The 124,646-nt window shown below is 45.8% G+C and overlaps 4 protein-coding genes across 4 annotated transcripts; 2 read left to right on the top strand and 2 right to left on the bottom strand.

Moving 5' to 3' along the window:
* Positions 1-6,655: 6,655 nt before the first annotated feature.
* PGLS (6-phosphogluconolactonase) lies at positions 6,656-10,137 on the bottom strand. Its single transcript, XM_065419530.1, has 5 exons — positions 9,862-10,137; positions 9,283-9,390; positions 8,080-8,181; positions 7,375-7,515; positions 6,656-7,140 (listed from the first exon to the last, which is right to left on the bottom strand). The coding sequence occupies exons 1-5, from the start codon at positions 10,135-10,137 to the stop codon at positions 7,003-7,005; spliced, it is 765 nt and encodes a 254-aa protein (XP_065275602.1). The 3' UTR covers positions 6,656-7,002.
* Positions 10,138-13,059: 2,922 nt separating this feature from the next.
* Positions 13,060-35,349, bottom strand: SLC27A1 (solute carrier family 27 member 1). Its single transcript, XM_065419569.1, has 13 exons — positions 35,309-35,349; positions 31,337-31,504; positions 27,081-27,475; positions 24,027-24,188; positions 22,051-22,120; positions 21,100-21,191; positions 20,823-20,932; positions 18,700-18,909; positions 18,200-18,326; positions 17,792-17,929; positions 17,153-17,317; positions 15,771-15,917; positions 13,060-13,217 (listed from the first exon to the last, which is right to left on the bottom strand). Exons 1-13 carry the CDS (start codon positions 35,347-35,349, stop codon positions 13,060-13,062), a joined length of 1,983 nt encoding a protein of 660 aa, XP_065275641.1.
* A 5,249-nt stretch (positions 35,350-40,598) lies between these two features.
* Positions 40,599-42,804, top strand: NXNL1 (nucleoredoxin like 1). Its single transcript, XM_065419606.1, has 2 exons — positions 40,599-40,924; positions 42,504-42,804. Exons 1-2 carry the CDS (start codon positions 40,599-40,601, stop codon positions 42,802-42,804), a joined length of 627 nt encoding a protein of 208 aa, XP_065275678.1.
* Positions 42,805-49,682: 6,878 nt separating this feature from the next.
* GMIP (GEM interacting protein) lies at positions 49,683-103,936 on the top strand. Its single transcript, XM_065419501.1, has 22 exons — positions 49,683-49,935; positions 52,958-53,095; positions 81,435-81,528; positions 82,913-82,988; positions 84,766-84,829; positions 86,393-86,518; positions 86,928-86,992; positions 87,767-87,877; positions 90,169-90,249; positions 90,901-91,089; positions 91,888-92,025; positions 92,714-92,904; positions 94,113-94,237; positions 95,396-95,482; positions 95,647-95,745; positions 96,324-96,463; positions 96,806-96,994; positions 97,466-97,603; positions 98,224-98,420; positions 99,350-99,638; positions 102,648-102,768; positions 103,407-103,936. The coding sequence occupies exons 1-22, from the start codon at positions 49,683-49,685 to the stop codon at positions 103,934-103,936; spliced, it is 3,441 nt and encodes a 1,146-aa protein (XP_065275573.1).
* The last annotated feature ends 20,710 nt before the right edge of the window (positions 103,937-124,646 follow it).

Consider the following 124,646-nt stretch of genomic DNA (forward strand, 5'->3'; position numbering starts at 1 on the left):
TTAGATACACAAAACCAAAGTTCTGTCCAGCCATGGTCACTAAAGGTCCTGTGTGCTGTTTGCATGAGCCCAGGTATTAACAATAGTGTCCTGGCCAAACTGCAGCTCAGACCATTACACCCTGTTTGCTCAAACTCACTCAGGTAGGATCACAGAAATATAAAATGAGAAGAACAGATCCTCCAATACCTGCACCCCTACAATCACAGGCAGTTATATGGGATACTCCCACCTGGTCCTAATAGATGCTCCTTTTCAATGCTCCAGAGGGAACCAAATAACCCAAAGGTCCCTGTCAGGTCTTCTCTTTCTGTCCTAAGTTATTGTGTCTAGTTGTGCTGTGTGCTGTTAAACTCTGATTCTCAGTTTCCCCATCTGTAAAATAATAAAAGTAATTACTAACTTAGTACTAATACACCTCTACCCCAATATAACACGACCCGATATAACATGAATTCGGATATAACGCGGTAAAGCAGTGCTCGGGGGGGGGGGGGGGCTGCGTGCTCCGGCGGATCAAAGCAAGTTCGATATAACGTGGTTTAACCTATAACGCGGTAAGAATTTTTGGCTCCCGAGGACAGCGTTATATCGGGGTAGAGGTGTAATACCCAACCTTCCAAGGGAGTTATACAAGCCTACCTTGCAGGGAGCTGAATGAATACTTAAAAAGCACTGTACGTTTAAAGCCAAGTATCATTACACTCTCACTTTGTTTCACACATAGGTGCTTGTCCTGGCCCAGTGGTGAATGGATTCTTCTATATATAGTTTGTAAAACACTTTGGAGCTTGGAACACACCTGAAAGAGTCTCCAACACTACAGTAGAGAAATGGCCATGGGCAGAATAGGGCTGCAGCACAATTCTTGCACGATTAAAAATGTGGTTCCAGTTCCTGGCTACACTACAAGATGAAAGACTTTTCTGTCTTAGTTGTATTGTAACCAGATTCTCTGACATGGTAGTTTTGTAGTGTAGACAGGCCCTAAAAACAAAGATGAGTTGTCGCTCAGATTACGACTCAGCTATTTTCAGACAAATTTTGCCCTTGTGAGCAGAGGCAAACTGGACTGATACCAGGATGGGAACCTTAGTGATTCGGTATCAGATACTCACATATGGTGCCAGGTTGTGATGTACAGCTGGAGCAATGTAGACAGATGTGATAACTTTATTGGTGCCTCTGTGCTCATAAAAGGCTCATCAACTCTGCTGGCAAGCATGGATTCTCGGCACCATATATTATAGCTTGGCAAAAATGCGAGTACTGATATTTAACTGATGGTCAGGCTCCAATTTTTGAATTCCCACATGACACTAAGACTCACAAATTACGTTACAGAGGTTCACCTGACTGTCATATCATGTCAAGTTAGATTTAACCACTGTGTAGAACATTGTTGATCCATATTTCTTTCTAGCTTAATGTCGTGATCAAATAAGCAACAGTTCAAACATGGTGGGAGGATCTTTTAACTATCCCTCCCAACATGGTTGTAGGATTTGTGCATTTTCATTCCTGGTTTGTTTTTTTAAATGTGATTGCACTTCTGAAAACAGGTGGAAAAAGTCTTCTTTCCTTATTGTAGCAAATCTCTTTGCCATAAGCTTCCCTGCACAGAAGTCACAGTAAGTAGTAACCACTATATCTGAAAGATCTGTAACATAACTTGTTTGGGACATTTATGTTTCAACTTGCTGTTGTCCACTAGATGCATCTTGAACCCCCTTCTCCCGTCCTCTTTGTATAGCATTCCTGCCCCAGGGATGGATTTATGGTAATCTACCATATCCCAATAACCTGCAGACACATCCACCTCAGATTACATGTTTATACATTGAACTAATTGTATAGTTTTATTTTTAAAAGGAACCATCACTCTGGAAATGGTAATCAAAGCTTTTCCTTACCTCTCAGGTACCTGCGCTGTCTTCCATCCAGTGGACTTGAATACCTTCCTCCCATCTTCCACTTTAGTATCTTGCCTGTTTCCAATGCTTCCAGTCAGAGTCCTGGGCAGAGAGGAGCTGCCTGGTAAAGTGATTTTTAGGCTCCAAGAGCAGCAGGGATTGTCTTTTTCTGTCACACTCGCCTTCAGATCATCAGCTCATAAATATTCAAATAATGTTTCTGTCTCAGAGCAGTCCCTGCACCCACACCCCTACACACAAACAGGCCTTAAAGGGGCAGCAGCACTCCGGTCCATGAACCCACACCCCAACACAGAAACAGGCCTCAAAATATCCCTAAACCTTTAATGTTAAAAGGGTTCCGGCTGTTTGGAGGTTCTATTTTTGTAAACCGTGTGGTGTCTTTTGTGTCTGTGCTTGATATAACCCACGCTCATACAGACTTCCTCCCTCTTGTAACAGAGTGGAACAAGCTCACAGAACATGGACATGATGGAACCTTGATTATACTGAAGAGTGAAAATCCCAGATTGATTCAATAAACAGCAAAGTGCAAATTGCAATTTCTGTCCTAGCAAATCCTCTGCTTACAGACCTGAATAAGAGCTCTGCATAAGCTTGAAAGCTTGTCTCTTTCACCATCAGAAATTGGTCCCCAAAAATAAATAAATAAATAAATAGCAGCCTTACCCACCTTGTCTCCACTTACTATGAAGTAATGCTGTGCAAAGGAAACAAAAAAGGATTTCTCTATCAAAGCCCTATTGCACCAGAATTTGGATTTCAGGTGCTGAAGAGTCAAGAGCTATAAACTAACAGGCTGTAATGAACTAATTTATCCACGGATGTCCTATGCCAGGGGCGGGCAAACTTTTTGGCCTGAGGGCCGCATCGGGTTTTGTAAATTGTATGGAGGTCTGGTTAAGGGATGGTGCTGTGGCCAGGCCCCCACCTCCTATCTGCCTGCCCCCCCTCACCCCCGGGACTCCTGCCCCATCCAAACCCCCCATTCCCTGACGGCCCCCTCAGGACCCCTGCCCCATCCACACACCCCTGCTCCCTGTCCCCTGACCGCCCCTGAACCCCCACCGCCCCATCCAACCCCTCCTCTCATTCCTGATGGCGCCGCCCCCCCCCCCGCCCCATCCAACCACCCCTTCTCCCTGTCCCCTGACTGCCCCTGGAACCCCTGCCTGATTGCCCCCTGCTGCTCCATCCAACCCCCCCACTTCCTGACTGCCCTCCCGGGACCCCTGCCCCCATTCAACCCCCTGTTCCCCCCCAATCCCTATCCACACCCCCGCCCCTGACCACACCCCCAAACTCCCCTGCCCTCTATCCAACCCCTCCTGCTCCCTGCCCCCTTACCACGCTGCCTGAAGCACTGGTGGCTGCCGGTGCTACAGCTACGCCGCCCGGCTGAAGCCGGACCACACCGCCGCCACCACGCAGCACAGACATTGGGTCAGGCCTGGCTCTGCAGCTGCGCTGCCCCAGGAGCTCACAGCCCTGCCGCCCAGAGCATTGCGCCGGCGGCGGAGCGAGCGAGCTGAGGCTGTGGGGGATGGGGGAGACAGCAGGGGAGGGGCCGGGGCTAGCTTCCCGAGCCAGGAGCTCAGGGGCCAGGCAGGACGGTCCCGGAGGCCGGATGTGGCCTGCAGGCCGTAGTTTGCCCACCTCTGTCCTATGCTCACTTAGGGCATCCTCCCGCTCTATACCCTTCTGTACACCATCCATACAGAGCATTTCACAGTGATTCAGGGGCTTCCTCCAACTGCACCAAAAGCCAACTGCATCTGCAAACCAGGCACCAGTGACTGAATCTAGCAGTGCCACTGTGGGACTTTTCTGAAGTATTTCTGAACCCGAAAGCAGCATTTATTTAAAGACTTATTTCGCATGGAAATGCCACAGGTCAGTGCTCAGCACCTGCTCTCAACTCTCAGTTCCCTTCTGTACTTAGTTTCTCCTGATTAAGATTAATTCAGTGACCGTCCACTTTTAACATTATGTGGCAGCCAGTTTCAGTGACGCCCTCCAGGATATGTAGAAACAGGAAATCTTCCACCCTCTCTTTAAGCTGAAGCATTGAGCGCTTACATTAGCTCCTGTGCTAGATAAAAAGCAAGATAACCCTTTATGCATGACAGAGCAGTAGGGATGATTAAATAAACAAATATAAAAGGGGCCTGAGAATCATCCGAAAGGAGATCCAGGACCACACAGCAAGTGTGCAGAAAAGACACGCTTACAATGTTCTATAAAAACATCACACACAACATTGGAGGGTAAGATGAAACAAACGTAATTCCTCTAATGGAATGAAGAAGCATTTCCAGACACTTTCTTAGAACTCGGGTAGCTCAAAAACTGCTTATTAAAACTTCCAGCTTGTAAGAGTCCTGAGCGAGGACAAGTGCATTTCATATGTCTGAAGAGATGTGCGTTAGCAATAACCAGGATTCTGGGTGTTTGAAAGTCCCATTCTGCACATGTGCTCTATGTTAGTTTCCAAGTTTAATATGAATAAAATATGACTTCAGTTCTTTTTTATCCACTGAACCAATTCCAAGTTCCAAGGAGATCCCCACTTTCTCATGCTGCTTAAATAAATCCATGGCAAAATAGGTAGTTGCATCTTTTCTGCGAAGGATGTGCAATGAGAATCCTATTAAAGGGGGTGGGGGTTGTTATTTAAAATAGTATTAAGGGACTCTGAAAAATGACGTACACAGGTGCATAAAGGTACCAGGGGCTTTACAAACACAGCAAGTCTCATCCTCTGCCCCCAAGAACTTCTATCCTACGTGCCTAATCCTGGAAGGTGCTGTGTGCCTTCCAGTCCAACAAAAGTCAATAGGAATTCAGCACCTCACAGACTAAGAGAACATAACATTTGGTAGATACAGAGGGGGACTGCTCCAGGCACAGGGGGAAGTATGAGGTGAACCTACACCCTGAGTGGGAGAAAGATGAAAGCAGCAATAAAGCAAGAGGATTGATATTAAAGGCTGGGGGAAAAAACAAAACAAAAAAGCTTCCAAGTTCCCCAACCCAGCTTTCACTCAGTCAAATGAGGCAGAAAAGTACAGGTGCATTTCCTCCTCACAGTACTGTTAGTAAATCTGTTTCCTGTTCCAGTGTGTGCACTGCAGCTGCCTTCAGACAGAACAGTCTGAGCCAAGGAGTGGTAAGAACCTCGGATGTGAATATTTTTTATTTATTGTGAATGTTGTTAGAATCTATCTGGATCTCTATAAACTAACTAACAACCTAAGGGAAGGGTAGAGCATACAGCTCACTAACAAGCCCTACACTCTGCCCAGCCTACTGGAATTCATGCCCTAAAAGAGAAGAGTGTGCAACACAAATCAAGGAGAAGCCGCAGAACCATACAGGAGACGCATGGAGGTTTTGTGTTTTTTTTTTTTGGGGGGGGGGGGGGGGGGAAAGGTGGCATGTTTATACAGTACTGGTTGATGAGAAGGGACATTGAACTGTGGGTTTGATCCATTAATGGAGGTATAAAGACTTGTCATCCTAATGCCCTGGCAGGGCTCTCTCTCTCTCTCAGATCTACCTGGAGGAAAGGAAAGGAAAACATCCATGGAAGGAGAAGAGGCAGATGTTCTGAATCATAGTACTGGCTTCAATATCTCTTTGCTTGCAGACAAATGCCCATCAAAGTTCTGTCCAGCTTCTATATATCATATTTACATAATATGTATGATCTACGGTTTAGAAGTCCTAAACTCCTATGTTCTATTCCCAGTTCTGCCAGTTTTGCTGTGGACCTAGGGCAAGTCATTTATCCTCATTGCCTCAGTTTCTCCAACTGTAAAATGGGACTAAATAATATCTATTCCCCTTTATAAATCACTTGGAGACTCTTCGAGGCTATATATGTGTATAGTAGTAGTAGTAGTAGTAGTACCACCAACTTCTAGCCTTGGTTCCAGAGAATAAAAAGCAGGACTGGTAGCTCTGAGGCCAATATAATATTAATCGGCTCTTTGGCAGATTATTATTCCTCCTGGACTGACTGCAGTCCTAGGAGTATGTTCCTGAGAACTTAATGCTGACATCAGCGGAAATAGTCACAGATAAACAGAAGGACATAAGGCCATGACTGTCTGAAATGCAAGATGACAAGAAGCTAAAAAGTATGGTTCTCTCATATCTCACTAACTTAAAGTGTACCTATGAGGATCTTCAACGTATACAATCCTGTAGCACCCAGATTTATGCACAACATAATGGAACCAATCAAACAGGGTAACTCTGGCCAGTAGCCAGGGCAAACCTGAGAAGAGAACCTCTCCATAGAGAGTCCCTTCACAAACAGTGTAACCAGGGTCCAAAAACATGCAAGTACTACTGACATCTGTGTTCTATGATGGACCAGTTCCACTGGACATTGAAAGGATAACAGTGGAGAGAGAACAAGAGCCTGAAAAGGATCCACAAAACTGTCAAGTGAAACAAAAAGTTATCCTGACTCCAAAGTTGTTTGGAGCACTTCCAAGCAAACATTTGTGAGCAGACCTCAGACTTCACCTCCTCACCATGGCACCTGCATTGCTTCCCCTTAAAGGAGTATAAATACTATAGAGTCAAGGGTTTCCCAAATCCCAAGCTGTTCCTACAGCCTCTCCTCACAAGAATAAGGGCTGAAAGATCATGCCTTTAGTTGATATTTAAGCAAGAAGTACTACCTGAAGATAAAACAAGAGCCAAAAAACTGAAATGTACATCTTTAATATTGTGCATTCACTTTACACCACATTAACCGTTCACAAGACAGACTGCATCATACTGTCCTCCTCTGCAATCTCCAACATTTCCATTTGCAGCTAGAGACCAGCTTTGAGAGTCTTATAGCTCCCCTCCCCGACCACAGATTATTACAGTGCTCCACAAAGTACCACTTGCTTAAAAAAAGAGAAACAAAAGACAGTGTTAATTTAGTGCCACATTCAAGTACTACAACCAGAGTCCTCAATCTGGAATGTTGTAGAGCTGGCTCTATGCAAGAACTGCAGCCAGTGCTCCTGAATCGCCACCCTGAAACCCAGCCAAGTGTTTGGTTCTACAAGATAGAGTGCTTCTCGAAGGGAACAGTCAGCTCCTTGGCTGCAGACTCATCCAGAAACCAGTGCAGCTTCCCAGTATGAGGCTGGACAAGAGCAGCAGGGAGGGGGTTCTCCTCATCGCCTTCCAAAATACGCTGTCCAAAGAAACAGAACATTAGCACTGCCAGTCCCACTAATCTAGGGGGATCATAGTGCAATGAGACAGTCATGGAAGTGTTCACCATGCCAAACAAACGCTCTAGAATTGGCCAAAAATTTTTCCATCAAAATGTTTTTTTCAACTGGAAATGGCTTTAACTAGATGGATGGATTGTTTTTGTTAAATTTGGGGTTTTCATCAATCAATTTTCTTCATTTTTAAAACTTACCTTTAAGATGGCAGCTTTACTTTCCCCTGTAGCAACAAACACAACAGTCCGTGCTGCATTCAGAACAGGCAATGTTAGAGTTATCCGCTCAGGTGGTGGCTTCGGAGAATCACTAATAGAGGCAACTATCTTCTCTTTTTCCTGCCACGAAAAACAAAGCCAAAGTTTGAAAATTGATCAGAACAGTGCAGAGATAGGAGTCAAAGCAAAGGACAGCCTCACTGAACTCAAGCTTGTGCTATTTGACTATGACTAAGCAGCCAGTAAAAGGAGACCAAATATCATTATCAGGCCTCAGATCCTGGTCGGCATTAATCAACTTTAAAGTTTTCTAGGCAGACTCATGCATCCATGTACAGCTCCACTGAAGTCAACAGGGCTCCATATGGGCACAGGGTTACACCCACATGAATCAGATTGCAGGATCAGGGTTAAGCGAAGAGGAAAGAGCCAAATTCCATCTGCTTTTCCTCTTGTTCCCACTTTCCTTTTTTAAAAATCACATTCCAAATACTGGCAACTGCCAAGTTCTAATGCCATAACTCAGAGCTGTTCATCAAACTCTTAAAACAACCACACACGCATGCACTCAAACTTACTACCTAGAGACAAACTAGAATGGAAAAAAAGGCCTGTCACAGTAGTGAACAAATGCACATTCTTATCCCAGTTTACAGTATCCCCTCCCTGGGTCTGTAAAATCACCTGCAGAAGTGGATGATCTGGAAATAGGGAGCAGGTGTGACCATCTGGCCCTATTCCCAAAATCAGCAGATCAAAGACAGGCATGTTCTCACCTTGAAAGGCCTGCAAGAAGGATCAAAAACCCAGAGAGATTAGAGAGAGGAAAGCACAAATGAGCACATTGAACAGAAAAAGGAGATATCACTGCAAAAGTATAAATCACATCAGGAATAAGGCTATATAACTGCTTAACACAGGGCGCTCACACACTGCAATGAATTTCTGTTCACATATACAGCTTTCTGGCATCTCACAATTGAACACACTGTCACAGAATGCAGCTGGGTTACAATGGCAGAAGCTCAGCAGTAGGCTGTACACCTTTGGTTTAACAACCACTCAAACACATTATACATCATTAGTTTAAAAACAGCATACACATTCCACTAGAAAGCCTCCCCACTAACACACACCATCTTCACCAGCTAAAGAGTTCCCTCCCTGAGTACGAGCACCACATATACACCACAGTAAACACATCTCATCCAAAGCGATATTTAAAAAAAAAAAAAAATTCATATAGGACATGAAAATGAACTTAAATTTCTTTAATCTTATCAGCATTCCAGTCTATGCAAGTGGACACCAATTCCTGGGTTCCCAAGATGGCCTCCCCAGTTTATTTGGGGAATTCAACGTCTTGGTCAACTCAAGAGTGGTCTTGTTAAATTAGTTGGCTCCAAAAGCACTATGTGGGATCTTTTGGGAAGATTATTAGCAGTCCATCATTTTGGAGCACAAGGATTATTACAGAGAGATAATTTAGGACAAGAGGACTGAATTTAGGTTTTGTACTTGCAAAAAATAAAGGTTTTACAGAATCTATGATTAACAAACATTTTAATGACTTTTTTGCATTTTAAGTAGCATATTCCCGGATGTTTGTGGAACATTAACATTCCCCTACAGCATTGTCAATTCAGAAACAAAAAATTCATGTTAATACATGAAAACTAGTCTGAATTAATTCCCCTAGTTAACTGAAGTGCAGTAAGAAAGCAAGTAACATTAGCAGTAAAAAGTAAATTAAGTGTTTAAAATTCTCTGTTTGAATACCAGCAAGAGTTGTTGGTAACACAGCCAGTGGAACCTATTTAGTAAATTAATGACTTTCACTCTTACTTGAAGAAGTATGATATACAAAACAAAAACTTTCCACGGTACCTCTTTTAACTTTTCAGCATAATCTGAAGCAGCCTCTTCTACAGGTAGTGAGGGGTTAATGATAACCACTTGATTTTCTGGGATGGAGATCTTGGAGAGGAGGTGAGTCTGAAAGAAATAATGAAGACCCTCAAAATTCTAACCAAGAAGTTGAGCTATATTGTTTTACATAATGGGATTTTTCCCTACTACCAATTAACAAAATCAGAGTACATTTACTTTCATAACTTTTGGAGATAACAGCATCTGCTGGTGAATGGGAATGTCAACAGGAACCAGAGATCCTAAGGCCTCATATACACTTAAAAGTTAGGCTGACATAGCCAGGTTGGTCAAGGTGTGAAAAAAAGCACACAACTGAGCACTATAGCTATGCCGACTTAAAACCCAGTGTAGACACAGCTTTGTCCGTGGAAAAATGTGTTACCTTGGTCTTAGCAGGAAAATCTAGAGTTGTTGCAACAAACGTCTTCTCTACATTCCTACCCCGATAGCCCCCCAGGGGGTTCCCCCGCGTGCAGGGCGGGTCCCCTCATCCTCCCCCCCCCCGTGCGGGGCGGGTCCCCGCAGCCCCCACACCTTGTAGGCGCCGTACGTGCTCTCCGTGTCCTCCACGGGCACCAGCCGCTCGTCGCAGAAGGCCAGGACCCAGCGGGCGGGGGCAGCGGGGCCAGAGAGGGCGGCGGCCGCGGGCAGCTCCTGGGACAGGATCCGCACCAGGCTCCCGCCCGACAGCCCCAGCGAGAAGCGGCCGCCGGACTCGGCCGCCCGCTGGGCCACCAGCTGCGCCAGGGAGGAGCCCAGTTCTTGCGGGGAGGGGAACACCGAGATGTGGCGGGGCACGAAGCCAGGCATGGCGGGGCCGGAGCAGGGGACGGGGCGAGGCAACAGCCGGTCCGGAGGGTGCTGGGCGGAGCGGAAGTTTGGGCAGTTACCGAGAGACAGCCGGAAGCTGGCGGAAAGGAACCAGGAGCACAGTGCGGAGAGGGACGAACATCCACAGGACACACCCGGAAACGGAGTAGTTAGAGAGCGCACAACACCGGAAGTAATGTGTGAAAACGCTGCTAAGTTGCCTGGCAACCCCGGCCTTAGGAGCGGGGCGCCTCAGGCGGGAACAGGGGCCCTACCCCGTGCGAGTCTCCAGGGCCCGGGCCGGCGCGGCAGCCCTAGATGTTCCAAGCAATCGGGGGGAGTCTCTGAGCGCTCCGCTTGCACGCTTTTCTCTGCCCTCACACAGGCTAGAAACTTATTTCAAAGGTAAAAACTCTCGTGTCGTCTCAGGCTGCCAGGAGCTGGGGCTTTACCTAAAACACCAAATATCACCAGACTCCCTGTCCCAAGGTTGGGAATTGGTCCTGCTTTGAGCAGGGGGTTGGACTAGATACCTCCTGAGGTCCCTCCCAACCCTGATATTCTATGAGTCTAAGGTGTTGCTTGGTCCCCAGAAAGGGCCAGTGCCACCCACAGGGTCCATCTGAGGCAGTGAATAGTTCCTCAAGAAGGACTGCACCTCCCACATCCAGACAGATATCAAGTCCCCTACCCCACGTGCACCCGCTCTCACCCTCTCTTCTCATCCCCCTCAATCTATCCAAAATACTGTAATCAAAAATCATCTTTCAGGGCTATCGCTTTGAACCCCTCACACCTCCACTCTTCCCTCTTCAATTATAAACAGTAATAAAGTAGTTAATTTCATGGATTGGATTTTCTGGTACAGAAGAGCCCATCACACCAAATGGAAATGAATGAAAGTAAAACAAACTTAGAATAAGTGTAAATGTGTTTGTTTTTATTTCTGAGTTTGGTAAAAACAAATAATAGTTAGACAATATAGTGATCAGTTTTAAAACAAAATTGTTTTTCAAAAGTTTAGTCAGTCAATACATGACATCCTTTAAACTACAAGAAACTTTAGTATATTTAAAGTGATAGCCTGGGGCTGGTGAGCTCAGTTCCCAAACTGCAGACCCCCTCATTTTGTTTTTGAGCATATTATAGTTCCAGTTAACTAGGTTCATTCTTACCCTGAATGACTTTCTTTAATGTCTGTCCTGATAAAAGGCACATTCCAGATTTTAAAAAAAATAAAATAAAAATAAAAATCAGTATTTAAACCATTGATAATGGTCCATTAAACATTAAAACAATGTGTTTAAAAAGCATCCGCAAAACTTTATAAAAATATTTTAGATGAAGCATTAACTCCACCAGAGAAAGGGCAGAATGAATTTTTTTCTTATGCTCCATGTAGTGTCATCGAAATACTGTAATTGGAACTGCACAGGGTGCAACAGAATATGGTCCTTCCAGTATAAATTGCATAAAAAGTACTAGTCCACTGAAAGTTCCTTAAGGCATCACATGGCTAGATACACCAGCAGTAGCTGCCATTATCTGATATGGTAAATTCAAATGGCTCCAAAACAAGGGAATGACCAGCTGCTCAGGACTACACGATTAAAATGAGAAAATAATCCATTGTTAGGACAGGTGGAAGCACAGCAGACACACACACACCTGTGAAGGTCAATCCCTTTAATTCTCCAATTTTAAGAGTTACATTTAGTTCTAATTGTGGCAAAAGCACCAGGAAAACAAGTACATCTGGAAGTGTCTGTTAATGGACTTGCCCACATTAAAACAGAAGATAAAATTCTAATGGAGATTGGAGCAGACATTAAAATTATTATGTTCCGATTTGTCTTGTCATGTGGCCTTCATTGGTGTTCAACAATTGCCACTCATTTTCAGCAGATGGCAGCACAATTTAAAGATGAAAACTACCAGTAAATATAAAAATAAAATTAAAGAAAATACACAGCAGCATTAAAATTAACATTTCCTAAGACCTCACATTAGCATTAAAAGGTGTAACATTACCATGTGACTCCTCTGTCACGACCAGCCATTTACCTCATTGTCACCTAGTCCAGTAACAAGTTTAAATACATTATGCCAGTGAACAATGTCCCTAGGCAGTGACCCTGTGCCCCTAATTATGCTTTTTAGCCATTTACACCCAATCAACTTTCTTCAGTGAATTAACAACCTGTTTATTCTGCAGACCACAGTTTGTGAAGATTCAGAGAGACTGCACTCCAGTGGTCAACAATCTGATTAATTCCCAATCCTATTATTATTTATTATCGTAATGCTTAGAGCCCCAGTCATGGACCAGGACCCCATTGTGCTAGGCCCCATTGTACAAACAGAATACCTTAGGTAAATGAATGATAGACACTTCAGAGCAAGACTTCCCACTACAGCGAATCTTAGATGTGTAGTTAAGAAAAAGAAATGCGAGGTGGGACAATCAAAGGCTCTACCTGAAGCAAACATGCTACTAACTAAAGGTCTATAGATAGCAACATAAAGTTGAGAGAGAAAGCAGAAGGAAACCTGCTCAGGGCATAGCATTTCTGTTCAGTTACATCCTCAGGATGTTACAATAAATAATTCAGACCATAAACACTTCCCATGTTGCACAGAGTTCCTCAGTTTGTAGTGGTTACAAAGAGAAAAAAATATCTCTAGATACAGAACAGTAGAGAAATAGCATGTCTATGCCCAGGATAGGAATAGGTCACAAATTAATGTGCTTAAGACATGTGAGGACAACGTCCTAAACCCCAATGAATTTGTCACGGTTGCCGATGCATTGCACGAGGACCTTGCACTATTTATCTAGCAGGAATCCCTCACTTTCACAGGCAGGGTCCCTTCTTAAACTAGTCAGCAGCGTTTCCTGCAAGACACACATCCCAGACCAGATCACAGAGCGACCTTTCTGGCACGGATCCTTTCAAAGAGGCATTCATCCAATGGAACATATTTTCCCAACTTTAGATCGAGAAAATATAACCGGTCTGATGTTTGATGAGGGTCAAATCCTTCTCTCTGTAAACGGGTTTTCTGGATTTTGAATGTGCCTTGGAAAAGAGAAAGAAAACACTAAAGTGAAAATTTTCAGAGCTGGAAACCCGTGGAAACAGAGTTAGGAAGATAAATGTGACCAACACACTACTTGTTATTGGTGTTAAACCTAGAAGCCAGATACTTCTGATGTATGGTGGTGAGAAGTAACTCCACTGGCTGGTACGAGACGGGATGATTCAGGCCCTAGATCCCTTGGTATCAGTACAAAAGACAAATCACAATCCATTCATGGTATATGTGCTACAAACACCATAGGTTTTGTTTCTTCAACCTCTGACAATGCACAATTGAAATTGCACAGATCCTGTACTGTGTTCTTGACCTAAGCCAGTGGTCACCAAACTGTGGGGCATGCACCCCTGAGGGGGACATGGAGGAATGTTCAGGGGGGTAGCATGGTGGAGCCTGGGCCAGCCCCCACAGTGGGTGGGAAGGGAGTGCCACCCAGCTCCGCCCTGCCCCCAGCTCCACTCTGGCCCCACCCCCAGCTGCAGCACTGGCCCCGCTCCTGGCCGAGGCCTAGCTCCCAACCGGGGGGGAGGAGGGAGAGAGAGAAAGAGAGACTAAGTAAGGGGAGGGGCACGCAGACAAAAAAGTTTGGGGACCACTGCTATAGCCCAAACCTTCATTACAGGGACATTGTGAGGCATTGTTCATGTTTGTAAAAAGACCTCATGATGCAACGTGCAATATATTGCAGGTGTTGTAAAAATGTAATATTTGGATTCCTGTAAGTGCTGTCTATAGCACTGAATCCAACTGGCAATGTTTTGAGGAGTTCAGTGGCTCAGTTAAACCTATTTGCTGCTTTAGAGATTATGGTATGTGGAAAGAGTGGAGGTGGGAACCTTGATGCTTTAATTACAAGGTCAGTCTTTAGCTGTCATGTTGAAAATCTAACCAACATCTTCCTGGCTGCAACGACTGACAGCACATCCCTTAGAATAAGGCTGAGATGCACCAGGAAGATCAACCTTTTGATGGGGCTGGTAATTGCTGCACAGTGGTGAAATTTGCCATTTAATTTTCATTTTGAAAGTTCATGTAGCTTCTGTCTAATAATTAATAAAGGCTTTTATTCAGGTTTGTAACTATTTCACAATCTCAATTATAGATCTTGTGTCATACTGGTCTGTCATTTCTGCCATCTAGAGTTGGTTGATATTTACTATGTGTGAGCTATGTAATTTCTTGCTTCCACTTCTTCAGAAGACTAAAAAAGAATCCTCCTGGAAAAGAGACAACAGCCACCTCTAAAGCTGTTTAATCAGCTGACCAGGCAGTTAGTCACCGTTTGAGAAAGCGTGAATGTTTACAAAATCTCCAGCATGAATGAGGGCAAATGATCGGGTATTAAATATTCTGTGCAAGATGGAGTGGCTAGGGCAATTATACTCAGACATCAGTGGTTCAGGAGCCAAATTAGCGATCAATATTACCCAAAAGAGCCACAGTCGTGTGAATTCATTGTTTCATTTACTATAGTACTGGTCATATTTAAACAGTATGACAGTGGAAATATTTAGTGTATATAGCAGGGTGGCCAAACTGTGGCTTGGGAGCCTCATACAATTCTTTTACAGTTAAAGTGCGGCTCACAGAGCTCCCCACACCCTCACTCCATTCTCCACTTACCAGACTAGGTTGGGGGGAATCTGGGGGCTCCTGCCCTGCGGGGAGAGGAGTCTCAGGGCTTCTTCCCCACAGGAGGCGCCTGTCAGGGCTTGGGGTTTCAGCAGGCGCAGGGCTGAAGCCCCGAGCCTTGGCAGGTGCGCCCTATGGGGCTGAAGCCCGGCTCTCGAATTTCTGAAGATTATCGCATGTGGCTCAGAGTGTCAGTAAGTTTGGCCACCCCGGGTATGTATGTGTGTATATGTTATTCTCACAGAAAATAAGTTGATAATAACATAGTAAAAGCATCCTGACTGGCTAATAATTAAAATCACAGTGTGTTTTAATGTGCTGCAAAGAGCTGCAGGAGACACATTGAAGAGCCACTTGCAGCTCACGAGCCGCAGTCTGAGTATCACTGACCGAGGGGGTTGCGAAAGCCTTCAGCAGATTACAAGGACCCTTTAGATTGTTTGATAGATAGCTACATTTATATTCCCAAGTGCTCTACTGCTGGCAAACGGCTCCCACTAACCCATATATAGAGCTGGCTTATACCACAGCACTGAACCCAGAACAAGTGTTAGAAAGCACAAAAATCTTTTCCTCTGCAAAGGTCTCTTCAGTTAATGGCCTTGGTCCAGCTATTCTCCTGTATAAAATTCAACTACAGACATTATTTCACTCATGTGCAAAATCCAGCAGAATCACAAGTAATCCATGAAAGAAAAAGACAGACAGACCGACCCATGGCAGCAGCCAATTAACTCCAAATAAAACCATCTGACTAAGTGCAGGTTTCTTATTGCTACACAGTACAATTAAGCAAGTGGCAACTTTGACACTTTCCAAGTTTGAGCTGAGCTCTGGGGTCTGAAGGTTACTGACACATGCATTGCTAACAAGAAAAGAACTTGCAAGTGACCCATCAGTACCTGTGGTGTCAACTTGAGGCAGGAGACGAAGAAAGATGGGCCGTGCATAGGGAGGCAGCACCTTCTGTAGCTCCTGATACAAAGCATTAGGACTCAGTTTCGCTTTTGGATCTGCTATTGCTGCCATTCCAGCTTTCCCTTCAACCCCTGAAATAAAACAGCAGAACTCAGAGTGTACAGGACAGAGAGAATGGTGCTGGATTGGACTTTAGACACTGGGTACAGGTGTAAATACAGATACCCACCTGAACCTTACCCTTTTCTCCCTCAGTTGCAAGTGAGGGCAGCATGGAAGAGGTACCATGCTTTAACCATTGTGGTAGGGAACTCCTTGCAATTCTGATGGACTTGGAAGGAAACCACTTCCAGCCCTCCTCAGTCAAAGGTAAGGTCACAATGTCCTTATCTCAGAAAGCTAATCCAACTCCATCTTGTTAAGCTTCCTCCTCCACCCAGACTCAGTTTGCGATAAAACCAAGGAGACTGAACAGCCTTTTAATGGGAACTTTCCAACCAGACACTTGCTTGAAACAGTTTCCCTTTTCATAAAGGGACTTTTCCTCTTGCTCAGTGTAACTTTCTCCAGACCCTTTATTTGTGCCCAGAGAATTTAAGAGCCATTTATGTATGTTTTATAAAGGCTCATTTTGGTCTGTAACAGTTCCTCAGACCAGAGACCCAGGTAACATGACTGACAGCTATTGGGAGATACAGCAGACAAGTCTCTCAGCATTGGAGTGGCAGCTCCCAAAGTGAGCCCAGTGACAAGCATCCCTCCAACCCCATCCCCACTCCCCTGGGGATTATACCAAGATGCATGTTCCTGTATGGAATCAAACGAGTCTCCATGGAATCCTGAAGATTACTTTCACCAAGAATTTCTGCTGAGCACAAACTATAAACAGGCTGAGACATCAAACACACGAGTCTCCTCCTTCCTATTTCTCATCCTTAAACAAGCCCTTTCTTTTTAAGAATAAGTCATTATAAACCAAGGTGGAAAGCATGCACTAAACACTCCAACACTGAGCTGAACTATCTGGAGATCAGAGCTCTCTGGGCACCCAGACAGATTGCTTCTTAGTTGGATTCAACCACTAACGATCACACCTTTCCCCCATGTGTACTGATCTCACCAACAGCAGCATAAGTTACAAGTACTGATTAGTGAATTATCCATGGGGCCTTCATTTCACTGCTCACGATAAGTGCTGGCCAAATCAGACCCCTCTGTTGCCCTGCCTACCTTCCCCCATTTTGGGGCACCCTACTCCATCAGAGATGGTCAATTTCAAATTGTCCTGGGGAATAAGATACACAATTTGTATATCTGCCTGACTTGCCTCCCCCCTGAATCTTGGGAGTTCTAGGTCTCTAGTTACCTGGTACCTCCACTCCATACACTGCAACATCCGTTTGACTGAGGATGTGACTCAGGATTCCCTCTACTTCTGTGGTGGAGACATTTTCCCCTCGCCACCGAAATGTGTCCCCACTACGGTCTTTGAAGTACATGTAACCAAGTTCATCCATCACTAACACGTCTCCTGTGGGGGAGAGAAGCCACAATCAATCTCAGTACTTGATTAAGCAACACTAGGCCCTGCCTTTCAGCCCTTGAATATGTCATCTAGGTCCAGCACATGCAGTTAAAGAGAAGACTATTCCTACCTACCTCCCAAGGGTGTGGAGCTAAATCAGTGGCCATTTCCCCAGTGCCTACAGGATCTGCAGCTGGAACAGGATGAGGGAAAGAAACAAGAGAGAAAAGCTAAAGCAATAAGGGGTGGGGTAGAGAGAATCCATCTCTATGGGTTTTCTGTTTGTAGTTCATACATTCTATATTGAATCTAGAATACTACGCAGATGGCAGCAGAACAAAACCCTAAGATAAGATTTCTTGTCAGCCTCTACAAAGAGCTGATTAAACCCTGGGAGCTCTAAGAGCCATTTCCCCTGTCCAGTGACTGAAACATATCTGTGTCTAACACTGATGAAGCCAGCACTTGTCCTGACAGTACCTGAAAGGTATGCCCGGTCCCCTTTTTGGAACACATTGCATGCTATCTTCTTATTGGTGGCACTCTCATTGACATAGCCATCAAACCTGCGCAAGGGGTCCTGCTGGTTTATTCTACCCACAAGAAGGCCTGGCTCCCCTAGAAAAAACAGGAGAAGACCCCATGAGATCACAACTGCTAACAAGTTTGGCCATTGTGCTGGCAGTTTTTGCAACACAGACTTACTTAATGCAGGTTACTATATTGCTGTATGATATATTTTGTTGAGCTGGGCTACTTTTGAAGCAGAGACCTGGAAGTGAAAGGCTTCATATCCCATTACTCGTTCCTTGAACCAGCTAATGCCCATCTGGTATTCTTGTAGAACAGTTAAAGCTTTGAGAACTTGGTGTACACAGTAACATTTACCTGGGCAGCAGGGGATGCAGAGCCCACTAGAGTCACGGATCAGCTCCATGGTGTCTTCATTTACCTTCACCAAGCGAATGGGATAAACATTGGGCAAAATCCGGCTGTTGAAACCACAGGCTCCAACCTTTCAAGAGATGGCCCAAGACACATGAGGAAGTGAAGGGCTAAAATGAATCATTTAGCCTTTGAGTTGCCTGTTCCTTGTTATATCTGGCTGTCTACCTTCTCCTAAAAAAGGTGTGGGTGGGAATTTTCTAATCATTCCCTATTTAAAAAGGAAATCATCCCCCACCACCACCACCAAGATGAGAATTTGTCCTGTAAAAGTGGCGCAGACAAAAACAATCACAGATTTAGCTCCCTGCAGCCCAGTGATAGGGTCCCAAAAGACACTGTGCAAAGCAGCCAAGAAAACAGGCAGAAAGTACATCTCCCTCTGTACTGTATCCCTCTTACTATATATTTCTCCCCTTGCACTGTAGCCACCCACTGCATACCTTTCCATCCAAGTTAGCAATGCTGCAATTACACTCTGTGGCTCCATAGAACTCCCCAATCTGTTTAATTCTGAAGCGCCTTGTAAAGTCTTCCCATATTGTGGGTCTCAATCCATTTCCCACTGCAAGTCGCACGTGATGTTGTGCTTCTGCCTCCCGTACTGGCTGGTTCAGAAGATACCTGCAGATCTCCCCAATATACTGAATAATCTGAGGAAGCAAACACAAATATAAATCAGTCTCCACGAGACCTTTATGATGCCCTGGGAACAGCTGAAACATATGGATATAGAAAGGTAATCCCATAAATAATGCCGCTATCTCAGCACCTCCATTATTAAATGTATTGTGGTAATGTCCAGAAGCCTTAATTACAATTGGGTATCCTTCTGCTGGGTACTGCACAAATATAAAATAACAGTCCGTGCCCCAAAGTGCTTACACTCTAAACAGACAGAAGACGACGACAAGGAGTGAGGAGAGGGGTACTGCATGCAAGCAAAGTGACTAGGGTGATGGGGGCACAGTGCTAGTGCCATTTCCTGAATATTTATTATGGGTCATGGTGTGGAGCAAGGAAAGGAGTTAATATGACTAAGGCCATACAGAAATGGAAGGAAGGGGGATAATGTGTGGTAGGGAGGGAAGGATGGAGAAGAGCACAGAGGGTGGGGAAATGGCAAGGCTGGCAGTAGAGGGACTGCCAAGAAGGGTGGGGAATGGAGGTTGGACCAACAACCAATCAGCAGAGGGGAAATAATACCCAGAGTTCAAATAAAGTGCAGTGTGCTAACAATACTGGTGTCCAAAGACCCTGCACGTACCTCCCCTTCTTGCAGCTGCTGCTGAGCAGCCCTGGCTGGCCTCATCCCAGAAAGTCCTGTTCTGCTTCCTCTAACCATAGTTTGCATCAGAGGATCTCAGATAAGCCTCTCTCCCCTCACCCCTGGAGGAACCTGCTCTTCTCCTCCCCTACAGTTGTTATCCTGAACTCCAGCGAAGCTCATGCCTGTCCAAAAATGGGCTGCTCCTAATCATAAGGTCCTTTTAAGAGCAGGGGCTCATGGGAATGCTGCTTTTTTGGGGTCAGAATGCAGTTAAAAGTGGTTCAGAACAAGCATCTGGAGCCATGGGCAATAAACATAGAACTTTCAATACCAGCCTCTGAGATACATAACAGCAATGCCAATAGGGGAGGAGAAAGAAGACTTGTGATCAGTGCAGTCCTCCCCGTATTGTGCCTGTCACGCTACGTATCAAGCAGAAGATCCTCCTGTAGTAGATCTGCCTGCTATTAGAAGAGAGATAGTCGTGTTTAAAGCCAGGATTTATCTTCTCTTAAGCTTCCATACAGAACCCAAAATAGACATCTGGAACAGGCTTTCTGTCAAGTAAGAAACCCTCCAAGAGCTGAGAGATTCCAGATGACTCCTCTTCTTCATGTGCCAGCAACCCATTCTCTGACTGTCTAGCTCCAAAGAATGTTTGAAGTTACTACACGTGTGTATTATTAATTGCATTATTGCAAAAGTCAGAGGTGTTAGGGCTGGGAAGGGACTACTGGTTCGCTCATGTTTTATATCTATATGGAGGTTATGAATCTTATAATTCATTTTTCTATATTGTATTTTAACCGGACTATAGATAAAACTCCAGTGGCAAGTTAAGCTCATTGGAATTGTGAAGTTCGGGGCAGAATTTACCACTTCATCTCTATGCACCATATTTCCTGATATTCCTCTTTTGCTCATTTAGGAATGGACTGGCTAAAGATGTTAGACTGATTGATGTTAGTCCAGCATGGTCTATATCATCAGGTGGGAAACCCAGATTCCACTTCTTGTCTTTGTCTCCTGTAGTCATCAGGACCTGGAAGCAACACAGATTTGGCAATGAAGGCTTACAGTCTAAAGTCTCAGGAGTGGTGGTGGAGCTGAGGTGTGATGCTAGCTGGAGAAGTAAGAGGGCTTGCAGTTGAATGCTTGAGGTGGATGGCAGGGAAAAGTCAGAGCTGATACCTGGAGATTCCCTGCTGAAGCTAGAAATAATCCCACTTCCTAAATTAGTTTGCTCCCATATACTCCAGGCTGCAGAAACATGGCAGAATTCAAGACACTGCTTACTGTGCATTTGTATTTTGTACAATCATCCCAAAAGCGACTGGCTGAGAACTTCTTCCTGATCACCACAGTGAGGCCATGGATTAGACACTGTCCGACTCCCATGATGTTACCTGGAAGACAAAGCAGGGCAGGATATCAGTGCTGGCTCTGGCTTCAATCACTTTGGATAAATTAATTTACAACAATACTTGAAGGTCCTCAACAGCACCAGAAGCAACCTGGGCACTGGGATAGGCAGCAATACTGAGAACCTTTGCTTCCTGAGGAGGAAGCATACCTGCTGAGTGATAGAGTGGCAGGCAGTTGTAGAGGATATCCTCAGGGCGCATTCTGTAGGCATAGTACCCAAAGGCAGCTATGCGGTAGTACCTGCAAGAACACAAGGGATGTTAAGGAATGGAAATGAACACAGCACTGAGGGCTTGGCTACACTTGCAAGTTAGAGCGCATTAAATCAGCCTTGGGCGCCCTAACTCCTGAAGTGTCCACACTGGCAAGGCACGTAGAGCACCTGGACTCCGTGGCTGGAACACCCCTGGTAATGCACCTCCACGAGAGGCATAGAGCTTCCTGCGCCCCGGCTGAAATGCCAGGGTGTCAGTGTGGACAACATGTTGCATTACTGCACTGTGATTGGCCTCCAGAAACGTCCCATAATCCCTTGAAGTCAAGTGGCCACTCTGGTCATTGTTTTGAACTCGGCTGCAGGCATATGTATATCCCCTTTCAAAGCTCCGTTTCTGACAGCACGCTTATCTGCTCCGAGACACAAAGCAAACCATTACTGTGGAATGCTCCTGCTGCAGAGGCAGGTGTGTGTGCACGCGCGTGAGAAAGAGACAGACAGACGATGGCGGCTGATGTCGGGGTTTCCCCCTTCCCCCGCCGCTGTTTGAACTTACAAGACAGCATGCTGACACACTCTCTGCCCCCCAAAACACACTCTCTCCCCCCACATAAACACTCCACCCCACTCCCCCATTTGAAAAGCACGCTGCAGCCACTTGCACACTGGGATAGCTACCACAATGCACTGCTCTCTGTGGCATTGCAAGAGCTGCTAATGTGGCCACGCCACTGCGCTTGCAGCTGACAGTGTGAACACACGGCAGCGCTTTCCCTGCTGCTGTCTCCTAGGGCTGGTTTAACTCCCGGTGCTCTACATCTGCAAGTGTAGCCATAGCCTGAGTATCACTGAATGAAGAGCAGCTTCTCTTCAGCTCCTCACCTGCTGTGCACCACAATGGCAGCCTTTGGCATTCCTGTCGTGCCAGATGTGTAGATATAGAAGAGCCGATCTGGAGAACAGAAACACGAGCCAGGCATATGACAGATTCTCTTCAGCTGTTTAATCCCTTTTTCTGTGCAGGGCTAGGTTTTAGCTTTGCTCCTATCAGTGATCTGCTGATCACGAGTGACTGCTTTGATCTAGTGCTGGCACAGGAGAGGGTAAACTAATATTGTTGGCACAGAAGCCACATTACAGCCCTAGCAGAGAGAACCCTTGATGCCAGTAAACTTCACCCATAAAAACATAGGGTGAAAGACAGCCTCAATTCTAATCTTTGAATCAAAAATGCAGGGCCCTAAGGGCATGCACTTTTCTTCTCCAAATTGCCTTGGCATTAGGCCAACTGCCTGAATCAGATGCTACTGGGGAGATTTCAGAGTAGCAGCCGTGTTAGTCAAAAAGAACAGGAGTACTTGTGGCACCTTAGAGACTAACACATTTATCTGAGCATAAGCTTTCGTGGGCTAAAACCCACTTCATCGGATGCATGCAGTGGAACCCTAACCCTAACCCAATCTGTGAACTCCTTTGACTAAAATGTCAAGTCTCACAAACCCCCTCCTAAAAATTAATATTTCCAGGGATTTTCTCCTTTACCCGAGTATAAATTATAAAAGCAGTGATCTTGGAAATATAAAATTTGTTTTTATGACATGCTTATTACACACTATCACTTATTAATCATTACAGTATTTTTATTACATTATTAAAATGGCAATACTCTTCCAAGATCTCACTTTCGTAGCTTGTATCACTTTGAATAAGCCTGTAGTAAGACAAGGCTCCTATGTTTCATCAAGGAGTATCAGATGTGAAACAGCATGAAGGTATTTAAGAAGCCAACTCAAAGAGTTCCTCCTACACAAGTATTCAGGTCTTGAGCAGTCCAGGCAAACAACGCACATTACAACAAAGCTTAAATTTGTTTTTTAAATTATTATGAAAAACAATACTAGCTGCCTATTTAATTTTAAAAACAGCAAAAAATACCCACCTCCCTTTCGATTTCTTATAAGGAGTCTTGAAGTTTAAAATCTCCTCAGTGCAAGAGATATGCTTGCTTTGATCTGCTTAGCTCTTGGAAGTCCAGGCTGCTGGCCCTGTGCTGCCCAGGGTCCCTAGGGACAGCTCTGTCCGCCATTAGGGAATTTTTTCCAGAGAACCCCCTGTAACATTTCACGAACCCCAGTTTGGGAACCACTGTCCTACAGTAACAGTTACTAAAATGGGAGGAACACACTCACCAACAGTGTTACTCATCTCACAGGTGTAATATAGCCTATTTCTGATTCTATTAAACATGAAACACTACTATCTAGCCAGTTCCCTTTCTTTTCTCCTCTTCTCCACAATTAAAAAAAATAGAGAGGGGTGAGGTCATTAGTAATGAAACCAAACCACACAGCCTACATATTAGGGGAAAATTGAGGGAATCTCTATAAATAGGAAAACCCTTCTTCACCTTTCCTAAATACGAGCAGGCTACTCATCTGGTTTCTCTTGAGTTTTTAGACACACACACTCAGTTATAGCAAGTCCTTCCTCTTTCATCTGGATCTGGTACCAGTAATAGTGATTGGAGTTGAGGTCATGGGTAACAGCACTCTCCTTCCCTCAGTTAGTAAAATATACCCATTCTCTAAACCTAGGAAACCTTAGGAAGCCAATGAACTCCAGTGACAGATATTCACCCAGAATATATTACAGTTAGGATGCTGCCTTTTGCCAACTTTTAGCCTCACTTTTCTCTTTTATACACGGTGGTTCAAAGTTGGGTTAGGATTACTCTCTCCTTCACTGCTTGCTTAGTTGCCCATTCAGTCATTACCATGTCCTAAAAGAAGGACTCCTCGAGTTTCAGGTCTCACACTTATACATTCATCACAGGAAAATAAGCTCACTGAGAAACTTACCATCTAAACCTTTGGCTGCAATCTGATCTGGAGGAGATTTCGATGCAGTACTCAGAAGAGGATCAAGGTATTTAGTCTCCACAGGGACAGAGTCTGGGTTAAAATCTCCAGAGCAGAACTTCACCATGTTCTTGCCCAGCATCCCATTCACTTCAGATATTGCTGCAAAACACAACTACCTCGGTTACAACAAGCACAACAGTCTGGGCCACAATAACAACATTGTCAATACTGACTAATTCTTTCTTTGCATCTAATAAGACATAGATTCATAGATTCTAGGACTGGAAGGGACCTCGAGAGGTCATCGAGTCCAGTCCCCTGCCCGCATGGCAGGACCAAATACTGTCTAGACCATCCCTGATAGACATTTATCTAACCTACTCTTAAATATCTCCAGAGATGGAGATTCCACAACCTCCCTAGGCAATTTATTCCACTGTGTTTAACCACCCTGACAGCTAGGAACTTTTCCCTAATGTCCAACCTAGACCTCCCTTGCTGCAGTTTAAACCCATTGCTTCTTGTTCTATCCTTAGAGGCTAAGGTGAACAAGTTTTCTCCCTCCTCCTTAGGACACCCTTTTAAATACCTGAAAATTGCTATCATGTCCCCTCTCAGTCTTCTCTTTTCCAAACTAAACAAACCCAATTCTTTCAGCCTTCCTTCATAGGTCATGTTCTCAAGACCTTTAATCATTCTTGTTGCTCTTCTCTGGACCCTTTCCAATTTCTCCACATCTTTTTTGAAATGCGGTGCCCAGAACTGGACACAATACTCCAGCTGAGGCCTAACCAGAGCAGAGTAGAGCGGAAGAATGACTTCTCGTGTCTTGCTCACAACACACCTGTTAATACATCCCAGAATCATGTTTGCTTTTTTTGCAACAGCATCACATTGTTGACTCATATTTAGCTTGTGGTCCACTATAACCCCTAGATCCCTTTCTGCCGTACTCCTTCCTAGACAGTCTCTTCCCATTCTGTATGTGTGAAACTGATTTTTTCTTCCTAAGTGGAGCACTTTGCATTTGTCTTTGTTAAACTTCATCCTGTTTAACTCAGACCATTTCTCCAATTTGTCCAGATCATTTTGAATTATGACCCTGTCCTCCAAAGCAGTTGCAATCCCTCCCAGTTTGGTATCATCCGCAAACTTAATAAGCGTACTTTCTATGCCAATATCTAAGTCGTTGATGAAGATATTGAACAGAGCTGGTCCCAAAACAGACCCCTGCGGTACCCCACTCGTTATGCCTTTCCAGCAGGATTGGGAACCATTAATAACAACTCTCTGAGTACGGTTATCCAGCCAGTTATGCACCCACCTTATAGTAGCCCCATCTAAATTGTATTTGCCTAGTTTATCGATAAGAATATCATGCAAGACCATATCAAATGCCTTACTAAAGTCTAGGTATACCACATCCACAGCTTCACCCTTATCCACAAGGCTCGTTATCCTATCAAAGAAAGCTATCAGATTGGTTTGACATGATTTGTTCTTTACAAATCCATGCTGGCTGTTCCCTATCACCTTACCACCTTCCAAGTGTTTGCAGAGGATTTCCTTAATTACTTGCTCCATTATCTTCCCTGGCACAGAAGTTAAACTAACTGGTCTGTAGTTTCCTGGGTTGTTTTTATTTCCCTTTTTATAGATGGGCACTATATTTGCCCTTTTCCAGTCTTCTGGAATCTCTCCCGTCTCCTATGATTTTCCAAAGATAATAGCTAGAGGGTCAGATACCTCCTCTATTAGCTCCTTGAGTATTCTAGGATGCATCTGCAATGCCAAGACCAGAAAAGCCAGAGACCTACTGAAATACTGAGATACCTATCCAAGTAATGCTCAAATTACCATGACCTCAGTATCCTAGATCCAACATGAGACCTTACTGCAAATTTAGGCAAAATTATCTTTTTATCCATTTTTGTCGCATGAGCTGCAGCTCAGCAGTCTAGAAGGATTTCAAGGCCAATGGTTCAAAGATACATTCAGAATCCCCAAATTAGATATGTTAATAAACTGTGGAAGAAAGTTTAGTTCAACAGCAATATAATGCACCATGTCCAATATAAAGAACAGTGTCCAGTCCATACACTTAAACTCATTGTGTAGAACAGTGGTTCTCAAATGAATTTTTGCTGCAAATTCACAATGGCTGCAGTTTTTGACAGTTAAAATTATACTAGTGACACTCTAATCATGTGGTTATTTGGAAGTGTCATGTAAATAAAATAATAAACCTTTTCGATGTAAGGAGTATTTACTATTAATACCACAAAAGTTACACAGTTATTATGAAGTATGTCAAAGTATTTTTAAAAAAAAGTTTCATGCCCCCCAAAAGTCGTGGAGGCCGCATACGAAGTCCTTGGTGCTGCACTTGAGAATCACTGGCGTAGAGGACACACAATGTGAAGTTAACCAGAGATTATAAAAATACAACAGGATAGGAAATGAATACACCTAACATTACAGATAACCTTCCTTTTCTCTCTGTGCACAGATGCAGAACTTCTGGCGTGCAGAGTTTCTAATCCTCTTTACAGCTCCAAGGAGACCACACCTAACTAATGAACTCAGTCCTGGGCAACTCAATACCAGGAAGACACTGACATAAGAGCAGAAGTAATATTTGTAGCTACCCACAATTAGGGTGACCAGATAGAAACTGTGAAAAAATGGGACGGGGGGTGGGGGATAACAGGCGCCTATATAAGTCCAAAAAAAAAAAAAACAACAACAACAACAACAACACCCAGACTGTCCCTTTAAAAACAGGACATCTGGTCACCCTATCCACAATACTACTCTTATCCATCATGTTACAGACTTCTCCCCCTTTAGTAACTGATCAGCAGTGACTCAGTTTTCCCATTCTGTTCCCGGTGAAACCCAAATGAGGGAGGAAAGGAACCTTTCTAGGAAAGATGGCCTAAGTCCCTACTCAGAACTACTACTAACTTCAGTGAGAGCTTGCCTCAATCAGGACTAAGTAAGAACTTCAGGAGTTAGTCCTTAATGTGTGCCAACTCTCAGGTGTCTCACCTGCAGCCAGCTCTCCTCCAAAGATCACAGCCTTTGCCCCTGAGGTTGTCACACAGTAAACCAAAGAATCCAGACGCAAATTGAAGTTAATGAGAGCTGCCTCAATACCAACTTTTGCCATCCCAAGCCAGAGGCCCACGAACTCGGGACGGCTCTCCATGAAGATGGCAATGACATCACCCAGACGGAACCCCTGCTGGTAGAAGAAGTTAGCTACAGCATTGGAATACTCATCCAGCTGCCGGAACGTCCATTTCTCATCATTGGCCTCATAGATCAGAGCCACTTTGTCAGGGTGCCTGCAGACGACATCGTGGAAGATCTTTGGAATAGTGTTTTTGGTTCGCTGATGCTTTCGCAACTCATACTTGACTCGTATCAGCACCGAGAGGCCACTGCAGCAAGGAGAGGAAAGTCATAATTCTAGCAGAAAGTACAACACCCCTCACATGGTTTAACATACAGTCCGACATATTTTGACTCATGCTTCTACACTGCTTATGCGGCTTGAAAATTTCACTCACCGACCGGGGGGGTGGGGGGAGAGGAAATAATCTCTCTCTGAAGAGTTGGGAGCCCCAATCTATTAATTTCTGCAAAATCTAAGGTTTATTGTTAAATAAAGCAAGTTTCTTTCTAGCCCTTATAGTTCAGCACTTACAAACGTGAACCAGTGCAGTGCCATGTTCCTACAGTTTCTGGGCCTCTGCTGCCCCCAGGGCTTCTCCTGCAACTTCAAAGTGAAAGTGAATAGACTCTAATCAGAGAGACAAAGTGGGAGAAGTAATATCTTTTATTGGACCAACTTCTGTTGGTGAGAGAGACAAGCTTTCAAGCTTACACGGCTCTTCCTCAGGTCTGGGCAACGTACTCAGAGTGTCATAGCTAAACACAAGGTGGAACAGTTTGTTTAGCATACGGAGTTAATACACTTCAAGGGACCTTTAAAGGTGAAGTGGCCAGTTAACACCTTTCCAGTCATAGAGAGGAAGGGGTGGGGGGGGAAATGTGTGTGGGGGAGTTAGTGGATTATAGATTGTTGTAATAAATCATAAATCCTGTCTGTCTATTGAGTCCAGGATTTTTGGTGTCTAGCAAAGTAAAGAATTTAAGTTCCCAGGCTCCTCTTTTGTAGGTGTTGTGTAGGTTTCCGTTGAGGATGAGGACTGAGAGGTCAGTGCATGAAATGCCCCAGCAACTATGTGGGTGAAATGAGACAATCACTACACTCTGGAATGAACTCTCACAGAAAAATTATAAAAGACAAACACCATGTCATCTATAGGTGAACACTTTTCACAAAGTGATCACTCTATATCTGACATCTCAGTCCTCATCTAGCGATGGCAAAAATCTAGTGAGCCATGACATATCCCTACAACATTAGGAGGATGCATAACAGCACAAAATAAAAATCTCTATTGGTTACAGCTGATGGGAACATAGTATATATTTATGCACCAGTTTTATTTGACCTCAAGCCCCAAGACTTCTTAGGTCTGATTTGTCTATTTCTCTTTGTTATGCTGGATGCCAATAAAGTGGGAGATTTTTATCAGGATAAACACTGAGGCTGTGTCTACACTACAGACTTTACAGCTGCACCGCTACAGCTGTGCCGCTGTAAGGTCTCCCACATAGCCACTTTTTGACAGCGGGAGAGAGCTCTCCTGCCAGTATAATTAAACCAACCCCAACGAGCGGCCTCCTACCAACATAGCACTGTCCACACAAGCATTTTTGTCAGTGTAACTTATGTCAGTCAGGGGTGTATTTTTTCACACCCCTCACCAACAAAAGTTTTGCTGACAAAAGTGCTAGTGTAGACAAAGTCTGAGTTCATAATGGGACTCAAGTTTCTCTCAGAGATGCCTCCGGATCCTAAGGCCAGTCTTCCATAAAGAAAGAAAAACACACATTCCACAGAGGAGTCTGACTCATAGGCTATTGGCCTGAGCCAGCTAAAGCAGTGTTCTCTAATTGGAAGTCTGGACCACTGCTGTCCCACACAGAACAATGCTTGCTGGCTATATTTCTGTTATGTTGGAGAGACAGAGCACCACAGCGAGCCTCTTTAGACACTTAGATAACACACAGACCCCACACACATATAATCCACAGCAAATTTAATTTGAATACCTTAACCAAATTAAAAAAAAGACATGTTGACAGAAGACATGGATGAGACTATTACAGATCCTTATTTTAAGGATTTCATTTAGGGGGACTGGAAAATGGGAGCCTGCTTTCTCAACAAGGAAATAATTGCAAATACATTTTGTTTTAGAACAACGCTTGCCTGCCAGAACATGCTTTGCAATGTCCTAGTATTAGGTTATAAGCTTAGTAATTTGCAGATCCTGTTGGAACACAAAAGTATTTCCATAATTCCATAAAGAAAGTTTAAAAACAAAACCACAGCTTGGACATGTATCATTAACTCATAATCTGAGCTTTAACAGAACAGAGGCAGACTTCCCACGTAGAAAAGCCATACAATTGTGATTGGGGACGTTGTTTCTTGTCAGAGAAAAACCTCCAGTGTATTGCTCTTCATATGCATCTTCTTACCATTCAAACCCCTAAACTGTTCCAGGAATGGTGGTGAGAGATGGTCTCTTAATGCTGCCAAATGAAGACTGTGGTGAGGGAGAAGATAAAACAATAGTCTACAAATAACTGGAGGAAGCAAACACTAAGGGGGGTGAGGGAAGAGATTGTTTAGGATTTATGAGGGAGCATAACTAGAAGTTAATGGATAAAATGAACAGAGGAAAAATTTAGGCTGAGTAACTGAAAATCCACAGACTGTGAAATCTACTAGACCCTGGAATAGTCTCACAAGGAAAGGAGTGGTCTTTTCTGATTTCTCTAGTTTCTATTACATCGGTTATGGGGCAGGAATTCATTTCCTAAAATCTAACTCTGGATTCTTCACACTTATATTGTTTTGTTTCTGTTGAAGACACTCATGGTCTGTCTCAATTTCGATACTTATTGTAATTTCTCAATAGACAGAATTAAATATGCTAAAACATACTACCATAGCATCAACACCCAAATGAGAATACCCACCTGGACCCTACTTTCCTAAAGGGGAGGAAGGTGGTGGCTGTATTTTCTTTATCATCACATAGGAAATAGTTGTGCAACAGGAGTTTGCAAGAAGCCCCAAAAAGTTGAAAGGTTATTTATTACCAGCACTGTAAAAGCCTTACATCCCCATGACTGTCAACAGCAGGAACCCTGGTCAGCAAAGCCATAGGATGGGGGAGGGGGTTGTTTGAGAAACAAGCTGCAGGCATTTTGTGAGACTGAGCTGGCCTTTCATGGTGACCCTATACTGAGCTGTGCCAGAGACAGAACAGAAGAGCCTTTTCACTTGTTAGCTACCCTTTTCACATTCTGAAGGGGCTTTATTCTCTCTATTTATTTTCTGCCATTATTCCTCACTTGCCATGCAATCAGGAGGAAACAGTCCTTCAAAGTCCAGTGACAGCCACAGTAAAGCTAGGCAGTCTCTGGTGATCACAAGAGCCCTAAATCCTTTAGAACAAAGGAGTTCCCTCACAGAAGCCCAAGAGGCACAGAACTGAGAGAGACACTAATTACAGAGTCTCTGGCTGCCCCAGGAGGTAGGGGAGAGACTAGAGACTGAGGTCTGAATCACAAATTATTTTTTAAAATCTATAAACTTAATCTTGACTGACTGTCCCTTAAACTTTAGCAGGAACAAGATACTTTGCTTCTGTAACACTTTCCACACACTTTAACAAATGTTTTACAAACCTCTTGTTACATTTCACAATCAGAACATTTCCTTAATGCAAGTCCTCATTCTGAGCCATTCAACTTATCGGTGTTCCTAGATAAACTAAGACTTTCAAGCCACAATTCACTTCCCCTCACATAAAGAACAGACAATAAACAGAAAAAACTCTAACTGCAAATTAAACCTTGAAGCGGTCAAGCTTAATGACACAAAACCAATTTATTATAAGTTCTTACTCCAAGCACCTTTCCAAACATTTCAGGAATTATAAGGTGGAAAGGTTTCAGCTAGGGTCCAGAAACATTATAGTCTCCGTAGGTATATTTCCAACACTCTAGGTCATAATTCCCCTGCTATGCTGCTAATGCAAGTTGTTAGAGTTGAAATAGATACAAATTTATTGTTAGTACTGAAAGGTTATTTTATGGAAACACAAAACCAACACATGACAGAATAAGATGAAGGCCCGCAAAGCAACACTTACAAGAGATCCCTCAGAGCCGTCTTAAAGATGATACGGAGAAACCTCCATCCTCCGCTGCCAATGTAAACGCCCAGCGTGGCTGCCAGACTCCATGACCAGGGCACACCAAAAAACCGCATAAGCCCAAGTGAGCCCAGGGAAGCAGTGCAAACCCCAATCATGTGCATTCTAGAAAGAGAGAAAAGTTTAAATATGATCACTGCGAGACTCGACCCAGACCCCCTAACTGATCACAAACAAAAGTCCAGGGATACATCCTAGAAACCAGATGCACAGAGCCATCACATTGTTCATGGGACTCTCATTCATAAATGAGTTTAGTGACTGACAGTGAAAGTGGCAAGATAACTGGGAACATGAGTCTTCCATTATTTCTCACAAATTTCTGGACTATGCAAGTGTTTAGATTCACAAGTTCTTTCTGGATGGCTGACATGCCAAAACCCAACTGACATTTAGCCACAGGCCAAAATTATTACAACCCAGAACAGCTTTGAAATAGCAGTTTTCCAAACTAAACGAGGACATTTTGATACAGAATCTGGATTTAATTATATTTATTTCAATTACCAAAAGACAAAAAAAAATCATCCACCAAACAAAACATTTGCTATGTGTCTAAAATTTGGTAAAAGTGGATGACTATTAGTCAATGAATTTGAGATGGGATTGGTGTTCCTATCATCTTGTGATGAAGGAGTCTCAGAAACATGTCTATCTTAGAGTTTTATATTGCCACCCACTACCACAGTAACTGAGCACCTTTCATGTGAAGTCAATAGCAACAGCAAAATCCCTATTAGACTTCATGGAATCTCTCGCACTTCTCCCTTCTCAAAGTAAAAACTCTGCTTGTGGTAGAATTTTGTGTGTTTTTTTAGATTTTATGAATTTCCACTATATATTGATGGCAAGGGTTTACGTAAGAATGGCCATACTGGGTCAGACCAAAGGTCCATCTAGCCCAGTATCCTGTCTTCCGACAGTGGCCAATGCCAGGAGCTTCAGAGTGGATGAACAGAACAGGCAATCATCAAGTGATCTATCTATTGGATAGAAAGCAGTCTCAGAGTTGCAAGTGTCCTCCTTATAGTGAAAAAGCACTAGGAACTTTTGTAGTACCATGAATAGGAAAAAAAAAATCCCATTGTAGCACCCATCCCATCCCCCAGTGCAGATGAGGAGCAGGGAGGTGCATTAGTTCCACCATGGGGGGGAGGGAGTAAGGGGAAGTTTCCAGCATCTACATGAGGCAGAGTAAGAGGGACATGTGAGAAAAATCCTTTCCAGTGCCAATGGGAAATATCATCCGGACATCACATGGCTGCTTACACCATTCCAGGATGCTTCTTGCCCATCATAGGTACTGGGTTAATACCCAGTATGGTCCTCTCCTCACAGGTACCTCAGTCACTGCCCTAGACCGTTCAGGCATCTTACCACCCTCCCCTAGACACCACGTGGGATCTCTCAGACTTCACATCCAGAAACTATGCCTCCCAACCCTCCACACCTTCACCACTGTGTCAGCCCCTTCAGGTTATACCCCACCTCCCCAGGGAGTATGTCAGCACCCCTCAGACCTCACACACCTCTAGACACCATGCCAGCCCTACTGCTTCACAATCTGAAACCCCATCCATGCACCCCCCCACTATGTCAAGACCCTCCCACACCTCCCCCCCTAGGATCATGACAGTTGGATTACTGAACCTACCCCCATACTCCATTCCCTAGGGACCATGCCAAACCCCTCAAGACCCACAGAGCCCACCCAGGGGCACCATGTCCAGCCCCACAGGGCTGGCCCTACAGGAACTGCCCCTACTCCCTGACCTCTACCCCCAGTACTGTATCAACTACAGTGCCCAGCCCCCCGACATTTACCCACTGTCCCTAGGTCAGCCCTACAACCTCTACCCCCAGACCTGTACCTGCTGCCCTGCATCAGCCCTAAAACCTCTACCTCGAGCAGGTGCCAGCCGCCCGACATCTACCCGCTGCCCCTGGGGTCAGCCCTACAACCTCTACCTCAAGCCCCATGCCAGCCCCCCCGACATCTACCTGCTGCCCCCAGGTCAGCCCTACAACCTCTATCCCCAGCCCCGTGCCAGCCCCCCCGACATCTACCCGCTGCCCCCGGGTCAGCCCTACAACCTCTATCCCCAGCCCTGTGCCAGCCCCCCGCCCTGACATCTACCCGCTGCCCCCCGGTCAGCCCTACAACCTCTATCCCCAGCCCTGTGCCAGCCCCCCAACATCTACCCGCTGCCCCCCGGTCAGCCCTACAACCTCTATCCCCAGCCCTGTGCCAGCCCCCCGACATCTACCCGCTGCCCCCGGGGCAGCCCTACAACCTCTATCCCCAGCCCTGTGCCTGCCCCCCGCCCTGACATCTACCCGCTGCCCCCCGGGTCAGCCCTACAACCTCTATCCCCAGCCCTGTGCCAGCCCCCCGACATCTACCCGCTGCCCCCCGGTCAGCCCTACAATATCTGTCCCCAGCCCTGTGCCAGCCCCCCCAACATCTACCCGCTGCCCCCGGGTCAGCCCTACAACCTCTGTCCCCAGCCCTGTGCCAGCCCCCCGACATCTACCCGCTGCCCCCGGGTCAGACCTACAACCTCTATCCCCAGCCCTGTGCCTGCCCCCCGACATCTACCCGCTGCCCCCGGGTCAGCCCTACAACCTCTATCCCCAGCCCCGTGCCAGCCCCCCGACATCTACCTGCTGCCCCCAGGTCAGCCCTACAACCTCTATCCCCAGCCCTGTGCCAGCCCCCCGACATCTACCTGCTGCCCCCCGGTCAGCCCTACAACCTCTATCCCCAGCCCTGTGCCAGCCCCCCGCCCTGACATCTACCCGCTGCCCCCCGGTCAGCCCTACAACCTCTATCCCCAGCCCTGTGCCAGCCCCCCCGACATCTACCCGCTGCCCCCGGGTCAGCCCTACAACCTCTATCCCCAGCCCTGTGCCAGCCCCCCGACATCTACCCGCTGCCCCCGGGTCAGCCCTACAACCTCTATCCCCAGCCCTGTGCCTGCCCCCCGCCCTGACATCTACCCGCTGCCCCCCGGGTCAACCCTACAACCTCTATCCCCAGCCCTGTGCCAGCCCCCCGCCCTGACATCTACCCGCTGCCCCCCGGGTCAGCCCTACAACCTCTGTCCCCAGCCCTGTGCCAGCCCCCCGACATCTACCCGCTGCCCCCGGGTCAGCCCTACAACCTCTATCCCCAGCCCTGTGCCTGCCCCCTGCCCTGACATCTACCCGCTGCCCCCCGGTCAGCCCTACAACCTCTATCCCCAGCCCTGTGCCAGCCCCCCGACATCTACCCGCTGCCCCCGGGTCAGCCCTACAACCTCTATCCCCAGCCCTGTGCCAGCCCCCCGACATCTACCCGCTGCCCCCGGGGCAGCCCTACAACCTCTATCCCCAGCCCTGTGCCTGCCCCCCGCCCTGACATCTACCCGCTGCCCCCCGGGTCAACCCTACAACCTCTATCCCCAGCCCTGTGCCAGCCCCCCGACATCTACCTGCTGCCCCCAGGTCAGCCCTACAACCTCTATCCCCAGCCCTGTGCCAGCCCCCCGACATCTACCTGCTGCCCCCGGGGCAGCCCTACAACCTCTATCCCCAGCCCTGTGCCTGCCCCCCGACATCTACCCGCTGCCCCCGGGTCAGCCCTACAACCTCTATCCCCAGCCCTGTGCCTGCCCCCCGCCCTGACATCTACCCGCTGCCCCCCGGTCAGCCCTACAACCTCTATCCCCAGCCCTGTGCCAGCCCCCCGACATCTACCCGCTGCCCCCCGGGTCAACCCTACAACCTCTGTCCCCAGCCCTGTGCCAGCCCCCCGACATCTACCCGCTGCCCCCCGGTCAGCCCTACAACCTCTATCCCCAGCCCTGTGCCAGCCCCCCGACATCTACCCGCTGCCCCCGACCCGGGGGACACCGCGCTCACCCGAACCTTTCCCGAGCTCCGACTCCCCCGCCCCGGTACCTTGTCATGCTCCAGCGGCTTCTACCCCCGCGCCAGCCTCGGCCCCTCCCCGGAAACGGCCCGAGTCCGCTGGCGAGGGCCGGGCCCGAGGGGCGCACAGGCTCTAGACGAGCAGATCATAGAGAGGAAGAAGCAGCGAGCACGGCGAGCTCAGGTCCCCAGACGGAAGGAGGAGCGCAAAGAGCCGGGGAGGGGGATAGAGGGGAAAACAGAGAGGGGGGGGGGGTATAGAGCGGCTGGAAGGAGAAGCATAGAGAGCTGGGTGGGGATAGAGGGGCTGGAAGAAGGAGCATGGGGAGGGAATAGAAGGGCTGGCGGGAGGAACATAGAGAGCTGGGTGGGGATAGAGGGGCTGGAGGGAGGAGTATAGGGCACTTGGGGAGGGGATAGAGCACTGGTCTCCAACCTTTTTATGCCTAGGATCACTTTTTGAATTTAAGGGCAACCCCTGATCTACCCCGCCCCTCCCACCCTGAGGCCCCGCCCCTCCCCCCTGAGGCCCCGCCCCTTTCCCCAAGGCCCCGCCCATTTCTCCAAGGCCCCGCCCCACTCACTCCTCCACCCTCTCTCCATCACTCGCTCTCCCCCACCCTCACTCACTTTCACCAGGCTGGGAGAGGGGGGTGCAGGCTCTGGGCTGGGGCCAAGGGGTTCACAGTGTAGAAGGGGGTTCTGGGCTGAGCCTGGGGCAGGGGTTTGGGGTGCAGGAGGGGGTGAGAGGTGCAAGCCCTGGGAGGGAGTTTGGGTGCAGGCAGGGCCGGCTCTAAGTTTTTTGCTGCCCCAGGCAAAAAAGAAGAGCGCCGCCCCCTGTAACACCCCCCCCCCCCCGAGCGCCGGGCCGGGCCACCCAAACCCCCGCCCCCTCCCCAAGCGCCACGCCGGGCCGCCCAAACCCCCGGAGCGCCACGCCGGCCAACCCCCCCCCCGGAGCGCCACAGCTCCCCGTTCCCAGCCAATGGGAGCTGTGGGGGCGATGCTTGCAGGCAGGAGCAGCGTGCAGAGGGAGATCCCTGCCACCCCAGCTGTGGGGTTGTGGTGGCCGTTTCTGGGAGCAGCATGGGGCCGGGGCAGGCAGGGAGCCTGCCTTAGCAGCAGCCCCGCTGCACCACCGGAGTTGGAGATCCTCTAGGATCGACCTGTCAGTGACCACTGGGATAGAGGAACTGGAAGGAGGAGCATAGAGAGGTGGGGGGGAGGGAGGAGCATAGAGAGCCTGGGGAGGGGAGAGAGGGGCTGGAAGGAGGAGCATAGAGAACCTGGGGGGCGGGGCTGGAGGGAGGACCATACAGGGGCGAGCTGGGATAGTATTTTTGGTTTTCCTGGGTCAGGCCTTTCTGCTGGAAACAGCGCTTGCTCCCAGACACAGACAGCAGTGACCTTTCCTCTTGGCCCAGCTCTACAGGCCCATGTATGAGCCAGGCACCTGGCAGAGCCCCAAGCTAGTGCGAAGCAGAGGTGCATCATGCAGTTCTGGTGGGCGCCCTGCACTGGTGATGCACATAGCAAACAATGGGACCGTTTCCAAAAGTGACTGAAATAATCCAGAACAGAGTTACAGCTAGGAAAACAAAAACGCTCAAAACATTTTGTGGGCTGCATATCTGTGGTGAGTTTAGGTATTCCCCTTATCAGATTCCCCCAGAGCTACCCTGATTCCCTTTCATTCTCAAACACAAAATATATGAATATGCAGAGCTCATAGGACCAGATTCTGATATCAAAATGGCGTAAATCAAGAGTAATTCCATTTAAATTAGTGACTTTACTTCTTAGTTACACAGATATAATTGCATTCAGAATCTGGTCTGTGGGAGATTTCCTTTTTTGTTGTTTAAAAAATGGGGTATAATGTTCTTACAGGGGCAGTGGGTATCACATACATATTAAAGTAACAGGACTCTGGGAGTAATTGTGTAGATTATATATCAGTTGCATCTGAGCATATTTTTGCACCCATAGTTAGTGTGTGAGGTATGTTTAAATGTTAGGGTAAACAATTTGCTTGCAGTTTCTTGTGCCCAGATGGATTTGGTATTTTATTTATGGTGATTGCATGAACATTGATATAATATAGTTTCCTCTGGTGAATTGTTTTGTTACAGAACTCAAAAGCAATTCATATATATATACACACACACACACACACATATATTATAACCCAAATATATTAACAGCATTATATGCAACAGACTGGAAATTGCAACAGTCTGAGGGACAAATCCACCAAGGCTGTAGGATGAAGCCACTGAGGCACTAGTGTCTAAAACACAGAAAACAAGTTACCACGAGAAGCAGTGATGATATTAAGATGTAACTCACTGTCATTACATCCTATGTGACATCATAAAAGCTATGATATTGGAGAGATGTCTCTGAACCTGGCGCTGTTGTCAGTATGTGGTATGTAGTGCTTTTAATATCTAATAAATATGAATTATATGTAGGGCTGTTGATTAATCGCAGTTAACTCAAAAAAATTAATCACAATTAAAAAATTAATCGCAATTAATCACAGTTTTAATCGCACTGTTAAAAAATAGAATACCAATTGAAATTTATTAAATATTTTGGATGTTTTTCTATATTTTCAAATATATTAATTTCAATTACAACACAGAATACAAAGTGTACAGTGCTCACTTTATATTTTTATTACAAATATTTGCACTGTGAAAATAATAAAAGAAATAGTATTTTTCAATTCACCTCAAACAAGTACTGTAGTACAATCTCTTTATCGTGAAAGTGCAACTTACAAATGTAGATTTTTTTTTGTTACATAAATGCACTCAAAAACAAACAATGTGAAACTTTAGAGCCTACAAATCCACTCAGTCCTACTTCTTGTTCAGTCAATCACTAAGACAACAAGTTTGTTTACATTTACGGGAGATACTGTTTGCCTGCTTCTTATTTACAATGTCACCCAAAAGTGAGAACAGGCGTTCGCATGGCCCTCTTGTAGCCAGCTTTGCAAGGTATTTACATACCAGATATGCTAAACATTCGTATGCCCCTTCATGCTTTGGCCACCATTCTGGAGGACTTGCTTCCATGCTGATGATGCTTGTTAAAAAAATGATGAGTTAATTAAATTTGCGACTGAACAACTTGGGGGAGAATTGTGTCTCCTGTTCTGTGTTTTACCTGCATTTGCCATATATTTCATATTATAGCAGTCTCTGATGATATCCCAGCATGTTGTTTGTTTTAAGTCACTTTCACTGCAGATTTGACAAAATGCAAAGAAGGTACCAATGTGAGATTTCTAGAGATAGCTACAGCACTCGACCCAAGATTTAAGAATCTGGAGTGCCTTCCAAAATCTGAGAGGGACCAGGTGTGGAGCATGCTTTCAGAAGTCTTAAAAGAGCAACACGCCAATGCAAAAACTACAGAACCCGAACCACCAAAAAAGAAAATTAACCTTCTGCTGCTGGCATCTGACTCAGATGATGAAAATGAACATGCGTTGATCTGCACAGCTTTGGATTGTTATTGAGCAGAACCCATCATCAGCATGGACGCATGTCCTCTGGAATGGTGGTTGAAGCATGAAGGGACATACGAATTTTTAGCACATCTGGCATGTAAATATCTTGCAATGCCAGCTACAACAGTGCCATGTGAACGCCTGTTCTCACTTTCAGGTGACATTGTAAACAAGAAGCGGGCAGCATTGTCTTTTGCACATGTAAACACACTTGTTTGTCTGAGCAATTGGCTGAACAAGAAGTAGGACTGTGTGGACTTGTAGGCTCTAAAGTTTGACATTGTTTTATTTTGAATGCAGTTATTTTTTGTGCATAATTCTACATTTATAAGTTCAACTTTTCATGATAAAGAGATTGAACTACAGTACTTGTATTAAGTGAATTGAAAAATACTATTTCTTATTTTTACAGTGCAAATATAAAATAAAGTGAGCACTGTACACTTTGTATTCTGTGTTGAAATTGAAATATATTTGAAAATGTGGAAAACATCCAAAAGTATTTAAATAAATGGTATTCTATTATTGTTTAACAGCACGATTAATTGTGATTAATTTTTTTAATCGCTTGACAGCCCTAACTATATGTATTAAACAGTATTTGAAAATCAGTTATTTTTATCTGTCAAGTCCTGAGTCTAGGGTTCTTTGTTTTCCTGCCAGAGCAACTGATATCATACACACCTAAAACAAACATTTCTCTGCATTGCCACCTCTACTTTAGGTGTTTGTGATCTCAGTAGCAAGAGAAACAACTCTGAGCTCAAGATTTTGCAAGTGGATATAAAACACACAGATTTTCTAATATTTTATTTTACAAGGTATTAAACTCCATATATCTTTGGCATAAGCTTATCATATAGCACTGAACACAGCTGGAGCTTACCTATTATATACAACACTGTATAAACTTATCAGGCTAGTATGTTATTGATTTGAGATCTTAAAACGGTTTTTCATGTTAACACTAATTCCTCTTCAAAGATCATGAGCATAATGGACCCAAACTCTTTTTTCTCTTTTTAAAGAGCGATTTTTCTGTCCTCTTGAAGAGCATTTATATGAAAGTACAATTGTTGGAAATCAGATTCACATCATCATCCTTATAAGATGCATCTCACACCAGGAAAGCATGTTTTGTGTAAAAGCAATGCACAGGGTTGTCCTTGAATATCTCTATTTAAGAATGTCCTCAGTGGCATACCAAAGATTGTAAAGATGCTCCCCTTCTCTCCTGCTTCCTTTAGCAACAACCATCCCCCCACCCTGCTTTCCTACCAGGGAATTGTTACAGCTTGTACCAATGACAGATGCTGGTGCATTTCTGTAATCGTTTAACAGCTGCTCTGAATGGCCCCACAGGAGCCAGGTCAACAGTTTAAGAAGATTAAAGAAGTCTTTGCAGAGTTTGATGTGTCAGGTACTATTAATAGGGTGGGAGATGAAGCACAACAGGAAAACTATTGGATTTACTGTAAACCCGGGCAGAGCCTGAGCAGCAGCAGAACTGGTGCATTTTCTGACAGCATTGTGAAGGGAACAGTATGTAGAAGGAATGATCTTACTGACAAACTCCTGGAGACTTCATGAGGGGACGCAACAGGGTGGAGGTTCCCTGAAGAGGCTGTGCAATCTTTCCTCACACTGAACTCCCAGACATAGGGATGGAATCCTGCCTTCATTGCAAAAGAGCCTCAAATTGATCAGTTGTAATTACTTATTAACTAACCTTTTATCAGCCTGATCTCCTAGGTTTAGCTAGCCATGGTTTCCCTTTTTACTGGGAAGATCCTGATTACAAACAACAAGGACTGTGATGAAGTGGACACTGAGCGTGAACGTAGCCAGAGACTGGATAACAAAGTGATGCTGCTGTATTTTGGATCTGGTGAATGCACTCGATGCCAGGAGTTTTCACCTGTCCTCAGAGATTTCTTTGTGAGACTCACTGATGAATTTTATGTGGAAAGGGCTTCCCAGCTGGTCCTGGTGTACGTGTCTCAGGATGAGACAGAGGAGAAGCAAGAAAAGTTCCTGAAGACCATGCCAAAAAGGTGGCTGTTCTTACCCTTCCAGGATGAGTTCAAAAGGTAAGATCTTAATAAACCAACAAGACAGATAATTTAATCTAATCAGACACAGATAACAGTTCACAACTGACACACAGATGATAACAGCACTTGGCACTTATCTAGCACTCTTTATCTGCAGAAGGAGTTGGGTCCCCATTATTATAGATGGAGAAACTGAAGCTCAGCAAGGGGAAGTGAGTTGTTCAAGGCCACACAGTGAATCAAAGGGGCATAGCCAGAATTAGAAATCAGGAGTTCTGACTCCCAGTCTCAAGATCACTCTACTAGGCCCAGCTGTCCCTAGGTTGAGGTTTCAGACTCATGGTAGCACATGTATTTTAAAAGTCTGTTTCGTGGGCTATTATTGGCAGTCTTTTGTGAAAGGAGTGAGTTTTAAGGGTGGTTTGAACAAAGAAAGAAGACCATCTGAAGCAGAAGAGTGGGGAGAGATTCCAGTTGTACGAGAGGGAAAATAATACAAAGTGGGTGTAATGAGGAGGGAGGCTTTGAAGAAATATAGACAGCAGGAATAAATAAAGCTGGATCAGCATCAGTGCAGTTTGTTTACAACAAACTCTTCTCTGTGAGAGGCAGTGTTGTCCAGAGGACTTAGCAGCAGAGTACCCTGACTCTATTCTTATCTCTGCCACTGACTCGCTATGTGGTCTTCGGCAAGCTTTTCACCCCTCCTGCCGGTTTGTTGCTTTGCAAAATGGAGATAATGCTTTATCATTTTGCAACGCTCATTGTTACCTGGGTGAAGTGACCTAGGTATGTACAGGGAGCTGGATAAGTACAAAGTGTTTTGTTATAGTTGTTTTTAAGCAGTTTTTTGATATATTCCTAAGGAGTCAGAGCCATAAAGGCTCATCTAGTGCTGTGATTTCTAGACCCTCAAAGCTTTGTTACAATTGGTGTTTTCTGGCAATCTGGATACTGAGTGTTTTGTGTTCTTTTATAGTGCCTGTTTATTTCTTGCTCTTAAAGGATCCAACAGAGAGATTGTCCCACCAGGCTTCTTGTGAGACACTAGAAAACACGTAAAGCAAAAGGGAAACATGCACCAAAATATTGTACCCACATTAGTGGCAGAATAAACAGCAATGTAAATAGTAGTGACTTCGAATGCTGCCTGCCCACTTGACAATAAACCTGAGCATGTTACAGCTTCAACGCTTCTTACGAATTTTAACTAGTTAGTTCTTACATCCCTCTGTGAGGCGGGTCAATCATATTAGCCCCATTTGCTGGCACAGAGAGGGGAAGTGATCTGCCCAAGTCTGTACACAGAGTCATTATGAGAAGTAGGACAAGAAAGCAGGATTTCTAGCTCACTTCCAGTTCATAGACCACTCCCATGCTGCCCTTAGGAGTCAGGAGTGTTTTCCTTCCCAGAGAAGATACTGTACGCATCATGCAATTAATCACCTAAAAAGGAGGTTTGGAAACTCACCCCACAATGCGGCAGCAGGAAGGGAAGCAGCAACATGGGTATCCCCATCACTCTTCCCAGCAGAAGGGGTATAATGTCTTCAGTGCCTTGCCCATGGAGCTCTGGGCTTTGTGATTTAAGGTTTCTTCCCTTGTTGATTTCTAGGGAGCTGGAGTTGAGGTTTGCTGTGTCCAACACACCTGTAGTGGTGGTGCTGAAGCCAAGCGGGGAGGTGATTGCTGGGAATGCTGTGGAGGAGATCAGGTGCTTGGGCACTGCCTGTTTCAGGAACTGGCAGGAGGCCGCTGAGCTGGTTGACAGGAGCTTTCTCTTGGCAGAGGACTTCGATGACTTGGCCAAGAGGAGCATCACCGATCCGATCCGCCGCCTCAAGTACAAGCTGGACAAGAAGACAAGGAAAAAGAAGGAGACAGAGGAAGTGCTCTGTCCTGATATGGAATTATGAAGTTCCAGCGGTACATACATATGCTAGGCTTGTGGTTATCCTGAAACAGGACTCAACTCTTTCCAGACACAAGAGGGTAGCTTTACTGCAGCACAAGTTAGTATAGACATTTGTATCTTCACAAAGTCTCAGGATCTCAGTGGCAACTGGAGGATTCTGAACAGGGAACAACATGTGGCTGGGGAAATGAGACAACCATGCCAGGATTAAAGATGCAGCCTGAGGAGAGGCATTTCCTTTTCCTCACTGACATCTATTCATATAATAGGTCTGTTTATATTATAATGGGGACATTATTGGACAGAAATGCCCCAGAGAACATTTCCTCCTGTTCTCACACTCACATTTTTCCCTTTATTGCCTAGAGAGTTTCTGTTAGCACAGGGGTGGGCAAACTACGGCCCGCGGGCCGGTTCTGGCTCCGCAGGGCTTTGGATCCGGCCCACGAGATTGCCCTCTGTGGCGCAGCGGGCCCCACGCCATTCTGCAGAAGCGGCCGGCACCACTTCCCTGTGGCCCCCGGGCGGGGGGCTCCGTGCATTGCCCTTGCCTCCAGGCACCGCCCCCCGCAGTTCCCATTGGCCGGGAACGGGGAACCGCAGCCAATGGGAGCTTCAAGAGAGGTACCTGGAGGCACGGCAAGGGCAGCACATGTGGAACCCTCCGCCCGGGGCCGCTGCGCTTCCTGGAACGACGCGGGGCCGGGGACAGGGCAGGCAGGCAGGGAGCCTGCCCTGGCCCCGGTGCGCGCTGCTGCCACCCCGGAACGGCTTTAGGTAAGTGGCGCCGGGCCGGAGCCCGAACCCCTCCTGCACCCCGCCCCCCAACTCCCTGCCCTAAGCTCCCTGCCTGCACCCCGCACCCCTCCTGCACCCCAACTCCCTGCCCTGAGCCCCCTCCTGCACCCTGCACCCCTCCTGCACCCCAACTCCCTGCCCTGAGCCCCCTCGTACACCCTGCACCCCAACCCCCTGCCCTGAGCTCCCTGCTGCACCCTGCACCCCTGTGCACCCCAACCCCCTGCCACACCCCACACACACCCCAACCCCCTGCCCTGAGCCCCCTCCCGCAGTCTGCACCCCTCCTGCACCCCAACCTCCTTCCCTGAGCCCCCTCATATACCCCGCACCCCTCCTCTGCCCCAATCCCTTGCCCTGAGCTCCCTGCTGCACCCTGCACCCCTGTGCACCCCAACCCCCGCCGCACCCCGCACCCCTCCTGCACCCCAACCCCCTGCCCTGAGCCCCCTCCCGCAGTCTGCACCCTTCCTGCACCCCTGCATTGAGCCCCCTCCTGCACTTTGCACCCCAACCCCCTTCCCTGAGCCCCCTCATACACCCCGCACCCCTCCTCTGCCCCAATCCCTTGCCCTGAACCCCTTCCTGCACACCGCACCCACTCCCTCACGCACCCCAACCCCCTGCCCTGGCCCTGCATACAATTTCCCCATCCAGATGTGGCCCTCGGCCCAAAAAGTTTGCCCACCCCTGTGTTAGCAGCCCATTAATGACCGTCTGGCTGTATCAGCTGTCACATTTTGATTTCTGGAGATCAAGAATCTAAACCTGCCTTCGTGAAAGTCTCACATTGAGATCTCAGCCATTCATTTACTTAGAAATTAGCCAGAAAATGAACTACAGAACAGCCAGTGGCTTTCAGAAATACTGCTCTGCACAATAAAGCAATTGGTAATTCACCAAAAAAAGTGAAGACATTTTAATTTTTAAAAACAATAGTGTATATATGGGTTGCTATTAATGTGTTATGCACAGACCACTAAAAGGACTATGAACCAAATCCTCTTGTGGAACAGGTGAACCAGCCAACATATTTGACTTGTTATGGACCTAGGTGTGAGTGAGTGACAGTTTCTGATTCACCTTGCATATCACTGGTAATGTTACACAGTTTAAAGTTCTAGAACATGTTAATTTCAGTGCTGCTGAATGGATTTTTTCCCACCATCACTGATTTTTATATTCAGTGATGCTGATGCACCCCTGTGGGGCTATGTTAAATAATAAATAAACCACAGTTTTAGTCTCTAATCTATGTTGCCATCTGCTGGTAGTAAGTAGCAATTGCTGAACACCTGTCAGTCACAAATGAGGGCATGATTGACAATTTATAGTCATTTTAGCGTCTTTTAAGTAACTCCTTTTACTCTTTTTTGTGCTAACTACAACCTCGTTCACAATTGAAGCATTTCATTACTATGGGTCAAATAAGGGATTAGAAACTGCTTTTCTTTTTTGCCTAAGGAGCAACTAGGACTGAATCCTATCTTCTTTAGCCCATGATTTAACAAGGCACAGTCTCAAGGAAGCCCGCAATGAGGGGTCTTTGACTGCCCCGTCCAAATTACTACCTGGGGCCTCGCTCATTAACTACCCAGGTTGAATTAAAATAGTTTTGTAGCAAGGCAATTGCTTTAGACAGCCAGGCTGATAAATAACCCAGTCCCTATTATCTCAGTTCTAATACATAGGATAACTCAAGACTTCAGCAGCTGAGTCAGCAGAGAGAATGGGCACAACTCCAATCCTGCTGTCCAGTTGCAAACATAATTCCAACTGCTCGGCACCTCTGGAAATCAAGCCACTTAGATAGCTGTGTAAATAAAAACGTAGGTGCCTAAATTTAGGCATCAGTGTTTGAAAATTTTGGCCTAAGTGACCTGACCACAATAAACTCATGGAAGAGCAGGGAATAGAACCCAGTAATCTTGCATTTCAGGCCCCTGATTTTATATTCTTAAATTGCCCAGCAGGCCAGTTTAAATAGCCTGAATGAACAAATGGAAGAACTGAAAGAAGGTATGTTTCTAGTGAAGACAGAGAGAGGCATAAGGCAGGACCAGCCTGTTCAACTAGTTTTCTCTTTTAATCCTCCCTCTATTTATGTAGCAAGACTGGCAAGTAGAAGGGGAAAGGAGGAGGAAAAATGTAAACTGAATGGCTGCAAGGGACCCAGTGCCACCTTCATCTCTAACACTATGGCAGTCCTGCCTGGTCTGTAAAAGGAGTGTATCTGTAGACTTGCTATATTTCTAATACTCTAGGGTACAAAGAGAAAAATAATGAAACAGAATATCATGTGGGTTTTGATATTCTGTGTAAATGACCTGCTGCATCTTATTATTTTTCAACTGTCTGGTCATCAGTAGGGCAAGAGCATCTCACCATTTCAAAGTGTGATTAAAGGTTACTTGAGAGAACAATGTGTTCAGCAGCCAGTTCACTCTCTTTGGGACATTTTCTGTGTTCTGTACAGCACTTTGGTGCTTAATAAATAGATAAAAATAAAAACAGAAGACAATAATTTGGGATAAAGCAGCTTTTGGATGAGAGATACTGGACTTCCTGATCCACTCCAAGTCTCCAATAAAGCAATGTACAACAATACAACAGGTGATTATACCAATATAATTTTAAAAGCCTCTAAATTAAAAATCAACAAAAATATTACTGTATGGGAGGAGGAAAAGGATAATGGTTTTATACACACACACACACACACACACACACCTACCTATATAAAGACTGCCAATATTAGTGTTATGGCTACTAATTAGCATTCATAGTGCTTCCCATACTCCAAACATTGTGATGCTATTGAAAGGACACTCTCCACTTGAATTCATGTCAGCTTAAAAACATAGTAATAACCATTTTCAAGTGCTGTACCCACTCATGACTCCCTCTGCTAATTTTTGTGGTTTTACAATCATATTTTCCTATTTGTAAAAAATGTTTCTTACCTTTGTTACTTTTTGAAAGACCCACAAGTACAACAGGGGAAATGGAACAACTATACAAAAGAAAAGTGAACCTGCCAAAAGGCAAAGTGCTGGCATGCTGAAAAATAGAGACAAGTCATTTGTTTGCTCTAACCTTTTTCTGTGACAGGCTCTGAGGAGTTACTTGTGACAATAGCAGGAGCACAGTTTTCAGAGAGAAGTGTGATTTAAGTGAACAGTGCCACTTTAACTAATGAATCCTTCTGGCACAGCCTGGAGGGCTGCCAACACTGTTTCAAAAATAAGGGACTGTTTCTTGGCACCCCACCCCTCCTCCTGATATTATCATTATTATTATTATTATTATTATTAAGAAGAAGAAGAAGAACTCACCTACATTCGCTAGGAGTATTTCTTGCTGCTTTTTGCAGCATTCGGCTACTCCTGATCTTGTTGTACAGAGATGAAAAATAAGGGATGTCCCTTGTAATAAGGGACTGTTGGCAACCCTAGGCACCGAGAGAACTTTAAATCAACCTGCCACTTTCTAGACAGAAGCCAAGGTACAGAATTGACTGTGGATGCTCCACCTACTGAGCAAACATGCTATTGCACCCTGTACCCACTCTGAAACAGCAGAGAATCCTGGCTGCAAATCCTGCTAAAACGGGATTACAGTAGTTGAGCCTCATGGGCATGAGCATGTGTGTTGTTGTGCGAGGTCATCTCAGGATAATTAGAGTTCAGCTCACACAAGTTACTGGGAAAGACACTTTCATGCTAAGTTTGGCTAATGGGGACTTTCCAGGGAAAGAGTGTGACTGCAAGTGACACCAAGATCCAACTACTTGACACCTTAGTTAAGCTATCCAGGATCCAAAAAGACAACAAGGGTACAAAAACTCTGTGAAGGAAGCAGGGCCGGCTCCAGCATTTCTGCCGCCCCAAGCAAAAAAAAAAAAAAAAAAAGCCGCGATTGCGATCGGCGGCGGCAATTGGGGAAAAAAAAAAAAAAAACCCGCGATCGGCGGCAGCAGTTCAGCGGCAGGTCCTTCGCTCCTAGAGGGAGTGAGGAACCTGCCGCCCACGAATTGCCGCAGGTGCCGCCCCTCTCCCTTGGTCGCCCCAAGCACCTGCTTGTTAAGCTGGTGCCTGGAGCCGGCCCTGGAAGGAAGTCACCAGCTGTATACAGATGTCAGATCCAGTGCTGCCTAGTTCTGTGTTTCCACAGTGGGCCAAAAAGAAGCTTAAGTCCCAAAAGCACCAATTACTGAGGGTGCACCAGGGATCTGGGCACATACTCAAAGTTAAAGTGCACCCATTTGACAGGCTTTTTTATATTATTGGTAATATAAATGATGAAGAATGCTGTATGAAATAGTTGTACAACTAAGATGGAGTGTTATTTGGGTAAGTCCTTCAACACTGGAATAGCACTGTGTACAAATAGGTCTGGATATCTAAATTTTTTAAAAGACAGTACTGTAGTATAGAAGTATGATGAGAAAAGCAGTAAGTAGAGAGGGAGAAAGCTAAAGAGGCATAAACATGAGTATGCTTTGTACCCCTATAAAGTGCTCATTGAATACTTTAAATATATTATTACAGAAGCTTAGTATTGTCAGCACACATAGCATATAAGTACTCTATTAGAAGCAGTGCTCATTAGTGGCTAGAGCACAGGATTAGAAGCAGGGAGTTCCTGCATTCTAATGCTGGCTCTAATATTCGTGCCATCTGTGGCCATGGGCAAGTCACTTAACTTCTCTGCATCTCCAATTCTCCATCAATGAAATGAGGATAACAATACTGTCTGACTGACCCAGATCACGGGTGTTGCAAGGATTGATTTCCTAATGTCTGTAACCCTTTTTTTAAGTTTAAAAGCACTATATAAAATACTGAGTATTATATGAGTGAATATGTATATAAACTAAACTTTTTATTATGTGAGTATAGTGCACATTGGGCATCCCAATCACTTATTGGGGCATCTAGGTGCTACCATAATACAAGTAATAATACATTTCTGAGCAATTCATTTTCCAAACTCTCCACCTGCTGGCTTGTCTGCATAACTCATTTTCCTTTTTGAACTATACATTAATCTTCCTATAAAATATCTTGTTATGCTTGTGTAATTCAATTTGCTAATAATTTTTACTATGAAGGCAGTTTACAGATCTTCAGGTAGTAAAGGGGTTAACAAAAGAGTGGTAGCAGGATCAGTTTGCTCCTATAGATGGTATAGATACTCTGGGAAATGAGTGATTTCATAACTCCCAGCAGGAATGTGGAAAATCCACATAGCCTGACACTTGTCTGGAGTTTGAGAGACTCATCCCACACAGAGAACACGGTAGTGAGACTTCCAGGACTGGTGCCCTCTGAAAGGATTCAGACTGAGGGGCGTATCAGGAGAGTTCAGAGGCTGCAAACATCAAGAGCTGTTGCTGCACAAAGGACTGAGTCAGGACAACTACTTGATTTTCCATTTTTATCAGCCAAGAGCGAGGTGCCTTTACACGTGGGACATTCGGCAAACTGGTTTTTCAAACAGGTTGTCATTTTTGTTTCCCCCTACCCCTGACTTAAATAGGGAAGGAGAATGAAGGTGACTCATAACATTCTAGCAGTGCACCTGAACACAAATACTTTTACTTTTAAAGAATCTGACTTGTATTAAAAGAGCTCACATGAAAACACAGTGCTGCTGCATGTGGATGTTTGAGTTTCACTTTGATATCAGTTTCTCTGAGGAAAACCTGAGTCTTTCCTGAACTTGGGTCTCCATTTGCTGAAATGTGCAGGAGGGGGAGTTTTCGTAATGGTATTTACTACACATTTGAAGTGACTAAAGTCTCATTTGCTAGACTGTCAAAAGGCAGCAGCAACAGAATTAGAAAATTATATTTAAATAAATGATCACAGAAATGATTCTTGAGAATTAATCTCAAATCCTCAATTATTCCAGGCATTTTGTATTGAATTTTGAGGCCTTGTATAGAATGTTTCTTCTACTTATTTTAGGGACAGCAAGCTGTGCAGAAGTCTGTAAGACTGCAGAAATGTGTACCAGAAAACATGATTTGTGACAAAGAGGTTCTACTCTGTGCTTACTAATACCTCTGACATTACCATGAATCGGACAGGAGTACAGGACAATGCCAGTTACATTCAGATTGGAGGCAAATCACCAGACAGTGGGCACTTTACTTCTGAGCATGACTCTGGGTTCCTGACCGCTGTTTGGGCTTCAGTCCAGAAACCTACCTCTGGTAACTGCATTGGTCAAATGGACCTGTGTTCCAACAAGCTGCTGCACGTAACTGGACATCTGAGGAACATCGATGGCAAATTCCAGAGCCTCCGGGAGCTTTTCCAAAGAGAAGGTAAATGTCTAAAATTTACATATGTTTGTTCATTTACAAGAAAGGCTAGCATAAAAGTTAACATCATACCAAGTCTGGGCTGGACTTGAGAAGGTCTGGACAGGACCCAGGGTCTTTGTTCTATAAAGCAGCCAGCATTCTTTGGTACATTACATATAAAAAACAATGAAGTCAGATGACTCTCAGACCTTTCAGACCAGACTTTCAATGCCTACTTCCCTTTTTAGCAGGCACTTAATAATGTGTTCTCTTATTTGTATTAATTGCACCCATATTTATTGCATCTATAAATAACTGCAAGCACATTTTATAGCACTTCCGCAAATAAGAACCCAGTTGCTTCATCAAATGAAAAGCAAAGGCTCCTATGTGCTATAGATGGCACCTGCAATTACTGGTGGATGAAAAATCTGATTTACAGCCGTTCTAAACAGTAGTGTTAGTGACTGCAATGAAACCCACTAAAAGGAAGCAGATGCTGAAAATCTAGCCTGCATTGCTAACAGCAGCATTGTCTAACTATATCCTGCATAGGGATCGATGGTATCCAGGGAGGGTCCTATCTACATTTATGGTAAATGGCAAAGTGACTTTGTTTAATGGCATATCACATCAGCATGGGGGAAAGCCGACAGGTGTGCAGGAGCAAACAGTGTGGTACAAGACATCCCTTAGAGGAGGATACTCTATATCCTAGTGAAGAAAAGAGGATGGAAGTTAATAAAGTAGAGGTAGGAACTGAAGAGAAACAGTCAAATGAAAAGGAGTCTCCTTCAATTACATCACATGAAGGCAGACAACTAAATATTGACAAATTTTATAAATGCTTATATACAAATGCAAGAAGTCTAAATACTAAGATGGGTGAACTTGAGTGCCTGGTATTGAACAAGGATATTTATGTAATAGGCATCACAGAAACTTGGTGGAATGATGATAATCAAAGGGACATGGTAATATCAGGTACAAAATATATAGGAGTGACAGAGTATGTCACTTTGGTGCGGGAGTGGCACTATATGGGAAAGAAAGCATAGAGTCAAATATAGTAAAAAAGAATCTTAAATGAATCAAACTTTAACTTTGTGGACAGAAATTCCATGCTTGAATAATAAAAGTATAGCAGTAGGATTTTACTACCGACCACCTGCTCAGGATGGTGACAGTGATTGTGAAATGCTCAGGAAGACTAGAGAGGCTACAAAAAGAGAAAATCCAATAATAATCGGGGATTGACTGGGTACATATCACCTCAGGATAAGATGCAGAGATCAAATTTCTAGATTCCATTTATGACTGCTTCTTGGAGCAGCTACTGCTGGAGCCCACAAGGGGAGAGGGAACTCTTTAGTCCTCAGTGGAACACAGGATCTGGTCCAAGAGGAGAATATAGCTGAAGCACTTGGTTATAGCAACCATAATGCAATTAAATTTAACATCCTTGTATGGGGGGAAATATCAAAGAAACCCAGTATAGTCACATTTAATTTTAAAAAGGGAAAGTACACAAAAACAAAGACACTAGTTAAATGGAAATTAAAAGGAACAGTCACAAGAGTGAAATGCCTGAAAGCTGCATGTAAACTATTTCAAAACACCATAATAAAGTCTCAAACTTAACATATACTCCAACTTAAAAAAAACAACAAAAAACAGTAAGAGGACCAAAAAAGTGCCACATGACTAAACAGAGTAAAGAGGTGGTTGGAGACAAAGACATCCTTTAAAAATTGGAAGTCAAATCCTATGGAGAAAAATAGAAAGGAGCATAAACACTGGCAAATCAAGTATAATTAGGAAGGCCAAAAAAGAATTTGAAGAGCAACTAGCAAAAGACACAAAAACTAACAGCAAAACAAATTTTAAGTACATCAGAAGCAGGAAGCCTGCCAAACAATCAGTGGTGCCACTGGATGACTGAAGTGCTAAAGGAGCCCTCAAGGAAGAAAAGGACATTGCGGAGAAGCTTAAATTAATTCTTTGCATCAGTCTTCACTCCAGAGGATGTGAGGGAAATTCCCACACCTGAACCATTCTTTTTAGGTAACAGATCTGAGGAAATGTCCCAGATTGAGGTGTCATTAGAGGAGGTTTTGGAGCATATTGATAAATTAAACAGTAATAAGTCACCATGACCAGATGGTATCACCCAAGAATGATGAAGAAACTCAGATCTGAAATTGCAGAACTACTAACAGTGGCATGTTAAATCAGCCCCTGTTCCAGATGACTGGAGGACAGTTACTGTGATTTTTAAAAAGGCTCTAGAGATGAGCCTGGCAGTTATAGGCCGGTAAGCCTAACTTCAGTACTAGGCAAATTGGTTGAAACAATAGCGAAGAACAGAATTTATCAGACCCATAAAGGAACCTATGATGTTGGGAAAGAGTCAAAATGCCTTTTGCAAGAATCATGCCTCACCAATCTAGTAGAATTCTTTGAGAGTGTCAAGAAGCTTGTGGACAAGCGTGATCCAGTTGATAAAGCATACTTGAATTTTCAGAGAGCCTTTGAAAAAGTCATACACCAAAGACTCTTAAGAGGGAAGGTCCTCTTATGAATCAGTAACTGGTTAAAAGATAGGAAACAAAGTGTAGGAATAAACGGCCAGTAAAGCACCCACTATTCAAGGTGTGGGCAAACCTTGGATTTGGGTCAGGTTCCAAGGGTCTACTTCTTGACTCCATTCCACCTAGTACATTGAAGTTTTCACATATGGGGGAAATGCTTTTCTCTTGGATGTTAATTATTTTCTCTTTTGCATGCTTCACTTGTGTGTGGGAGCAATAAGGTGTCAGTGCCCCCACAGAGGGGATTTAGCTCTGTCTCGGCGGCAGAGATACTTACTGTGGAGAGGGAGGGGGGAAATTATGCAGTGAAACACTAGTCATTGATTTTTCCCCTTTCACCTTTTTTTTTTATTATCCCTCAGTATTAAATCATGGGGATGCTTTCTTTTCTTTTCTTTTTTAAACAAATAGCCTTCATTACTTACAATTGTTTATTACTATTCTTATTTCAGGAGCTGTTGTTTCAGGAGCTGTTGAAGCTAAATTGGCAGATTTGCTGCAGGCCGTCTCTTCCCTCCTGAGCAAGTATCCTGCTTTGAATTGTGAAGTTATCCAGCTTGCCACATCAGCCCTCATCACCAGCGTGAATGGTAAATCCCCAACCTGAAAGAGTCAGAAATGTGTGTTATTTATTGTTTGTACTGGGGTAGTGCTCAAAAGCCCCGGTCAGGATCAGGGTCTCATTGTACTGGTGCTGCACATATGGAGACAGGTATCTGTGCATGCGAAGAATGTATGTTATTACAGATGTTATGAAGCAGAAAGTAAGGAATTGTCTGTATTTATTCCGATTAGAAGTCCCATTTTGGGGGAGAAGCTGCTGCTAAAACTTATAAAGGGAGGAAAGTTCAGAGTTGAGGCATCTTCTTTCTTTATCCTCCCATATCCGCAGGCGCCTAGGGCATCCACCAGGTTCCGCTGTTTATTTTCGTACTGTGCTGGTAGATGATGTCTTATTTGTTTCTCTGAAGTACAGTTTGTTTAAGGCATATGCTCCTTATTTAACTTTGCTGTTACACTAACATGTTGCTGACATCACTTTTTTTTTTTTCACTGTAATTTTCACTGTTAAAAAGGTGCTAGGGTCTAATGGTTAACCCAGGGAACAGTAATCAGGATGCCTAGATTCTACTTCTGGCTCACATCTAGTTTCTCCCTCTCACTTAGAAGGGAATAGCAAAGCACAGTGGACCCCAGGCATCAGAGTATAAATTTTCTCCTGTCACATCCTTCCTGTGGTAGGAGCAAGGAACACTTGCTCAGTCATTATGGCCATTCTTTTTCTTTTAAAAACTGCATTTTCTTCTGCTTCTTCCTTGTGAAAAGAAAACTTGTGAGATGCAGCTGCCTGCAAATCCCTCACTGTCAGTGTCAATTCCACAAAAAATGTTGTTCTTAGAGCTTCCTAAACAGCTAATTCTCACACCCCCCCCCCCCCCGTGAGGAGGTAACTAACTATCCCCACATTACAGCTAGGGAAGCAGAGAGCCTGAGAGGTGAAGTGACCCGCCCAAGGTTACAGAGGGAGCATAGTAATTGTCAGAACCAGGATTATCACATGCTAGTTTTAGTACTTAGTCCCATGCCTGAGCCACTAACTACAGCTCTTTCATTCTGAGGCCAGTTCAGCAAGAGTACTGAAGGAGAGACTGGGAATTTTTAGAGCAGGAGTTTAGAAAACTTTATTTGCAGAGGGTTGGGGAGCCTCTCAGGGTCCTACCGCAAGCTGTGACTAGCAGACCGCATTAGGGCCTCTTCTCAGGCTGGCCCATACCAGCTCTGACTATTCTGCATCCTGGCAGCCTGCTTGATTCAGTTCAGATTGGACGATGGTAGCTTTGACTATTCTTACCACCCGGTCATTTCTACACCATACAGGAACAGAACCCAAACTACAGCCTTCCGTACCACAGGGGAAGAGTTAGACCCTACTTAAGAGCAGTTTTGTATTTCAGGCAAATACTTTTGCTAGCAGAGTGCTAGGATTAAAAAAAATCTGTTTGAAGATGAAGAACCCAGTGTTTTCCTAGTTTAAAACAGTAAATGCAGTTCAGGAACATGTGCAGGAGAACATGCCATGCTGTCTTCCCAAGAACCTAAGGATATTCACCTCATCTGGAAGGAAGGAAGATGCAACAGCTAGCTACTTTAAAGCAGCAGCTGTGCCTCTCTGCCACATTTAAAAGGCCTACTCCCCACCCCTGGGGGTGGCATGCTGGGAAAAAAGTTCTTATAAAAAGACCAAATCTTTTCCCTATGGGAAAGGTTAACAGGAAACATAGAAGAGGTTGCTCCACAACGTAGCACTTAACTTTTTCTAATGCAGTCACTGAATGTACATTGTTAATTAGAAAAGCAATAAGGAGATGCAGCAACTGTCTTGTAGGAGATCTCAGTGTTGGGTGCAAATGAAAAGGCTTTCTGCTCTAGGGATAAATTATAATCTTGCTTCAACTACAAATGGGGGATTGCGGGAGAGACAGGGACTATTTATGAGATTAAATGTCTACGGGGCATGAGTGTCTATTACTCCCTGTATGTTGATGTGAATGTAGAAGCTGATCCATTTCTGAAGAATTCCTGTACTTCCTTTTTGTGGGCATCTGCCCAAAGAAAGCTCCGGATTCTGCTTTCTGTGCTTTAACAAAACCAATACAGTAAGAAAAGCTGAGTGGTTAAACTCATGAGGCTAGGAGTCCCGACTCCTGGGTTCTACACTAGGTTGAAATAAGGGGTACCTCCCTTCCCTATTTTTGGTGTACTTGAACCACTATTTGCAGAGTTCCTCACATGGGGATTAGATTCCTCCTGGGACTATTCCTTGTATTCTTTCTACATAGTTAGGAGTTGCAGATTTGCTAAGAATGAAATCCGAACAGCCAAACAATCCTTCCCCAGTGCTATCCTTCCTCCTTCTCTCCCCTGGAACACTGCTCTTCCCCCTCTAGAAGAGTAACTGAAAACAATTGGATTGTAATGGGAAATAATGTTCTCATTATCTAATCACCTGTCCCTCACTACTTCTGTTTGGTAAAAGTCATGCAGAAATTAGTAGTTAAAGGAAATAAGCTGAAGAAGCTGCCAGTTCAGAATTGATGCTCCTAGTTCAGCTCCTTTTGGAGTCCTGAAGAAATTTGGAATAGGCCTGAATTGCAAATTTAATTTTCAAACTTCCCCAAAGTTCATTGTGCTTGGATTAGGGTGACCAGATGTCCCGATTTGATAGGTACAGTCACGATTTTGGGGGCTTTTTCTTATACAGGCACCTATTACCCCCCACCCCCGTCCCAATTTTTTACACTTGCTATCTGGTCACCCTAGCTTGGATCCGGGGTTCTGGTTTGGATCCATGTCTAATAGCCATATGTGTTGTGTTTTTCCAATGCTATAGTAGCAGGCTCAGATACAGCCGCTGGCTCTAGGCATGTGAATTCAGAAATACGCTTAATGTAAATATTTACTACTTTACCCAAACTTTCAATAGCTTATATCTCCCACAGCTCCTTGCAATGATCTTGCTTCCAATAAATCTGTGGAGTGAGTTTTTCCTTTCTGAAAATGTTCAGTTTCCTCAGGCTTTGCACCCACTGGCTTGTACATTTCAAAGTGATTTATTTAGAAAAGTCTTGGTAGTGAGCCTGCGTTTGGTGTTGAAACAGGGAGGTGAGCAGAAACTACTAGGTGTGGAAGGCAGAAATGAGTTGGCAGCAGAGTGAGTCAAAGCACACGCCTCTCCCCTCTGACTGGCTGAGATGGGAGAGGAGATCAGGGATTTCGGGATCTCTGGTGTGATGTTTCCACTAAGAGCTTAATGGGGACTGACTGAATTGGGTACAATATATCCTGATTAAGGAAAGTTCTACTAATAATCCAAATAATTTGAAGTTGGAGGCACTGATATCCAGATAATTGCAGTGAATAGCTCAAAGACCTGAGTGTGGGAAATCACATTTAAAACATGAGAAGGATATGACACTTAATCCAGATTAGAAATTTGATCTAAACTTCTATTGGGCACTATTTTATACTGTATGATGGAGACACCATAAATGAATGTAATTGGTTTCAAAAGCAGCCTTGTTATTATATTAAGAACTTTTATAGTGCCAGGAACTTCCTAAGAATTAAAGTCTCTGCAGTGCCTAAGATTTTTTAGCATTTATCTGTTGTATCACATTATAGCCCTGTTTGCTATAAATGTCTTTGCATAACATAAAACACTTCAGTAGCACTTTTTATCTATAAATATCAAAATGCTTTACAAAGCTAGGTAGGTATAATTATCCCCAGTTAACAGAGTGAAACTGAGGCATAGAGCGGTTAAGTAGTTACACAGTGAGTCAGTGGTACATTTATTGGAAATATAATTCAGTCCTGTGTTCTAGTCACTGATGTAGGGGCATGAATCTGAAGTCAAGAGACTTCCACCAAACAGCAAACCAGACCTTAGAAAAGAAACAGAACATGTGGATACTGGTTTATTTTCTCTGTTCCTTTGTTGTGTTTATCAGAAAAGTTGGACAATGGGTCTAAAACTCTCTAGTTCTGGAATTTGTTCTGAATAAGCACAGAACCTGTTGCCACCACAAACAGGCAGAGAAGTTGCTCTGCTGCTGCTATCCTGAAGCTGAGCTTTTGTTTTTAGGTAACAAAAGGGGAAAATGTTCAGGAAACAAAGGTAATTCCACATTAGGGAGAAAAGGGAAAATAACCCTCCACAGACTGCCTGGAGAAGGTGTGACTGAGAGCTGAATATTGGTGAGGGCACCAGGAGGAGGAGGGAGAATTGCTAGCCACCAGCATAGGAATCCAAGGGCCTAAGGCTTTCTTTGTCTCCACTGAGGAACTAGATCAGTGGTTCTCAACCTTTCCAGACCACTGTATCCCTTTCGGGAGTCTGATTTGTCTTGCGTACCCCAAGATTCACCTCACTTAAACACTACTTGCTTACAAAATCAGACATAAAAATACAAAAGTGTCACAGCATGCTATTACTGAAAAATTGCTTACTTTCTCATTTTTACCATATAATTACACAATAAAATAAATTTAAAAATAAAATAAATAGATTAGAATATATTTATTGTACGTGTATATCTGTGATATTTGAGCCTGGTTTGAAGTCCAAACCCTGCTGCCCATGACTGAAGCCCTGTTTGCCACCCCCGGATGCCAGCCCTGCACTTGCAATCCCCCATAACCCATCCTGTGACACCCCCCCCCCCCCGGGGGATGCAACTCCCAGGCTGAGAAACACTGATCTAGATGATTTGAGTACCCCCTAGAAACCTCTGAGTATCCCCATGGGTACATGTACCCCGGGTTGAGAACCACTGAACTAGAGAACTCTTTGACCTACATGTGCTGGTACTTCATCTTGTGTATGTGGGCAAAGATCTGTGGGGCACATAACGGTGGGTATAGAGGATAGAGATGGGCCTTTATCTCCACTGCAGCTTTGAGCACCTCCAAGCTTTGTAGACCTTGATCTGCACACAAACTTTGCAGTTTAGGCCCTTCTTTCATAGGAGGATTGCATGAGTGTGAGGCTCAGTGAGGCGTCTGGGCATGCGGGTACATATGGGGAAACAGGGAAAGCTTTCCAACCTGTGTTTCACATATCTGGAGATGTTTCATGTTTGACTGATACAAGGAGATGGGGTGGAACCAAAGGGAGTTCTGGCATTAGTGATAGAAGGTGCCCGTGAGAGCCTGTTCTGGTTAAGTTTTTCAGCAGAGGGAGATTTCAGTGTGACTGCTTTGTTTAATGAAATAACCTCCCGCCGCAAATAGCTATTTAAATTAGAGGTGGACCTGAGCCCCAGTTCAAATACCCCAGATGCTGAAGGTTTCTAAATACAAATGTTGAGGTTTAGGCCTATCTTGTGCAGATGATGCCTAAGCAGCTGGTGAGCAGCAACACACATGTATCCAGCAAAGCCCTTCCATAACTTGTAACCTGGCTTTTCATGCTCTTTCTCCTTCTGCTGTTTGCACTAATGTAAACCAGGAGAAACTCCTTTGAAGTCAATACAGTATCTCCAGTATGCGTGTGAGGAGATTCAGACCCATTTTTATTACCAGTATACAAACAATCCCAAACCCCAAATGAATATGACAGACATTTCTGTACCTGTATAATAATGAACACACAATGTTCACATAAGACTGAAAAATTTCAACCCAAAAGGTAATTTTCTTTGTAGGTTATATATTTATAAAAGACAGGTGTTTAGAATGGAAATGCTGCCGCGGCCTTAGCTCTCATAAGTCCTCCAGCAATGCTATAATCCTGACTCTCTGTGGGTAGTGTATGTGGTAGGAGAGACAGGGTTCTGTAGTTGTGGTTAAGAGGCTGCCACAGGAACAATGATGCAGCTGCAGTGAGAATTCTAACGGACTGTATTACCATAGCAATTGGCAGAGAGGGGTGAAAGGGAAATTATGCTTCTTGTGGCTTCTGTGAACCACAAGCCACAAAAATTCTGGAGTGCCTGCCACAGCTGCTTTTCCAACCAGCATTGTACATTGTCACAATGACTCTGGATCAGGCTTCCCACCCAGGAATTTAGTTACTGTATTGGTCTTGAAGAGTCAACCCACTGAGAGAGAGATCACAAGATTGAGTCAGAACAAGGAAGAAGGCTGATGAGTTAGAGGAAATTAAATGTTTTGTGTCCACAGTTCTGCATTTTAAACCACAGAAACTTGTCAACACCACTTACCCTAAAGCTCGCAACCAATAATGTTCATGCTCATAGCTGCAGGATGCCCTTTTATACCCACCCAGAAACAGCCACATGAATAGAAATAAGTGAGCGGCTCTGAACTTCTTCATCGGGTCTGGTTACCTCATCACACAGGTGGCATATATCCTGCCTACTCTGGAAAGTGGAGAAGCGATTGGTTCTAGCATGTATTACTCATGGGAGCAGGTAATAAGTCCCTTAATTTCCCTAGTCTGACAACCCCAGAGTTCTGAGATTCAGCTATCAATTCATATTCATGAGGAAAGCTAAAAAAACAGAGTATTTATTATCGTGATTCAAACACATTTGAACCTGGGATGCTGTCATGGCCTGCTGTGAGCAAGCAGAGCCGTGAGGTTTGAGGTCAGGGCTGCTGATCACGTGTTGATGCACATGGTCAGCAGCAGCCAGGCCTTGCTGAAATATCACGGGGGGTAGTTTCATAGTCCATGGTGCAGCAAGTTCAGCAGCCAGGACATTAGTTGGTGGGAGGAGGGTAATCAGTGCATAGGCAAGGTGCAGGCAGGGCCGGCTTTAGGCCAATTCAACCAATTCCCCTAAATCGGGCCCCGCCCCTAAGAGGGCCCTGCGCCCAAGCCCCAGTACGGCGTACCGGCAGGTGCGCTGTACCGGGGTGGCCCAGCTTCCCCAGGGGGCAATTTAAAGGGCCTGGGATTCCCAGCAGGGGCTGGAGCCCCAGGCCCTTTAAATTGCCACCAGAGCCCCACGGCTGGAGCCCTGGGGTAGGGCTGCAGGGCTCTTGGGGCTATTTAAAAAGTCTGGGGCTCCTGCTGCCTCTACCGCCCCGGCCCTTTAAATAGCCACTGGAGCCCCACCGCTTCCCCAGGGCTCCCGCAGCTATTTAAAGGGCCGGGGCGGTAGAAGCAGGGGAGCCCCGGGCCCTTTAAATAGCCCCCGAGCCCCGGGCTGCTGCTGCTGCTGCTACCCCGGTGGGGGAGGGAGGAGAAGGGGGCATTCACCGTACAGGGTGGGCTGTACCCCCTGTACCCGCACCCTCTGCCCGCAGCCAGCCCCTGCTGCACCCCCTGCCCACACCAGCCCCGCACCCCCTGGCCTGCCTGCACCAGCCCCTGTCTGCAGCCAACCCTGCACCCCCTGCCCGCAGCCAGCCCGTCTCCAGCCAACTGCGTACCCCCTGCCCTGTCTCCAGCCAGCCCCGCACCCCCTGCCCGCAGCCAGCCTGTCTCCAGCCAGCCCCTACCGCACCACCTGCCCTGCCCACACCAGCGCCCCGCACCCCCTGCCCTGGCTCCAGCCAACCCCTACCACACCCCACTGCCTGAAGCCAGCCAGTCCCGCACTCCTCTGTCTCCAGCCCTGCCAACCCATGCCGCACCCCCCTGTGGCCCTGCCTAAAGACAGCCAGCCCACCCCACACGACCCTACCTTCAGTCAGCCCCTGCCCTGCCTCCAGCCAGCCCATGTCCACTGGTGCCCTGCAGTTCCCAGGGCAGTAACCCTGCACACCTGCATCAATGAGGGGGGCAGGGAGCAGCTGGGACCCACACATGTGCACACCCTAGGGTGACCAGACAACAAGTGTGAAAAATCGGGACGGGGGGTGGGGGGTAATAGGATCCTATATAAGAAAAAGACCCAAAAATCGGGACTGTCCCTATAAAATCGGGACATCTGGTCACCCTAGCACACCTCCAGGGAGTGGCAGGGACCCACACATGTGAAACGGAGCTCATTTCTAGCTCAGGCCCATCTTTTTAAAAAAGAACTTTAGGTAGGGTTAACATACATCCGTATTTTTCTGGACATGTCAGGCTTTTTGGTTCTTAAATCGCCGTCTGGGAGGAAAATATGGATGTATGGTAACCCTATTGGTACAAAATATACATACTGTGGCACATCCCTTAAATCAGAACTTTTTATAGGGAACCGGTTGCTAAGAAATGAAAGGCTTTTTTTTACATTTTTTTTTTTTTTAGTCATCCCTGCCGGGGCCCCGCCAAAAATGTTCGAATTGGGCCCCGCACTTCCTAAAGCCGGCCCTGGGTGCAGGAGCAGTCTGGTTAGCGTAGGTAGCAGGCAGATCCAGGTTTGGGCATGGCAGGATAGTGTACAGCCAGGTCAGAAGACTGGTTTGGGTGGCAGGAGTTTGTTCTCCAGGGGGTCTGGGCAGCAACCGGCCTAAGAGACTAGTTGCTCAGACAAAAGGTGGTGCAGGAACAGGAAGCTGTAAAATTAAGTGGTATCCAGTCAGTTTGCTGTCAACTGACCCGAGTCAGCAGATGTAGCCTCTGGTTGTGAAATATTAGCTGCAGTTCTCTTGTCCAACCTTGCAGTGGTGTGAAGGTATGGCTATCACTCACCAATCCTGCAGACCTGTGTTTGTGATCTGTGGCACCTGACAGAGGCTGAAGTTACAGGCAAGAGCCTTTCTCTGGTTATATAGAGCAAACAACTGTGTCTTTTATAAATAATTATTTGTGAGTCAGTGAAAGAAAATTGTTTCACTGCCAAGCATGAGAGACCTATGTTTATCCATGAGACTGGTTCACCTTTATATTATGATCAGTAATTGCAGGGGAAGCCACTGAAGTTTACTCTCTAGATAAATCCATAGCTTTTGAATAAATGTGTCTTACATTTCCTGTATCACTGGTTTTCAAACATATAAGTGTTTCTGTGAGATTCATAGGTTTTAAGACCAGAAGGGACCTTTATGATCATCTAGTCTGACCTCCTGCATCACACAGGCCATAGAATTCCACCCAGTGATTCCTGCATTAAGCCCAATAGCTTGCTAATGATCTAGAGCATATCTATTAGGAAGACATCCAATCCTGATGTAAAGACTTCAAGCGAAGCTTAGTTGTCTTCAAGATGGGTTTCAATCTGAGAAACCTCCTCATGGGTCTTAGGGTGTGTCTACACTTTGAGCTGGGAATTACACTCTCCACTCAAGGAGACATACCCACACTAGCTCCAATTGAGCAAGTATGCTAAAAGTATGGCTGAAGTGCCATGAGCAGCAGGAGGGGCTAGCTCCTCCAAGTACATGCCTAGCTTGGACAGGTACATACTTGGGGTGGCTAGCCCCTCCTGCTGCTTGAGCCATAGTGGCTAGCCTATTTTTAGTGTGCTAGCTCAACTGGAGTTAGTGTGGGTATGTCTCTTTGAGCTGGCAATTATACCCCCAGCTTGCAGTGTAAACATACCCTAAGAAATACTGACTTGAGCAAGGAGCAGATTGTGTCATATTAGAAGTGAGCTGGGGAAACCAGAGCTCAACTTTGAAAAAACTTGGTCAGGTCTGGGTTTTGCAAAACCAAAATCTTGAGGGGTGGGGCGGGGAGTGTCTCAGTTCCAGTTTGTCCAAAGCATGGAACAAGAGGTTCAGATAAGTGTGGGTTTTTGGTCAATTTCTACTATTCTCCTGCTGTCCAAAACCAATCTCTCTTCTCTTGGTATGACTGAATATATTATTCTGGAATAAGTGCTGCTACATGGTGCTCTACTGAAATATTTTAAGAAGAGTCTTTTAAACCAATGGCCACATTCACTGTGCATCTATGGTAATATATTTTATAAATATGGGAAAACCTAGCATTCCTAGAAGCACCACTCGCATGTTCCCACATAAATGTCCACAGACTCATATACCCCAGGAGTTTGGAATTGTGAGTTATGTTTTCCTAGGGTGACAGTGAAGGTTACCTGTATACAAGAACTCAGAACAGTGAGCGTTTGTGCTGCTGTAGGCATTGAAGCCAACGGAGTTGTAAAATGGGCCCTTCTTTGTTGTTCACAGACAGATCTGAATGTATGCAAACTGCACGATCAAACAAATGTACACTGCGCACAGTTTCCTTACACGGAAATGTGTCTGCAGGAAGTAGATTGGTTAAAGCGGCTGCACTTAGACCAGGGCTTCTCTGTCAATTCCCTTAGCATGCAACTCATATGGACTCTCTGGATAACCCGATAACATCAGAATTGGTCAAGGATTTGTGTTTTATTCAACTTGGCTGCGATTCAGAGCTGTGTAAACTGGAACCCTGATGCTTTCAGACCAAAACACAGAAGACCCAGTCATGGGAGATCCTGAACCAAGTGGTATGTGATGGCATTTGAAATAACTTTGTGAAGGGTTTATAATGTAAGTTCTATGGGATAGGGGCCATCTCTTGTGTCAGTCTGAAATGCCTAGCAGGCTGTGATAGATCAATGGTAAATTAACGTTCCTGTGTCTTTGCCTTTTCATGAAGACCTGGCCTGTTCCATGCGCTTTACTACAGCTCTTTCTTTCCTCCAGATGCAGCTGTGGGTTAGTTTGCAGTGGAAGCTAGACTCTTGTAAGAGAAAAGAATGCAGAGCCTCCATTGTCAGGAGTCACAGGCTCCAGTGTTCTCTCTGAGAATGTGGATGTGTCTCCTGCAGTACACAGTGCCACTCTTCTAGGTTGAGGTTCTTTAAACCATTTTTGTTATAACCCCTATTTTTAAGAGTCTCTTCCTCAACAATAAACATCCTCAGGCCCCACTGCATTTTCCAATTTTCAATAGTGCAGAAATAACCAGTTCAAGGTTTCACATGCTTTTTTCTAACTAAAAAAAAAAGAGCCAGCTTTGTTTACCAAACGCAACACTCCAGGTGACTTCCCATTCAGGGAGACAAAGCTGTGCTAATTGGAGAGAGAGAGAAAAGAATGGAACAATTACCTTTATTTTTATTTTGCTAACAGGCGATTGCACACGTGCTCAATTTCCACCATTAAAGATTTCAGCAGCATTTTGAGCCTATAGGGACTTTTTGACCATTAATAGTATGAAGAGATCTTTAGGGTGAAAAAAATGCTGTTTGTGGTATAACATACTAGTATTGCTGATTGTTGTGATTTGAGGGTGAGGTGTGTGTGTGTGTGATGCTTTTACTAGAGAGGAGCAGTTCTGCCTGATGGGAAACAGGCTGGAAATGCCAAGTCTGTCACAAGTATTTGATTCAACATTAGCCAGCAACCCAGCGTCATTCCATGCAACTGAAAGCCTGACCCAAATAGTTTCAGAAAGAGAGGGAGTTTAGTGGTTGCAGCAGGAGGTGGGGAGTTAGGACTCCTGGGTTCTATTACAATATCTGCAGCTGACTCTGTGATGCCTTGAACGTCTCATGTCACCTCTCTCTGTGCCTCAGCTTTCCAATTTGCAAAACTGTGATAATTATACTGACCACTGGTACTGGGAGCCATGTAGGTACCTTGATAGGTAAGATCTCATGGGGGGTTGTGAGTCTAAGTTCATTAACGTTCATAAAGCACTTTGAACACCTCAGAAAAGGGCAAAGTATTATGATGTAGTATTGACATTACTCTGGGTACTGCACATTAGCTGTGTTACCTATATTTTGACCAAGTTGCCTGCTTTTTGAATTTCTGCAGAACTGTTCAATATTTCTCTGTATTACACCCATATCTGTCATCATGGCCTCTCCCCAGAGGCTTGGGACCTAACGGTATCTTAAAAGGGGTGTCACCTTCCTGGAACTGGAGTAAAATTTTGTCTAATCAATTTTTTTTTTTTTTTTTTTGCTATATTATACTCTTATCAGGTATCTCACCCCTGCTGAGAAAGTTTGACTTTGCCAGTCCTCTGTTTCCTATCAGTTATGTATGGTTTGCTTTAGTGCTTTTACTTGGGGTGATGCACACATGAAAGTAGTAGTGGTTCACTCTATATGCATCCGAAGAAGTGGGTTGTAGCCCACGAAAGCTTATGCTCTAATAAATTTGTTAGTCTCTAAGGTGCCACAAGTACTCCTGTTATTTTTGCGGATACAGACTAACACGGCTGCTACTCTGAAACCTGACATGAAAGTAGGTGGAGAATGTGAGAAATACGGAGGAGATTATAGGAAATGGTCTTGTGTCTGTAAAACAGTTTGGTTCTGACTTTTCCAATAAATCTGTGAAGCATTGTGTTGTAAAACGCACGTCCTACAGGCACGCAGAGTTTGAGCAGATAGCTTATTCTTGCTACCTTTATCACCAAGGCCATCCTTAGGCATACGCAACATACACGGCTGCATAGGGCACCCGAAAATTTGGGGCACCATTCCCCTTGCGGGCCGCGGCTGGAATCCTCTCTTCTCAGGCCCCTCCCGCATCCTGGGCCGGCGGGCTTCTCCCTGACCCTACCCCCTCCCTCACTGCTCCTCAGCAGACCAGCTGAGGACTCCAGCCTCAGGCTCTGCCGCCCCAGCGAGCCCAGAGTGGCGTGGCCGGTCACTGGCAGCACAGCGGCCCGGCCCACCGCCGCCCAGAGCGGAGTCCCTCCCTGGACCCGGCCTGCCTGCGCCACTCGGTCTCTGGCAGGGGCCGGGTTGGGGCCAGGACAGGAGGAGCGAAACTTCCATGTGAGTCGGCGGGGGGAGCCAGGCCTTGCGGGGGAAGGAGGGAGGGACTTAAAGTGACAGTGCGTTCATGTCTCTCACACTTCCCTAACACACACACACACACACACACACACAGTCTCTCACACACACCCTGGCTCTCACACCCACATACACTCTGCCTCTCACAAGTCACAGTCCCCCAATGCAGTGTCTCACACACACATACACACACACACACACACACACACACTGGCTCTCACACACACACAAACACACACACTTGTATTATTATTGTTATTACTGCTTGGTACTTCCTGTCAAAATGCTCGTGGTGAGCCAGGAGTGGCTAGGGGCTGGAGGAGGGCCATGGGCTCTGGCAAGATGCAGCCCCCATGTGACAGCACAAAGCCCGCCTTGAGCCACTGCCGCAGCATCTGCTATGTACAAGCTCGGTGTGTGTCAGTAAGGGGGGGGAGGAGTTCTGGGGGGTCCACGAGTGGGGGTGGTGGCTGTGCCCCCTCCACACACTGGGGTCAGAAGTGCTGGCTGGAGCCCACCTTCAGTGAAGCATAGGGGCACCAGTTTAATACTATTGTGTAGGGCCCCCAAAATCCTAAGGACAGTTCTGTTTCTCACTTCTCTGAACTTCAGCTCAGTCTTCCCTCTCACAAGTGGCAGCTTGAGCTGCTTTTTCTGTTAATAATAGGAGGAGGATGTGTGAGGAGATGTCTAGGTTACAGAAAGTAGAGAAGCTTTCACAGAGGAGAGTAGCAGGACTTGAGAGAGCTTCAGACTAGTTTATTTGGTCTAATTTGAATCAGACTCTGCAGTGCAAACAGTGGATTTTGAGTTACTACCCCTGAGATTCATATATCCTTATGTGGAGAACAGATTCCGTTCCCAGTGATACTTACAAGATGAACATGGACTGAGAACTGAGACCCTGTGCAGCTGGAGTGCTTGGGCCAACTCTGCAAACTGTATTGCAGCCAAAGGGAGAAGTGATCTGTTAGGAAATACACCTCTACCCCGATATAATGCTGTCCTCGGGAGCCAAAAAATCTTACCGCGTTATAGGTGAAACCGTGTTATATCAAACTTGCTTTGATCCGCCGGAGTGCGCAGCCCCCCACCCCGGAGCACTGCTTTACCGCATTATATCCGAATTCGTGTTATATCGGGTTGCGTTATATCGGGGTAGAGGTGTAATAGTTCTTTGAGGCTGTGATCAGTATCAAGAGCAGGGAAAGAGGCAGGCACCACTGGGAATTCCTGCAGCAGCCTGAGACTCTGGAAGGCTGGTACCAAACTGAAGAGTCAGCTGTTCTAGGTTTTGAGAAAATACACTTACTGTGAAATGAGGCATCAGTGGCTGAAAGGGAAGTGGTGCTTCTGCCATTCTGCAGAGCAACAACTTCCCCCTCTAAAAATATCCATACTGCTCTGCACTCCCACTACTGGGGGAGCCTGCCTTTCCCGCAACAAGAGCAAATGGAGAACGAGGCTAATGGGCCTTTTGCAGGGTAGACATAGATCAGATGATTCTTGGTCTAGTTATCTCTGGAGGCCAGGAGAGTGACAGGCCTTTGCTCACACTAGCCCTTGAGAGTTGGACAGCTGTGCTCCAACATTAGCTTTACACAGCAGTCCCCTTTCTTTAGCCTGCATGTTGTAAACCAATATGCATAGTTGGTACTGGAAGGGTTTCATTACTGTCTCAGTCGCAGTGATGGAGCAGACTAAGGTTGCCAGGGGTCCGAATTTGCACCGGGCTTCGCATGCTGCTCCCACCCTGAGCACCGGCTCCACACTCCTATTGGCCGGGAACCACAGCCAATGGGACCCGGGGGTGGTACCTGTAGGCGAGAGCAGCGCGCAGAGCCTCCTGGCCCCCTCGCCTAGGAGCCGGACCTGCTGGCTGCTTCTGGGGTGCAGCATGGAGCCAGGACAGGCAGGGAACCTGCCTTAGCCCTGCTGTGCCACTGACTGGGAGCTGCCCCACCCCCCTGGCTCAGCCCTGAGCCCCCCCCCCCAAACCCAGATCCCTCTCCTGTACCCCAAACCCCTCACTCCCCTTCACCCCAACCCCCTACCCCAGCCCAGAGCCCCCTCCCATACCCTGAATGTGCAAGGATATTCTAGATAATAGGGTTGCTAGAGACTTCACAAATCTACTTCAGCCTTCTGCATCAGGCATGAAAGATCTTTCTTCCCCATAAACTTATTTAACTTCTCCATGAAGGCCCTCACTGCACCATGATCCCTCTGCTATCAGACTACTGCACTCCCTGATCATCCACGTGGTGTCTCTGTTTCCCATCTATAAAATAGGGATAATACTTATTTCTCTGCCTCACATGAGGGTTATGGGGCTTAAGTAATATTTGTGAAGGGCTTTGGGGGCCTCAGATGGAAGGTGACACAGAAGAGCAACACATTATTATTCTAGTATCTAAATGACATTTATCCGGTTTCACCTTTAGCCCACTATTCTTTTTCCCAGAACAAGTATTCTTTGTGAAAAATTATTCCTCTTCTTCTCTGGTACTGACCAGTGTGTTTGTTTACTTATATAGTGTTAAGATCTCTCATAAGACTCAAGATAGTTTATGGCTACACAAATTAATGGATTAGTAGTACCAGTACCTAGGAGTTGCAGTAATGGACAAGTTTCAGAGTAGCAGCCGTGTTAGTCTGTATCAGCAAAAAGAAGAGGAGTACTTGTGGCACCTTAGAGACTAAAATTTATTTGAGCATAAGCTTTCGTGGGCTAAAACCCACTTCATCGGATGCATGCAGTGGAAAATACAGTAGGAAGATACACACACAGAACATGAAACAATAGATGTTACCATACACACTATAATGAGAGTGATCTGTTAAGGTGAGCTATTACCAGCAGGAGAGAAAAAAAGTTTTTTCTTAACACCTTAACCACTCTCGTTATAGTGTGTATGGTAACACCCATTGTTTCATGTTCTCTGTATCTATCTATCTATCTATCTATATCTTCCTACTGTATTTTCCATTGCATGCATCCGATGAAGTGGGTTTTAGCCCACGAAAGCTTATGCTCAAATAAATTTGTTAGTCTCTAAGGTGCCACAAGTACTCCTGTTCTTTTTAGTAATGGACAAGAGGCCCATTGTACTAAGTACTGTGCAAACACAGAACTAGGCAGTCCCGGTCCCAAAGAGGTTACAGTAAAAGACAAAAGGTGAATAAAAACAGACTGACGTGGAAGTGCTAGAAAACCGAGAGACAATATTGGGCAGTAGCCTCAATGCACCCATTGCGTAACTATTGTCAAGTTTTTTGTAGGCTTACAGTAAAGGAGTTTTAAAGAGCGATTTGAAGTATAATGAGGTAGCTTTGTAGATGTTTCTGAGGAGCTACTTCAAATTATGAGGGACAACATAGGAGAAAGCACAAAGATGACTGTTTGGAAATTTAACAAGTGGCTAATTGAGGCTGGCACCATGGGGCAATTGGAGGTGGGAATTGACATCTTGATAGCAAGAGAGACGATCATAGAAATGTAGGGCTGGAAGGGACCTCAAGAGGTCATCTAGTCCATTCCCCTGTGCTGAAAAAGGACTAAGTATATCTAGACTCATAGACTCATAGACTTTAAGGTCAGAAGGGACCAATATGGTCATCTAGTCTGACCTCCCGCATGATGCAGGCCACAAAAGCTGACCCACCCACAACAGAATCTTCCAGCCTGCGACCCCTGCCCTATGCTGCGGAGGAAGGCGAAAAACCTCCAGGGCCTCTGCCAATCTACCCTGGAGGAAAATTCCTTCCCGACCCCAAATATGGCGATCAGCAGAACCCCGAGCATACAGGCAAGATTCTACAGCCGGAGACTGTATGGATCTAGACCCATCCCCGACAGGTGTTTATCTAACCTGTTCTTTAAAACCACCAAATGATAGGGATTCCACAGCCTCTCTAGGACAGCTGTTCAAGTGCTTAATTATCCTTAGTTAGAAAGGATAATAGTTAACCTAAATCTTCCTTGCTGTAAAGCCAGTTTCTTCTCAGCCTATCTTTGATCTTGGAGATTGATCACTGTTCTCTTAACAACAACCATATAACATAAGATTTGTATAGTGTCTCCTCAGTCTTCTTCTGTAGACCAAGCATGCCCAATTCTTTCCACTTTTTCCCATAGGTCATGTTTTCTAAGCCTCTTATAATTTTTGTTGTTCTCCTCCGGATTCTCTCCAATTTGTTCACATCTTTCTTAAAATGCGATTCTCAAAACTGGACACAGCACTCCAGTGCCAAAGAGAAAGGAACAATTACCTTCCATGTCTTACATATAACACTCCTGTTAATACATCCAGAATGACATTTGCCTTTTTTGCAACAGTGGACTGTGAGTGGTGATGGGCCATGAAGAGCCTTGAAAGTGAATACCAGTAGCTTATATTTAAATGGGATGAAGTTTCTTTATCAGAGATCCTTGAGGCATGTAAATAGATTGGTCTGGAAGTTTTTGGAAAGTGTAGGGGACAATTTCCTGGTGCAAGTGCTGGAGGAACCAACTAGGGGCAGAGCTCTTCTTGACCTGCTGCTCAAACTGGGAAGAATTAGTAGGGGAAGCAAACGTGGATGGGAACCTGGGAGGCAGTGACCATGAGATAGTAGAGTTCAGGATCCTGACACAAGGAAGAAAGGAGAGCAGCAGAATACGGACCCTGGACTTCAGAAAAGCAGACTGACTCCCTCAGGGAACTGATGGGCAGGATCCCCTGGGAGAATAACATGAGGGGGGAAAGGAGTCCAGGAGATTCATAGATTCTAGGACTGGAAGGGACCTCGAGAGGTCATTGAGTCCAGTCCCCTGCCCTCATGGCAGGACCAAATACTGTCTAGACCATCCCTGATAGACATTTATCTAACCTACTCTTAAATATCTCCAGAGATGGAGATTCCACAACCTCCCTAGGCAATTTATTCCAGTGTTTAACCACCCTGACAGTTAGGAACTTTTTCCTAATGTCCAACCTAAACCTTCCTTGCTGCAGTTTAAGCCCATTGCTTCTTGTTCTATCCTTAGAGGCTAAGGTGAACAAGTTTTCTCCCTTCTCCTTATGACACCCTTTTAGATACCTGAAAACTGCTATCATGTCCCCTCTCAGTCTTCTCTTTTCCAAACTAAACAAACCCAATTCTTTCAGCCTTCCTTCATAGGTCATGTTCTCAAGACCTTTAATCATTCTTGTTGCTCTTCTCTGGGCCCTCTCCAATTTCTCCACATCTTTCTTGAAATGCGGTGCCCAGAACTGGACACAATACTCCAGTTGAGGCCTAACCAGTGCAGAGTAGAGCGGAAGAATGACTTCTCGTGTCTTGCTCACAACACACCTGTTAATACATCCCAGAATCATGTTTGCTTTTTTTGCAACAGCATCACACTGTTGACTCATATTTAGCTTGTGGTCCACTATAACCCCTAGATCCCTTTCTGCCGTACTCCTTCCTAGACAGTCTCTTCCCATTCTGTATGTGTGAAACTGATTTTTCCTTCCTAAGTGGAGCACTTTGCATTTGTCTTTGTTAAACTTCATCCTGTTTACCTCAGACCATTTCTCCAATTTGTCCAGATCATTTTGAATTACGACTCTGTCCTCCAAAGCAGTTGCAATCCCTCCCAGTTTGGTATCATCTGCAAACTTAATAAGCGTACTTTCTATGCCAATATCTAAGTCGTTAATGAAGATATTGAACAGAGCTGGTCCCAAAACAGACCCCTGCGGAACCCCACTCGTTATGCCTTTCCAGCAGGATTGGGAACCATTAATAACAACTCTCTGAGTACGGTTATCCAGCCAGTTATGCACCCACCTTATAGTAGCCCCATCTAAATTGTATTTGCCTAGTTTATCGATAAGAATATCATGCAAGACCATATCAAATGCCTTACTAAAGTCTAGGTATACCACATCCACCGCTTCTCCCTTATCCACAAGACTCGTTATCCTATCAAAGAAAGCTATCAGATTGGTTTGACACAATTTGTTCTTTACAAATCCATGCTGGCTATTCCCTATCACCTTACCACCTTTCAAGTGTTTGCAGATGATTTCCTTAATTACTTGCTCCATTATCTTCCCTGGCACAGAAGTTAAACTAACTGGTCTGTAGTTTCCTGGGTTGTTTTTATTTCCCTTTTTATAGATGGGCACTATACTTGCCCTTTTCCAGTCTTCTGGAATCTCTCCCGTCTCCCATGATTTTCCAAAGAAAAAAATAGCTAGAGGCTCAGATACCTCCTCTATTAGCTCCTTGAGTATTCTAGGATACATTTCATCAGGCCCTGGTGACTTGCAGGCATCTAACTTTTCTAAGTGATTTTTAACTTGTTCTTTTAATATTTTATCTGCTAAACCTACCTCCTTCCCATTAGCATTCACTATGTTAGGCATTCCTTCAGACTTCTCGGTGAAGACCGCAACAAACAAGTCATTAAGCATCTCTGCCATTTCCAAGTTTCCTGTTACTGTTTCTCCCTCTTCACTGAGCAGTGGGCCTACCCTGTCTTTGGTCTTCCTCTTGCTTCTAATGTATTGATAAAAAGTCTTCTTGTTTCCCTTTATTCCCGTAGGTAGTTTGAGCTCATTTTGTGCCTTTGCCTTTCTAATCTTGCCCCTGCATTCCTGTGTTGTTTGCCTATATTCATCCTTCGTAATCTGTCCTAGTTTCCATTTTTTATATGACTCCTTTTTATTTTTTAGATCAGGCAAGATCTCGTGGTAAAGCCAAGGTGGTCTTTTGCCACATTTTCTAGCTTCCTAACCAGCGGAATAGCTTGCTTTTGGGCCCTTAATAGTGAGGGCTGGCTGTATTTTAAAGAATCCTTATTGAGATTGCAGGAACAAACTATCCTGATGTGTAGAAAGAATAGTAAATATGGCAGGCGACCAGCTTGGCTTAACAGTGAAATCCTCGCTGATCTTAAATACAAAAAAGACGCTTACAAGAAGTGGAAGATTGGACAAATGACCAGGGAGGAGTATAAAAATATTGCTCAGGCATGCAGGAGTGAAATCAGGAAGGCCAAATCACACTTGGAGTTGCAGCTAGCAAGAGATGTTAAGAGTAACAAGAAGGGTGGGTTTCTTCAGGGATGTTGGCAACAAGAAAAAAAAAAAAAAAAGTCAAGGAAAGTGTGGGACCCTTCCTGAAGGAGGGAGGCAACCTAGTGACAGAGGATGTGGAAAAAGCTAATGTACTCAATGCTTTTTTTGCCTCTGTCTTCATGAACGAGGTCAGCTCCAGACTACTGCACTGGGCAGCACAGCATGGGGAGGAGGTGACCAGCCCTCTGTGGAGAAAGAAGTGGTTCAGGACTATTTAGAAAAGCTGGATGAGCACAAGTCCATGGGGCCGGATGCACTGCATCCGAGGGTGCTAAAGGAGTTGGCTGATGTGATTGCAGAGCCATTGGCCATTATCTCTGAAAACTCATGGCGATCAGGGGAGGTCCCAGATGACTGGAAAAAGACTAAATGTAGTGCCCATCTTTAAAAAAGGGAAGGAGGAGGATCTGGGGAACTACAGGCCAGTCAGCCTCACCTGAGTCCCTGGAAAAATCATGGAGCAGGTCCTCAAGGAATCCATTTTGAAGCACTTAGAGGAGAGGAAAGTGATCAGGAACAGTCAGCATGGATTCACCAAGGGCAAGTCATGCCTGACTAACCTAATTGCCTTCTATGACAAGATAACTGGCTCTGTGGATGAGGGGAAAGCAGTGGACGTGTTATTCCTTGACTTTAGCAAAGCTTTTGATACGGTCTCCCACAGTATTCTTGCCAACAAGTTAAAGAAGTATGGGCTGGATGAATGGACTATAAGTTGGATAGAAAGATGGCTAGATCATCGGGCTCAACGGGTAGTGATCAATGGCTCCATGTCTAGTTGGCAGCCGGTATCAAGCGGAGTGCCCCAGGAGTTGGTCCTGGGACTGGTTTTGCTCAATATCTTCATTAATGATCTGGAGGATGGCGTGGACTGCACCCTCAGCAAGTTTGCAGATGACACTAAAACTGGGAGGAGTGGTAGATACGCTGGAAGGTAGGGATAGGATACAGAGGGACCTAGACAAATTAGAGGATTGGGCAAAAAGAAATCTGATGAGGTTCAACAAGGACAAGTGCAGAGTCCTGCACTTAGGACGGAAGAATCCTGCACTTAGGACGGAAGATCCCATGCACTGCTACAGACTAGGGACCGAGTGGCGAGGCAGCAGTTCTGCAGAAAAGGACCTAGGGGTTACAGTGGACGAGAAGCTGGATATGAGTCAGTGTGCCCTTGTTGCCAAGAAGGCTAACGGCATTTTGGGCTGTATAAGTAGGGGCATTGCCAGCAGATTGAGGGATGTGATCATTCCCCTCTATTCGACATTGGTGAGGCCTCATCTGGAGTACTGTGTCCAGTTTTGGGCCCCACACTACAAGAAGGATGTGGAAAAATTGGAAAAAGAGTCCAGCGGAGGGCAACAAAAATGATTAGGGGGCTGGAGCATATGACTTATGAGGAGAGGCTGAGGGAACTGGGATTGTTTAGTCTGCAGAAGAGAAGAATGAGGGGGGATTTGATAGCTGTTTTCAATTACCTGAAAGGGGGTTCCAAAGAGGATGGATCTAGACTGTTCTCAGTGGTACCTGATGACAGAACAAGGAGTAATGGTCTCAAGTTGCAGTTGGGGAGGTTTAGGTTGGATATTAGGAAAAGCTTTTTCACTAGGAGGGTGGTGAAGCACTGGAATGGGTTACCTAGGGAGGTGGTGGAATCCCCTTCTTTAGAAGTTTTTAAGGTCCGGCTTGACAGAGCCCTGGCTGGGATGATTTAGTTGGGGATTGGTCCTGCTTTGAGCAGGGGGTTGGACCAGATGACCTCCTGAGGTCCCTTCCAACCCTGATATTCTATGATTCTATGTGCTGAAAGGCCACTTGGAGGCTGACAGCCGGTCAAGACAGATAGTCCCTTTCTTATCCAGCAGCAACGCCTATCTGTATCTCTATTAATGTATGTTTTGAGTACACAACAGGGTGCTTAATGGAGCTGGCATTTGCTAGGACAGGAAAACGTCTTAAATCCAATTTCTTTCTGCTTTAAATTGAAATTTTAATGATAAATACAGTGAAAGAACCTGAGTGACTGAGGCTATTTCTATTTTATATTCCCTTCCAATCAATCCTCACTTTCAAAAGCATAATCTATAATTTTGCCCATCGCTATTGTAGATCACACACTGATGTTCACTATGAAGTGATGAATCACTTCCTCCTGTTTTACAATATCTTTTATTTCTACAACTGTGTAAATAAAGGAGAAAGGAAGGTGACCACTCAAGAAAGAAAACAAGACTGGTTAGGAAGTTAGATTCCTAAAGACAGCTTGTGACTCTAATTTTTCCAGTTTCCGATGATTTGTTAGATATGTTCTGCCTCACTTTATGAAGTGACTATTTCTCCCAGAATGCCAAAATCAGAAAAGAGGCCTTTTAACTTGTCTATGACTTCTGGTTGTATTCTCTGATGCTTCTAGTTCTACATGCAGGGCCAGTGAAACAGGCAGAACTGCAGGATCTCAATGCTTGGATGAGATGGTGTTCAGAGGAGGGATTTAGGTTTATTAGGAAGTGGGGAATCTTTTGGGAAAGGAGGAGCTATACAGGAAGCATGGGCTCGGCCTAAACCAAAATGGAACCAGAGTACAACCTTTTAATTGTACATGCCAGCAAAGGGGTTTTTAAACTAAGGGCTGGAGGAAAGTGGACAGGTACGGAGGAAGCACATGGTTTGGACACATCCCTGGAGGATTTATTAAAGGGAATACTGTATATCCTAGTAAAAAGGAGAGGATAGAAGTTGATAAAGTGCAGTAGGAAGTGAGGCAACAATCAAACAAAAATGAGTTCCCTTCAACTAAATATTGACAATTTTTATAAGTGCTTGTATACAAATGCAAGAAGTCTAAATACTAAGATGGATGAACTGAAGTGCCTGGTATTAAAATGAAGATATTGCTACAATAGGCATCACAGAAACTTGGTGGAATGAGGATAAACAATGGGACACGGTAATACCATGTTACAAAATATATAGGACTGAGAGTAGGTCGCACTGATGGGGGAGTGGCACTATTTTTGAAAGAAAGCAGAGTCAAATATAATAAAAATCTTAAATAAATCTAAACAGTACCCAAGAACCTCTATGGATAGAAATTCCATGCTTGAATAACGAGAGTATTGCAGTAGGAATATACTATCAACCACCTTACCAGCATGGTGATGGTGAAATGCCTAGGAAGTGTAGAGAGACTACAAAAACATAAAACCCAATAATGAGGGTTTTAACTCCCCATATTGACTGGGAACATGTCACCTCAGGACAAGATACAAAGAAAATTTCTAGACACCATTAATAACTGCTTTTTGGAGCAGCTAGTTGTGAAACACACACGGGTACAGGCCATTCTTGATTTAGTTGTAGTCCAAGAGGTGACTATAGCTTAAGTGCTTGCTAATAGCGTCCATAATGTAATTAAATATAACATCCTTGTAGAGGGGAAATATCAAAGAAACCCACCACAGTAGCATTTTACTTTAAAGGGGGAACTACACAAAAACAAGGAAGCAAGTTAAAGTGGAAATTAAAAGGAACAGTCACAAGAGTGAAATGGCTGCAAGCTGTATGAAAACTATTTAAAAACACCACAATAGAGTCTCAGACTAACTGTATACTCCCAATTTAATAAATAAATAAATAAATAAAAAAGCAAGAGGGCCAAAAAATGCCACCAGGGCTAAACAGAGCAAAGAGATGGTTAGAGACAAAAAGACACCCTTGAAAAATTAGAAGTCAAATCCTACTGAGGAAAAATAAAAAGGAGCATAAACATTGGCAAGTCAAATATAATTAGGAAGGCCAAAAAAGAATTTGAAGAGCAACTAGTAAGATACAAACTAACAGCAACATTTTTGTTAAGTACATCAGAAGCAGGAAGCCTGTCTAACATGCAGTGGGGCCACTGGACAATTGAGGTGCTAAAGGAGCACTCAAGGAAGACAAGGCTGTTGCAGAGAAGCTAAATGAATTCTTTGCATTGGTCTTCATTGCAAAGGGTGTGAGGGAGACTCATACCTGGGCCATTCTTTTTAGGTGACAAATCTGAGGCTACATCTACACTACGGGGGGGGGGGGGGTCGATTTAAGATACGCAAATTCAGCTACGCGAATAGCGTAGCTGAATTCGACGTATCAGATCCGACTTACCCTGTTGTGAGGACGGCGGCAAAATCGACTGCCGCGGCTCCCAGTCGATGGCGCTTACTCCCACCTCCGCTGGTGGAGTAAGCGTGTCGATTCGGGGATCGATTGTCGCGTCCTGACGAGACGCGATAAGTCGATCCCCAAGAGATCGATTTCTACCCGCCGATTCAGGCGGGTAGTGTAGACCTAGCCTGAGGAACTATCCCAGATTGATGTGTCAGAGGAGGTTTTGGAGCAAACTGATAAATCAAACCGTAATAAATCACCAGGACCAGCTGGCATTCACTCAACAGTTCTGAAGGAACTCATATGAAGTTGCAGAACAACTAACCGTGGTATGTAACCTGTCACTTAAATCAGCCTCTTTACCACATGCCTGGCAGATAGCGATACTGATTTAAAAAAAAAAAAAAATACTCCAGAGGTGATCCTGGCAATTACAGGCCAGTAAGCCTAACTGCTGTACCAGTCAAATTAGTTCAAACTGTAGTAAAGAATAGGATCAGTCACATAGGTGAACACGTTATGTTGGGGAAGAGTCAACACAGCTTTTGCAAAGGGAAATCATGCCTCACTAATCTATTCCAATTTTTAGGGTGTCAGCAAACATGTAGATGAGGGTGATCCACTGGATATAGTGTATTTGGACTTTGAGAAAGTCTTTGATGAGGTCCGTCACCAAAGGCTCTTAAGCAGAGTAGGCAGTCATGGGATAAGAGGGAAGGATCATTAACAGGTTAAAAGATAGGAAACAAAGGTTAGGAATAAACGGTCAATTTGCACAATTGAAAGGTAAATAGTGGGGTCCTCCAAGGATCTGTACTGGGATCAGTGCTGTTCAACATACTCAAATGGTGTAGAAAAAAGGGTAAACAGTGAGGTGGCAAAGTTTGCAGACTACACAAAATTATTCAAGATAGTTAAATCTTAAACAGCCTGCAACGAGTTACAAGGGGATCTCATAAAACTGGGTGACTGGGCAAGAAAATCGCAGATGAAATTCAATGTTGATAATTGCAAAGTAAGGCACACTAGAAAACAATCCCAGCAGTGCATAAAAAAATGGAGTCTAAATTAGTTGTTACCAGTCGTGGAAAGATCCTGGAATCATCATGGATAGGTCTCTGAAAACATCTGCTAGATGTGCAGCACACAAAAGAAAAAGCTAACAATGTTAGGAAACATTAGGAAATGGATAAATCTGTGGTATGTCCACACCTTGAATACTGCATGCAGTTCTGGTCACGCCATCTCAAAAAAGATATATTAGAATTCGAAAGAGTACAGAAAAGGGCAACAAAAATGATTAGGCATATGACAGAGCATCCATATGAAGAGAGATTAAAAAGACTGGGACTGATCAGCTTGGAAAAGAGACAACTGAGGGGCAGATATGATAGGGGTCTATAAAATCATGAATGATGTGGGGAAAGGGTAAATAACACTTCCTTATTCACTTTCACATAACACATGAACCAGGGGTCACCCATTTAAATTAATAGGCAGCAGATTTAAAGCAAACATAAGGAAGTAGCTCTTCACATAACGCACACAGTCAACCTGTGGAACTCATTGCCAAGGGATATTGTAAAGGCTAAAAGTATAACTGGATTCAGAAACGAACTAGATAAGTTCATGGAGGATAGGTCTATCAATTAGTCAAGATGGTCATGGATAGAACCCCATGCTCTGGGTGTCCCTAAACCTCTGACTGGTAGAAGCAATGGATGACTGGGGATGAATCACTTGATAAATTGCCCTGTTCTGTTCTCACCGTCTGAAGCATCTGGCACTGGCCACTGTCAGAAGACAGGATACTGGGCTAGATGGACTGTTGTTCTGACCCAGTATTGCTATTCTTATGCTCTTATGACCAATTGAGTTGTGGGTCTAGTGAGGAGCAGAATTTCTATAAATCTAGAAAGAAAGAAAAAAAAGTCAATGATTGTGACTGATGTGCCCCTTCTCTTTGCAGTGGTCTAGTTCACAATTCCCAAGGTGGACAGATGAAGCTGTGTAAATTAGACTCTTTGGGTTGTCTCTTTCTGGTAATTCTGCAAGGGTAACATGATTCTACCTTGCATTTTAGGTCCTGCTTTCTGTTGGGACCACTCACTGACATCCGGGCTCACTCCTGGCATTTTATGGGCTCCGGTGTTACTCATGTATCCTTGCCAACATGTAACCCAACTGTACTTGCAGGGCCACAATAGGTTTGCTATAGGTGATCAGACTTTTCACCTTTGAAGAGTTCCTCTCTCGTGACATGGAAGTCACAGGCTGGATGTGGGACCACTGAGAGGTAACTGGGCAAGCAATAGGATACACCATTGTAAATTGTATTAGCATCAATGGTGATTTTAATCAGCTCTAATTTATCTCATGAGACTGGCAGGCAAGTTCAAATGACCTCTACACTTCCTCCAGGCCTTCGGTAAAAGCAGACCTACTCCTGGGTTACATTCTCTGTTGGGATGAAATGCTCAGACTTTTGAAGAATGATGTCACCATTAATCTCATTTTTTTGCTCAGCAAAAGCAAATAAATTAGAAACATTCCCATCTTTGCAGGCACCTCTTCTATGCAATGGAGCACACTGTGTTGAACTTCATTGCAGCTCGGAAACTGGCCATGCTCCTTTAACACAGACTGTTCCATGGCCCACCAAACTGACAGGCTTGGTGTGGGCTGCATTGGCCTTTTCCCTTTACTCTTAATGATGCTTCTTTAAAATGAATTGGCCTCTGACACAACGTGACAGACACAGAGAGTCACTTTCACCTGACCCAGGAGCTTTATTAGAATATGGAAGCAAGATTATCTCTAAAGCTGCTCTGTCTTTCTCTGCTTCGCTGTAAAGCTTCTGTCCAGAACCTTCACAGCCTCCTCACTTCCTGCCAGACAATTCTGCTTCAGATTTAAAGAAAGTCTCACAACCGAGCTATGATCTTGCAGGCACAGGCCACCCTAAAAGGTGAGAGGAAAGGAACAGGCCATGACCCCATCTCCTTTTGTATCAGCCTGAGGAAAAAGGCTGGTTTGCACTGGGGAGTATACAGCACCCCTGGAGGGGCATAACAGTAGGTGCCTTCCTCCTGCACACTGGGGAGTTCAGATAGACAGAATTCCCCACTCCCTGGACTCCCCAGGGGCAGTGAGGCTCTGCAATGGACCTTACTGTGTGGGCTGTGTATGGATTCCACAGTCCACTCCTCACTGAGGAGCTGCCAGAGCAGCCAACCTTCTAATAAAAACCTGACTTGAAAATCTGCATATTTCAGCTGTGACACAGACCAGTTGTAGTCAGATTAACAAGACAAGACACTGACTTTTCCATCAAGCACCATTAAGTGACATTTGCAAGCGCTTGCTCACTGACTGCACCTCTCAGCTACAAGTGAAGCAACTCTTGATTTAGGTCAACCACATCCTGTTTCCTGGAATGTCAGGGGGACCAAAAAAAAGAAAAGAGCGTAGTTCACTTCTGTTTATACCAAATATGCCTAGTTCTCTATTTTAAAAATGCCCTTGCTTTTCTGCAGTGACGGGTCTAGTTTCTGTCCATAGTCCTAACTGAATGTATCTGAGTAGGAAGCAAGATTTGCCTATTGTACATCCTGCATAAAACACATTTGCTCACGACCACCCGTCTGTTTGTGCAATTTTTGATAGAATATACTCAGGCCTTTGGAAGATCAGTGGCCGGAATTTATTGTTGTGTTATGAATGCTTGTCATGGAATAAAGCAGATATAATATTTCATCAGCTAGAGTATCACCAGAAATAAGCATGTATGGTATTGAGAAATGGCTACTACACACAACACATTGCAACACAGGATAGCATGTGTTGTTCAAGCAATGAACAACTTCCACAACTCAGGCCTGCCCATGCATGTTGATCCCAATCTGCAGTGCCCCCCCCCCCCCACACACACCTACCTCTCTGCCATGCACATTACAAATCATATGCACCACTAACTGATACACAAGACTTGAGCTCCAAAGTAGAGGCCAATTACTAACTTGATCCAAGTGTAGTGCAGACAGGTACTATGTGCAAGCTTCTCACACATAGCGCTCCAATGCACATTAGCACTGACCCACAATGCACCTGCTATTTCAGTTCAGCGCCTATTCTCAAAAGAGTTCTTGCTAATTTACCTATCTGATCTTGGGCCTGTTCCCTAGCCCATTGGAGCTGGTGGAAAGACTCCTATTTACATGAGTGGACTCTGGATCTGGCTTCTTATTTCCAAGGGGCTCGGTCACCCAAGCAGCCTTGGCAAATGTCCGGTTTTCCCACAATTTTATCTCCTCCCACCCGTGGCCTCCCATTATCACCCCACTGTCGGCCCACCATGGTTTTCTACTTACCTCACCATTCTCATTTATTTTAGCTCGTTCTCTGTATATTGGACCTGATCCAAAGCCCACTGCAATGCACAGGGCTCCCAGTGACTTCAGTGGACATTGGATCAGGCCCATTGGGATTTCTTAGCAAAACTGTTTCTCTTTCCTACTTACCTCCAGGTCTCAACCATCAAGTGACAGGGTCTGAAAACAAGAAGCGGTACAGTGAGATTTTCCGGAGTCTGGACGCCTTAGAAATCTCGCTTGGAAATGCGTATGTATACCAATAGGATGGGACTGGTTCCATGGGGCCTTAACCATCCATATCTGCTTTTTCCCTTTCCTTCTTTTACAGTGTTTACACATTCACTCTATATGTTCTTTGTGACTCATTACCTCCATTGCTTATTAATACCCTTTTCATGTTTAGAAAAATTATCAGAGTCCTGTCCCTGCTTCTTTTTCTGTAGGTTAGAGATTTTCTGCCTATAATTTGGATTTACTTTACTAACTACTATCTTCCAGGCTTCCTAGGCTATCAATCACCTTCCTTTCTTCTGAACTTTGCAGCGTCTTACTAGAGGATGTTTTCAGGGAGCTCTGGATTTACACCAGTGAGAGCAGAATCTGGCCCATTGTTGTTATTGTCATTTAATATGTATCTCGTAGTAGCACTTAGAGGCCAACCTGATTCAGGGTCCCATTGTGCTAGGTGCTGTCCAGAGCTAACGACAGTCTCTGCTATGAAGCTCTTGTCTTTCAGCCTTAATCCACACACATTCTGAGCCTGATTGTGGAATCCTCACCTGTGATGGTGACCACTTGAAGTGAATGGGGCTACTTGCGTGCATCAGTGCTCACTAGTGTAAATTCCACACTTGGCCCTATATTAGATAATCAAACACTGAAGGAAATGTCTGTCTTCTCTCAAGTGTTTTATGTTTGCCCGCTAAAGTGTACTATCTCAAATAAAACTATTTAATTTGTAAAAGAAAGAAATCCATATGAAATAATAAAGGGAGGCCCATTGCAAAAGCAGATAAGGTGGCAGAGAAGGGTTTATTGAGAATCTCTATTGCTTTGTAGCATATTAAATGGCGGGGATTATAACAACAACAGTAGTTCAGTTAAAATTCAAACAGATAAAAGGTGGAGAGCTCATTCTGCTGGGCATGTTTGTTCTGTTGCTCTAGTTAACTCTGGGATAGGCACAGACACCCACTGATGGCTTCAGCTGGGTGTGCAATAGCTATAGTTGCACTAAAAACCCTCCTTTATGTATGCTCCATAAGCTTGGTCTCAGTTACATCCATGAAACCCAATGAAGTAATGGAGGTTAAATGGGTTTAACAGAGCAGAATTTGGGCATCTATCTTTCTAATGACTACCTTCAGCTGAGACATGGATCCCCCAACTCCGCTAAAAGCTACAATTATCATTTCTGGTTAGATTCTTAAATAATATAAATTATTTGGACTAAGCCAGGTCAAAAACCAGCTGGTTATAGATTGATCTCTCTCCTAGTCATATTCTGCATCTTAGACCCCAGAAGAGATGGGCTCAGCAATAAATTAAGTGCCATGGTTCTAGTCCTGCATTTTGCAGCTTCCAAGATAGCTTTAAGTCTTTATTATTTAATCAGTTTATTTACTTTACAGGACAGTTGACATGTTCATTGATGACACAGACAGCACAGACCCCACAGACCTGACCCCAGAGAGCGAGATGCTCCCGGTAAGTGAAGAGAGAGAACCCTTTTCAATAGAGATATTATTAAGTAACATTTATTCTAGCAAGGGAAATGAAGTTGTTTTGGTTAGGATTCTTACCAAAGGAGAGAAAGAGAGATGCTAGGTGCACAGATACACTGATGATGGTGTTAGAACAGTGGTGAGCAACCTGCGGCCCATCAGAGTAATCCGTTGGCAGGCCGCGAGATAGTTTGTTTACATCGATCGTCTGCAGGAACGGCCCCCCGCAGCTCCCAGTGGCCGGGAACAGCGAACTGCAGTCACTGGGAGCTGCAGATGGCCGTGCCTGCAGATGGTCGATGTAAACAAGCTGTCTCGCGGGCCACCAGAAGATTACCCTGACGGGCTGCAGGTTACCCAGCTCTGTGTTAGAAGAACCTGTATATAATAAAAAATGAGAAGCGTGGCTAATTTTATTTTGGGGACTAAAGAACAGATAATACTTCACGGAATTTTCAGATGCATGCAGTTTGGATTCACTCTTGCTGATTAAGGAAAAGTAATTTCCTCCATGCCAGGAATCACTGGGTAAAGTTCTAGGACCTGTGCTATGCAAAAGGTCCGACAAGTTGGCAATGCTGTCAACCCAAAGCGTTCAAAAATCATGAGTCAGGCAGCAAAAAATCATGAGATTTGCTTAAAAGCTCAAAAGAATTGCTTTAGTCAACGCAAATTATTGTCTCAGTGACATTTAATGACATATAGAAGCTCAGACAAGATGATCTAATGATTATCCTTCTAGCCTTAATTTCTACAAATCTATGAAAAACCTTGAGATTTTTGAAAATAGACTTGGGGTTCTTTTTATTTGCCTTCAGGTTTTTGAGCCTTTGGGCTGTACTCATGTTATGTTTTTAGGCTTTTCTCCAGAGCCAACAGGGTTAGAAGCGAAATTGTCCCTGTCACGGATCATGCACACTTCATCCCCTTTTGGGATGGGGCACGGGTTGTTATAGGCCCATGGGCAAGTCTGCATGACCCCTCTGGGTCTTGGAGTAATGTGGCCTAACAACCAAAGTCACTCTACCTGCCCTCGCAATCAAGGCTGTGCAGCCTAGAGGCCCAAGTCGGTAGAGCGGCCCTCACAATCAGTAGGGCTGGTGAGGCAGGCCACTACTCCGGGGTGGGCGGCGGCCAGGATAGGGGGACCTGGGCCCTCCCTCTCCACTGGGTCCCAACCCAGGGCCCTGTCGGTGGCAGGGTTGCCTGCCACCAGCTCAGCGGGGATCCAGCCGAAACACGCTGAGCTAGTCTCCGGGTCTCCAACCACCTCCCTGCAAAGGCTCCCTGGGTTACTTCCTACCTGCTTCTCTGCAGCTTGGGGTCTCAGGGTTCCCCCGGTCTCTCCTCCCTCTGTGGCATCTGGAGCCTGGGGGTCACTGCCATCTGGCTGGCCTCCGTGTCATGAAGTGTCGGCGGTTCTTCAGCAGGAGTCTGCAGCACACCTCCTTCCTCTCCAGCGGTCAGCCCCAAATGAATTGGGTTGCTCCCTTTTATACCTAGCCTCCAGCCAGAGCATGCCCAGCAGGGGCGAAAGAGAGGAATTAACCCCTGCAGTCCTAGTGTGGGGTATGCACACCCTGTCACAGTCCCCCACATTCCTGTAAGTTGTGGAATTTTATATTATGCCACTAGCCCTCTGTCAACTCTTTGGCCACCTTCCTCACTACATAAAACTTCCCAGGAAAGAAGACTCTAAGAGCAGCTCTTGGTAAATTCCTCTAAACATCTGGATAATATTTTTCCTCTTTGTTTCATAGGTGGATGAAAGTTTCTACAAGAGCAAAAGCAATTTGGAGGGGCAGGTGCAGACAAACATCACAGGTAACTTAAGAGAAGCAAAGTAAAATATATAGATGACTCAAGAATAGTTGATCCATTTTCTGTCATTGGCTCTTGTACCCCACCTATGAAAAAGAATGTACAATTCAGATGTCCCCTGGTTGCAATTAGCTTATATGGTCATGGCAGATTCCAGCGGAGATGAGTATAGTCACATATGTCTATTTGGGGCTCTAAAGCTTAGTATTCACGTTGCTCCCTATAACCCCATGAGATGGGGTGCTCTACTCGCCACCAGGACGGCATCTCTTCTTGGCCACTCTGGGGATTAGCTCTGCAAGGCCAACACCCCTTTCTACACTTGCACATCATCTCTCCATCCTCTCTGGCTGGTCTGCAGCCTCTCTCTTGCTCCAGGAGTTGCCTCTTCATGACTCAGCCCTCCAGCCAGTCCCTTTCAGGCTTGTGTATCAAAGTCCCTTCTCACCAGCAGTCTCAGGCAGTCTTCCCTTTCACCACCCCTGGTGCCACTCCCTCAGTGGCTGGTAGGGAACCAGGCCCACCCTCTTCTCTGAGTTCTAGCTCAGGGACCCTCTAATCAGCAGCTAAAGTCTATTCCCTTATAGACCTCGCCACCTTTCCCTGAACCTTCTCCTACCTTCCCTCTCTCTGAGTTTGCCAGCCTCCCAACTGCCTACTCCCAGGGAATAACTGTGGGCTACTTGTCTTTATAGACCCAACCCTGCTCCTTCCTCCTCATATGGGCTGCCTCATGTAGTCAGGGGATTATTTAGCCACCTGATTCCCCTCAGCTATGGCCTGTTGGGTTAATTAGCCCCATTCTCAATCTATATTAACCCTTTCCAGGCAAGTGTGGGGTGAACACCCCTCATACCTCCTCTGAGCCCCTTGTTTACACATGTTTTCACTTGTTATCCCACTAACATCCTACCTTCGTACACTGACTTTGACTTTTGAGCACTGAGACATTAATTCACTATATTACTATAGCTGCCTGTCAATTTTTAGTACAATAAATATTTGCCCAATAATTAAAATCAGTTACTGTATTTGAAATGCTGTTGTTACTCACTTTTCATAGACTCATCAGTTCTGTATTCATCACTGGCATCATAAAGTCCCATATAAAGCCACGTCTCCCCTCATGAGAATCTTACATTGAAGAGAAGCCATTTTCTAATCTGTATGACGACAACTTTGGCTTGAAGTTCTTTCAGAAGTGCTGATTTCAGTGCTGTGAGTCTGTCTCAGCATCCTCAAGGAGCATAACTGCAGTTCGCCACTCCCAGCATCATCACACAATGAGCTCTGGCTTCTAATTTACAAAAAATAAACTTAATAAAACATTTTATTGGGGACCAAATGCATCTAAATTGCCTAAAACTCATATGGCTGTGCTGGGGAGTTGGTGTGAGATTGGAGATTGCTGTGAAATAGGCTAGTATAGCCTTGTTGTTCCATGAAAGATCTCTTCTATGGCCTGTTATCTGAAGATGGCACAAGCCAAGATATCAGAGAGATTCACCATGGGGGAGCCTCTGCCTGTCCTCTGAAGCCCTTCTGAATCTGGATTTATTTTTGCAGTTGAAGAGGCTGATGAGATGCTGATAAAATGCGAAGGTGGTGTTGATGCAGCCCTTGAATATGCCAAAACGTGGTGTAAATATGTCAAAGAACTGCTGAGCTGGATTGATAAACGCCTGAATTATGGTGAGTCCCGTTAATGGAAACCATAATCTCTCCTCTGCTTCCATTTATGATACCAAATTATCTCATTGCATAAGGGCGAAGTAGGGCCAGCTTTAAGACCTTGTACTCTCATAGCTTGGTGTTTCTCTGCAGAGCCGGGGGGGGGGGAAGGTTTACTGCAGGCAGTAGTGGATTCAAATAAGCTAACAAGGAACAGGTGAAAGGTTGCTCTTCTAACTTGGGTCTGAACCAGATATTAAAATGCAGAATCATTTCTTAGCAGAAAAGGCCAGGCTACAAGTTCTTCTAGTCCTAGAACCTCCTCTAGGATGACGCCAAATCACATACTGGCTGAGCAATACCTCTGTTCTTGGGAGACATCCCTCTGCCACTGAAGATCTAGAGACTAACCTGTTCTTCCCTTTCACAGAAATAGAGTTTGCCAAAAGCATTGTGAAGATAGCCGAATCAGGCCGATCTACCATTAAACAACAGGTATAATTTCTTTGGGATTTTCCTTCTTGGATTGCTTTCACTGTACAAGAGGGTTTATTGTGCCACTGTGTATACATCACTCATGGAGTCAAATCAGATCTGTTTTGAATCATGCTGAGGCCTATAGGACACAATTTCCCATTTGTTAAAAGCACAATGCTGCAAATAAGTTCAGTAATTTGCTGTGTACAAGTCTAAGCAAAGGCATTAAGGTTTTTCTAAAGGCCGACATAACATAAGAACATGGGAATTCCCAGATTGGGTCAGACCCATTATCCATCTAGCCCAGTATCCTGTCTCTGCCAGTGGCCAATACCAGAAGCTTCAGGAGAAGGTGCAAGAAACTGCACAGTAGGCAGCTGTGGGTAATCTGCTTCCTATGAAAGTTCGTCCTAACTCCTAATAGTTAGAGATTGGTTTAAATCCTGAAGCAGGAGGTTTTATATTCCTTCCAAAAGTTCTATCTAGCATTAACTGTCATAGTTAATAAAGCCCTCAGAGCTGGGACAATTCCCTTTTTCTTCCATATGGTTATAAAGGGAACAAAGATTGTTCTATGCAGTAGACAAAGGGATGCATTTTTAATATGTCAAAGGAGTGGAACATAGAATAAAAACTCCCTTTGATGCTGCTTTGTGATGTGCAGTGTGTGTTTGTTATGGCTGTAATCAACATGGACAACCATTTCAGTTCATAATAAGCAAAAGCTCTTTTAACCTGGAGAAGTTGTTGTGACTACCTGGTATTTCCGATGCACACTCTCTGCCTCTCCAGGTCTGCATGCCACTCCACCTGCTCTACGCCATGGTCCTGGAACATGACATCAAGATTGGGAGTTTAGCCATTGAGACTGCAGGGGCTTTGCAGTTGAGAGAATACTGCCAGGTACTGTATTTCCTGCTTAGGTCAGACAGTTTAATCTCACTGGTTAGCCAAAGGCAGCAGCCAGGGTAGCTCAAGGGCCCATTAATCTTTTGGGAGCTTGTAACAGGGCATGACTCACCCCTGCAGCGCCTCCTGCTGGTCGTCCAGGGAATTAGCTCTCGCTTGCCACTGGGCCCAAGTCCCTCCTGGACCCCGGTGCCCCTTTCAGGCCGGGGTACTGCCCCCTGGCAGTACCCTCACAGATCTGGGTCTCCCCTGCCCAGGGAACCCCCACCCTCTATCCCCACCTCGCCTCAGTCTGTGGCCACTGCCAGTCATCAACTAGCCCCCGTTCACTGGGGCAGACTGCAGTGTAAATGCCACTCCTCATAGGCAAGGGGGGTTTGGACCTGCTGCCTCTGCCTACCCTTGGGCTGCCCTCGGCAACCCCAGTACCTTTCTTTGGCCTTTAACAAGGCCTGCAGCCTGGGGGGTTTCTAGGCCGGAGCTCCCCAGCTCCTCTAGCCTTCCCCCAGCCCTGCTCCAGTCTTGGTACCCTGCTTAGCTCCTAGCAGCCAGGCCTATCCCTCTCCACATCTAGAGAGAGAGCATTTGCTCCTGGCCCACTGCCCTCTTATAAGGGCCAGCTGGGCCCTGATTGGGGCATGGCCACATCTGTGGCTGGTTCCCCAATCAGCCGAGGCTTGCTGCTTTTCCTAGCAGCAGCCCTCTCGTTCGAGGAGCAGTGGGCACTATCCGGGGTTCTCTGCTCAGTGTCCCCGTCAGGTCCCCTTTGTTTGACCCTTTGACCTCACCCCCATCCCTGTTATCTCATTAGTTGTCCCCCGGAATCATTTGGTTTCCAGGTCCTGTGGATCCTCCCCTTAGGCTGGGGGAGGTCCTTTAGCAGTGGGCGGGCTTTGCTGGATCCCAATAGGAGCCTCAGCCCTCTCCCAGGGCTGATTTCAAGCCCTTCATGGCAGTAGCGGGTGGCCACCCCACTACAGAGCTAGATGCTCTCTCTGATTTGACTGAGAGAAAAGGGAAGGAAGTCCACACCCAGCTTCTGGGAAAAGGAAGTTACTTCCCAATAGAGCAGCATTCTGGGAGCTTTGGTTTCTGATGTCATAGCCTCAGCTGCCAGAGCTGGTGCTGTCCTCAAACCATGTCTCTCTCCACCTTCCCATGACCAGCATCTATATGGTACCTCAGCTGTCTCGGGTCAACAGTGACGGTGAGAGAGCCAGAAAGACCCCAGCTTGCCTCTCAGGGGCCAGGTGGAATCTGCCGTCCCTTCTTACTAGAGAACTGCACACATGTGATCTGGAGCTGCTGGGAGGCAACACACACAGGGCCTTTACACAGTCCCTTTCCAGAGCAGAACCTCGCCGCAGCCCATCCTGCCCATTCTTCCATGCATGTGAAGAGTGTTTCTGCTCTGCTGAACTGGCAGGACCTGTGCAGGGGGATCACATACTATAGCATGGAGCTCCACTCTGCAGGGGTTCCTGGCATATCTGTGTGTAACAGCTCATTGGAGCTAAATGGGCTGGGAGCATCTGTACCTACTCCATCGTTCCTCTCAATGGTGTGCGTGTGCGAGGGAGGGAGAGAGACACACACACAGTCTGGAACCTAGTCTAGCTTTAGGCTGGAGTGTCAGCTGCAGAGCAGCTCAGGGTATGTCTGCGCTGCAGTTAAACACCCACAGCCGGCCTGTGCCCACTGACTCGGGCTATGGGGCTGTTTAGTTGCGGTGTAGATGTCCAGGCTCAGGCTGGAGCCCCAGCCGGAACGCGTACACCACAATTAAACAGCCCCATATCCCAAGCCCCTGAAGCTCAAGTCAGGTGGCCTGGGCCAGCCATGGGTGTCTAATTCCAGTGTAGACATACCCTGAGTGACTTGGAAGGAGTTTTTCTGCCTCCCCGCTAGTTTGCCCAGTTACTCAGGCCGAGGCAGGGCAGGTGCTGCAGACTTTCCCCTCTTGCAATCTTGATGACATGAAGTGACTTGGTTTAATGTAACTCTTTACTGGTGTGGGTATGAAAAGAGGCTGCAGGAGTAGAGGGGTAGGGTTAGCATCCTGACACTAATCCTTAAACAGCTCCAGCCCCAGCCTTTGTAAGACAAGGTGAGGGATCACGTTTGGGGCTCAGAAATATTAATGCCAGAAGAGACCATTGTGACCATTTCATGTGACTTCCTGTCTAACATAGGGCTCTCAGTGGTGTCTGCATCAAGCCCAATAGCTTCTGGCTGAGCTAGAGTATAGCTAAGCTGTTTTCACCTGCACCTTTATTCCCTTGCAGCCTCTCACAGCCAAGAGGAATGAAATTGAGAAGTGGCGGAAAGAATTCAAAGATCAATGGCTAAAGGAACAGAAAAGAATGGTAAGAGACTAAGAGATGGAAAATGGTGAGAGAGCCAGGCCATCTTGACAACTACAGGCCCAGAACACTGAGAACATGGGGCCTCTCAGAACACGTAGAGAGAAATGCTAACAGCAGCCTTACTGGGAACCCTTTACCCTGGCCTACACTGCTTTGCGAGGTGGGAGGGTCCCAGAGCTTGGGCTGCAGCCTGAGCCCTAACATCTACACTGCAATTAAACATCCCTTAGGCTAAGCCCCTGATCCTTAGTCAGCTGGCTTGGGCCAGCGTGGGTGTCTAATTGCAGTATAGAGATACCCATCCATCTCAATGGGGTACATGCTCTAAAGCCTAATGACAATCATCATTAATATGTAAATAATTAGTTGAAGGTGTGCAATGAGGATGGTGATGAGTCAGGGCAGTGTGGTCAGGAGGAGTGAGAACAGCAGTGGGAGCCAGGAGATGCTGAATTCTAGTCCTACTGCTTGGTATTGTAAGTGACGCTTGCATAGAGTCCTCTCCACAGTCTGACGCTGGCTAGCACTGGCCTTAGAGTAAGTGACACTCGGCACCCACAAAACAGATGCTTTTATGGCTAGCAGACTTGTGGTCCCAGTCTCCTTCCAGTCTGATGATGTGCCCTAAACGCCCTCCTTCTTGGATTCCAGAATGATTCACTGTCATCCTTGCGCAAGTCCCGCCTTCACTACATACAGCGCTGCGAGGAGTTGGAGAAAGCCAAGCTGCTGAGTGCCAAGGCAGAAGATGAGTACCAGGGCATAGCAGCAACCCACCCTGGCAGCGCCAACAAGCAGCTGGAGAAACGGCGCCGCTCTCGTGAGGAGGCACAAGTGAAGGTGATGGGGTTGTATCACTTCTCTCTTATACAGATAACTGAAAACGGACTCAATGAACTAGAAGCCCACTTGTAATATTGGACACTAAGTAAAATATTATGAGGCTACTAGGTTCATCCTTTGCTGCTGGGATGTGGAGTTGAGCAGGGCTAGGTCTTGAGTTTTCAGCCTTTAATCATTTTGGATATCCTCTGCTCTTTCCCATTTTTGGCACCCACAAAGGCACCTGTGCCCAGAAGAGTTTGGGACCCTGATGTAGCTTGTTCCTCATGTAAAGAGGAATATTCAGTGCTCAGTGGCTTTGCCATGCTGGGCTAGATACCCCTGTAGGCTGAACACCTAGCATTACAACTGAATGTGCTGCAGAGCAACGCAGAATGCTCCAGTGACACAGACGGGTTTTGAATTCACTAGCCTTATGGAGAGTTTGCAGCCTGTTAATTAGAGATGACCAAAATTTTTTGAATGCAAAGTTTTGTTTTGTTTAAAAATGGCCTTTTTTCCAAAACAATTTTTTTCATGAAAAATTGTTGATATTACTGAAATTTTTAATTTTTCACAAAAATATTTGTCCCATCTTTGATTTTTTAAAATTATCAACAAAAGTATTGAAAATCAGCACTAAGACTTCATATAAATGCTTAACAAACAAGCCGATAGCCCCATTCAGCTCATCTCCCATTGTGTTCTGTGTTATTATGTGTCACCCCACTCATGGCTGCACTGTGGCTGCCCGCAATTTCCAAGGTTCTCCGCCCGGCATTGCTGCTTCTTCATTCTTTATTTTGCTGCACCCAGGTTCAGGAAACAGAAGCTTCTTACAAGATGTGCATCAGTGATGCCAACTCTCGTCGGCAGGAGCTGGAAAAGGTGCGGGAGAGAATTGTCTCCCATATCCGGAAACTCATTTACCAAGGAGATGAGGTGCTGACACGGGTGAGTATGACATTGCTGTGCCACTTGCTCCAGTCTCAGGGACGTCATCATTCAGGATAGAGCCACCTGATCTTTCTCTACTATACAGATAATTAATGTGATGGTTCTCAATCGGAACCCAGATCACACCCTGAGCATCGCTTTAGTGCTGACTTTGCAAGGATCAGTGATCCCATACATAGCTATAGTGACCACAAACCTCCTACTGTGTCAGGGGAGTCTGTGGGACAAGGCTGAATCTGGTGACAGATGATATGGAGACAAAAACAGAGGCTAGAGAGCAGGCTCAGAGCCAGTGAGCAAAGCTCATCCTGTATATGATTCAGTATAGAGGAGGTGAAGTCCTCTCTTGGCTTGCCCAGAGGAGCCAACACAAGCTTTACCAATGACCGTGACTGAAGTACAGTTCCTATAGCAGCTGGATATGGGGTAGGGGTCTGTGTTTTCACTGGCTAATGGGCTTATATGCAGATTTATTTAAATTAAGTGCAATTCTTTGAGTAATTTCATTAATGAGGTGAAACTAAAATGCTAGGCAGCTATATCAATAAGCAGGAAAGCGTGGCACCTGTGCAAGAGCCTTGTTTACAAACTGAACTGGGAGCCTGGGGGACACACCTGAGATTCAAGGGAAAGAGAGGGTCACCTAAGCCTAGGGGTGTTTCATGCTTTTTGGGATTTCCATAAGGTCACCTTGAGGATGTTCAAGTTGCAGCAGACTCAGGCAGAGAAGATTCCAGTGGGGTACGAGAACATGACTGAGTACTGCAAGCCCTACAGAATGGGTGAGAAATATCTGGAATTCATTCAGAAGCTGCAGAAGAAAGAGATCCCCATGGAGGTGTTTGAATTTGAAGCATTTATTCCTGCCGGGCAGAGGTAAAGAAATGTAGAACCAGAGCTGGTGGCTCCAGGGCTTGAAATGTATAATAAGCTGAATAAAAAGACTCATTTAAAACATTTTACGCTATAAAATCACTTGTGATGCAGCAGGGTTATTAATGCTGAGAAGACATGGAATGGGCTAGTTGATAACTTTGAGAAGTACCACAAGCCAAAGTCCAAAAGGGTCTGTTCTCTCCTTGAGGACTCTGCATAGCTTCCATTAATATTAGCAGAGAACAGACTCCCAAAGATCATTTGGTTTCCTTGTGATGATCAGTAAGTGTTAGGGCCTGCACAAGGATAACTTGGTCCAGCTGTCTGCCCCAAGTCAGGAGTTGTTTCTCCCACTTGTTTAATGTATTGATCTTCATTATCTCATATGTATGATGTTTGATTTCCAAACTACCCATATTTATATATTTCCTGTAGACCGAAAATATGAGGGAAATTATATTAAACTTAGTTATATTGAAATTAATGGTCAACAGGTTTATAAAAAACATAAGGAAGTACTTCTTCACGCAATGCACAGTCAACCTGCAGAGCTCATTGCCGGGGATAGTGTGGAAGCCAAAAATATAACTATGTTCAAAACAGAATTAGATAAGTTCAGGGAGGACAGGTCCATCTATGGCTATTAGCCAAGATTGTCAGGGATGCAATCCCATGCTCTGGTGTCCCTAAATCTCTGACTGCCAGAAGCTGGGACTGGACGACAGGGGACAGATCACTCAGTAATTGCCTTGTTCTCTTCGTTCCCTCACAAGCATCTGCCACCGGCCACTGTCAGAAGATAGGATACTGGGCTAGATGGACTATTGCTCTGACCCAGTGTGGCCATTCTTATGTTCTTAGTATTGACTGTCAATCCGGTGTGCACTTGCCCTAGGCTTCTTTGAAAAGTCCAGCCTACAACTACCTGTAAACTCCCGGAGGCGAGGACCTGGTCATCTTATATGTCTCTAAAGCACCATGTACATCTATGGGGGAATAATATTTGAACTAATGAAAGACAATTTTAAAAACAAAACACAAAATGCCCCCTTCTTGTGTATTTCATTTGAAGCATTGTTGTAGTCATGGTGGTCCCAGACCTGAATAAGTCTGTGTTGCTCAAAAGCTTGTCTCTTTCACAAAACGAAGTTGGTTGAATAAAAAATATTTCCTCATCTACCTTGTTTCTCTGTGTATTTCATTCTCAGGTCTCCTCCTAGTGGTAGAAAAAAGAATGCAGTGCAATACTCCTGCATGTCATCCTCTGCAGCTGATCTGAGCACCGATGCAGAAGATGCATCAGGAAAGCAGTTTTCCACAAACAGTGAACAAAGTAGGTTTAATTTAACAAGGAAAAGTTACCTCTGTTATGTCACTGCTGCTTGCTTCATATATGTATGTAGTCAAGAGTAGCAAGGAGAGGTTAGGTTATTAATAACCTCTGGAGTCAGAGCCCAGGACTTTCTCCAGACTGGGACTGTGTGTGGTTTGGCTGCTGCAATTTTATGGAAAGGGATTCAGGTTCATGAAAATTTGTTCCCTGATTGAATCAGAAAAATTTACTTTTATCTCACAAAGTGTCAGGTTTTATTCACTCCCCATCCACATGCATCTTAGACAAGAGGTGTGTTCCAAAAGGAAAAAAGTCAGCTGTGAAAGTCATTCTGAGCTTTAACCAGGAGATGCTGTCATGGATAAAGCAGGTGTAGTCTATTTGCATGGTACATAAGCCTTACAGCATTTTAATAAAGGTACAAACAAGCTGGTTCATGCCCCGAATGCGTTGGAAGCTCTTGTTCATCTCCTGGTGTGTGACCTGAAATGGAGATTTTTTTCTGAAACTTTGTTGTTTCTCTGTCCTGTGAAAACATTTACGAATTTTCTGGCAGTCTGGGGACATCCTGTGTACCCTCAGACCCCTTTACTTGCAGCATCACTTTTATAACCCCATGTTTTGATTTAACCCATGCTTGACTATCCTCTATATGAAAACCACCTTAGAGTGGGCTGTGACGGGCAGTGCAGCCTGTAAGCCTTCTCTTGTTATTCCTTCAGTTCAGTCCCTTGAATGGTATATTGTATTCTCAAGTTTTACATCCTCTTTCCACAGAGCATCGCATTTCATTGCAGGTTTAACACCCCTTTCACCATCTTACAATTTCTCTCAAAGACATTTTGGAAATCATCTCACTACGGTAGAAAATAATTGTCATTAAACTTTTCTGGCACAAAAGGACATTTCCTAAAGGTCTTTAAAAAACATGGCATGATTCAGCAAAAATGCCTCCAGATTGCTCTTTGGATTATCAGGCTCTCATCGTGCTGGTGTGTTTCTGTTTTAAAAGATATTAGCAGAAAGGTCAGTTGTTTTGAGGCATTGTCAGTAAGAGTAAAGAACCCAGCAGATGAGCGTGGGTTCATTTAGAAACTGCTGCTGAGACATTAGTCAATGTGTTGGGATGATCCGTCTCATTTATTTCGCCTTTTACAGGTGCAAACAAGTCCTTCTACAGTGACACAGAAAGCCTGGGTGGGAGCTGCGAATCCCGGTCCCTGGACTCTCCCACCTCTAGCCCAGGTGAGAAGAATGGCACTTTCTGCCTAATGTTCATACTAACAAAAAACTTCAATAGAAATTAAACGTGGATTTGGAGCTTTTTAAATTTTTTCTATAATGTGCAATACATAAATAAAGTACATCTTGTATTTTGTATAATGTAAAACTTTCCTCCTTGTCTCCAGGGCACCAAAGTAGGAAGTTGCTAAAAGCTTCATCCACAGGCACCATGTCCTCCTCGGATGATTTTGAAGAGAGAGATTCATGTCAAACATATGAAAATGGTGAGCAATAAAGAAATCTGCGTGACTGATAAAAAGAAACAGTAGGAGAGCATCCTGCGTCTCTTGTGCTCCCCCATTCTGTTATGCTTATGAAAGGGAGCTTTCCATACACCCCCCCATACAGCTCTGCTGATGCCCCTCAATTTGGACCTGCAGCCCCCCCACTGCTATTCCATCTTTGGGCTCCCCACCCAACATACACAGTTTTGCTGATGCTCCTCAATCCCAAATCACAGGCCCCTGCTATTCCAAACCTGGGCTCCCCCCAGCAGCTCTGTTGATGCCCCTCCCAATCCACAACCCCCAATGGTATTCCAGCCCTGAACCTCAGTATAGTAGTGCTACTGCTGCTCAGTTATGACTGGCAGCAATGTCCCAAATTCCATTTCAGGCCCCTCTAGTTCAGCCAATAACCACCAGTCATTATGTTGAGAACCCCTTATCATCTCAAATAGATAGCGCTACAAGAGATCTGCCCAGCTGTCTAGAGAAATGGGCTGCTAATTCTTTTGCATTTCTAGATGGCATGAGTGACTTTTAGTAATGTCTCCTTGTTATTTATATGGTTGCTGCACCAGAAAATGGATCATCCCAGTGTCAGTTTAAGAACATCTCTCTGTCGAGTGCAGCACAGACCCACCGGCTGCGGAAATTGCGGGGTCCGTCCAAGTGCAGGGAGTGTGAAACCTTTATGGTCAGTGGCACCGAATGTGAAGAGGTGAGCGCTCAGAACACCCTGGACTGTAGATAACCAGCTCCCCCTGGCCCCTGTGTAAGGTATTTCACTGCAGGCATGTCCCCCCTGCAAAACTATGTGAATGGGCCTCCCTTGGTGAGGCCAATAATTCAGTGCAGGCTGCTCTGCCAGAACAGCTGAGGAAAGGGAGGCAAAGGGGAACGTATCTCCCACTGAGGCGCTTCTGCAGAGAGATGTGGAACAGTGAATGGAGGGAACAGGAGACGGGATGTGCCCCAGGGGGAGACACTTTCCCCAGCTTCTGGAGTTGTCCTTGCTGAACTGTAATTAGTGCCTAACTGTAATATCGTCCTACCATTGCAGTGCTATCTGACCTGCCACAGGAAGTGCCTGGAGAACCTCCTGATCACCTGCGGCCACAAGAAGCTGCCCAGCCGAGTGCCCCTCTTTGGCATCGACTTCACACAGGTCCCTCGGGATTTCCCGGAAGAGGTTCCGTTCATAGTTGTGAAATGCACCTCAGAAATCGAGGCACGTGCCCTCGGAGTGCAGGTGAGCAGCCCTGGGGTAGAGTCCAGCACAGGGCCTGGTTCTGCTCCTGCTGGGGACCAGGATTACGCTCCCTTGGACTTTGACAGGAACCACATTAGGCCCTTACTTGGTAACTTTTGTCTCAAGGCACTTCACAAAGGGGGTTTCCCCAGTGAACCATTGACGGTGGCCAAGGCAGCTGACACAGGTCACCTGGCATCAAGACAGACTAATTAAAATTCTCTCTAGTTTCCTCTAGCTCTGGTATTTTTAATGCCCCATCATGGGGGTAGCTGGGTATGAGTCTCTGCAGATCACCCTTTGTTTCCTGTCCACAGAGGGAAAGACACAATGTCACATTCCTTCTTGGCCTTAGCTGCAGAAATTAAGCTGTCCTGTTAGTTCCTGGCCCCATCCCCTCCCCTCCCCTCCCCACTCTTCTCAGATTCTCTAACCAGGATCCCTTGACCTTTCCCCATTTCAACAATGCAGGGGATCTATCGGATAAGTGGAGCCAAGGCCCGGGTGGAGAAGCTCTGCCAGGCATTTGAAAACGGGAGGGAGCTGGTGGAGCTCTCAGAACATTCTCCTCATGACATCACTGGCGTCCTGAAGCATTTCCTGAAGGAGGTGGGTAGCAGATCCCCAGGAGGAACCAGGATCAGTCTCAGGTCCTGGCTACTTGCAGTCTCCTGGCTTCAGTTTCTGGTGCATCTCTGGGAGGATGGCAACCCCTGTTCCTGGCTTGCTCTTAGCTGGGTTTTTGAGGCACTGGGATGTGTTGATGTCTGTTTGTTTACTGTAGAATTAGGGATTAATTCCAGGCACTGATCTCCTAACTTCCACCTTCTCTGGTGCCATGGGAGTGACTGGGAAGATGGTCACTGTGAAGTCTCCTGACCCCACCAGGGCTCATGGCTTGCAGCGATAAAGGGCAGATGAGACCAATGTTTCCCTGAGCAGTAGCAGGCCTGGATTATTTCTGAGATTCCCAATATTAATTTCATGTGAACGGCAATTCTGGCGAGGCCTGGACCTTCTCTGCAGGCCCTAGAAGTTCATGTGAAATCAGGGAGCCAATCACTAGCCTGCACATCATGGGGATAAGAGTTGGTATGAGCCTGGGAACATGCGGCTGAAGGGGGCCAGGACTGCAGGGCCACTGACACTAGCAAAGGTCCTTCATGGGACTTCCCCACAGCATCAAATAGGCAGGCTGCAGTAACACAATCTCCCTCATCTCACCACAGCTGTCAGGGCCAGTGCTCCTGTATGAGCTCTACGATGAATTAATCGCGCTTGCCAAGGACCTGCAGAGACCTGGGGAAGGGAAGAGAGACAGCTCAGGGTTCTCAGCAGATCCCATTCAAAGCATGAAGGACTTGCTGAGCAAACTGCCTGGGACTAACTACAACACCCTGCGACACATCATTGCACATCTGTACAGGTGACGGGGACAAGTGGCTGGCTTGCTGATTAGGGTCACCTGGATGGGGAGGGGGTCTGTTAGATTGCTGCAGAGATCTCGCTCCCCAGAGGAGCATCTGGCACAGTGGCAGGTCAGTACCAGAAGAAGCTCTTAGAACACATCTACACTTGGAGTTGGTATAATTTCCAGCTTGAGAAAACATGCGCGAGCTAGCTCTCCTTGAGGTAGCATGCTAAAAATAGCATGTAGCCACAGCAGCGCAAGTGGCGGGAGGGGCCAGCTGCCCCGAGGATGAGTCTGGCATCGCTGGCTCAGGACAGCTAGCCTCTCCTGCCATTTGCACTACTGATCACACTGCCACAGCCACATTCTGTGTTTAGCACACTGACTCGATGAGAGTTGGGAATTACACCCTCAGCTCGAAGTGCAGACATGTCTGTAGCCTCCTTCGCTAGCAAAAGGGCAGGGTTAGACCCAAAGGGACAGCCATGAGGAGGGAAAAGCCCATTCAGAAGAAAGGTGAGACTCTCACAGCTCCCAACAAGGGAGAAGGAAAAGGCCCTGGTCCCAGATAAGCTGTCTGGCCGCTCCTTAACTGATGGCGCTTCACAGTTAAACCAGGTGCAGAGCCAGAATCCCCATTAGGGCAATGGGAGACATGGGCCTGTGGCCCCAAGCTCCTTTCATCCAGCGCTGACCAAGCATCTTCCCTTAGAGCTGGACTTTTCACCCAGCTCAGAGCAGCTTCCTGGGTCTCAGTGGAGTCTGAGCGTTGGAAACCAGAACCTTGTCCATCTCCCTCACACATCCAGTTCCTGCCAGGGTCGGGATGTATATCTGTACCAGGAAATGGTGCCATCAGCTCCCCCACTAACTGCCCATTCCATCCCTCCCACTCGCTGCAATGGGGCTGAGAGGCCTCTAACCATGATGTTTTCCTTTCCCAGGGTGGCTCAGAGATACGAAGAGAACAAGATGTCTCCCAACAACCTGGGGATAATCTTTGGGCCAACGCTGATCCGGCCCGGCTCAGGGTGTGATGTCTCCATGTCATGCCTTGTAGACTCTGGGTACCAGGCCCAGATTGTGGAGTTTCTCATTCTGAGCTACGAGAAGGTCTTTGGGATGGATGACTTGCCTCCGTCTTTGTATGAAAACACTTCGCAAGAAGCCTTGGCAGAGAAGGACAAAGAGGAGAAGCAGAGCACTGAGAAAGCCCAGGGTGTGACCACAGAGGTACAGCTCGGAGACACTGAGCTGGGCCCTGTGACCCTGTTATAGTCACAGGGAGTTGGATTAGCGAGGAAAACGGGATCTTACAGAAAGTGAAGCCACTTGGCATCCGTGGGTTATTCAGAGAGCAAAGAGCAGATGGGCAACTCCTGTGGAATGGGAGAACTGGAAGAAATTCCAAGCTACAGATCCCTCAGCAGCTCCCCAGACAGCTCTGAAGGATGTTTTGCTGCACATTGTAAAGAGTCCGATTCCTACAGAAAAGATGTGGGTTTCTCCAGACTGCGTTACTCAGGACGTTGCTGTGTCTCTCAGTAGATAGTTTTACAGCTCATGGAATAGAGGATTGTATAAATAGAGAAGGCTACAGCAGGATCCGCAGCCCAGACCTGCTGGGCTTGCCTCCCTCTGCGGCGTAGTTCAGCTGTGGCTAGATAGGCTACCAAGTATCGGGGGCAGCCGTGTTAGTCTGTATCCGCAAAAACAACAAGGAGTCCGGTGGCACCTTAAAGACTAACAGATTTATAGGTGCCACCGGACTCCTTGTTGTTTTTGCTAGATAGGCTGTGTTTCTGTGCTGCTGAGTGCTAAGCACCTCTCCAGCCCTCCCCATCTGCCCGACACTTCTCTCACAATAATGCCTAGCACCCTTCCTCTTCAAACCACTTTAAAACTTGAGGTAATTGGCAATACCTCCTGGGAGCTGTGTCAGGGGTGTTACCCACAGTTTATAGCTGAATTACCTGAGGCAGAGAGAGGGAAAGTGACTTTCCCAAGGTCACAGGGGGAGTCGAAGCATGAATGATCAGTATCTGTCTCCCCGTCCTGTGTACAGGCCACCGCGAAGGAAGGGAGAGAGAGAGAGAGTGTGGCTTCGTTTTCTTAATAGTCACGTTCATGTCTGGTGGGCAGTGGTACTGCTTTCCCCATGGTTCCCCGTCACTGAGGCCTAAGGGAATTATAGGGACTGTGATCCCAGCTGAAAGCAGATATTAATCTGACAGTGCACCTGACTTCCATTCCCCATATGGAAAAGTCCAATATAATTTAATAGGGATGAATCTAATAGGGCTTTATAAAAACCTACTGCATATAATAGGCAATGATCCCCTTTCCATAGTTTGGAGGGGTTTTTTTTAAACCATCTGTCACGGGGTCACTCACAATACTGGTGCCTCCTGCTGGCCATTTTGGGAATTAGCTCCGGTCAGCGGGTGTGCCCTCCGGTGGTGGTGGCTCTCCTGTCCTTGTCTCCGCCTGCAGACCCACTACAGTTCCAATCTCTCCACCTCTGCTTTGTGGCACAGCCCTCCGGCTGTGTCATAATCCGGGTTCCCCCTTCCAGGGGACTCCTTCTGCAACAGTCTAGCCGCTCCTCACAGCGGCTTGGCAGTCCGTAGCCTGGCCGCTTCTTCAGCGGCGAGTGGGGGGGAGGAAGGGAGGGACCCAGGCCCACCCACTATTCTGGGTCCTAGCCCAGGGACCCTGTAAATAACAGCTTCCCACTGCCCCTCCTTTCTTTCTCCACCAGTCTGTCTCAAGTCCCTGGGCCACTTCCCCACAGCCCCAGCACCTTCAGCTCCTGCCTCTGGCTCCTTCACCCTCTTCCCAGGGCCTTGGGCCTGCAAGTCCTAGCAGCCCTGTTCACAGTACTAGTTTCTGCAGCCCTCTAGGAAGCCAGTCCCCTCCCTTGGGTTTCCTGCAGCAGACTCCCTTGCTCTGGCCTACAGCTTCCTTTTATATGGGCCAGCTGGGCCCTAATTGGCTGGTCCAGCCGTGCAGCCACCGCCCGAATTGGCTGTTTCCTTGTAGCCCTTCAGGCTGGGTTTTAACCCTATCATGGCCAGTGCGGGGCAGATGCCCTGTCCCACCATCCTATATAATTCTACAGCAGAGATGGTTACTAAATTCTACAGGAAAGGTCAAAAATTATTTGGGGGGGGGGGATTAAGTTCTATAGGCGTTCTCAATATAATAATAAAGCCAAATTGTGAAGATTTTGATAAATCCCTGAACAAATTCCCACTGACTTCCATGGGGAATTGGGCTCATAAGAGCAATGATGTTCGGGCCCCACTGTAGCAGCCATCTCAGGCTCAATCTAATAGTAATTACTTTGCTGTAATTAATGGTTATGTTTCTGTTGCTTCCCCCCACTTTGTCCGTCTGCACAAGGACCGGCAAAGGAATCACTTAGCGAGGCTGCAGCATGACAGATAATGTGGCTGCTGCCCCTTAATGCTGCGCATCATGACCTATCCAGAGGGAACCAGGGAGGTGACATGAATTTAGTGCCATTTTCATAATCAGTTCTTCACCAAGCTTTTAATTGGCTCATTCCTGATTTATTTCGAGCATAAGGAACAGGTGGCTCTAAATAATGGGGCTGTGCTTCCATGCAGGGTTTTCTGAAGGTGCCATAAACCCAGAGAATGAACCTGATCTCCCCACAACTCCAAGGCAGAATTATCGCCCCTTCATTCTAAAAGGGTCTGTTTTAATATGTGTAGGATACATAGATGTAAACCTTGGCACAGGTCTCGTTTCTCCTGCCAGAAAGCAACCCCTGCTCCTGAGGTGCCTTTTGTGGCAGGCAGCATGATTCAATGGGCAGAGCGCTGAATTGGCACTTGGGACACCTGGGTTCTGTTGTCGGCTCTGACCAGTTGTGTGACCTTGGGCAAATCACCTCCCCACTGTTTCACCTCACAGCCTTTCTCTAGTTAAATTCTTCAGGGCAGGACTGTCCCGCACTCTGTGTCTGTGTAGCACCCAGTAAAACGGGGTCCTAGCCCAAGCTCTAAGAGGCCTCTCCCTCTCTTGCTGAGCCTGCCAGCTTTAGCACTGTGGTTTTGCATTGGGCAAGCTGAAATGGAGATCAATATATTTTCACCATTAGCCGATTATCTTTGTTCCCTTGGCTACTGCAGCACTCAGGGAACTGCATATCGTAATTAATCTGAAAGGAGAGCCCTGTCGAAACAGGTTCACAGTCCTGGCTTTTTCCTACAGAGTTTCTCCTTCAAGCATGATTCAAGTGAGGGCTACGTGTCTGATAAGTCATCTTCCAGTGAAGCCATCAATGAGCTGACAATGGAGGGAGCCCACAGTCCCCTGAGCACAGATCCCCTAGGTAAATGTCAAGCAGGGGCACATGGTCATGGAGCAGGTTTTGGGTTGGCTTGATCTGTGTTTACTGAACTTTCACAGCTTCTGTGTCTGCCTGTCTCTGCATGTGTCCCTGTGTATGGGGTAAGGCATGGCATCACCCTGCCACTTTCCTCCGTCTAGGCAGCCCACTCCATCACAGCCACCGGGCTAGCATGCCATTAGGTTTCAGTGTATGATGAGCCCTTCTCAGGAAGGGGTTTTCCTTCACTCCTCACAAGCCCTGCTGCTAGAGGCCGGGAGGCCTACACTTACCCACCAGAGTCGATTCTCTAAGGTGTTGTAGGCAGGATTCACAGGCTTGAGAACGCAGCACCTGATCTCCCCTCACTTGTGCCCATTTCACACCATGTCTCTCCTCACTTGTCACCATTTACACCAGCATTAAGAGAGGAGGCTCAGTCCCCAGCACTGAACAGGGGACTGGCCTCCACTTGTGTGTTTGTACAGGGATTTGTACTTGTCCAATTTGTCACATTAGCTAGGCCGCACGCTCCAGGCCAGTGGTGGGCAACCTGCGGCCCATCAGCCGCAGGTTGCCCACCACTGCTCTAGGCTGAGGGGGAACCTCCTTTTAAAATAATTCTCTAATGTTTTGTTCAGATTTGAATAGAAATGATGGCTCTGAGCTGGAGGACCCTGAGGAATCAGTGCACGAAAAGCCAGATCCAGATTCTGATTCAGTTCTAGGGACGCAACCCAGGGGGTACTTCAGCCGGCAGCCTGTGAAGTATCCTCGACCGGCACAGGCCAAAATGAGGCCAATCATTCACAAACCTTCCAGCTTGTCCTTGATGGCTGCTGCTCTGTCAAGCCCTCTGATGGAGGCTGATGCAGAAGGCAATCCTGCAGACTGCAGCCCTTTGATGAAGGAAGTCCTGGAGAAGAAAGGCAGCAGCAGGAGTAGCTCACCAGAGACCAGCACACTGCAGCGACGTTCTGGAGGAAAACAGCAACTCAGACATTTTGAGATCACCCAGGAAACTGCCAGGATCGTCTCCAAGTTTCAAACCAACAACACTTCCACAGGGTCCCCTGAAGTTTCTCTGGAAAGGACAAGCACAGACTGCACTGAACCCGAACCAAACCCTGACCTGGGGACACCATCCCAGGAAAACCTTTGTGAACAATGAGGAGTGCACTGCTGGAAAGTGAGACAGGCCTGCCTGCTGAATGGTGGGGACTAGGGTGACCAGATGTCCCGATTTCATAGGGACAGTCCTGATTTTTGGGTCTTTTTCTTATATAGGCTCCTATTACCCCCCCACACACCCCACCCCCTGTCCCGATTTTTCATACTTGCTTTCTGGTCACCCTAGCAGGGACAGAGAAGGGGATGAGATGAGGACCCAATCCCAGCATCTCTGTTAGGGATGGAGCTTGCAGGAAAGACCTCTGCTATGAATTATCAGGAGGCTGTGGGTCAGCCCAGAATTTGCTTTTTTTACTGTTTAGCAAACTCCAAGAGAGCATTCAGAAATAAGTCCAGAAGCTCTGTTCATGGAAAGCAAACATCTGCGACTGGTGCCAGGAGTTTTTCTGCAAGGGATGGGTTCAGTGTGATACACAGCTTAGCACAGTGGGAGGCAGTACAGAGAGAGCACAGATTACTTGGCTGTGGACACCTAGGCAGAGAGGAAATGACTGTAAAGATCAGGCCATTGGAGGAAACACTCACAAATGGTCACTTTATTGAAGCTACAGACCTCCACTGGTTTGTTTAATTCACGGCATCCCTCATTTTTCAGCACCAACCCAGTGAAGCAGTGTGTGTTGACATGGTTTGGGGCTTCCACTGCTGCAATTTCTATTTTCTATAAGCTGATAAAATCATGTATCTTTTAGGAAGGAGAAGAGATTGTGCCAACCAGGGTCGGCTCTGGCTTTTTTGCCGCCCCAGGCAAAAAAGCCTCCCGCCGCCCCCCGGCCCCCGGCGGGGAGCGTGGCAGGGGAGGACGCCGAGCCCGGCCGCGGCCCCGCTCTCCCCGGCCGGCCGGAGCGCTGGGGGAGGGCGGCGAGTCCGGCCGCGGCCCCGATCTCCCCGAGCGCCGCGCCTCCCCCCTCCAGGTGCCGCCCCAAGCACATGCTTGGTAGGCTGGTGCCTGGAGCCGGCCCTGGTGCCAACCAGTGAGCAGCCTCAGTGTGTTACTTTATCTTAATTCCATCTCTCTGCTTTTCCAACAGACCCCTCACTCTCTAGCATCTCTAACTGTTATGTCACAAACATAATCCCTTGAACCCATTACAGAAGGGCACATTTTCACTAATCCAAAGCAAGACTAGTCTGTATTTTGGTGGTTCTCAACATCTTCCATATCAGGATCACACTAAGACACCCCCACATGCACAGTGATATTCACCATGGAGCCCTATTCTGATGGTGTCAGAACCAAACTAAGTCCATGTGACTTTTGTCTGAGTAACGATCTCAAGATTAGGACCCAGATGAATACATGAATATTATGTAATGAGCTAACACTGATATATGTGAAATAAGATGATGAGTAGCTACTGGGGGGATTTATTGTAATAGGGTGCATACTGTGATCCACTGATATGGATTTTCTTGGTTTCTGGTTATGCACAGGGTGAAATTCACCCCTGTGCAGAGGGCAGTGCAAGGACTAGCCACCCATTTAAGCTACTTTTGCATAGGGGTGAATTTCTCCAATAGTGAGCAGCTGTTGAGCTACTCGTGTCTGAACCAGGAAGCCATAGGCCAGGGGTGGCCAACCTGTGGCTCCGGAGCCACATGCGGCTCTTCAGAAGTTAATATGTGGCTCCTTGTATAGGCACCAACTCCAGGGCTGGAGCTACAGGCACCAACTTTCCAATGTGCCGGGGGGTGCTCACTGCTCAACCCCCAACTCTGCCACAGGCTTTGCCCCCACTCCACCCCCTTCCCTGAGCCTGCCGTGCCCTCGCTCCTCCCCAGAGCCTCCTGCACCCCATGAAACAGCTGATCGGGAGGTGCGGGGAGAGAGGGAGATGTGCTGATCGACGGGGCTGCCGGTGGGTGGGAGGTGCTGGGAGCTGTGTGGGGGGGAGCTGATGTGGGGCTGCTGACGTATTACTGTGGCTCTTTGGCAACGTACATTGGTAAATTCTGGCTCCTTCTCAGGTTCAGGTTGGCCACCCCAGCCATAGGCAAATGGTTAACGCTAATATTACATCTCTCCAAGTCTGCTCAGCATCTCTCTTTTTCTTCTGATAAAGTTGGCCACCTTCTTTTTTCTCTTACCCTATCCCTGATCTTTTTGTTTGTTCCTGTTTCTTAACAAGATCCTAAAAGAAACGCTAAGGATTTACTCACAGCAGTTGTAGAGCTTGGGCCAGAAAATGGGGGAAATCACCCACTCACTCCACATCGTGCGTCAAAAGATGTGTATTTAATGTTAATATGTTGCTTTGTATTCTTGAATATTAAATTATCTTTTAATAAAATTCATTTCCGTAGTAAGTGTTAGGGAGCTTTATTACAAGTTCTTTGTGTTCTTTGTGCTTGTTTGTTAAATGAGCATTTGTGAAATCCCTGGCTGGACGTTTGTTGGCCTGTTGTCATTATGTGGTATGTGCCAACAGTGCCCTCAACCCTTTATAAGACAAAAATTAAAGACAGTTTCTATGCTGAAGAGCTCACCATCTAAGGGACTGACACAGATAAGTCAAGATGCTCTGCAAGAGCCGGAAGAGGAAGGTAACCAATATTTTCCTTTCTTGCCTCACATTTGAATTGAATTTTACAGGATCAGGTGCTGCCTCCACAGCCCTCCTAGACCATCGCCCTGAGAGCAAGAAGCTAAATCTAACAGTCTGAGCTATGATCCCCTGTGTGACACATACAGGCTGCACCTTATGAATTCTGTACTTTGAAAATCTGTCAAATAGATTCCAGTAAACAAGAGCCACAAGGCAGCTCACATCTGCCCAGGCAATTTTTTTATCTAACAATATTTAAACACATTTAACCCATTTTGATCGTGGTAGGATTTAAATCCAGAAAATATGCCACTGAGCGAATTTTTACATGGACTCTGTGGAACAGCTCTTCGGCCACTGTACATTGTCATCACTGTATTGACTTCAATGGAGATATGACAATTAACTCCATCTAAGGACCTTCCCTCATGAGTCCACCAGATGACACCCAAGAGTCTACATGACCATTTGACTGATAGTGATCTATTTCCCTGCAGCTAATGTCTATGCTGCTCTGAACAAATGCCGCCTTTCTACTGCACTACTTCATACCGACTTCCTAACACACACAGCCCTTCTGACTGCAGTGTTTATTTTTAACAAATTAAATTATTCTATTTTGCACTTTCCATTCTAGGATCTGAAAGTACTTTGCAAAGGCAGGTCAGTATAATTTAATCCATTTTACAGATGGGTAAACTGAGGCACACCCAAATGCTAGACCCAGGAAGATAAGCCATCTCACCAGACTCCCTGACAGTAATACAGACAATTCCCTAGACTCCTATTACAGCTTTTGAAGATTCACTCTCTCTGGGAACATGGGAATTGCCAGACCAGGAGTCCAACCATAGGCGCCGACTCCATGGATGCTCTGGGGCTGGAGCACCCACGGAAAAAAATTGGTGGGTGCTCAGCACCCACCGGCAACTCCCCACCTCACCCCTCCACTACAGCTTACCTCCGCCTCCTCTGCGAGTGCACCACCGCGTCCTGCTTCTCCCCCGCTCCCTCCCAGCACTTGCGCCGTGAAACAGCTGATTCGTGGGGCAGGGAGGGAGGGGGGAGGAGGGGGAACGTGGTGCGCTGGGGGAAGAGGCGGGGCCGGGGTGGGGATTTGGGGAAGGGATCCAATAGGGGCAGGGAGGGGGCAGAGTTAGGGTGGGGACTTTGGGGATGGGGTTGAAATGGGGGCAGGGCCAGGGGCAGGGAAAGGGTGGAGTTGGGGCGGGGCCAGGGTGGAGAAAGGGGCGGGGGCCACGGGCACCCACTGGCGCCGGAGAAAGTTGGCGCCTATGAGTCCAACTAGACAAGTATCGCATATCTGTCAGTAGCCATCACCAGCTGCTTCAGAGGGAAGTGCAGGAACCCTTCAGGAGTCAGCGATGGGATAACCTACCCCCAGGGGAAGTACCCTCCTGACAGAGAGATGTCGAGGCTCCTGCCCTGAAAAAGGAGGCTTTATGGCCCTTCCACAAGTCTTGGTTATTTTTAATCCATGCTATAATGCTGGTTATTCTTGTTAGCCCTGTAAATGTCCAAGATCTTCCTTATATGCAGTGTTGTTGTAGCCGTGTTGGTCCCAGGACATTAGGAGACATCGTTCTCCCACTACGAGAAAGGGACCAAGTGACCTTCTCCGTTGGATCATATGAACTGGAACCATAAACTCCCTAAACATTAAATCTCACCAAATGAGGGTCAATCCATCCTCATCATCATATCCACTCATTATACTCCACACCCGAACACAACCACTCTATGAACTTCATACCCTCATATCTCAATGTCTGTACTTTGACCCATCAACCTTTTACCCCCAATCGGGGATATTGCAGATTATGTATTCCTCATGCCACCTGATCTTAAGCCAAACTTTGCACCCTCGATAATCTGTATGTTATTCCCTGATAACCAGAAACTTCTATGCTCAAACTCTGTTCACTATTTTTTTTAACATCATCTTAATAACATTTTTAAATCTTTTATTGGACCAACTTCTGTTAGTGAGAGAGACAAGCTTTCAAGTTACACAGAGCTCTTCCTCAGGTCTGGAAAAGGCACTCAATGTCACAGCTAAGTACAAGGCTGAACAGATAGTCTAGCATAACTAGCTGGCACATATTCTTAAGGGATCAACCTTTTCCTTAGTCCTACTAAACTCTTGACCTCAAATATATCATGTGGCAGTGAGTTCCACAGGTTACTTGGGCATTGTGTGAAAAAGCACACTGCTACTGGAGCTGATCCATATGCTACTCCTTGTAGGGGAGGCTTTGAAGCCTTTGCCTAATCGAAACTGTACGATTTCTGCCATCCAGCTATACCCTCTGCTTTTCCTTCAGGCATTCCAATAAATATAAAAATGCTGCTTGGGAAAATGTGCTCACTGTTCTCTAGTAAATCCACATTACTCACTGCTTTCTGCAGGGCTGGTATTTATTCGGTGTAATAAATGTCAGGGCTGTCTTTCCATCCAGGGCTCCAGCACTGCCAAGCCTCTCATATGTGGAGGGAGAATCCGTCAATATGGATGGATGGTCAGGCAAATCTTTCCCACTTGTGATGGGTTTGCTGCGTGCCTTAGAGAAACATTTAAAAAGCTATTCACTCCGTGATGTTTTAAATTTTCCCAGTTAGCATCCCTGGAGATGCAGTCAGTTCTTATTGTGATGTATCTATGATATGAATCCCCAAACAAATGTCTTTGTTCCCTGTCTGATCAAATTACAGGAATAAAGGGAAATGACTCCTAAGAACATAAGAATGGCCACACTGGGTCAGATCAATGGTCCATTTAGCTCAGTATTCTGTCTTGTGACAATGCTGGTGCCAGATGCTTCAGAGGGAATGAACAGGACTCCATGCCATGTCACCCAGTCCCAGTTTCTGGCGGTCACGAGCTAAGGAAATCCAGAGCATGGGGTTGCATCCCTGACCATCTTGGCTAATAGCCATTGATGGACCAACCCTCCCTGAACTTATCTAATTATTTTTTTAACCCAGTTATACTTTTGACCTTCACAACATTCCCTGGCAATGAGTTCCACAGGTTGACTATGCATTGTGTGAAGTAGTACTTCCTTTTGTTTGTTTTAAACCTTCTGGTTCTTGTGCTATGTGAAGGGGTAAATAAACCTTCCTTATTCACTTTCTCCACACCATTCATGATTTTCCTCAAGGTTGCATGAAGTTAAAGAATGGAGATCACAAACAAAGGCCTGGAGGAGCTGATTGTCTCTTGGCCTTTGGGGCAAAAATCCAGCTCATCTGTGTTTCTTCCTTATTCAGTGTAACCAAGAAACAAGCCGCAAATGACCCATGACAGATGCAGTGGAGTGAAGGGTAGCAGTGTGTATATTTTAGGGATGCTGCAGGGATCTCTAGGCTTTGATTCCATGGGGACAAATTAATCTAAATTCAAGGTTTCCATCTTAAATCATTAATCACAAAAAAAAAAAAAAAGATCCAGCCCAAATTCCCCCACTATCCAGCTGCCAAACAAGTGAAGCATCTACATCGGTATTTTGCCTCTTCTCCCTGTGGGGTGCGAAGAAGAGTGGTCGTTCCAGTCCCATCCCCCACAGCATTACTCTGAGCTAACAAACCAGAAGATTAGAGCATTAATTGCAATAGCCTTTCCAGCACCAAAGGCAGCCTGAAGATGCTGTGCATTCCCCCTCTACTGCCAGCTGCAGGCCACATAATTTAAACCAGTTAGCTGTAATCACTGCCACATGCTGGCGTTTTCTTCATATTCTCCCCTCACAGTATGAGTCACTCAGTTTAAATATGTTGCTACAGAGAAGGGTTTTCTAATTAAACTTAGCTGCCTCTCGCTGGGGATCTGAGAGGGTCTGAACACAGTTGGACAGACTCCCAGACAGAAAGAGGGGTCCAAAATCATTCTAGCTAATCTATCCATCCATCCCTGTCATTGTGGTATCTAAGTGCTTGTATTTTTAGTGTTAGGCCTCCTTGACTGTGGATACTGACCCAGCCATGTGACATTGACCCAGGTCAGGTGACTGAGTCCGAGCAACACATTTCCATCTTCCACAGCTTTCTGGTGAGTCGCACTTTTATTGCAACCCAGCAGAGACTGGGGAGAGAAGGCAGAGTATGTGATTTCCTTTCCTTTGAGACTGAGGCCTATCCTCTGCCTTGATTTACCTCTCACAGGAATTCAGCAGAGGCTATGAGAGGCTCTTATTCTGCCACTGCTTTTGAAATTAAGTGATGGAAAATTCAGGCTGAGTCAGATATCACAGGCACCATTTCCTAGCAGAGAGATTGAACTCGCTAGGGAACAGCATCCTGAGGGTGGTGTTGGAAGCCTCTTCCCCAGTGTGGTGGAGTTCTGATTAAGGCAAGATGATTTTTGTCTTTTCTAACCACCTTATTTTTTAAAACATATTACATAACACAGCAATGTCAGCCTGCTGTCAGCTGCAGGCACCATTGTCTCCTCTCCTCTACCTCAGATGCTTCCCTCAAAAAATGGAAGATGCCTTTGCCGCCAGCTATCTCACACAACAGTGTCAGCGCACTGCACGCAGTGAGTCATTTGAAACTTAGACTAGCCAAAACCCTGGTGAACAGACTTCAGAGAACAGACCAACCTCAAATTCCTATGGTGATAAAGTGTTTTGAGATCCACTGCTGAAAAGAGTTGTATAAAAACTAGGATATTGTTGGTTGTGGTGGTTTTCGGTTGACTGGTTTTGTTTTTTTTCTAGTACAGGGTGGGATCTTCAAAGGGGACTAAGGCAAGGTCCAGCCCTAGAAATATCTGCCCTCAGCTGGGAAAAGATGGCGCTAAAGCATGCTGGTTTTAACACTAGACCCTGTAACAGGACACATAGAGGCTAGTCTGGCAATGGGCTTTAACTCAGTCTTTTTCATACAGCCGCAAGGGGCATTTCGAGGTCTTACTGTGTTAACAACTAGATTGATTGTGAGGGCATCAATGGTTGCGGCTGCAGGGAAATATATTCTGGGCCAGCAAGCTTGGGGGCCTGGGGTGTCCTCCAGACTCTGTTTTTTCAGAGGTATCTAATATTTTATTTATTTTGTTCTTGGAAGTTATAAATAATAATAATATATGGAGATATACCTATCTCCTAGAACTGGAAGGGACCCTGAAAGGTCATTGAGTCCAGCCCTGTGCCTTTACTAGCAGGACCAAGTACTGATTTTGCCCCAGATCCTTACATGGCCTCCTCAAGGATTAAACTCACAACCCTGAGTTTAGCAGGCCAATGCTCAAACCACTGAGCTATCCCTCCCCCTCTAAATATATATGGAGATATCCTATCTCCTAGAACTGGAAGGGACCTCGAAAGGTGTTGAAATGTAAGAGCTCAAATTAATTCACATGGGGAAGCACTGTGCCCCAGACTCCTTCATGTCTTTGGTGCCTTGTTTCTACTTGAAAGGACTGGTCCTCAAGTGCATATTGCAGGGCATAATTCACAGTCCTGGATAAGTCTATGAAGTGGAATTGTCCCCAGCCAGGTCTCATTCTCACTTCCCACTTCAAAGCAGGGGCAGAGAATCCCTTGTGTATTGGCCTATCTGCTGCTATTGCTTCTCTGCTGCTAGCTGTTTGCAAGGCAGCTGCTCTCTGACCCTGTGGCTCTAAGCTGGTGTAGGGGATGCAGTTACGATAGGTTTACAGATCATTGGGAGGTAAAGGCCTAGTAACCTTACCAAGGAGACTTTTATCAGCCAAACCATCAAGAAACAAACCTCTTGCTTTGAGCTTCTTTTCATCAGTCAATATTAATTCAGGATAATGCAATCACCTAATCCAGCCAATGAAGACGCTTCTGAGTCTCAGCAGTACGCAATGACCCTCTTATCACAAAGTGAATTAAAGGCCTGAGGGTTTCACAACTGGAGACCTTGATTCCAGGCTGAACCTGATAGATTAGGAAAATTCAACTATCCATTACAATTGTGAGGTTAACTCTAAGGCGAAATGTTACCAAAAAGAGCCATAGTTCTGGGAAATAACAGGAGTACTTGTGGCACCTTAGAGACTAACAAATTTATTAGACTTTGTGTCAGGAATCAGGAAACCCAGATAGTCTCCCGGCAACCTAACCAGCACAGCTGGCCTGTAGTGGCCTGTTTGATTGGCTGCCCTGCCTGATTGGTGGGAAGAGTCCACAGATCAGCTTACACCCAGCAGTAGGAGCAGTGGTGGTTGTTCAAAGTCTTTGTTCCTGTCTGTTAGCTGCTCGTTCCAGCCTTGCCTTGTTCCAGGTAACCTGGCTCTGACCCTTGACTCGGTTTCCTGACCCTGGGCTCCTATTCCTGGCTACTGACTCCTGCTCTGATGGGGAGGGAGGGTTTTTATCAGCAAATAGTAAAATATTGTTTTCATTTCTGCCTGGCACATTTCCCCTTCCCCCAAACCTCCTAACACAGTTATGTCTTGACATATTCAGCAAATGTCAACTACTAAACCTTCCAATGAAAGGGAAAACAGCTAGTAACTCGCTCAGATAAAGTTAATTACCCATATAATACCATATTGCTAGGCAGGTATAACTTCCCATGTTCCTCAGACACCTGGCTCCCTTTCTTTACACATCTCACCTGGAAACCTGAGTTTTCTCCCCCTCCCCTCTGCCATTGACATTGAGTGAGTGCATCAGGAGCCTGGATTAAATGCCCATTGAATAAATGGGATTCCCTCCCAAGTTGGTTCTAGTGGGTCTAGGATTAGGCCCTAAATCTATTTCCCCCTACCCAGAGGGCCAAATTCTGCTCTCATTGAGACCAGTGTAAATTTGAAGCAACTCCACAATCTACAGGGGCAGAGCCTGGGCCTGTGTTGTTTGATTTTGACTTTGGGATCAGTAGTTTTGTGTTGTGTATGATTGATTGCAGATAAATGACCCTTTAAACTTAATACTCCATTAACAGCTGCTGTGTGCAGCAGAAAATGTGGGTTATGGGTCAAATCCTCCCCTCAGTTACACGTGTTTCCATCTTCCATGAATATCAACTAGACCAGTGATTTTCAACCTTCTTTCATTTGTGGACCCCTAAAAAATTTCATATGTACTTGCAGACTCCTTTGGAAATCATGGAGATAGTCTGAGGACCCCCAGGGTGTGTGGACCACAGGTTGAAAACCACTGAACTAGTCACTTACATTAAACGAGTAACAGAATCCCATAGAAACTAGAGCTAGATGGGAAGGATCTAACAGGGCATGTAGGCCAGGGCAAGAAGCCTTAGCCACCCACTTTCATTAAAATTGGGGACCTAAATCCTTTAGGCTTGGTTGAAAATGCCATTCTCCTGCCAGGAGCCACTGCAGGAGTGTTCCAGACAAGGTCCTCTCCAGGGCCACCCTTTTTCCAGGCCAGTTTTAAATGTCTCAATGTCAGATTGAATTTCACCATCTTTCCCTCTTCACTCTCAGCGTCAGCTTAAGTGGGGCAGGCAGGAACACTTCAGGATGAGCTGGTATTTGTAGTTTCTCATGGTCTTGCTGCCTACTGCTTTGTTCTTTATTATCTGGCATTTGTTTTTAAATATATTAAGGCTCTGACTCCTGTTCTGGAAGGAGCATCGGTGAGTTAATTGAGGCAGGATCAGGGAGGCTCAGTCAGAGTTTGCTGATACCTTCTGATAATCAGGCCTTTAATTGTCATTAGGAAGGGTTGGAACAGATCCCTACCTGGGGCTTCAGGTGGCCTATCCCTGTGTCACTTCCTCCAAAGAATGGGGCTCTCCAGGCAGTCTGTCCAATCTGGCTGTGTTCCCTTGTGGAGATGGGGCCCCACACAAAACATTTGATACCACCACCTTGAGGGCAAAGCCCTGTGGGGTGTGCCAAAGGGGCTATAAAGGATCCCAGATCCTTCTCAGATATAACTGTTCCCAGGGCCGGCTCTACCATTTTTGCCGCCCCAAGCCAAAAAAAAAAAAAAAAGCCGCATAGCTCATAGACTTTAAGGTCAGCATGGACCCTCATGATCATCTAGTCTGATCTCCTGCACATCGCAGGCCACAGAACCTCACCCCACCCCACCCCCACTCATGTAATAAACCCCTAACGTCTGGCTGAGTTACGGATGTCCTCAAAACGTGGTTTAAAAGCTGCAAGTTAGAGAGAATCCACCATTTACACTAGTTTAAACCTGCTAGTGACCTGAGCCCCATGCTGCAGAGGAAGGTGAAAACCCCCCAGGTCTCCGCCAATCTGATTCGGGGGGAAATTCCTTCCTGACCCCAAATATGGTGATCAGTTTTCTAGGCTGCAGACAGCTCTACAGAAATCACATTTCTCTGGGATTCTTGCTTCAGGGCATTAATTTAGTGATGATTTTAGCCTCTTTCAGGGTCTGGAATTGGGACAATAGGAGGTAGGGTAGGCATAGGTCATCTAATCCAGACAGGGCCGGTTCCAGGCACCAGCTTGCCAAGCAGGTGCTTGGGGCGGCCACTCCGGAGAGGGGCGGCACGTCCAGCTATTCGGCGGCAATTCGGCGGACGGTCCCTCACTCTCGCTCGGAGCGAAGGACCTCCCGCCGAATTGCCGCCGCAGATCGCGGCTTTTTTTTTTTTTTTTTTTTTTTGCGCTGCTTGGGACGGCAAAAACCCTGGAGCTGGCCCTGAATCCAGACCCCTGCACTGAGGTGCAGGACTAAGTATTATCTAGACCATCCCTGACAGCAGTTTGTCTAACCTATTCTTAAAATCCTCCAAAGATGGAGATTCTACAATATCCTGCACCAAAGATCCTAACACTGAGTCATTAATGCAACATTATGGCCCAGAAGGTTTCCCTCCTGCAATAAAGGTGAACTTAGAACATTAGAGCTGAGACTTCTAAATACTCAGATGGTAGTAGATTCTTAGCTAAGGTGCCAACTGCAGCGTTCACTTTGTTTCTTTGTAGAGACAAAGAGATAGCAGTTCTTCCCTCATGGATTCTTTGGCAAGGAGGGACTCAGCTCTCTTAGGGTACGTCTTCACTACCCGCCGTATCGGCGGGTAGCAATCGATTTATCCGAGATCGATATATCGCGTCTCGTTAAGACGCGATATATCAATCCCCGAACACGCTCACCGTCGACTCCGGAACTCCACCAGAGCGAGCGGCGGTAGCGCAGTCGACGGGAGAGCCGCGGCCGTCGATCCCGCGCCATCTGGACCCCAGGTAATTCGATCCAAGATACTTCGACTTCAGCTACGCGAGTTGCGTATCTTGGATCGATTCCCCCCCCAGTGTAGACCAGCCCTTACTGTCGCCACAAAAGAGAAAATCTTAGAAGTCTTTATAAGACCTTTAGTCCTCCCAGCACCCCACTAGAACGGCAGGAACACTTTGATTCTCACTACAGCTAGAAGTCTGTGGGCAAGGCTAAATGGTTATTGCAGGAGCTGGTTGAATTATTTGCTGTGGAATAACGATCTTGCTCCTATTGAAATAAATGGCAATCCTCCCGCTGGCTTCAAAGGTACAGCATCAGGCTGAATGTGCATTGGAAATGTCGACCTTTTTTCTCTTTGCAAGCAATTTACAACTTGATCCAGACTTTCTTATTCATACTTTGCCAGGTAGTTCATGCAAATAATTTCCAGCCTCTGGGAAATTGTTCTTTGACTAATCACTATTCTTGATGTGTGTCTGGTCACCTGACTCATGGGGTATGTCTGACGTGTTGAAAACTGGGGATTAATGGATAACAAATAATGCACTTACAAAATGCATTTTTGGATGAATAATTGTAATGCACTGTCCCAGTGCATGTGATCGGGATTCCCTCCAGCAGACCCAGTGAGGATCAAACTTGCTGTGTATTCATAGCTAACAGAGTTATTCTTTTAACCAAACTGCTAGGGTGTTGTGATTTTTGTAAGTCTCACTTACACCCAGCAATCTTAACTCTGCCCCCTTGGATGGCCAAGATGAATCAATCTCTAATGGCAACTCCACTGTACCCAGTGACGGAGTGAAGTTGATTATTATGGTGTGTATTAATATGCTGGATCTCACAGTAAGCAAGTGAATGCTAAGGGGTACCTGAGGTTTGTGCTGTACAGGACTGACTTTCATCCTTGGTCATGAACGCCCTGGGTTCAGTCCTTCCTGACATCCATGGTATCTGTGTGGATGCAGCCACAGTTCATTAAATAATAATTTGCCCAAATATAATTAATATTTCAGAATTCATAAGCATTTCCCCAAATACCCAGCAAATGGCCAAATCCTCTCAAGCAATGAATGCCATAGTACAGTGGTTCTCAAACTTTTGTACTGGTGACCCCTTTCAAATAGCAAGTATCTGAGTGTGACCCCCCCTTATAAATTAAAAACATCCAGCATTTATAATGGTGTTAAAGCGGGGTTTGGGGTGGAGGCTGACGGCTCGCGACCCCCCATGTAATAACCTTGCAACCCCCTGAGGGGTCCCGACCCCCAGTTTGAGAACCCCTGCCATACTATCACCAATAGCAGCCCTGAACTTGCCAGTTTGATACATTAATCCTTTTATGCGTTATTTTGTGTCCACTATCTTTGCCCATCTTGGAGCTGGCACGTGGGGATGCTCCTTTAGTTGGTCTCCCTGGGAAATGCATCAACTTGCTCCAGTTTCATTTTCCCTGCAGGCTGCAGATGTGAAGAGGTAGTTCTCCATTTCAGTATGGCTAGAGGAGGATCCGATTCAGGGATGATGCAGTCACTTAGCACCTCCCATCTGAGGAACTTAAAGCATTCTGCAAATGTGAACTAAATGAGCCCTATTCAGCCATGAGACAGGGGCATGTTGTTCTCTCTAGTTTAAAGATGGAGAATATGGGGGGTAAGGGAAGGAAATGGGAGTTCTCAGAAGCTGTTACAATTATTAAAGAAACTGAATGTCCTCTACAGTAAAATACAGTAAAATACAGCCCAGATGTTTTCTATTTGATGTTTAAATGTATTTATTGACTTGTTTGAAATGAGTGTAATAAACTTCCAAAGGCGTCTTGCTGCAGCTATTAGTTCAGCGGAATCCATTCCAGGGTCCTAAGCGCTGCCAAAGGATTGCACGAAGATGTATCTCTGTGCACTGCAATTCTTGCAGAGCTCATGAACTGAGGTGGCTCAGTTCTCAATTTCCAAGTTACACCTAGGTGCTCAAAGAAGGGGCAGTGGTATTATGCCAGGTAACAGACGTAGAAATAACTAATATGGGATATGGTACTCGGTATATGAGTAGTTTTGTCTCTTTACCTTTTAAAAAAATTGCTAATGTCACCCTTAGGCACCATGCTTCCTTGGTTTCAAGTTCCTTAGCTCTAGCAAATACCAGTTCAGGAAATTACATTCTGCTTCCCTAAATTACTCCTGCAGTTTCCATTGGTTACAATATTCACTTTTACTTCCTGTCCTAAACTGTTGTGTAGCGCTGCTGTGTGCTGTATCCTATAAGATAGTTGCTGTGTTTCATACCAGAGGTGGCCGCATATTTTCAGTGGTTGGTGAAGTGATCCGTAGCTATGGTTTGTATATTAGCTTGTAACCAACTTTGGGATCCTGCAGGGTGTTATATGAATGCAATATATTGACAGTGTTATTATTTTATTTTTGTATTTATTAGAACAGAACATTAACTATCTGCTAGCAGATCAGAGGAGGATGTGTGCTGGGTGGAAGATGGAGTGGAAAGTGAGTGTTTCTCTGAATTTCTTGTTGGGTCCAAAAAACACATCAGGAACAGAAATGGATGATGTGGTTTCTATTCTTGTTTTTGTTTCTTTTAAGTTTTATGTTACAGTAATTTATTCCTCTCTTGTGGACACATGGAGCCAACGGCGCTTGTAGCAACACAGAGAGCAGGAGCATGAATTAGCTGAATATATGAATATCAAATGTTTAGCCAAGCCTAGCACATTTCAAACATTAGAAGAATATTGTGCTCACTGGACTGAATGCTCAGACAGTGGGTGACAATCTGCTTCTGCCCTTTAATTTGCAACATGGCACAGACACGCCCTTGGGAGTTGCACACCTTAATATACACAAGTCAAGTGTATGCAACAGAGAAAATCTGGAACAAATTAAATTAAATGTGCACGTCTGGGCATTTAGATCAACTGTTTGTGGCTGGAATCCTTTCAGAGCACTGGCTGCCCTCCTCTATCATTTATTTTAAAAAAAGATTTGTAGAGCTGTAATTCAGTCTGTGCCTAAACAGTCAGTTTGAAATATTTAGCAGTGAGGGCCTGCGTGACCATCAGCTTTGTTGCCTTTTAAACCAATTTAAAATACATTTAAATGTTTTTAATATATAACAGTTCCGTAAATGCAACTGGCAGGCTTCCTACTCTCCAGACGTGAAGGGCTTAGTTATAAGTAAGGCTGGGTGTTTGTCAGGGTAAAAGTCAGAGCTTTTTCGTGGCCAAAAAAAAGCTTAAAAAAAGGGGAAATGACTTGGTCTGCCCCCTGGAAATCTTGGCAACCTTAGGACCCAAGTGAGGAGGTTTCATGACTGACTCCAAACCCTTTTGTAAAATGTTTGCTTCCAGGCAGATGCTGTGGTGAGGCTCTCGCCCTGCTGCAGCCACCTGACACCTGCCCTGTAGGTGGGGAGAAGGCTACAGCATGCTAATGAATCCTGCCACTGATGGGGCCAGATCCTGAAGTCTATATCTATACACTAGGCAGTGCTGTATAGTGGCTAGAGCATTAGATTCCAACTCAGGAGACAGAGGTTCTGTTTCTGGCTCTGCTACTGTCTGGTTGAGTGACCTGGGGTAAGTCACTTTCACCTCTGAGCCTCAGTTTCCCCATCTATACAATGGGGATAATGGTATTTTGTAAAGTGGCTTAAGATCTACTGATGAAAAGTGTTCTTATATAACAAGGTATTATTATTAGTCAAGCAAAGATCCTGTTGGTTTCACTGGGAGCGTTGCCTGAGTTAGGTGGTCAGGATTTGGCCCTAAGGCAATTTGGTGCAAGAAGTCACTTTGGGTTAGAGTTAAGTGCTTTGTTCAGGATAAAGCTGCAGTCCTGCTGTAGCCACGCAGCCTCCAGCTGGAGGCCTTTGGGAATTGGTTTTGTTGTTTATTTCCAGACTTAAGCAGAAAGGCATGCTAAACGGTTTTTGTGACTCTCCAGCCATAAGCTGCAGGCATCTGACACCAAACCGAACAGAGACCTGGGGGAAATGGGTTTTCAGAGAGAATTCCTATAAAGGCAAAGACTGAGGCGTATGGTTCCCTTCCTTTCCAGCGAGTGCAAACTAAACAGGGAGCCTTCACCTCCTGAGGCTGCAGCCACGTCCAGAGTGAAGCAGGGTGCAGCCTCCTGCGGAGATATAGGAAGAAGGGGACACACATCAGGGCCCAAATGGGGCTCTGGGTGATCGCTACTTCCCACCACCTAACACAGATGTAATGAGGTCAAGTGGTGTCCGTATAAAGAAATTAAAACTACTGATTATTCCTCAGGATAGGCTTTTAATGATTTACAGCTATAAATGCAACACAGACCGAATAGGGAAAGAAAAATTAAAGACCAGCATTGAATAAGGATTAATATGAATGACAAATTATATTGCAAACAAGCACAAGTAAACTTTTACTACTATTTTTAATACTGCAGCACTAATATAATTTGAGATTAAATTATCCCAACACTATCATTTTTTAATACTATAGTGTCAGTACAACCTGAGATCAAAACAGTTCGAGCAACCCAGACTTCTTTACTCCGTTACCTTATTTTGCATGCAACCAGACTTTTTCTTTTAAAACCTTACCTGACCGAGAATATGTTACCTTCTAGTTGACCGCTCTTTGCATTGGCCAGGTGTAGATAGTCGGTGCAGTTCAGGTTTCCTCGGTTCAGGGGGTGTGGGTCAGACCGATCAAAGAGAATAACTTCTTAGAGCAAGACACACACCCACACCCACCTGAGGTTCTACACAATAATCTCATCTGCCCACCGTGTTTTGAAGCAGGTCAACCAATCAGGTTAGGCCAAATTTAGCGTTGTCGCTTTGGCTGTATAATTCATGCTTACTTATTTTCTTGTAGCCAATTATTGTTTTAGTTTTATAAGTTATGCTCAAGGAGATAGCTTATTTCTATATAGCCCATTGTTTCGACTGTGGTTTTCCTTAGTTCTCTAGGTAACTTACCTCTAAATGGGCTATTGGCTTGATTGTGGGTAAGGTTATCTTGATGACCTATGCCTAAAGGCCTAGCCCATTAAACCCACATAGGAATCAATTCTTTGGCTGCAGCGTCTCTTAACCACAAGTTTCAAAGGTGGTTTCAATAAGCCATACCCGGGGGCATGATGTATTATACCCTATAGGAGTCAACATCAAATGTTGTCTGGTTGTAGGCGTGTTTGATCACAAGTTGCAGCTTAATTTTGCAAAGCTTGTTTTGTTTTTTAAAGATTATTTTGCAAAGCTCACTCTATAAAGATTCCGGAAGTTTTAGGCCTAACACTGGCAATACTGTTGTTCATCTCAAATTAATCACACCTCCCTGTGAAAGGAGCTGGTGCCCAGGGCTGCCCACATGCGGCTCACGGGGAGGGAGCTTCCACCTCGTTTTGTTTGTATTGACAATAGTGCAAAGCGCCAGATAAAATTCTCTTCGGATAAAAATGAGGCCGAGGCCGGTTTCATAAACACAGTGACCCAACTTGAGCTTAACCTTAATGTGGCTTCCCATAACATGACATCACGCAGGGGCTGGGCTACCCTCCTATTCCAAAAGGCTGCTTCTGCCTGCAAAAATGCCTCCTCCCTTAAAGGATAATCTCCTCCTTCCTGTGAATTAGGAGGAGAGATGCAGGGGCCCCGGACCATCCTGTCTCCAAACAAAACAGCCGCACTAACAACCCTCTCTTCCCTCCCTGCTCTGTTTCCTCTCAGCTGCTGCAGAACAAATGCTTTCTGCATAGAGGGTGCTAGGGTGTCCAGGAATTGTGCAACGTGCTATTAAATTGCTGCACCTTTTCAAATCACTCCCGGGGTAGTTACCTAATGGACGTCACAAGGTGCTGGGTCAGGAACCTAGCTGCATTTGAATCACTTGTGTCCAGTCCAGTCCATTCTCATGCTCATTCTCTAACAAGGTCATCTTGATCGGATTCCAGTCTGGACTGATCATGTTCTGCTGAACTTAACTCCCCCCTGGAATTTTAGGCATTGTCTACAATGGGAATTTGTCCTGATTCTAGCCATCAAAACCCAGCCACTGATGCAGCTGTAGCAGTGCTAACCCCAAGTGCAGGCAAGGCAATTTCTAATCACATCTTTCCTTGGGATTTTGTCCTGGGGTAACTACAGCAATGAGTGTCTGTTGATTGCTGGAACTGAAGCAAATTTCCATTGCAGATAAGGTTACAGTTGGGCATAACATTCTTTGTCACTTCCCATCCTAAACTGCCATGCAGTGCTGTTGAACTCTGGCAAATAGTTGCTGTGTTCCACCCCAGAGGCAGCTGCATTTCAATGACAATGGGTGCTGTGATTCCCATACTTTTAAAACACTTTCAGATGGATGGTGATATAAAGGTTGGCTATTATCCTAAGGTGGTAAGGAGCATTTGTGACTTCCTGTTAGGGTTGGGAATCCCAGGGCCATTGGACTTTGGGAAGCTTTCATTTGAGCAGTTATTTGTAGAGAGTTCTAGTGGGGGGGTATCTCTTACAGGAGATTTCCAACATTCCTAGGATTCCAGGAGAGGGGTTCAGTGGTAGGTAATTGCAGTTTGCCATGAACAGGAACCATCACAGCTATGAGGCTTGAACAAAAATCTTGGCTTTAAGGTTGTTTGAAAATGCAAAAATCTATTAAAACAACTAACGTTGCTTTGAAAAATAAGAGAGTAATAAAAGGGATACAAACATCTATTATTTTTGGAAACATTTCTCCACCGGTTCTCTGCTGGGCACCAGAATGTGATCACTTCTGCAGTCCGCTCCGAGATCAGGTTACTGAGTGCCCCTCTTGACTGAGCGGCTTTGCTGGTGTAGGCTGTGGGGAAAAACTACACAACATGCTAAAAGCCTGCCCTGAGCCAGTGAAACCGGAATAACCCATCCGCCTAAAATGGTGCAATCTGTGGAACAGACTGTAATGTCCCTCTAGTCTTCTTGGCCTTGTCTACACTAAATGATTTTGTATCCTTTTTTTTTTTTTTTTTAGCAGTGGTGCAAACGAGGATCTCAAGTGTACAGTGCCGACCAGAACAGCAAAGCAAAAAAAACCCAAAAACCTGCGGCACGGCACGGCAAGAGCCAGGGTGCAGGGGGACTCCCTGCGCTGCAGACGTGCCCCGGCTAGCGGGGGGGAGGGGGAGGAAGCGGGGGGAGAGAGAGAAGGGGGGTGGCCAGGGCTTCAGCAGGGAACTCACCACGCGGCCCTGACCGCCGCGCCGCCTGCTGGGAGGGCTCCACGCTGCTCCGGTCGGCGGGGAGGGAAGGACGCGGGCTGCCCTGCCAGGCTTGCTACAGACCTGGCACCGGCTGGGGCAGATGGAGCGCGCAGCCCGCTCCCAACAGGGCGCTCCCCTCCTCCACGCCGCTGCCCCCTACAGGGTGGCCGGAGCAGCGAACAAAACACAACAACAACAAAAAAGCAACCATGCCGCCCTAGGATTGGGCGGAATGCCACCCCGTAGAATCTGCCGCCCCAAGCGGGAGCTTGCTCGGCTGGTGCCTGCAGCCGGCCCTGCAAGTGTGCTAGCTGAAAATGCTGGAGCCCCGTATGTACTACAGCTTGCGCAAATGATGGGAAACTGGTGGAAGATTTTCAAATGCAGCCCTTGGGAAGAAGAGTGGCCTTGGGGTTCAGGAATGGGAGTCAGGAGACCTGGGTTCTTTCCTGGGTCTGTCATAGACTTTCTGACTTACCCAAGTAAGGTCTATGAGAGACCCAGGAAAGTGACCTGAGCTGCTCATGCCTCAGTTTCGTCATCTGGGATTTTCAAGCGTCAGGTTCCTTTTGAAAATCCCAACTTCCATCTGCGAAGTGGGGATAATACTTCCCTGCCTCACAGAGGGGCTTGTGAAGGTTAGTTAACTGTTGTCTAAGAGACTCTGACAAACGGGGTAGAGAAATGCAAGGTCTATTATATTAGTTTGTATTATAAAAGCCGGAGCACTGAGTTCTTAAATATCTTTGCACCTTCCTATGAAGGAACTGGCCCTGGCCACTGTGTGTCTAGACATGGAGTTACTCTGCAATTGCTAGTGCTGAATAATTCCATTTGTGGGTAAGAGTAAAGAGTGCCTTATTCTGGTAGAGCTGAAACTGGGTCAAGCTAAACAGGAATACGGCACTCTTATTCTGGAATAAGAGAGTCCATGTATGGAGTTATTCAGGAATAGCTATTGTGCTTTAAACAAACCTGAATTAACTTTCAAGCGTAGACAAGCCCCCAGAGGTCTAGCTGGACACTTGGTATGAGCCAGTCTAATTCCTATGGTCCTGTTCTTTGTACAGAAAATCCTTTGTGGACACAGACGGGAGGGACCTCAAACACACTCCTGACCCCTATATACTCTTCAGGTCTATGTCCAAGGTGTGGCTCTGTTGTAATGAGACATTGACAGGTCATCTAAAACCAGTTATGCTGGGTGGTTTTTGCTGATTGCAGTGGAATTTACAAGACATGCTCCCACCCCACTCCCCCCACCTCTTCATGTAATTAAAGCTACCAAGGGTCCCACATTAGGATTCCAAGAAGCTGCAATGTTTTCTCCAGAGCAGCCCATGCTCTGCACATACAACTACTTTCACGTGGTAAATAAGCACCCTGACTTTCACAATAAGCCAAAAATCAAGCTAATCCCATTTCAAAACAAGGCTGAAACAAGCCAATCCCTAAGAACCCCAACCCTCTGTGACTAGATTTCCCGCCCCCCCGGCGTGCAGTCTGGGACTGTGGTAGGCCTGCTGTGCACCCCTGCTTGCCTCCCTTTGCCCCTGCTTGCCAGGAGCCGATCCCCCTACAAAAAAAGAAGTTACAAGCCCAACAAGCTACAAGCCAAAAACTAGCCAACAAGCAACTCACAAGCCAATTAAGCCAAAAACAAGTCCAGTTTCTGTGGGTTTTTTCTGCTGGTTTGGCATGTCTGCTACACTGTTCTTCCTGCTGCT

Source organism: Emys orbicularis, chromosome 19, assembly GCF_028017835.1.
Source record: "Emys orbicularis isolate rEmyOrb1 chromosome 19, rEmyOrb1.hap1, whole genome shotgun sequence".
Taxonomy (NCBI): domain Eukaryota; kingdom Metazoa; phylum Chordata; order Testudines; family Emydidae; genus Emys; species Emys orbicularis.

Coding starts and splice junctions, on each gene's coding strand:
- NXNL1 (XM_065419606.1), top strand. CDS start 40,599: ATGGTTTCCCTTTTTACTGGGAAGATCCTGATTACAAACAACAAGGAC. Junction 40,925..42,503: donor TTCCAGGATGAGTTCAAAAG/GTAAGATCTTAA, acceptor GTTGATTTCTAG/GGAGCTGGAGTTGAGGTTTG.
- PGLS (XM_065419530.1), bottom strand. CDS start 10,137: ATGCCTGGCTTCGTGCCCCGCCACATCTCGGTGTTCCCCTCCCCGCAA. Junction 7,516..8,079: donor CAGATCATCCACTTCTGCAG/GTGATTTTACAG, acceptor TTTTCGTGGCAG/GAAAAAGAGAAGATAGTTGC. Junction 7,141..7,374: donor GTAAAGCTGCCATCTTAAAG/GTAAGTTTTAAA, acceptor TTCTTTGGACAG/CGTATTTTGGAAGGCGATGA.
- SLC27A1 (XM_065419569.1), bottom strand. CDS start 35,349: ATGACAAGGTACCGGGGCGGGGGAGTCGGAGCTCGGGAAAG. Junction 24,189..27,080: donor TGGAGGAGAGCTGGCTGCAG/GTGAGACACCTG, acceptor TGTGTTTTGCAG/CAATATCTGAAGTGAATGGG. Junction 17,930..18,199: donor CTGCATCCCCTGCTGCCCAG/GTAAATGTTACT, acceptor TGTTTTTTCTAG/GGGAGCCAGGCCTTCTTGTG.
- GMIP (XM_065419501.1), top strand. CDS start 49,683: ATGAATCGGACAGGAGTACAGGACAATGCCAGTTACATTCAGATTGGA. Junction 84,830..86,392: donor GGTGCAGACAAACATCACAG/GTAACTTAAGAG, acceptor TTATTTTTGCAG/TTGAAGAGGCTGATGAGATG. Junction 86,993..87,766: donor GATCTACCATTAAACAACAG/GTATAATTTCTT, acceptor CTGCCTCTCCAG/GTCTGCATGCCACTCCACCT.